The 144179-nt window shown below is 47.5% G+C and overlaps 2 protein-coding genes across 2 annotated transcripts; one reads left to right on the top strand and one right to left on the bottom strand.

The window, feature by feature from the left end:
- Positions 1–38302: 38302 nt before the first annotated feature.
- LOC119433586 (uncharacterized) lies at positions 38303–101021 on the top strand. The gene is made up of 4 exons (XM_037700842.2): positions 38303–38434; positions 62992–63065; positions 64357–64422; positions 100809–101021. The coding sequence occupies exons 1-4, from the start codon at positions 38349–38351 to the stop codon at positions 100931–100933; spliced, it is 351 nt and encodes a 116-aa protein (XP_037556770.2). The 5' UTR covers positions 38303–38348; the 3' UTR covers positions 100934–101021.
- On the bottom strand, positions 61085–99383 carry LOC119432387 (uncharacterized). The gene is made up of 5 exons (XM_037699554.2): positions 99302–99383; positions 93721–93850; positions 71162–71244; positions 69269–69386; positions 61085–61196 (listed from the first exon to the last, which is right to left on the bottom strand). Exons 1-4 carry the CDS (start codon positions 99368–99370, stop codon positions 69291–69293), a joined length of 378 nt encoding a protein of 125 aa, XP_037555482.1. The 5' UTR covers positions 99371–99383; the 3' UTR covers positions 61085–61196; positions 69269–69290.
- Positions 101022–144179: the final 43158 nt, after the last annotated feature.

Consider the following 144179-nt stretch of genomic DNA (forward strand, 5'->3'; position numbering starts at 1 on the left):
CAATGTTGAGAGAGATAGAGAGATAATTAATAGAAGAGAGGAAACGTAGGGAGGTTAACCAGACGCCCGTCTGGTTTGCTACCCTGCAGTGGATGAAGGGGGTACAGGTTAAGGGAAGTAAAGCCCATGATTATCCGTCCTTTGAACGCCACTGTAGCACTGTTCAGTAACTGTTGTCACTAAATGTGTCTGCAAGCGGACAAATACATACACGAAATGATGGTTCGGGTTATCGCTTAAAAGGTCAAAGCCTCAGATTTTTAAACTGTATCACATATATTCACGTCGAAATCTATCCGGATCATAGTGCCACGTGTAGTTTATCTTTCACCGGTGACCGCTTTTCACCGGCTAACAAATGTTAACCGTTATCGCTCGGCGCAGAACGCGCCTGTACGTATCGGAAGTTTCTCGAACGTTATCGATGCTTCTATCCGTTGTCTGTTGTCACCTACGCTCATGTAATCTGATTGTAGGAGCGACGTGAATTGTCTAGTACTTTCTGGAAGCCACGTGGGCACCAGGGATTACTCTGGAACCTTCGATGACTCATGTATAAAAGCCGATGCGCTTCGCCGCTTATCAGATTTAGACGATCGTCGACTGTGTTCGCCGCTATCGTTGTGCTTTGAGTGTAGCTTGCTTTTGTGGGCACAGGTTCGCCCAATAAAGAATCAGTTTCGTCATTTACAGTTTTACGACTGTTTTCTTCACTGTCACTACCACGTGACAACAGTATTCCGATACCTCTTTCATGTCGCTCAGGTTGATTTTTAAATTTGTTATGATAACCTTGACTGAATAATGAATAAGTTACATAATTAAATAAAATGGAAAACAAAATTTCGGCGTTTCCCATGTACATTCCTTGCCTAAAGTATAAGTGCTAAGTTACCTGTGATCGCCAGGCTACACCGAGCTAAAGCCTCATCTACTATTTTACTGACGTCACAAAGATGCCATCGACATGTGAGAGTATGCGTCGGTTTCACCGCAATATTTATAATAAAGGCTGCGAAAAAAAATTTCATGCTAATTCAGCGAATCGTACACTTCGGTACGTTGGCTGCGCCGCAATACAGCGCGGCAAGAGGCAGGTTTCACCACAGCACAGACCGTGGGAAAAATGTTTTACACCGTTTCGGGTGGTTTCGGGCACATCTGAAGCCTTTCAGAGTATACGCAGTTCCCTTCTTCGAAACTTGTCGACAATGCCCCCTCTATCCTTCTTTCTCCTGCTGCCGCCGCACGTGCTCCTATTTTGATTTCTTTTGATTGAACAACCATCACGTGACCTAGCACCCTTTTACGCAGGATTTCACGCCGTTCTGGCCGACAAAGCCCGAAGCACTGCGGTAGTGTGACGAGTCATGTCCACGCTGTAGTGAAGCTGCGCAGTGCCCGCGATCAGAGAGGTGATTAGAAAAAAAAAAAAAAACCGTAGGGCGTGGTGTTACGTGACGTGAAATATAGTCCAATTGGAAGGAGAAGAAAGGGAGAGGGAGGTGCAGGAACAGGAGAAAGACGAAGTTTGGTGGCCCGAAACTTTAAACGATGACGTTACTTATTCATTGCGAGGCTTAACTTTCGCAAAAATCAGCCTAAATTTTTTTCCCACGGTCTGTGCTGTAGTGAAGCCGACTACTTGGGGTTTCTTGTTTTGCAGTGAAGCCAATGCGTAGTATATATTGTAGGCACTAGTATTGTTTACGAAAATAAAAGAAAGGGAGTGCGGGAAATTACTGCAAACCGCGCTGTAAACATTTACCGTAGGCTGCGGCACCTGAACGACGGCCACTACAGTGAAAGGAACTGGGACATAGAGGTTAGCCGAGAGGATTTACCTGTACTTATTCATTGCAAAGCTTAGCTTCCGACCAAAGCGGTCAAAATTTTTCCCCGTGGTCGTTGCTGTAGTGAAGCCGACTACTTGTAGTGTCTTGTCTTGCAGTGAAGCCAATGTGTAGGCCCGGTATGCAGCACTACTCTGCGCATCGCGTTGGCGTTTTTCTTGCGTTCGCTTCCACTTATGCTGCGTGTTCGCTTCTTCCCGCCAGTTCTTGTTCCTCGGAATTGGCGGCACCAGAGACCAAAGCAGATAATCGAAGCGGGTAATATAGAAAATTTCACAGCAGTGTTTGAGCACTGCTTTCCAATCACTATCCGTAACGAACTGGCTTTCCTGACACGCACGCACACACACACACATACACACACACACGTACGCACGCACACACTTTATTCAACCTCCATTACATCATTGTATGCAGAAGACAAAGATAATGTTCAATTGCCTGGCAAAGGAAAAAAGAACTCAGGATCGCCAGTCAGCCTCTAGAGTCTGTAAAGGAGTACGTTTATCTAGGTTTATTTATCACAGGGGACCCTGATCACGAGAAAAAAATTTACAGAAGAATAAAATTGGGTTGGAGTGCATACGGCAGGCATTACCAAATCCTGACTGGGAGCTTACCACTGTCGTTAAAAAGGAAAGTGTACAATCATTGCATTCTACCGGTGCTAACATATGGGGCAGAAACTTGAAGGTTAACAAAGAAGCTCGAGAACAAGTTAAGGACGGCACAATAAGCGATGAAACCAAAAATGTTAGGCCTAACGTTAAGAGACAGGAAGAGAGTGGTGTGGATCAGAGAGCAAACAGGGAAAGCCGATATTCTAATTGACATTAAGAGAAAAAAATGGAGCTGGGCAGGCCATGTAATACGTAGGATGGATAACCGGTGGACCCTTAGAGTTACGGAATGGATACCAAGAGAAGAGAAGCACAGTCGCGGACGGCAGAAAACTAGGTGGGGTGACGAAGTTAGGAAATTTGCAGGTGCAAGTTGGAATCAGCTAGCGCAATACAGGGGTAATTGGAGATCGCAGGGTCGCCTTTGGTCCCGCAGTGGACATAAATAATAGGCTGATGACGATGATGACATCATTGTTCACATCATCTGTTAAGCCCAAGACAGCTATCACGGGACAGTGCGTCCTCAAGTATGATACGTGCAATTCCAAGACCCTTTTGTCAATTGACCACGCGTGGCGCCGACACGAAAATGTCTCTTGAACCTAGCCATTTCCGTGTTGATCCACGCTAACGTCTACTAATTGTCGTACGAGTAATGTGTCGGCTTCAACTTTACAACGAAATACTTTCCCGTGTGCGTGTTAGGTAAACCACTGCGCCAAGCCCAACAACGAGGATGCCGACGAGCTTGCGGTGAGCTCCCAACAGCTGCCACCCACCGGACGTTGCCCTGAAAAGCGAAGGCGTGCTGCCACGCACCATACGACGCCACCTCCAACAAATGAATCCCGACCGGCGTGTCGAGTGCGGATAGAAGCTGCCCGTGATCACCGTATGAAAAAAAAAAAAAGTTCAAGGCGCACTCAGTTATCCCTACGTGGATGAATGCGAAAGCATTGCGGCCACTTCCACAGAAGCGCCGCGACGTCACGTGACCGACGGTGGTGTTCGTCACACGCTGCGCACAGCGCAAGCTCCTGGGTTCGACTCCCACCAAAGGTCATGGGTTCGAGTGCCTTAATTAATCATATCTTAATTAACTGTGCCTTAATAACTTCTCGCTTTCCCTTTCCTGTAAAATGTATATATTGTTACGGAGCGATCCATAAATGGATCAACGCGATGCTTGGCAGAGCGACAAAGACGACGAGGAAGACGCTAGCTCTTGGGCCGGATCGGACATCTCTTGCCCTAGCCTCCTCTGTATATATTTTGTAAATATATCCTTCGCCTCTATTTCGCTTCCGTCACAATATGTTTTCAAATCAAATTTAACTCCAAAGGTTCGAGGGTTCGGCTCCTACCAAAGGTCGAAGGTTCGTAGCCTTTTTGGACCATCGTGTGGTCACGCCAAACGCCGGATTTCCCGCCTCATGAGTCATATAATGCTTTCGCATTAATAATTCGCGGAGACAACGGGCGGGGTTGCCTATAGTTGCGTGTAGGGTGCGTGTGGACCCACGTGCGTAGGCAACCCCTCGGTCTCGCCGCTACGGACAAGTGGCACAACTGTAGTGAAATGGCGACCATCCTCCTGTGGTGCAGTGCATTTTTTACAGCGAATCTGTCTATGGATAGGAGATTGGGTTTTGCGGCGTCCGCGCGGGAAAACTATCATCACCAGCAATGGCTCGAGCGCTGTCGTCTTCCACAGCTGGCTAGTTGCGCCCCTCGGCGCAACCGCGCGAACACATTCGTCGTCGTCTTCTTCCACAGCTGGCTCCGTTGCAGCTCATCATTCCAGCGTGGAAGTTCACTTGTGTCGTCGTAATGGGAAGGCCGTGTTTACAGGCGTATGAGCCATTGCTTAAGGGGGTATGAGCCATTCATTGTCTTACGTGACGGACAGATTTAATAACAGAGATGATACGCGAATAATGTGTGCGTACCTATCGTCACGATAACCACCGATCAGGACAATAAATATGTTCGTACCTTTGTTGCAAATTCTGTGTCACATCTGTGTGGTGCGCTAAACAGCTTCGTCATGCATTTTTTGTCATCGCGGGAGGAATTATGGTGCTGATATCGCACACAACGACTATACCGATGTGCTCACATGACCACGCAGTCACTCTCGCGCGCGGGAGGCAGCTGCCAAAACACTCCGACTTCCTCGAGCAGTCGGACCTCGACAGCGGCAGCTTTATGTGAACAGTGTGGACATGCGGGACCGGGTGACATATTCTCTTGGGGAATTCACTCCAGGAGCCAACTATGGATAAACTTGGTAATAGTAAAAGTACGGCAAAATATGCTTTTAATTTTGCTCTATCCTATGTACTATCCTCTCTCGTTCTGTCCTTTTGCTCCCCTACCCCAATCCCCCCCATTGCTAACCACCGTGCAGGTGTCGGCAGCCATAGCTAGAGGGTTACAGTACGGTCATCAGAAATTTCCATCCTTTCATTTTCCGTTCTATATTATATTTACTTGAATAAACGGCCAAGTATTTACCGATTTGCCAGAACGCTGTGTTGGCTGCCCCTCAATACAAAATGTTGCGAGAAGGTGGCTTCACCACTGCACAGAAATTTTTTTGTGTAATTTTCCCGCCATTACAGGCACTTCTGCAGACCATCAATGAATACGCAGTTTCCTTCTTAGAACAAAGACGCCATTACAAATGGTCCCTTTGTTGCGGCTATTTTGCTTCTTCCCAATGGACTGCAGCCATCACGTGACGTAGCAACATTTCGGGCGTGCTTTCACGCCGATTTGCAAGAGAGAAAAAGGGCGCAATGAATCATGTAACTCCAAGGCTCTACATCTACATCTACATGTTCACCCATTAGCGCAGCGCCCGCACATGATGTAGATGAGAGATGCAATATGAAAGAGGAGAGGCGTCACGTGACAGGTGTAGTCCAATAAGAAGGGAGCGCGAGGCGTCGGGACAGGGAGAAAGATGAGCAAGTGCGATGGCGACAATCTTGAAACGTTGGCGTTACTTATTCATTACGAGGCTTAACATTATGTCAGCATAGCCTTAATATATATTTTGCAATAGTCTGTGCTGGCGGTGAAGTCAACGCCTTGGAGCGTATTGTTTTGCAGTGAAGCCGATGACTGTTTTCGTTGAGCAGCACTGCTCTGTTCGTCGCGGTGGGTGTCCTCGCGCATGCGCTTTCGCGTACACAACCGTATTCGCCTTATCTTCACACCCGTATATGTTCTCACGCCAGCATCAAGAGCCTGCGAATGACTTCACTTTTGTGACGTCAGTGCTGCTGAGCGTGCATGCATGCAAGACATGATTTTCGTAACGTGAAGGTAAGTACTTATAGCAATTTATTGCAGCTTGTTGACAACCAGAAATGGGGGGGGGGGGGGGGGGGGGGGAGTGGCTGTAATGCGAATACGCTTATACTGCCAAAGGGAAGAGCCGTGGAAGGCTGCTCGCACATGTTTCAGCCGCAAGCTGACGCGAGCTCAAGCGCAAGCGATCGTCCGCGGCGGCACCACCGACACTGCGACACCAAGTGTGAACATCGTTCTCAGAGGTAACGTTAATTAAAACGCTAATTGGAATACGGGAGCTGTGGCCGCACTGCATTCCAATGCTCTTCGGGGAAGCAAGACATGTTAATACGTACGCGCGTACGACGGCGTTCATAGCAGTTCAATCACAATGCCCTTTCGCAACCTAGAGGCTGGTGGAGGGAATTGGGATGCAGTTCGGCTACAGCTCACATGTCCCAATTATATTTGTCAAAACCTGTACGCAACGCTGCGCTCCTAACATTTTAATCTGTTCCGATGAAGTTATTGTCCTGCAAGCCGTCGTATATTTCGTGCAATATGTGGTGATATATTCGCCCACGTATGGGTGCTTAAAACATTCAGATCGGTTTCATCTTTAAAACAATGTATTCGCCTGCGTGCATGTAAGCCCACGTACACGGGCAATACTTGCATATCCCTGTTGTCTTTATAATAAACCATCTGTCATTGCCCTAACTGTCATTGCTGTATTCAACAAAATGGACCCTATATAGAACGCAAGGTGGCAGATGTTGATTCGAGCGCAGCGAAAAGGTACAGGGTCGTCCACTCTTAGTACGAACACGGCGCAGCGTGGCCGCGCTTCGCGGAGCGCCAGCGCACACGGCGCGGCCGCGCATCGAAGCTAAGCGGCGCAGGCGCTTGCGATTTCGACCAAACCGGCCAAATTTTTTGCCCCGGTCTGTGTTGGGGTGAAGCTAACTACTTGCAGTGAAGCCAATACGTAGTATGTAAAGTACGTACTTGTGTAGTTTATTAAAATTGAAATAATAAAAGAAAAGAAAGGGGGGAAATTACTGATGACCGCGCTGCAGCTATCTACTGTAGGCTTGGTCACCAAAGTGGGCAATGGGGGAATGGGAGGAAAAGTATGAGTAGAGAGAGCATAGCCGAGGGTGTATGTAGTAAGAAGGCAATTATTTACATATATATACAACAGAGCTATAAGTAACAGTTTATCTGTAATTCGCATGTGGAGTGGCTTCCTCAAGAGAGTTCGTCACCGGCACTGTTAGTTCACGTAGAGCACTCCGGTGGCCCCGATGAGCAACAGTACTCAGCGCGTCGCCTTGGTGTTTATCAGGCATGCGCTGTCACGCAAAACGAATAATTGCCTTTCCTTTTTACAGCGAAGCTGTTAAGGGCTAGGTTCCCCGAAATCGTGTCCACGAGTAGAAAAAAACTATCATCATCTGCATTGGCTCGAGCGTCGTCATCTTCTTCCGCAGCTGGCTCGTGCCAACGTAACACAACAGAACGACGCGTAGAACAATAATTTCGGCTCTATGTGCGTGCTGGTTTGGCTACATGTGCGTGGCGGTTTCTCGGCAGCTGTGACTTAGCACAAGTGTCAAAACGGATAATGGATAGCCCCTCGCCACCACAGATACCTTTCTCGCAAGTGTCGCAAATACTCGGCCTTTGTCTCGTAACGTAGAGATTGCGTTAGCGCTGTTATCAAAAGTTGCCCTTTGGACTCGCTATGGGACGGCTGCTCGTTTAACCACATCTTCCAGGGTCCTGACGATGCCGTGCCGTGGCTATGAACGCGGTGGCTCATACTCTAGTCTATGACGATGAGGCAGACTTGGCGCAGCAAACGCAATACTTGGCCATCGCGCCGGGCGAAAACAAGACGCCGATGTCCTTGCTCTTTGACGAGCATGCCGAAGACGCTCAATATAATCAATAATGATTATATGTAAATTCACCATAGCAGTATTCCCTATAGCAGATCCACCATAGTCATAGCTTCGCTGGCTTCCATCTTCACAGTATGGAAGGGCTCTTAATTGTTTTTCTTTTCTTTTCTTTTTTTACGTTTATTGTGGTATAGAAATGACATCGACACTAGGCGAATGCCCTCCGTCGGCGGAAATTTTAGAGGCATTTCGGGAAAAGATTCTTGTGGGCAGTACTCAAAACATAAATGTTAAAAAATCCCACTTTCGAACGAACTATACTCTGCCGATAGGAATGTTATAAGCATTTTGCGAATTTCAGGTTATCCACGGATTTCTGAGTCATTCCGCAATTATTTTCTGAGCTCTTTATTGCCGATCATTTTATTTCAGAAGGTACGCACAGCCACGGCGGCTGCATTTCGATGGGGGCGAAATGCGAAAACACCCGTGTGCTTAGATTTAGGTGCACGTCAAAGAACCTCAGGTGGTCGAAATTTTCCGGAGTTCCCCACTACGAGGTGCCTCATAATCAGATCGTGGTTTTAGCACGTAAAACCCCATAATTTAATTTTTTTAGAAAGTGCGCACAATCTGTGTGGTCCCATAGCGAAAAAGTAGTACGGAGAACATTTACAAAAATAAATTTGTAGAGCTGTCAATACAATTATACAGCGAATACAGAAATAGGAGTTAATTGCGAAGAGATATGAAAACATGTCGCACAATAACAATTGCAGAGAAGAAAAAGAAAAAAAATAATAAAAAAAAACACATTACAGACGTCGAGGTGAGGCTCTTCAAACGATAAAAATAATACAATAGCAAGATACGACACGTGACAATAAAAAAAAATAAATTATGGGGTTTTAGGTGCCAAAACCACGATCTGATTATGAGCACACCGTAGTGGGGGACTCCGGAAATTTCGACCACCTGGGGTTCTTTAACGTGCACCTAAATCTAAGTACACGGGTGTTTTCGCATTTCGCCCCCATCGAAATGCGGCCGCCGTGGCCGGGATTCGATCCCGCGACCTCGTGCTCAGCAGCCCAACACACGTGACAATAAGCTTAAGTCTACAAGATAAAAAAGGACATGGTCACAGGACCAAGCGCATGGTGGCTGCTGGTGGGCCGAAGGAATTGTTCCGGCTGTAGCCGCGTGTTTTCGGCGAACGTTGATCAAACTAGCTGATAAAGTGAAGGCGCGTTCACTGGTTTGATTCCAGCGCGTCGCGTATTTCTCGCAGATATGGGTGCATATTTGATTTACCACGCGTACTTTTTTTTTTTCAGGTAATGGCCGTGCCGCGCTAGGCGCAAATCATGACTATAAGAAACAGGCAAACAAGACCGGCCCATTTTCGAGCACGTGACAGTCGTTCGCCCTAAGAACCTGAAAGTTTTACGGCGAGCAACAGTTTCGTGAGCTTTTGAATGCGCTGAATGTGTACGCCAGTTTGCAGATATTTTGAATGACTTTTTATTAAGTAACAAAATATCGAAGAATGCGCGCTGGCATGAGGAATCAAATCAGCGCTCACGGGACTCGAAGCCGAGCATTATAACCCCTACTACACGCACATCTAATCAGCCGTTGCAAGCCGCGAGATAAGCTCAACGTCATTCTCGGCTGGGCAGATTTACCGAGTTGCGTAGAAAGATGCGCAGAACGAACTGAAGGGCTTCGGCACGGTGACTATGAGACTAGAGATGAGCATAAAGAAAGAGAGCGAGAGAGAAGCTTAACGCCAGCTCGCGCTATCACTGCTGTATGCCACCATCGTAGCGTTTGCCTTCGCACAACTGCTGTACGCAGTAATTGAGTTGATAGAATCGAAGGGTCACTGACGTCTGCCGGCTTTTCTGTGAGGATTACTTTCAAACACACGCGCGCACAGCTGCGTGCGATAGGCTGTACCATAAGATCCATAGCACCCATTTACCATAGGACCATACCATAAGAAGACAACAAAAATACCAAGGAGAACATAGGAGGAGGAGGAAACAACTTTATTTCGTTAATTTGGCTTAGTGAGGGGTGGCTACCAGGTGATGCCTTACAGCCACCTCCTCGGCTCTTTTGATGGCCCGAAGTTGAACCTCCAGGTTCGGTTTCGTAAGTATCGCTTCCCACGCTTCAGGCGAGTGAGCAGCCAGGAGATCTGGTGGGCATCATCATCATCATCAACATAGGAGAAATCACTTGTACTTACTAATTTAATTCAAGAAATGATAAATTATTAGAAAATGAAAATATATGAAAAAACAAGGGGCCACCGGTGGGGGAACGGTCCCACGTCTTCGCATTACGCGTGCGATGCTCTTACCACTTGAGCTACCGCGGCGCCGTATTCCCATCCACTTTCTGGGGTATTTGTTGTACTACTAGAACTAATCCTGGGAATGTCAGCCAGCGCCACCACTCGCGAACCCTAGCGGCGGATGTGGAACATCCTTACCGCATCAGGCGTCAGGAGTACATTATCTTATTGCGTGAATGCAAGTGGTCAATAAACTCACACATGCTACCTGAATGCATCAATGTTTCGAGACTCTCGTTATGTAATGAACGAGAAGAAAGGGAACCGAGGGGTCCGATTTTTATCAATCATATCATTAGAAGTCAATTACCATAAACCAAGGATAACACAGCGAAAATTACCTGTGCTTATGAATTGAATTATTGAAACGATAAATTAATTTATCATGACTTATTTACTGTGATACAATGATGATTATATTATTATTTATCAATTTATCATTTATTATTTTATTTATTTATTTTATAGTGAATTTTCGCTAATTATTTGAGTTTATGTGTGTATTTCTCGCGCTAGTAATGCGCCTCTTCGAATAATCCAGCTCAAGGACAAAAATTATGCTATCTGGCACAGACAATTTTTAACATTAAATACAACGTAAAAGTGATCACCCTGTCTAGTGTACGGCTTCGATCTGTGTCCATTCTACCATTGTAAAAGTCGGTTAACAAGATCAGGAGGTATACTCATCCTTTTTGAAATTAGCAAAAACCACAACTAGATCATGGAATCTGTGTGAATTGCTTCACAAACACCTTGACGGCTGCCTTCGCAGTGCAAGGACCTGGGCAAACTGTCTACCAACCTGCGTCCGGAGACCGCGATACTCCTGCTGAATGTGCCCTTCATCGGTGACAACTCCAAGAACGTCTGTGTTGAAAGGGTGGTTATGGAGAGGTTGCATATCAAATGTCGTCTTATCAAGTCGTTTTTGGCTGCTCTGAGAAGTGGACGCATATGCAGCACGTGACAGTGGCGACAGTACGCTGATAGTGTTCGGGCTTCTTGTGTGTGTGTGTGTTTGTGCGATGCAGTTTTCACCACCTGCACTGACTGTATTCTATGCTTCGTTCTTGCATAACACCTTGCACAATAAAGTTTCATCCTGCCGGCTAACTTTGTTATAATATCGGCGCACTTCAGCGATCCTTCCCGTTCTGTACTTATTTACCACGACAACAGCAGGATGTCGCAACTGTTAACACCGTTTGCGGATGTAGATTATTTCAAACGTAACATACTCCGCCATGTGTTCAGGTTGCACTACTTTTGGATGCGCACATCTTTGTTTACGGCATTGCCTGCCATGCTTCACGAAATGCACGCAAAGATATCGCCACTCCGAGGCGATGCAACAAATAAATCCAAGAAAGATATGCAGAATACTAATGTTATACAATATATCTTGGTGTTTAATTAACTGGCCCGAAGCACCAACTGCATATTGCCGCAAAGGTTTACAATATGGTGGGTGAGCTTTGATTTACAATATGGTGGGCGAGCTTGTTTTTTGTTTTTGTTTCATCTCTACGTAGTCAGTGTGAAACCTAGCTATGATGAGCATCCTCGCGTGGATAACACACTTGGTTAATCCCTCCTAGTGGGTCATAAGCATTGTAGACAAAAACGTCAGCGATAACGACGCACTGACGTGAACAGGGGCACAGATTGGGCACAGATTACAGATTGGGCCGACAGATTTAGCCAGCTTGTCCAACCGCTGTAATATTACCTCACCACACGTTATGGGTTTATTGAACAAACGGCTGACATTAGACAGTTTTAGTTACACGTACGTGGAGACTTCACGTACGCAAACGTGAACAGTCTACGTACCTTACGTGCACGCCATCTGAAACGCTTTTAGCTACACGTACGCGACGCACCACGTAGCTACATCTATCGGGAAATATGAACAATTCAATTCAAGATGAGTATTTCAGCGAAGCCAGTGATGTGCATTGACGCGTGCCGGTCATCGTCTCCGCAATGCCCGGAAGTGTGTTGTGCAAGCGTTACTTCTGTCATCGTTGACATGGAATGAAATAGATGACCAGTCATCCTGTCGCCGTGTTTCCATGCAAGCCATCTGCGCGCGCTCAGCACGCTATCGCTTGTTCGTGATCTCGCGAAACCTCCGCGCGAAGCTGTCTACGTGCGCAAGAAACGCACGTAAAAAATCGAATCTCACGTACGTCCGTGAGACCAGCGCGCGGCCGCTACGTTCTGCGCATGCGCACTGCTTGCACGTAGAAGCTCTACGTACGCAAAGCCTCTACGTACGTGTAACTAAAACTGTCTATTATTCTCTATCTGCAGGCTTTCTCGCCGTAGCGTGAAGCTCTTGATTTCATCGCCACTTTGCCATCGTAGCGCTCGGTCTAGATTACCGCTGTGTGATTTATTTCCGTGGCTATAAAACCTGAGTCGAGTAGCTATTTCCGGGTGACAAAACACAAAGACATTATGCAATATTCACAGCGAACACTAAAGAGTGAATCATCTGTTTAAACTGTGTTATTTTGTCATGACTGTTTTCCTTCATTCGGCAGCTGGGTTAATTTTGTTGAATTCCGCGCGGAAACCGTAGAGCCACAATGACAGCATAACTGCATAGAATATAAAAGAATTTCTCGTATTTGGGCCGCTTGGTGCTGGAAAGCTTTCTTAATCCAAGAAGGCCCAGTCAGCATTCCACACCAAGGAAAATAATATCTTGATTCCCTTTAATTTTAGCAGTGGTGAGTGCATTCCTACCAAGAATAATTACATGCCATTTGAAGTAAAAAGAAAAGCAATGTAGAAGCTAATTATTTAGTAATTTTATTGCTGAGCTATCCAAGAACTTAGGCTTTACTCCCCAGCATGTAAAAAAAAAAAAAAAAAAAAAAAAACGCTACTTTAGTTTTGCGTTAGGCTTTCCGCGCTAAAATCGCCAACCCGAGGTGTGGAACTCTGCGCCAGCATTTGCAGTACTCAATTTCCGAGCGGAACAAACGACGGGTACCGTAATCTGCAACAACGTCCGCCTCCTCTCTGGTGATATCAGTACAATTATTCACCGCCTCGAGGGACTTTCATCGGATTTTACAGTCGCAGATGGCATCCTTTATCATCGACGTACAGGAAGTGAATCGTAACTACCTGTGGTGCCTGTGGCCATGCGACCATCCATACTTTTCATGTGTCCCGACGCGACCTCAGCTGGCCACCGGGGTCAGCAGTAGAATCTGGCTCGCGTTAAGAAAAGATTTTGGTGGTCTGGCATCTCAGGACCTTTTAATAAAGTTCTTTTCAACTGTCAACTGGTCTGCCATGCACGCCGATGTCTACCTGGAAGTGTCATCCTGCACCATTCGTCAAGCTCGTAAGCTTGTCACAAACCCACAACCGTCCAAACCCACAAACCCAAAGCCCTTACAACCAGTCGCCCCTCCTAACGAACTGTTCGATATCTCGGGCATAGATCGCATTGGCCCATTTCCTCGCAGTAAGCATGGAAACAAATTTCTCAATGTAGCCACGGGCTACCTAAGTGGGCAGAAGTTCGAGCCCTCCCTGATTCTGCAGCCGCTCCTGTCGGGACATTTATTAACGAGTGCCTCGTATTCCGGCATGGTAAGCCGAAAGTGCTGATTTCCGTCCATGTCACAACATTTATGTCGCGTTGCTTCAAAGGTTTCTTGTCTAAACATGGAATACGACAGGCCTCAGCGTCCACTCAACATTCACAAACAGCTGGACAGATCGAGCGCAACACTCGCACCATAAACGACACCATTTCTTCCTACGTTTGTCCCACACGCGACGACTGGGATGACTACGTCACTGCTGCAGTTTTCGCTCTAAAAACTTCACAACATGAAGTCACTCGCGACACGCCGCTTCAGCTGCTCTACGGGAGGTCGCCAAGGTTACCGCAACAACACCTTCTTGGCTTCGACACGTCTCTTCAAGAGCGCCCCGCAAGAGTGGACTCCAGGGAGACCCTGCGCCAGGTCGTCGACAGAATAGAGACGACGGGGGCCAGTCAGCCATGGCGTAGGCGTGTAATTGGAGAAAAAGCGGCACAAATATAAGAAAGGTCTGTACGACGACGCAAACTTATTGTACCAGCTTTTTATTTTCAAAAGTGGGTGAAAAGGACAAAATGCAGCAGTTAACTGAAGTTGCACTCGCTCCTGTGAAAGCAGAACGATGGGCGTCTTTCACCATTTGCGAGGCGGGCTATCGGCTTCGCTCTCACTTCGCAGCGTTGCTGGAGGAGGGACTCTTGGCTGTTGAGATCGAAAAATTCTGCTTACCAAATATCCTCGCGCTTTTTGAAGTAACCGCTGCAGGTGTAAACACTACCGAGGGTGAGGTTTTCATTGCGCCTTAAAAAGCTAGGTCCTTAAAGATCGGGTTCAGGTCCGTAAGCATCCTTCCCTTTTATACCAACTGCCGCCCGATTCATGGGCGATCCCCTGTAGCGGGTTGTGCCATACATACGAGTATGGGCACCAAGCCAAACCAAAGCTCGCTGGCTTTGAAAAAAGAGAATTATGCGAGCGATTGGGGCCTAATATATAAAAAAACGTGGTTCAATAGTTATAAAGAAGAAAAATTCTTGACCTAATGATGATAGCAGCGGGCTGCTGTGTTCGACGACAGAAGTTCGATTCTACCATCGGTCACACAATATTTTATTAAAGCGAGGCGAAACAGGAGCCTACCCACCTTGTTACCCACCTACCTGCTGCAAAGTGCCAATAATAAGGCAAAGATTGCTTCGCCCTAAAAATGAAACACATTCACATATCCAGCAGGACGATATTTTTGGTTTCCCTTTTGCTAGCATAATTACGGGCGCCATCTTTTTTTTTCAACGCAAACCTCTCATCACCTGTTATAGCGCCTTCTGGAAATATTCGAGTGTGCGGAAAAATATGACACTCGTTGCAAATCCTCGTGGACTGGCACAAGGTGCTACCGTTTGCGACGTTGTTTTTGGACTCCAGCCGTGTGTGGTAGATGAAGCATTGTCTTGCTACTTCGAATCATTCTTGAAAGTAAATGGTGCTGCCTTTAAATTCATTAGAACATTGTGAAGGAGGAAGATTTCGGGGTCTTCAGAAGCGTAGAATGTGTAGATACTAAAAGTCGGATATGCTTTCTCTGCCTCGATTACGAAGCAATCCTACACTTCTAAACGCTGAATCCAAATTCTTGACTGAACAAGACAGCGATTTGTTGAAAGTGATGAATTTGCAGTCACCAAGCCGTTTGAAGGCACAAGGGCGAAGTTTAGGCAAATCCATCTGCAAACCGCCATTCCCATGTTGAGTGAAGCACCATGCTTGCAGCTGCCACTCACTCTAGTAATTTCTTTTCTTTTGTACTTCGTCATTTGCTTCGAACGCCTACTTATTGCCGCTGTCGGCCTCTTTCCGTGACAGGCAGCGAAAAACAAAGATGGGGTACGAGGTCAACAGAAAATACTGATCCAGGCTTAAGCAATCGAGTTCTGCGAAGCTTCACAACTTGAAAGCAGTAAAATGATTTGATTTCATTTATTTGATGATATCCTAAATGTCGGCAACATTCGTGGCCACATTTTTAGCAACATTTGATTGTATAATGAGTACAAATAAATGACGGGAAGAGATGAGCAAATCAGAACACATGCACACAACGACGAGCGCTTTGCTTCAGCGCGCTTGCTCGATGCGCAATGTAGTGACGCGACATTTTGTACGACGTGAACATAAGTGTCCAGGAAACGAAATCAATCAATTGAAGAAAGCACTGAAATACCAAAAAAGAAAGAATCAATCTCAATTGTAGGGAGACTTGCACAACCACTACAGCCTTCGTGCTGGCTTCAAGCCACCTCGTTCCCTTGCTGGACCATGCGACACAGTGTTCCCGCTCCGCGGCCTTGAAATCCAGCCCGTTGAATTCGAGTTGAGTTTCAGCTTGAATTTAACCTTTCATCTGGCAACATCAGTCGATGACGCCATCATTCACGTGATCTGATAACTCAGTCTCTTTCATGGCCGCCGTGCAGCAGGTTCTCGGAGCGCGACGCCGCAGTCTTCGCGCAATGTTCATGACTTTCCCGACTATCCAGGTTAGTTACGTTGACTATTCTTGTGAATATAGTAACGGAAACTGCTTCTGTACTGCGGTATTATGTATTTAAGGCCCGAAATGGCGCGGCGCCGTCGGAATCAACAGAAACGTGGTAGATCTTGAAATGATCTATCGCATTTTACGAGTTACATATGCGTCAAAACCATCCGATGTTTCCGACGACGCCTCGTCAAGCTCGGACTAGGAACCGGTAGGAAACCCGTTTGGAGCTCGTTGGTAATTGGTTGAATACATGTTCGTAAGATTGTCGTACGATAGACTGGATTGTTTAGACGCACATATGTGCCACGCGTCCGAACCATCCGATCCACCGTAAATGATGACTGCTGTGATTGTTCAAACAGTCAAGATTGCAAATTAGTTCCAAACTGGTTATATGTGGTTGGTGGCGACTGTGGTATGGTGGGCAGGATGGTTTTTACGGTGACGTTAATCGGGGAACACTTTTCCGAACCTATCAACCTGCCTGTCGATGGGTGCAGAAAAGATGGATGCTTCACCTACTATGGAAAGCTGTTGTAAACTTACTAGCAACGCTTTCGGTGATTTAATGGCAATAGTAGATGCAAAAAGTCCGATTGCTCCTGCATACATTTGTTGCGTGCTTTGCTGTTGTTCTCGGTTAGTGTTGATCTCAACCCGGTCTTGCATATTCACGAGAAGTCACAACTGTCTAATGAATCTAAAAAAGACTAAAGGTAATGCCACGGGGCCACGTTCTGGTGATGTATTGTAGCTAAAGGCAGATTTAGCCCAGGGAACCATCCACTCAATAGAAGAATAATTAAAAACCACACATGACACTCTAGGGCGCGACTGTGTGCATTGATTAACCATCTAGTCATGCTCGACAATGCAAAGCCAGTGCGCATTACTGGTAATACCGGCCGTCAGTAATTGAGACGTCAGACTATAGACGCAGTGTTGCCTTACGACGATATTGGCAAATACAGCTGCTGCAGTTTATCTGGCGCCAGAAGTGTGCTTTGCAGCTTACGTTCGTAATCGGCTCTCTTTATCGCTCAAATATTTAGGAAGGACTGTTTCAAAGCGGCTGGAAACGAGACAAGAAACGCCGGATCGCCTTTGACCGCTAGTACCAGAAGCAAAAGATGACGCAGTGATCGATGCCCTCAGAAGGGCGTTTTCGTGCTCCCGCTTTATAAATTTATTTATCGGTGACAGCTGGTAATCTTATGTCTTGCGACCGTGCACAGCGGGAAAAGATAGCCTTGAGCAAAATGAACGGGCCGCTGCTTGTGAACTCGTCTTGAACTTTATCTTATAATTTGCTGAAGGCACTCCAACAAACACGTGTTGTCTTATTTGTCTTCTACACATTTTCTGCCGTCTAAAGTTACACTATCATTAATGTTTAACGGAGAGGTTATGCTAGATATGCAGATGTTGCTTGCACAGGTGGTTTATGCTCTCTGGTAGTCATAATTTGGGTGGTCAAGTAGACTCAGCAAGTCGATAATTAAAAAAAGAAAATTCAATACAGATGGTCAGCCAGCGAAGCTGAAACGTGCGGTCCCGGTGTTTATGACTGGGTTGATCCCAACGGTTCATTAAAGTATTTCATAATTATGAGGTTGCACACACGGTCGGCTGTGACGGAGAGAACGACGTCACTTGACGGTATGCCCGCAGTCGACCGTTATCGCTTGCGTTCGATGCCTCGAGTTTTCTCGGCATCGTGGTTAGCACCATTCGCCCACCATTGCCGCTTGCGATTCTTCGAAATTAAATTTGTCCGTCACGTAAGACAGCGAATGGCTCACACCCCCTTAAGGCTCATACCCTTAGGGCTCATACCCTAGGAAACGCGGCCTCTCCCTTACGACGACAGAAGTGAAATTCTACGCCAGAATGATGAGCGGCAACGCAGCCAGCTGTGGAAGACGACGACGCTCGAGCCAATGCTGATTATGATACTTATCTGTCGACAGGCGACGGACAGACGCTTTTTCGTTTCGGATATCCATATAAAGCTTCGCTTTAAACATTTCATTGCATTTTATTTATTTCGCTATTATAATATACGTGTATGCGCACACTGATATAACATGCAGGGCTGTGCATCAACGTTTTCGGCCATTGGTCTGAGCCTGTTTCAAAGAAGCTTCGCCACATGGCGTTTCTTTTAGGCACGTCGCTTCGCGGGTGCCACGTGATACTGATATGAAGGGACAGGCATGTTTAACGAACATCGGCAGCGCTGCCGCTATCCAGACGCCAGGTGCCCGATTTCACCAAACCACTTTCGCGTGCCCCAGAAAGAATTTTAAAGAGACACTAAAAATAAAATTAAGCTAAGCAGGTATGCACCTCAGAACCTCGGCTAGGCTGCGCTGCTGCGCCTCCTGAGAAGCGCTCCCAACCTTAAAGTATTTAGAGCCCTTCCACTACGGTGAAGATGGAAGCCAGAGAAGCTGTGACTATGGTGGGTCTGCTATAGTGAATGTATATTATTATTATTATTATTATTATTATTATTATTATTATTATTATTATTATTATTATTATTATTATTATTATTATTATTATTATTATTATTATATTATTATTATTATTATTGGGCGTGTTCGGCATGTTCGTCAAAGAGCAAGGACACAGACGTCTTGTTTTCGCCCAGCGCGATGTCCAAGTGGTGCGTTTGCTGCGCCAAGTCCGCCCCGTCGACAGACAGACTAGCGTATGAGCCACAGTGTTTATAGCCGCGGCACACTGCACGGTATCGTCAGGCTCCTGACGTCAGGATCCTGGAAGATTTGGTTAAATGAGCGTCCGTTCCATAGCGAGTCCAAAGGGCAACTGCTAATAACAGCGCTAGCACGATCTCTACGTCACGAGACAAAGGGGCACAACGATTGGTGGGATGTGCCACCGCCGAGTATCGCGACACTTTTGGAAGAGGCATCAGCGGTGGCGAGGGGTATACCAATGGACCATCCATGATCCGTTTTGACACCTGTGCTAAGGCACGGCTGGCGGGAAACCACCACGCATATGGAGCCGAGAATTGTTGATCTACTTCCGGTCTATCTACTTGCGTTGCCGGACACGATCTCCTGGAACCTAGCCTATAACAGCTTCTCCGTAAAAGTGTCTCTGCGGTCGCGTCAATGCGCCACTGTGTGTTGTTTGTGCGGCATGTTCTCTCGTTGTTCACGGCAGTCATGCTGCGCGTGCTGTCTCTATGGTAATTTAGTAGGTGAACGACAGAATTTAAAATATCGATAAATGATCTTCGTTCTGCCGAAGGATACGAGAAATGTTTAGTACAATGGATCGCAAAGTGTTCTAAGGATCAAAATAAGTGTTTTATGACAGTGCGCCGTTGCAAAGTGTGTAAACTACTACAATTGCCGTTTTGTCACGCGGTCGCCTCACAGGCTCATAGACCACTAATCGAAATCCCATGATATTTGCCCTTTAAACTGCCGCCAATACTTGCTATTCCATTTACTGCACTTTCTCAATGTACATTTAACCGCGACGATGTTTCTCATCAGCTGGTCCTGCAGCACGCTTCTTTGCGAAAGGGCAGAGAATTGAGTGAATGCGCCCGTATGTACGTAGCTTACTAAACTTTGTCGCTGTTTCTGTAAGGGCCACTCGGTTTATTACAAGACATGTATCACGTGAAGATACGCGTAGAGAAAAATGCGTTATTTGACTCTGTGTACAGCGCGGTGCTTGTTTAATTTGGGAACGTCTCTGAAATAAGCACTTTCACGGGATCGTGGTCTGAGTGTTCCGTGTTTGCGAAGCTGTTGGGGCATTTAACGACACAGAAATACAGTGTACCAAGCTTATGGGATGACGAGGCCGCGTTTGCCGAATTGTAAACACAAACACCGGTAGCACGCACTTCACCGTAAACGGGCGAGCGGTTGCTATAACGGCAGAGGAGGCGACCTGTGACGTTGGAATTTGTCCGCTAGGGGAACAATCAGCGCTGGTATAGCGGTCGGAATAGGGTGCCTCGATGCCAGCGCCGCCGTTCAGGGTGGAGACAACCCCGCTGGCGCCGCCATATTGAATCACACGAGCTCAGACTCAGCTACGCTTGCGTTCATAGTGTTACTCGCGGCGCACTTGCAAGTGCTTTGCCTTGATGAGGATTTTTTTATCGGTATCGCATCTGCACATCTTTATAACCAATAGCCGTTAACTCGTCGAAGGTCAAAGACGTAAATGTATGGCGCCGGGAAGATGCCCCAAGTTGCCTAATTGATGATGATATAAACTTTAATTTTCGAGACGGTGTTCCCGAGCGTTTGAGCTGTGGATCACTCTAGGTGGGAGGGTCCCTCATTCCAGGAATCCTCTGGCCGCGATAGCATCCCGGGCTCTGGCGACAAGACGTCGTTGTTCGTCCAGGGCCGGGGTGGAGATCTTGGTTTCTTGTGTTGCCACCACGCATCGTAGCAAGTTATGCTTCTATAATACCGATAGAGTCACTCTTACCGTGTGAGAAAACTTGCCATTCAACAGTTATTTGGACAGTCTGTAGACTGTCCATAGACATTATATTGACTGCTTTGTCTAATAATAATAATAATAATAATAATAATAATAATAATAATAATAATAATAATAATAATAATAATAATAATAATAATAATAATAATATAATAATAGTTGCCTAATTCAATCACATTTAATAGGCCGTGTGTATGTTTGAAATACGCACAATTTTTTTTTGCGCTTCGATACTTGGTATATAAGGTTTGCGACCCCCTGTGTGTGGAAGTTTTTCTTTTTCGCTGTTGTATTTTGGTTTACACGTCACGCCTCCTTTACCGTAGCCAGCCACTGGCGCACGGCGGTTAGTTTCCCTTGCGTTGCGCGTCCTCTTCGCGTTCGTTGCAATTATTTGACTATATCTACGCGCAATATTGTTTTTTTTTTGCCCACAAAACTGTGCGCTGACAGGATTAAGCTGGTGTAAAAATAACTGCGATGTGAAAATAAGGTTTAGTTAGTGCTGTAGAGAAAAATGTAACGTGACTTGTCTGTGTCAATCTTGCGTAGTACGCACAAGAAACCAAACAATGCACAAAATACATTCACTTAGTAATGTCTAGTACAGTCAATCATGAAAGAGATATGTACATGAAAAATTATATGTACTGTGGGGCGCCTGAAGGTTGTGTTGAAAGACGAGATAAAAAAAATTCGCAAGGTAGGCTCGACACACAGAATTCGGGATCGGGCGAATTTAAAAAAAAAAATTATTCATTACATGGTTCAAGTGAGTACATCAACCTTATTACACACAATATAAATCGAAAACAAGAATACAAACAAGAAAACACAACCGCGGGTAATATCAATCAAGATATCCAGCCAGAATACATCAGCTACCATCGAATACGTCGCATCAGCCAAACACATCCATGGCGATCGAGTACAGAACAGTTTATAAATAACCATTAGAACATTGATAACCACATTGAAAAAATAAACACCACTGCATACATATCGCGTACAAAAACCGTAAATGAAACTAAGACAGTCAAATACAGATTAGCAATGTTTTTCACTTCGAAAATATAGTCCATGATGACGTAGGGCTGTTGACTTTAACAGACGGCGCCCATCCTGTCGATTTCCCTCGTACTGGTCCTCTTCAAAGTGTTTCTAAGTACAAGTAAAACAACAAAAGTGATTATTGATATGCAAAGTTGCCTTGTAAATACAGAGAACCCATTACAGTGCTTAAAAATAAATTTTCGCAGAAGTAATGCTGTATTACCTCGCTTCACACGTTTCGAAGAAATGCACAGGCTACAACAGACACCATGCCAGAAAGCGCCGAAACATTTTGGTCCCATGATGCCCCTTAACTCTACTACACCTGGGCATACCGTGCACAGGCATTCAAAGACCGTCACAGTACCCACTACGATCGGGAATGAGCACGAATGACCATCGGCTTACGAGCACCACGGTACAAATATATTCGTCTAAAAAATCAGCTATATAACGTAACAACCTGAGACCCGCAAGATATCTGCTGAGAAATCAGAGAAAATCGCAATGCTTCGCTTGCCACGTACACAACGGCCGCTCTTCCCAGAAGAAGCACTGCGTTCTTTAGTCCCAAGTAACCAGTAGCGAAAAAAGAAACTGAGGAAAAAAAAAAAAAGAAAGAAACAAGAGACACACGATGTGTGCTTCCCGTGAAAAGGTAAAATAGGTGGTTTACATGACTATTTCGCGGCGAAGTATTTTCGTCAGTCCTTAAAATAAGGGTACTACTCGCATAGACTCACATAGACGCACATAAACGGCAAAACGCACATAAACGGCAAAAGCCTATGCGACGCGCGCTCGCAAACCATAGGCTACTCAGACAGCATCGGTGCAGTGCTTAGTTCGTGAGCGAACGTAGGTACGTGAGCGAGGATCAGAGAATACTTTCCTATTTAAATGAAAAACACGGTGCGATAGTCTAAACTTTCTTGACACTTACCTCGCAAATGTAGGAGCTATCCGTTGCCTTCCAGTGATACCGCTTTACTTGGGCTTCCCATCTCTTCTTTCGCTCTGGGTCCCGGGGGAAGCGTAAACAACGAAGCGCTTTACGCGTCGATCCGCTGCACTTAGGAACACAACAGCCCGTCATGTCTACTCGATTCACTTGACAAGCTTGTCATTCATGCGGCTGAACACTGTCCAGCAAGTAGAAGCGTCAGCGAAGCATCCGCGCGTACTGTGTCTCGAACTAAGCACCGGCACCAAGCAATCGCAACCGCTCGCTGTGATTCAAGATGGCGTCGCAGCGAGAAAGCGGCGGCGCGGGGGCGGTCAAAGGATGGCACCACCCTGAACAGCGGCGCTGGCATCGAGACACCCTAGGTCGGAAGCTTGAGGTTGCCTATTAGCAAGTTATGCTTCTATAATACCGATAGAGTCACTCTTACCGTGTGAGAAAACTTGCCATTCAACAGTTATTTGGACAGTCTGTAGACTGTCCATAGACATTATATTGACTGCTTTGTCTTGTTATAAATTTGTTCATTTTCGTGCTGACCCGCCGGGGTGGCTCAGTCAGCTAAGGCGTTGGGCTGCTGAGCACGAGGTCGCGGGATTGAATCCCGTCCATGGCGGCCGCATTTCGATGGAGGTGAAATGCAAAAACGTCCGTGTGCTTGCGTTGTAGTGCACGTTAAATAACCCCAGGTGGTCAAAGTTAATCCGGAGCCCTCTACTACGGCGTGCCTCATAATCAGAACTGGTTTTGGCACGTAAAACCCCAGAAAGAAGAAGTAGTAGTTATTTTCGTGCATACAAAATCGGACTATCTCCAGGGAAAAATGGTAGAATGCTTATGCTTGTTTAATCGCAATCTATAGACTATCTGTAAAGGAAATTCGATCAAAAGTATATCTTCTGTATTCCCACTCTGTAGTGTGTCTATAGCCATTTTCTGTGGCCATTTTATACGCTACAATTGATAAGAAGTGTAAAGTCATAAGTTCATAGACCGTTTGCTAGCTTACGATGATTAATCTGTCGAAAGTCTATAAACTTCATAAATAAATGTGTACAAAATTTATATGGGCGCAAGTCAGTTATCATTCTTGACGTAACAGTAATTAAGCTTTTGTTTTGAACGATAGGCGCAAGTCAATTATCATTCTTGACAAAACAGTAATTAAGCTGTTTTTGTTTTGAACGATGGACGCAAGTCAAATTGCTGACAGACTGCATGATGTTATTTTTAGCTAGACAGTAATGATTGGGTACAGCGTCATTCTGGTCACGTGATCACAAAGAGCATGTGCAGAACGCCGTGGAGAGGATCTTACATGGTTCTTCCTCTGTTCCGTCTTTGCAGGGACGAGAACCTTCCGGCGAGCAGCTGCCTGCTACACGACGTTCAAGCACCAAGCCAAGTTCCGGACCAGGTTCGGAACGGACATCAACAAGCAGGAGTGAACCTCCGAAAGCGACCTGGCTGCTAAGCAGGTAAGTCGACACTTGCTACACGCATTCATGTTCGAGAAAAGAAATGCTGCAGACTTGTGTGGCCTGGCGTAATCACAACTCAATTACCAGCCAAGCTGTTTCTTTCAAGCAGGTGCAATAAAAATTTCAGTTGCCTGTTATAAAATCACAGAATTTAAAACTTTGCCCCTTTATGACGTGTTCATTTCCAACCTTGCCAGCATAGAACGTTTTCGGGAACTTGCTAAAGAAAGGTTAGAAATGCAGTAACTCATCCAAACCCCTTTTACTTTGCGGGAACATAGGCCATAATGTTCCTCCATTATCACCATACATGATCTTGTTGGCATCTACACTTACTCCAGGGCAGCAGGATATAAATTCTGAGTTGTTCCTTAAACAAATTTACAAAGCTCCAGATTGCCTGTACGCGTAATTTTCTCCTAAGGCAGTTTTTTGTCCACAAACATTGAATTTAGTTTACACGCTACTTATTACAAGCCTCTAACTAGAAAATATAAGCAAGATGCCGTTTTTAGTTCATCAAGAAAACCGGGTAAATGTACTACCAACCTCGTATAACGCAATATTGGGAAAAAACATGGTTTATTATTTGCTTACAACGCTTCTAATCAGGCATTTGACGTTAACGTTTCGTCATATCATTGCACTGAACATGACCTCCTTTTCAAACACTCGTGAAGTTGGTGTCAAATAGAGTCATCTCGGAATATTGGGTAGCTTAGCTGCTAACGGCGTTATGGCACTTTCCAAAACTTGTTAAAATTTTTTGCAGGGGCAGTATTTACAATAAATGAGTTTACCTTCGCACACATATCTGCCATAGCCTTCCACCCATATTCGCTAAATGTTCTGGGTAACATTTTTTTTTGTTCTGCCTGAGAAACGGGCTCCATTCTGCGCGTTCGTGAAACCCTCTTACGATCCGGAGCTTATGCCTACGTAATTTATTACAAAATCGTCAATTAACCCGACCACTCTCAACTTTACCTGCACATTACCCATTACCTGGCCCTTAATTTCAGCGAAGCAAGGTGCCTCGTTGAGTACACCGAGGACACCAGAACGTCGTATAACACTTCACACTCAAGAGGAAGCTTGAGTTCGGGGGCTCCTATCTAAATGCATGGGAAAAGAGAAATCGCCTCCCTAGGCAACCAGTGCACCATTTGTCACGAAGTTAGCAATCAAGGCCTTGGCAAAACGGCATTCTTTTAATCAAGGCTGACACTCGGAGAGCGCGCGTTCCAATACGCACTTCGTCGTTCTTGAAACTTTGAAACTTTATTCATTCCAACATTCCATAATTTGGGATGCTGGGGGCCGGGGTCAAAAAGCCTCTTCACGGGCTTGACTAGGACCACGACCCCGTACAACATGACAGGGATAGGCACGCGTACAGGTCAATAAAGCAATGTACAGAGTGAAAACAACACACCTATCTAGTTCAAATTTCATCGAACGTAAACAGAAAGAGCTCAGTGAAATTCTTTTTAAGCGAAAATACACGAACAGCCACTGCATTTAGAATTTGCCAAAACCTGAGTGACATCGTTAGTACTCATATAACAGAAATCAGACAACAAAATGACGTTAATTTATGACTCTAACCAGACTGCATATATATATATATATACATGCACATGCATACACTTGCCAAAAGCAGTGCAAGTGAAACCGAGAGGTATAAAGCGGCAAGAAAATGTGTCAACTTTGTTTCGATAATCACATAAGAAAGCAAGGAAACCATGCAAACGAAAAACACAAATATTAAACGATATGTAAGCCAGAAAAGTATTTTTATCAAGATTTTCATATTGTTATTTGATTTAGGTAAAACGGCAAGAGAAAGCGCAGCATTTCTTTGCCATATTTAGTGCGCGTGCGTGGAAGAAACCACGTGTGAACATGACGAGTGTTGTAAAAAAGGGTCCGCTGGTTTATTCGAGCAAGTGTGCCCAAAAAGTTATCACTTTTTAGCCCTGTGTGGTAGCGTTTCATAAGACTTGTGTAGTAGTAATCTGGTAGGGTTCATTTCATCAAAGAGCGGAGAAGTGTGACTTCCATACGGAACATCTGCAATGGCGCGAACTGCCCTTTTCTGTATTACATGCAATTTATGAATGTTCGTTAAAGTTGTCGTACCCCAAACCAGATGGCAGTAGTTTATGTGCGATAAAAACAAGGATTTATAGATGAGAAGCTTAACTTTTTTAGGAAGCAGAAAACGCACCCTAGACAAAATTCCGGTTATCCTGGACACACTCGAAGACAGTTTTTCAACATGTGCATTCCATGACATATGCTCATCGAAAATTACACCCAGACATTTAATACGTGGTACTATCTGAAGTTCCGAGGTGCCCAGCATTAACGGGGCATGCAAGGGGGAAGGTTTATTTCTAGGCCTAAAGTAAACAGCTTTAGTTTTCGAAGTGTTTAATTTTAAAGAATTAATGCATGTCCAAGAAGCTAACTTTAATAATACCTGGTTCGCGTCATTGATCAGATCTTTATAGTGTTGCGCAGTGAGAAGTAAGGTTGTGTCGTCCGCATATATAACACATTTTACAGAGGCGTCAATGTTTACAATATCATTTATATATATGCAGAATAAAATGGGTCTCAGGATACTACCTCGGGGCACGCCTGCTGAAATTGCTTGTAAATTGGAGGTGTGATTGTTGATGACCACCACCTGCTGCCGATACTTTAAGTAAGATTCAATTAATTTTAGAAAGACACCTCGGTCGCGTTGACAACCGTTGACACCTTGGGTGTCAACGGTTGCCTCTCGTTCCAGCGGCGGGCGGCCGCAGGTGCCAGCCTATCTCGCGTCATTTCTCCCCTCTCAAAAGCGACCGTCCCGGTCGGCTGCTTAAAATCAAGTGCACAGGCGCGGATCCAGGGGGGATGTCCGGATGTCCTGACCCCCCCCCCCCCCCCCCCCCTCAGATTTCTGCATCGCCCCCTCGCTGACAGGGGGATGGCCCTGTCGCAAAAAAAAAAAAAAAAGCCCACCAGCATTCTTCAAAAGTATTTTTCGCGAGTACCAGTGGTATTAGCCATGCATAGAAGTAAAGATAGCTCGCTCACAAGCTTAGTTGTATTCCGTAGGAGTGTGGTGTCGCGAAGTTGCCGTAGTTAACTTTTCTCATGAACACCTTGGACCTCCTTACGCCTGCCGTGCCTTACTCTTCCCGTCGGTGGCGTCGAATGAACGAGGGGACGTCCCTTTTGCCAAACATGCCGAGGTCCGCTCGAGCGCCTTCGTGCCTGATTAACTTAGTTTCCCCTTGGGGTGTCAACGGTTGCCTCATTGGCTGTCATCGGTTCCGCGACCAACCTGCTTAATGAAAGAGGTCTCTTGCTGAAGTGTTCATATATAAATAATAACAACTAACAGCTAAACTAAGAACTACGCATAGGCAACTTTTTTTAACTGTAGCACTCATTGTGATCACAGTTACACGTTGACAATATCCAGTACTAGTACAGTACCGTTCGTACGCTACAAGTTTTTCATTGTAACTTCGCAGTTTTATTGTCGTACATTAAGCATAGGAGGCTCAAGCCCACCGGATCTGTTTATCTGAGTGGGCGTTCTCGCGGAGCCGGGCGAAGCCTCGAGCCGCGGCTGCGAAGTGGGGGAGCGTGACGTCAGCGGCCAACGCCAGCGCGCGGGCCTAGGATGGCGTCGCGTGGTTAGAGAAACGGGAGCAGATGCGCGCCTTGTGTAAAAGGATGGCGTCGCGTGGGAAACAAAACATGAAGACGCTGGCTCGCGCTCTCGCCTACTACGCCACATCGTTATTCTTGTAGGTGGCGTCGTGAGTCTTCATACGCGGTGATTCGCATATCGTAAACAGCCAGCGCAGTGGTTGCTGCGTTGGAGCGGACCGTTACGCCCGTATTCAAGAACACACCACCACGACTCAAGAGAGAAGATGGCACCACCATCCCTCCACAGAAGTGGTCACTGAGCTTCATGATCATTCACGGGAATTCATGAGAATTGTCGCGTCTTTATTCTCGATTATTCTGCGCAGTACAACATTTGAAATTTGGAGTCTGATATCTCGGAGCACGGACACGCTAGAATAATTCTTCCGACTGATACTGTGTAGAAACTCGACTGTCCCTAAGTTTTCAATACAAACATACCCACTTATACTGCAGTCAACAAAAAATAATTGTTCAATTTTAGTTAATTGGACTGCTCACACCGATAATTATCATCTCACTTTGTGCCCCCTTAGCCACATAACTTATTTGCACAGGTGGTCTTCGCATGCCTCCTAGTGCCTAATTTTAAGAAAACCATAAAGCTTAGTTTTGAACACCCTGTATTATCAGGCGCAGCCGCCAAGCACATGGCTGTATTGCGTAACGGCCTTTTCCTATAAGCTCGGAGAAACCGATACCTGGCTTCGCTACAGGTCTTTTTCCTCTTTCTGGGGTTTTACGTGCCAAAACCAGTTCTGATTATGAGGCACGCCGTAGTGGAAGGCTCCGGATTAATTTTGAGCACCTGGGGTTCTTTAACCTGCACTACAACGCAAGAACACGGGCGTTTTTGCATTTCGCCTCCATCGAAATGCGGCCGCCGCGGCCGGTATTTGATCGCGCTATCTCGTGCTCAACGCCTGAGCTGACCGAGCCACCACGGAGGGCTACAGGTGTTGCTTTAGCCGTATAAAACGCGGGTTTATCGTGAGGAAAAACGGTAAATTTCGGTAAATAAGAAAGACTACTATAATCATCATCACCATCATCATCATTGACAGAAGCTGACGCCCCCCCCCCCCCCTCAGAAAAAACCTGCATCCGCCCCGCCCCTGATCACTGGTACTCACTCGCACTCGCACTCACCTGCACTCACACTCACTCGCACTCACCTGCACTCACACTCATTGGTACTCGCTCGCACTCGCATTCACTTACACTCACATTCACTGCCACTCACTCGCACTCACCTGCACTCACACTCACTGGCACTCACTCGCACTCACCTGCACTCCCACTGTCTGGCACTCGCACTCACTCGCACTCACCTGCACTCACACTCATTGGTACTCACTCGCACTCGCATTCACTTACACTCACATTCACTGGCACTCACTCACACTCACCTGCACTCACACTCACTCGCACTCACCTGCACTCCCACTGTCTGGCACTCGCACTCACTCGCACTCACCTGCACTCACACTCATTGGTACTCACTCGCACTCACCTGCACTCCCACTGTCTGGCACTCGCACTCACTCGCACTCACCTGCACTCACACTCATTGGTACTCACTCGCACTCACCTGCACCCCACTGTCTGGCACTCGCACTCACTCGCACTCACCTGCACTCACACTCATTGGTACTCACTCGCACTCACCTGCACTCCCACTGTCTGGCACTCGCACTCACTCGCACTCACCTGCACTCACACTCATTGGTACTCGCTCGCACTCACCTGCACTCCCACTGTCTGGCACTCGCACTCACTCGCACTCACCTGCACTCACACTCATTGGTACTCGCTCGCACTCGCATTCACTTACACTCACTCGCACTCACCTGCACTCACACTCACTGGCACTCACTCGCACTCACCTGCACTCCCACTGTCTGGCACTCGCACTCACTCGCACTCACCTGCACTCACACTCACTGGCACTCACTCGCACTCACCTGCACTCCCACTGTCTGGCACTCGCACTCACTCGCACTCACCTGCACTCACACTCATTGGTACTCACTCGCACTCACCTGCACTCCCACTGTCTGGCACTCGCACTCACTCGCACTCACCTGCACTCACACTCATTGGTACTCGCTCGCACTCGCATTCACTTACACTCACATTCACTGGCACTCACTCGCACTCACCTGCACTCACACTCACTGGCACTCACTCGCACTCACCTGCACTCCCACTGTCTGGCACTCGCACTCACTCGCACTCACCTGCACTCACACTCATTGGTACTCACTCGCACTCACCTGCACTCCCACTGTCTGGCACTCGCACTCACTCGCACTCACCTGCACTCACACTCATTGGTACTCGCTCGCACTCGCATTCACTTACACTCACATTCACTGCCACTCACTCGCACTCACCTGCACTCACACTCACTGGCACTCACTCGCACTCACCTGCACTCCCACTGTCTGGCACTCGCACTCACTCGCACTCACCTGCACTCACACTCACTGGCACTCACTCGCACTCACCTGCACTCCCACTGTCTGGCACTCGCACTCACTCGCACTCACCTGCACTCACACTCATTGGTACTCACTCGCACTCACCTGCACTCCCACTGTCTGGCACTCGCACTCACTCGCACTCACCTGCACTCACACTCACTGGCACTCACTCGCACTCACCTGCACTCCCACTGTCTGGCACTCGCACTCACTCGCACTCACCTGCACTCACACTCATTGGTACTCACTCGCACTCACCTGCACTCCCACTGTCTGGCACTCGCACTCACTCGCACTCACCTGCACTCACACTCATTGGTACTCGCTCGCACTCGCATTCACTTACACTCACTGCCACTCACTCGCACTCACCTGCACTCACACTCACTGGCACTCACTCGCACTCACCTGCACTCCCACTGTCTGGCACTCGCACTCACTCGCACTCACCTGCACTCACACTCACTGGCACTCACTCGCACTCACCTGCACTCCCACTGTCTGGCACTCGCACTCACTCGCACTCACCTGCACTCACACTCATTGGTACTCACTCGCACTCACCTGCACTCCCACTGTCTGCCACTCGCACTCACTCGCACTCACCTGCACTCACACTCATTGGTACTCGCTCGCACTCGCATTCACTTACACTCACATTCACTGGCACTCACTCGCACTCACCTGCACTCACACTCACTGGCACTCACTCGCACTCACCTGCACTCCCACTGTCTGGCACTCGCACTCACTCGCACTCACCTGCACTCACACTCACTGGCACTCACTCGCACTCACCTGCACTCCCACTGTCTGGCACTCGCACTCACTCGCACTCACCTGCACTCACACTCATTGGTACTCGCTCGCACTCGCATTCACTTACACTCACATTCACTGCCACTCACTCGCACTCACCTGCACTCACACTCACTGGCACTCACTCGCACTCACCTGCACTCCCACTGTCTGGCACTCGCACTCACTCGCACTCACCTGCACTCACACTCACTGGCACTCACTAGCACTCACCTGCACTCCCACTGTCTGGCACTCGCACTCACTCGCACTCACCTGCACTCACACTCATTGGTACTCGCTCGCACTCGCATTCACTTACACTCACATTCACTGCCACTCACTCGCACTCACCTGCACTCACACTGTCTGGCACTCGCACTCACTCGCACTCACCTGCACTCACACTCATTGGTACTCACTCGCACTCGCATTCACTTACACTCACATTCACTGGCACTCACTCGCACTCACCTGCACTCACACTCACTGGCACTCACTCGCACTCACCTGCACTCCCACTGTCTGGCACTCGCTCGCACTCGCACTCACACTAACATTTACTGGCACTCACTCGCACTCACCTCCACTCACACTCACACTCACTGGCGCTCACTCGCACACACCCCTTTGAAATGAGTGCGAGTGTAAGTGAGTGCACTCATGAGTCACTGTACCGATCTATACCGCTCACAATTCGTGTATATTCATAACGAAGCTTCCAATTTAGCACCTGTTGCATCGGGAGTGTTTTGGACCCAGGTTTATTTTTAATATACATAAAAAATTTGCCTTCCCGATTACATGGTAACATCTGTCTATTCGCTGACTATTGTATTGCGTACCGCGAAATTAATCAGTGATAATCACCATATACAAAATTCTGCCTTTTCTTTGGTGTCAGGAGTGACAGATGACTCTGAATGCCGAAAAATCTGTAACACTAACAGTAAGAAAGAAACATATATCTGAGTTTACTTACATTATTAATGACACACCTCTCACTTGTGCATTTCAGCGTAAATATTTAGGTGTCACTTTAACATAGGCTCTCCGATGGGAAAGCCATGTTAACAAAATAACCTCAAGTGGAAATCAATGTACATGCTGAGCACTAAACCGACTCTTCTTTCTGAGAAGACACCTTCGTCTTTCGCCCCCAAGATAAAATTTGCTGGCCTACAAAATGCTTGTTCGAACAGTGCTGGAGCATGCCAATCTTGTTTGGTTTCCGTACACAAAATAACTCATAGCAAGAATGGAATGGGTGCAGAGGAAGGCAATAAGGTTATGTTTTAATAAATACAAATTAACGGATTCATTGACTAAATTATTAAAGAGAGCTGGTTTATTGCAAAGTAGAGCAAAACTAGCACGACTAAAGTTTTCGTTTCATTTTATTCATGGTGACATAAACATTGACGTCAGCCCCAAACTCTCTCTGTCCACCTCTCTGTTACTGAAATTAGACGTGTGCATGCTTGCCGCCCATGCTGGCTAAGCCCCCCTTCGGTCGGATTGAGCCAAGAGAGCGGGAAATAGAGGGAGAGATTAACTGTACGCATAGTCAACCACTTAACGCCAAAACAAACACAAAAGGGAGAACAAAGCGGTATCTATCATTGCATCTTCGCTTTTTCTCCATGTCTGTTACTCTGTGCTAACTTGGCTAGTCCCTCTTCCGCTCTGCCTGTTTATATAAGGAGCCTGTATATGTATGTTTAAGAGGGAAGCAGGAAGAAAATGAGGAGCCATTCCACCCTCTGAAGGAGGATGACCAGCGAAGCTGTAGCAAATCACACGGTAATTAACGTCTTTACTCAGTGGAAGTGATGGCAAAATTTGCCGGTCATGATTTGGATATGTCTGCCATCAGCGCTCCAGCCCATACATATTCCCTGGTGTATTAAAGAAAATGTTGCAGTTTTGCCTGAAAGGTGAAGCTTCGATTGCGATAGCAAATTAGTAGAGAGCTATACGAAGCAAGGATAGTATTTTGATGGGCGGTATAAACTTGTAAACATTCGCCTACTAACTAAATAGACAAGCACGGTGTCACGCGCGAACAGGTAAACATGAACGCATCTCGCTCGATGACCGCGGAAACTCGCTGTCAGAACGCTGGAGTAAGGAGGCGCAGCTATAGCCGCGAGCGAATTGACCTTCGTGCCGCCTCTCGCTTCAAAGCGAACTAAACGTCGAAAACACCGCGCATACGAAGTTACCGGCACTAGTTGAACATTGGGCCTCTTCGATTATGCAATCCCGGACTGTCCGGAAACCGTCCGCGGCTTCCGGTCTGACTAGCCCTGACAGAAGAACGCGTCACAGTCACGTGATCCAGCTGTCGGGGACTGTCCGAGATTTCGGTTGAAGAACCGCGACGGGAAGTCACTCTCCTGGCTGCCGTCATCTGCTCTTTGCTACTCGTAGATAGCCCCCTACCCAGCGTTTTTATTAGCGTGGCCTCCGAAATGGTGCAGTCTCAGAGGCGTACGTCGCCGACACAACCATGAATCTAGCACAGTGTAATCGTAGCCTGAGCGCGTAGAACGTTTTTGCAAAGCGCAGTCTATTACGTCGCGCTAGACAGCTCATTGCCTGAGAAATTTAAGTGGAATTCCCACACGGACGTAAGCAAAATCGTGGTGGTGGTGAAATATATTTATTGGCCCTAAAATTGCTGTGGCGAGACTCCGAAATCATGGTCGTGCCACGTCGCTGTTCATGCAGAAAGCACCCGCCTACATCCTCAAAGCTCGCGAGACCGTCCGCTAATTAAAGGCTCGACGCGTGAGAGAGCGCGTGTACGCCGTCTACTAATCCTGCACGCCAAAAATCAAATGCTCGCACTTGGTAGCAGAAGGGATCAACATATATGTCAACAGCAATCCGCGAAGCCTCCTACTGTATACCACTCCAGCTATCAGCGTGAAATAGCCGCATGCAATATATGATTCCTTGCACGTACGCTAGTTTTACTTACATGAAAAGCAAAATTCACCTGCTTACTGCGTACTTATATAGCAATGAGCATGACAGATTTCGTGAAACACATTAAGCAAGCTTGTGCGCCTGATCGCTGTGCTTATTTCTTTAAAGAAACACGAAGACTAAAGCTACAGCAATTCGACGGCTCGTAAAAAATTTGCATGATGGCACACAAAGCACCGATGTAACAGAAGCGATAACTCAATGAACAGTAGTTGCCGTCTGGAGTGCGCAAAGTACGCAGAAGCACACGGGATCTTTCACAACATGGCGTCAAACACAGCGCGCATCTTTTTAAGACAGCCGTCGTCTGCTAGCTATTTGCGCTTGTCCGAGCAAACTTCTGCTGACAGCTCCAACAGTCCGCGGGCAGTCCGGAACTTCCGGTCCGTGAAAAAACGAACGCGCTTCTGACAACACTCGGACTAGTGGGCGGAGCTTCGGAAGCTGTCCGAGCAAAATCGAATGCGGCACAGCAGTCCCAAGCAGTCCGGAACTGTCAGGGAGTGATAATCGAAGAGGCCCATTGTTCACGTCGCAAATCGCTTTGAAGAGGAGGCGCGCGCGCGCGCCCTTTTTCCACGTCGCAGATCGCTTTCGAGATACGACACCCACGCGGCCGCCGCCGGAGCAAGACGACATACCGCCGGCACGCTGCGACGATTTTACCGTGTTTGGAACCTCACAACGACGTCCACGACCACGGCAGAAGTTCGCTTGGAGTGTTCATATAATTGCTGTCGCAATATAATATATCCGCTCATTTCATTATACATTGTCTCACTCATGCCTAATCCTTGGACTATTACGACCTTAGTGAGTGGTTTCTATCTTGGCGTGCACAATCTGCTAGTGCGATAAGTCATCACCGCGAGTGAGCTTGTACAAACAACGTGCCTCCATTTTTCCGCAAGCAAGGTGAACCGATATCACCTCTGCTTATCGTTCAAGCACTCACCACGTGCACACTCACTTCCACTCACAACCACTCACTCATGTTCACACTCACCTGCACTCACACTCACAGCACTCAGTAACGTTCACACTCAGCTCCACTCACTCACCACGTTCACACTCCCACTCACACTCATTGGCTCTCACCTCCACTCACACTCACTGGCACTCACCTCCACTCACTCACACTCACTGGCACTCACTCAAACTCACCTCCACTCACACTCACCGGCACTCACTCGCACTCACACTCACTGGCACTCACTCTCACTCGCACTCATTTCCACTCACACTCACTGGCACTCGCTCTCACCGCACTCCCACTCACAGTCACTGGCACTCGCGCGCACTCGCACTCACTTCCACTCACAGTCACTGGCACTCACCCGCACTCGCACTCACTGGCACTCACTCGCACTCACCTCCACTCACACTCACTGACACTCACTCGCACTCGCACTCACACTCACTGGCACTCACTCCCACTCACCTGCACTCACACTCACTGGCACTCACTCGTACTCGCACTCACCTGCACTCACACTCACTGACACTCACTCGCACTCACCTGCACTCACACTCACTGGCACTCACTCGTACTCGCACTCACCTGCACTCACACTCCGTGGCACTCACTCGCACTCACTGGCACTCACTCGCACTCACCTCCACTCACACTCAGACACTCACTCGCACTCACACTCACTGGCACTCACCTGCACTCACATTCACTGGCACTCACTCGCACTCGCCTCCACTCACACTCACTCGCACTCACCTGCACTCACACTCACTGGCACTCACTCGCACTCGCACTCACCTGCACTCACACTCACTGACACTCACTCGTACTCGCACTCACCTGCACTCACACTCACTGACACTCACTCGCACTCGCACTCACCTGCACTCACACTCACTGGCACTCACTCGTACTCGCACTCACCTGCACTCACACTCAGTGGCACTCACTCGCACTCGCACTCACTGGCACTCACACTCACTGACACTCACTCGCACTCACTCGCACTCACCTGCACTCACACTCACTGACACTCACTCGCCTACACTCACTGGCACTCACTCGTACTCGCACTCACCTGCACTCACACTCAGTGGCACTCACTCGCACTCACACTCACTGGCACTCACTCGCACTCACCTCCACTCACACTCACTGACACTCACTCGCACTCACCTGCACTCACACTCAGTGGCACTCACTCGCACTCGCACTCACTGGCACTCACACTCACTGACACTCACTGGCACTCACCTGCACTCACTCGCACTCGCCTGCACTCACACTCACTGGCACTCACTTGTACTCGCACTCACCTGCACTCACACTCAGTGGCACTCACTCGCACTCACTGGCACTCACTCGCACTCGCACTCACCTCCACTCACACTCACTGGCACTCACTCGCACTCGCCTCCACTCACACTCACTGGCACTCACTCGCACTCGCACTCACCTGCACTCACACTCACTGGCACTCACCTGCACTCACACTCAGTGGCACTCACTGGCACTCACTCGCACTCGCACCCACACTCACTGGCACTCACTCGCACTCACCTCCACTCACGCTCACTGACACTCACTCGCACTCGCACTCACTGGTACTCGCTCGCACTCGCACTCACCTGCGCTCACATTCACTGGCACTCACTCGCACTCGCCTCCACTCACACTCACTGGCACTCACTCGCACTCGCACTCACCTGCACTCACACTCAGTGGCACTCACTCGCACTCGCACTCACCTGCACTCACACTCAGTAGCACTCACTCGCACTCACTGGCACTCACTCGCACTCACACTCACTGGCACTCACTCGCACTCGCGCTCACCTCCACTCACACTCATTGACACTCACTCGTACTCACTCGCACTCGCACTCACCTGCACTCACATTCACTGGCACTCACTCGCACTCGCCTCCACTCACACTCAGTGGCACTCACTCGCACTCACTCGCACTCACTGGCACTCACTCGCACTCACACTCACCTCCACTCACACTCACTGACACTCACTCGCACTCGCACTCACACTCACTGGCACTCGCACTCACCTGCACTCACATTCACTGGCACTCACTCGCACTCGCCTCCACTCACACTCAGTGGCACTCACTCGCACTCACTGGCACTCACTCGCACTCACACTCACCTCCACTCACACTCACTGACACTCACTCGCACTCGCACTCACACTCACTGGCACTCGCACTCACCTGCACTCACATTCACTGGCACTCACTCGCACTCGCCTCCACTCACACTCACTGGCACTCACTCGCACTCGCACTCACCTGCACTCACACTCACTGGCACTCACTCGCACTCACCTGCACTCACACTCACTGGCATTCACTTGTACTCGCACTCACCTGCACTCACACTCACTGGCATTCACTTGTACTCGCACTCACCTGCACTCACACTCACTGGCACTCGCACTCACGCCTTTGAAATGAGTGCGAGTGAGTGAGTGCACTCATGAGTGAGTGCGCCGACCTCTGGTAATCACCGTGTTCACAAATGTATCCTAAATTGAAGCAAATGCTTGACTTGATCTCGATGACCGCTTGCATGAACGTCTTGAAGTGAACGCATTGAGGCTCTTGGGCCCGTTGACGCTAGGCGTCGTCTAGATGAGCCAACTGTGGGCTTCAATTTGAAGCGAATTTCTCAATACGCCCTCACTTCCGGTGAGTAATTTCACTCACCCTGAACTTTCAGGAATGTGTCGTCCGCCATTAGGCTCAATTTTCTCCGTTTACATAATCGAGGGAAGTCTGACCATATTGATTACATTGCATTGAGTATACACCAACTAGCCTAGCAGCAAGTAGCGATATTGAAGCTCTTTAGGAGGACAACCAGAGGCGGCACATTTAAGAAGAATTCGATAACTGAGAAATACGAATTGCAACGTCACGCTCGCCACCTTGATTGCTCGCGTTAATGCCTCAGTTGCAGCTGGGCGCTTAAGTGATCATTCTGCATTCAGCAAATGATGATGATCCTAATCTGCTGCACCACGTATGAACTCAGGGGAGTCACTACTTCGTATTTCTGCTTTTTATACCATATGTCACATTCCGTACCTTTCTTTGGGATGCAGCGCACTACAGACAAGGACACCAGAGTGCGAAAACAAGAGCACATCGACACGGGTACGGCGAAGACACGCAGTTCATCACAGCCGTGACAGATGGCGCCACTATGCCATGGGAGTCGAATTCGCATGTTTCGAGTGACGTCACCGCAGAGGACACCTGCTTCAGATTTACGTAACCGGTAAGAAATGCCCGCCAACGTTGCATAAACTTGTATTGTAAATCCTACATCTAAAAAAATTTTTGCGCGGACTGTTTATTGGTAGGAGCGCTCCTATTTTACAACACCCAGTGTACGTTGAGCTGTGCAAGTCGCAAAAGAAAGTACTTTCACCGACAGTTTTGTCGTTGCAAGATTATAGATCTGCTATAAGCGGAGGCAGTATACAGGTCTTTTTTAAATCTGTATTGATAGCTGGCTAGAAGAGTGCACTAACACGACAGGTATAAATAAATGCTTGTGTTTACAATGCTAGATAGATTAAAAGCGTGTTTTTTTAAAGGGTGCTGTATAAGGACAAGTTTAAATCTGTAACGATAGCATGGTGAGTAGAAAGCGCATAGAAGAGGCAGTTAATAGACTGCTTTTGCGTATATAGTAGTAGCGATACAAGTGCGCATACATTAATGCCGCAAATCCTCAAATTGCGTTCCGAAAAAAAAAAAAAAGATCGGATAAAAAAAAAAGGCGTAATGGGTTTCGTGAACGAAATGAAACAGGCTCGGAATGCTCTGCGGACCGATGTGATCAGTGTAAATGAAATGAAATCAGACACAAGTACATATCGTAAGACTCGCTGCTGTTGAGCAAGGCCGTGTTATAGCGGTGGTGTACAACGAGAATTACAAGGTGTACGGAAGCTCGGCTGAAAGTCTAAGCAAGGAAAATGTTAGGCTGCTAGAAATGTAGGCACAGTTCAAGGACACAATGCAAAGTGAAAGGCGTTTGTTCTGTGGCGGTGCTGATTGCTCTTCAGAATCTTGGAATGATAAGCTTCTCTATACAGCCTCTGACGCTTCAGATTTTTCCATTTGCAAAGGAATGAATCGAAGAAGCGAAGATGAGGTGTGAAAATGCCAGACGTGCGTATGCAGGCCAGTTGTCGTAAAATGTGAAGGCCAGTGTTGCGCTGAAGAATCCTGAATATAGCCACACGGCTTACAGGGTTTTCGCCACTGCGCCTCGGGGAAAATGGCGGATGAGGGTCAGTGTTGCCAGATAACTACGCAGGCGGGGGTGATTTATGCGTGATGAAATCCATGTTGGAGGGATACTGAACATGTCTGTCACTACCAAGCTCTAGACGGGACACCTTTCTGGGTAAGGAAAGAGATGGGAGCAACAACTTGTTTTTCATAAATGTTACGCTGGATGAATGCTTTTAGCTCCCAGTCAGAATTTGTTAATACCTGCCTGCAACGCATTCTTATTCTGTAAATCTCGCTGTCAGGATCATGGTACTCCGTGAGTAATTGCCCTAGATAAACGTGCTCCTGCACAGACTCTAGACTGACTGGCGATCATGAATTCTTGTTCTTTTCCAGGCTATTTATTATTACCTTTGTCTTCTACATATTAATCTTCAATCGGACTCTTGCACTTCCTTGGTTAAGGTCCTCAATCACTTCTTGCAATTCATCCCCAGTGTTGCTGAACAGGACAATGTCATCCGGAAACCGAAGGTTGCGTATTACCCGCTGATCCTCGCTCATTAGCGTTGCCGGTCTAATAGCCTGAATACTTCTAAGCATACAGTGAATAGAATTGGGGAGATTGTGTCTCATTGCCTGACGCCTTTCTTGAAAATTAATCTTCTACTTTTCTTGTGGAGAAGCAAAGTAGCTGTGGAAATTTAGTAGATATTTCCCAAGATATTGACGTTCAAGGTATTCAAGACTACGCAATAACTCCGTTACTGTTGGTGCCTCTACTGAATCGAACGCCCTTTCATAACCAGTGAAAGCCATTACGAGAGGTTGATTGTACTCCGCCAATTTTTCAGTTAGCTGATTGATGACATGGAGGTGATTCACCGCAGAAAATCCTTTCCTGAAGCCGGCCTGTTCTCTTGGTTGATAGAAGTCAAGCGTGGTCCATTATCCTTTGGCAATTTTTGATGAATATTTTATAGCCTACTGAAACCAAGCAAAAGATTATAATTCTTCAATCCTTTAAAGCCTTCCTTCTTATGGATTAGTATATTTTTGCATTCTTCCAACTCTTTGGTACACTTGAAGTCGTGACACATTGCATATAAAGGGCCTCAAGTTATACAAGCATAATATCTCTTCCATCTTTGATGAAATCGACTGTTACTCCATCTTCTCCTGCCGCTTTCCCCCAGGACATGTCTTGCAGTGTCCTTATAGCTTTTCTCTACTTATGGAAGGACCTCTGTATCCTGTTCATCCCTTGTTCCAATGAAGCTTGCGTAGCTACTCTGGGTACTGTTCGTATAGAGTTCTTCTGGTGCTTTTACTACATCAACGAAATTGCTGATGGCATTACCCTGCTTATCTTTACGTTGAAGGACCTCTGTATCCTGTTCATCCCTACTTCCAATGAAGCTTGCGTGGCTACTCTGGGTACTGTCCGTATAGAGTTCTTCTGGTGCTTTTACTACATCAAAGAAATTGCTGATGGCATCACCTTGCTTATCTTTCACGGCATTTATCTTGTCCTGTCGTATCTCAAGTATTATTCTCAGATATTTTTGAATGTTGTTGGCTTTCTTCTTCTTTATCACATTTGACAGTTCAGCGAATTCAATGTGTTGTCATTTCTTTATTAGGTGCATCTTACATGGCAAATCTTACCTACTGGTTGCCTTAAATGATTGGATGAATGAATGAATGTTGTTTAGGCGGCGCAAGGGCCAGGTATGGCCAAAGAGCGCCATGGCATATGGTGATGGGCCCTCAATGTATTACGAAAGGAGTGGACAGTGAGTTACAAATGAATTCTGAGACGTAGATGAGACGTGCCTGGTTATCTTGGTGTATTACCTCCAACTTCAATAGCTGCTTCTGAAATCAGCCTATAGATGTTATCATCTGCATGTGCATTCATGGCTGTAGGGAAGCACGAAGAAAGCAAGATAAGGCTCGGCGCCACCTTCGTGACTCTCCTACCGCAGAAAATCTCACAAACTTTAAGAAAGCAAAGAGTGAGCATAGAATAACGCACAACAGTGCCAAAGGGTAAGCCGGCAAAAATACATATCAGGCATAAACTCCTACACAGACGAAAGCAAAGCCTGGAACCGAGTTAAGAAATTAAAGGACAGGCAAACCCATCCTCTACAATTAGTAAACGCCCAGGGAAACACTCTTGAAGACCAGGCTGATTCCTATAGGTGCCCACTTCGAGTACATTCCTAGTTCGGCTCATTACACAGATACTTTTCTACGGTACCAGCGGCAAGTAGAGCAATTGCCCCTGGATCGGAAAATAACAAAGAATGATGCTTACAAACGTCCATTTACCATGGCGGAGTTTCCGGCCTCACATGGTTGTAATAAGTCAGCGCCAGGAAGAGACAGAGTAGCTTACGACATGATCAGACACTTACACCCTGGAACTCACAAAACACTTCTGTCGCTTTTCAACTCCGTATTCTGTGAGGGGTACATTCCGGGTGGCGCTGCCTGGAAAGAGGCAATAATAATTCCTATTCTCAAAGAGGGCAAGGACCCAACTTCGGCCAGCAGTTATAGGCCTATAGCCCTAATAAGTTGCAAACTCTTTGAGAAAATGACTAACCGGCGCCTGATCCATTTTCTTGAAAATAGCAAAACACTAGATCCCTTACAGTGCGGTTTCAGGGAAGCTAGATCGTCAACAGATCACCTTGTCCGCAACAAGACAGATATTCGTGATGTATTTGTGCATAAACAATTTTTCTTGTCGGTGTTCTTAGACATGGAGAAAGCATATGACATCACTTGGCGTTTTGGAATCCTTGCTGATCTGGCTGGAATGGCCGTCCGAAGCAACTTGCTGAACGTGATTAAACTGATCTGTCGAACGGCACATTCCACGTTCGAGTTGGTAACGTCTTACCTTTTCCATTTACCCAAGAGACTGGTGTAATAACAATGTGCTGAATTGCCTTTTGTTATTGCGATAGTAATTTTATGGGCACTCCAAGCGCATTTATCACTCCAACCGTTTTCGCCGCCGCCGTAACCGTGAGGTGCCGTATGAAATCCAATGTCGATGAAATCGTCACCGCGTGCCGTACGCTGTGTGTGCAAGTGAAAGCAAAGTCTACGAGTGTGAGCTGGCAATCGCTGCTCAATGTAGCGAAAGCGAGGGAGGAAGACAGGCCGGAAGCGCGTGGTCTTGAGGTTGGCCGCAAGATTGATCTATCTTTTCGCAGATTGCGTGCTATAGCGTTTAATTACGAATCCCTCTGATGAAGCATGTTTGCAATCGGATTGGAACGTAATTTCTTTATGGTGCAGCGACTGGCACTTGACACTTAACACTAAGTGCAAACTTCTGCGTATTTCTAGCCGTCCTCTTGCTAACAACCCTCGCTATTCTTCTTAATAACACTCCGTTATCACTTCTCTCATCGTAAAAATATCTGGGTAGGTACTTAACACACAATCTGTACTGAAAAATACATGTGAACTACATACCTAACAAGCCTAATCGCACACTCTGATTCTTACGGCGCTATTTCATAGCTTCTAACAGCACCGCTAACTTCATCTGTATAGGACGTTAATAAGACCTAAACTAGAATATACATTCTCCATTTGGGATAACTTTAATTAACACTTTAGAGTCAGGCCTTGGTGTTCCCGTTCTTTCTCTGCGCCGTAAATATTCTCGCTTATGTCTTCTTCATAAAATTGATTATACCAACCCTATTCTCAAAGACAAGTTACTCCTTTCTCCATCTTATATATCTTCACGCACTGACCACAACTTCAAAGTTGGAATACCGCAATACCGAACTAGCTTTTGTATAAATTCATTTATTCGTCGAACTTGAAATGACTGGAACCATCTCCCTGCCTTCATCGCTGCCACCACCGAAGACCACAAATTTAAGGAAACTGCCGCCGATTTTGTATGCCCCTCCACTTTGTAATGCCTCTGGCCCGGAGACTACTGACATAATCAAAATAAATAAAAAAGTGGGTGGAATAGAATAGATTTCGACTAAACCCACAGAAAGTCAGAGCGCTTCCACCCTGTGAAGAGGGAAGCCCAGCGAAGCTGCAAGTCTGGGATATTCTACGTTGGGGTTTAGATATATTGGGGATTTGCTATGTTGAATTTGGCTACCAAATGGCAAACCGACCCCTTCGCTACGTAGTCAGGAAAGAGGCTTCGCTTCGGTGCTTCGGTGCCGCTTCGGCCGGCACGCTTCGGTGCCGGCTCCGAGTAGCACAATCCATGGCTATACAATGCCCGGCTCTGAAAGAACTGGCTCGGCTAGCGCGTTCCTCACCGTTCATTTCTACGACGTTCCCAGACAAGAGTCCTTGACCAAAGCTCGGTACAGACAACCGACGCTAACGCGAACTCCTCTCACACCCCGCTCCTCCAATGACCTACTTCTTGCGTACAGCGCCGATGGTTGGCGCGCCTCACGCACTCCCCCTCCATTGCGAGTATTGGACGGCGCGACTTACGTCAACGCCACCTCAAATTTCTCCTTTGATCTGCACCCTCTCACAACATAAGATGCTCGAGCCAATGAGAGTTTTTCTACACGCGGACACGACCATCGGAGACTGAGCCCTTCACAGCTTGGCTGTGAAACCCGTGGGCAGCTTGCACTACTGGTGCAAGCAAGGTTGGAGTGAACACCGGAGACCTGTGCTTCGACTCGAACCAGCAGGGCTTAACTCTCATCACCAATCCTAGTACACCCACACGCGCGGGCACTAGGTCCAGTAAAGACTCAACACCCGATCAAACGTTCACCAGAAACACATCCGCAGCCACCTGGCAGAACACAATAGAGGACCTAGGCAGCGACCACTACATCATCGCGATACACATTCACGTAAACCCACGTATGAAGTCACGGGAACATAGCTCAAGCTAGTGGATTGGACTGAGTTCCGCAAATCACGCGAGAACCGGGTCCAACCCATCGACGACATAGCACACTCGACTCACACCATTAAACAGGAGGTTAACAACGCCACACACATTGTACCTCCTGAGGCATACCTCGAAGAGATCGATAGCCGGCTCCTCCACATGTGGGAGGCGAAGCAATCGCTCAAAAACAGGTGGGAGACACAGAAACACAACAGAAACCTCAGGAAACGCATGGTGCTCCTCAATACAGGAGCGCCGGGCCCGTCGGAAGCCGCCGGGTACGTTGGTTGCGCCGGTGCGCTCGTCTATAGAGGGGTTCGTTTTCGCCAACGTGACGTCGCGCGCGCGCGCTCGCGTTACGTCGGACTATAAACGGCCCTTAAGGAGATAGAGACGTATGCGACACAGCTATGCCGACAACAGGCAATTAAGTTCAGGTAAAACGTGGCATTTTCTCAGATTCCTGCTCGATCCAGAAGACAACAAATCCGCCCACCAACACGCGTACAAGGGCACAGAGGAGGAATTCCTTAGGGAGGTAGAGCTCAAATGCATCTCTCAGGCTCCTCCTCAGCAGCCCCGACACTACGCAGGCCAGGCGAACACCACCCTAGACGAGGAATTCACCGAGGGGGATATCCGCACCGCCCTGCACAAACTTAACTCCAAGTCTGCCCCAGTTCCCGACACCATTACCTACAAGACACTACGTAATCTTGACGACGAGTCAACCACGCAGCTCACAGAATGCATTAACCAATGCTGGACCACCGGCAGCTTGCCCCCGCAGTGGAAAAAGGCCCAGGTGATCCTCATTGCTAAACCAGACAAACCACAAAATACTAACAATCTTACGCCCATCTCCTTAACGTCGTGCACTGGCAAATTGACGGAACACACGTTCCTGGATAGACTCACAAATTACCTAGAAGACAATGACCTTTTTCCACACACCATGATCGGCTTCCGCAGGCATCTCTCGACCCAAGAGCCATGCTGCAGCTGAAACACCACATCATAGACAGCACAGGCCGCTACATCAAGGCCATTCTCGGCACAGATCTTAAGAAGGCCTTTGATAACGTCACACACAGCACCATCCTAAATCAGATCAACAGCCTAAACTTGGGGCTTAGCACATACAATTATATCGGAGCCTTTCTCACTGACAGGACAGCCACCATCACCGTAGGAGCGCTCACATCGTCCGAGATAACCATGGGAAGCTCGGGTACCCCGCAGGGTTAAGTGATCTCTCCCATGCTGTTTAACCTCGCCTTGCGTCACAACTACTGACAATCCCCGGACTCCATCACACTGTTTATGCCGACGATATCACCCTCTGGGTATGCGACGGCAGTGATGGATCCATAGAACAAATACTACACGAGGCGATTGACACAGTATAATGGTATCTGCAAGGGACGGGACTATCCTGTTCGGCGGAGAAATCCAAGCTACTGCTATATCGCCCTACACTCAAGAGCCGACCACCCATACATCATCACCATGCAGACACATACGCCGATATAACACTCACGGCAAGCGACGGTCGCATCATACCAACCGTGGATAAAATTAAAGTGTTAGGACTGATCACCGAGAGTAAGGGCACGAATGGCGAGACAGTTCGCAACATTGACGCAAAAGTATCGAACGCGGTGCGCCTTATTAAACGCATCTACAATAAACACAAAGGCATGAAAGAGGCTAGCAGCCTCCGCCTCATCCAATCATTCGTACTCAGCCACATCATGTATGCGGCAGCCTATCACCGATGGTTCGTCGCAGAAAAGGCAAAACTGCACAGCCTCATTAGGCGAATACACAAACAAGCACTAGGATTGCCGTAACACGCCAGCACAGACCATCTTCTTAAACTGGGATTACACAATACCCTCGAAGAGCTTATCGAGGCGCAACAGATATCGACAATACGAGTGATTGGCCAAGACTAAGTCAGGCCGCCAGATACTCGATAATCTCGGCATCTCTTACCACACCCAATACGGCGACAAACATGACATACCACGCGATTTGCTAACTAAACTCACAGTTCCACCGATACTCAAGAACATGCACCCCGAACACAACGAGGGCATACGCGTCAGTAGAGCCAAAATCATGACTAAGATTTTTGGTCACAACGAGGAAGCGGGCTTTGTCGATGCAGCACGCTATCGGGACCATCACCGCTTCGTAGCTGTGGTCGTAGTCCACACACACCAATGCAAAACAAGTTCATCAATCGCCACAAGGCACGTAGAAACGGCGGAGGAAGTGGCCATCACCCACCGGGGTGGCTCAGTCAGCTAAGGCGTTGCGCTGCTGAACATGAGATCGCGGAATCGAATCCCGGCCGCTGCGGCGGCATTTCGATGGAGGCGAAATACAAAAACGCCCATGTGCTTGCGTTTTAGTGCACGTTAAAGAATCCCAGGTGATCAAAATTAATCCGGAGCCCTCCACTACGGCGTGCCACATAATCAGAACTGGTTCTGGCACGTAAAACCCCAGAAAGAAGATGAAGTGGCCATCGCGCTCGCCATAGCTCACACCAATGCCTCACATATCATCAGCGACTCGCAGTCGGCCGTGCGAAACTACGCCAATAGAGAGAGAGAAATAACATTTATTAGCCCCGAAGGAACTAAAGCCCAAGTCCGCGCCTCCTGGTAGGCTCATGCCTCCTGGCCCAGCACGTTCTTGACGTGCTGCACCAGAAGCGGCCACCAATACACAGAATCTCCCCTGAGGCATTGCGGATCCTTAATACAGGCAAAACTTATGAGGCAGACAAATGCGTACAAATCCTCTGGATCCCAGCCTACACACCTCTAGATCAACCGAAGTTCAGTCCAAACGAGGTGGCGCACAATGTGGCTCGAGGTCTCACGTTCCGAGCAGCGTTCGAAGCAGCAGCCACCCGATTCGGGACGATCAGCTCACTAAATCCTGTGACATTACTCAACATTATCGAATGCAAAGGCGGGAGTATTCACCGCCTCACCCCAAGCTCAATAGCTCCCTGTCCGTTCAATGGCGGCATCTACAAACACGAACATACACGAACCCCGTCATCATAAACCATATATACCTCGAATTATGTACAACCAATCTATGCCAGTATTGCAACACCGGAGCCACACTAGATCACATTCTATGGGTATGTCCAGCACTGCGCTGCTCAGTTCAGCCCTGGACGAGCAACTCTGGGCGATCCAGCAGGCCGAGGAAGCTGCCGGGAAACAGAGTCACAGAGTCTCTCCGCTAGCTCCTAGGTGGGAGCCCAGCCAAGCAATCTGCCGGAAATCAATAAAGTTCTTATCTCTCTCTCTCTTGTTTCTCCATTAGGGCTTTTCCAGGTCCTTTTCCCGTAGAAGATATTCATTATTCGGAGTGTTGCGACGCGGGTTACTCGAACCTCGACCGGCGTTACTACTGGGTAGCGTGGCGTTGTCGGCAGGCTGCAGACGTCCGGTAGACCATGGCGACTAGGCAGGGGCGAGACGATTTCTAGCATGAAACTTGCACTGTTTATTATATGGTTGGTGAAGGACAAAAAGAAGAGAATAATGATGAGAAATACATTGCGGAGCCGCCTAAATAGGCCCGCTAAAATCGTAGGCGGGATTTTGCTCACGTCAACGTCACGTGACATGTACTGAGTCCGGTCGGGGATTGGCGGCCTCTCCCGGCCTCTCTCCTGTAGGCGACGTGGCGGCAACACGTGGCTCCCGTTTGTTTCGGGGAAAGGAGTGTCCCCTTGAGTCGCACAGTTCGCCGAAGGCGGCCCTCCCTCCTGTCACGCACACACACAAAGGGGCCCGTAATCACTGCGGGGCGCCCGCCAGACCGGCAACCACTCGAGGCCCCCATAGCGAATTAGGGATCCATGCTCTGTTTTGATTAGGCATGGTCTTTCGATCATCCTTTTTGCACGGGGTGTTACATGCAAATCGTAACGGAGTCTATTCGTTTCCGCGAATTCTGCCAACAGCTCTCCTCTACTGCTACTCGGAACAATGCCGTAGTTGCCTATTGCTTGTTGCCCAGCCTGCTTTCCCCCAACTATTGATTTGATGTCGCCCATGACTACAGTATACTGTGTTTGTACCTTTTTCATTGCTAATTCAACCTATTCTTAAAAATTTTCCATTTGTTCGAGCGTAGGCATGTACTACTTCTAATCTATATATCCTATTTAGCTGTATTACGACGACTCCTACCTTTTCATTAATGTTGTAGGATTCATCTATGTTGACCGTCATGTCCTTATGAATTAGAAATCCTACCCCGCATTCTCTCTTATCTGGAAGGCCTGTGTAGCTGAGGGCGTGGCCGTTAGTCTGCACTGCATAATCCCAACCAGTTCTTCACTAAGGCCAACAATATCCCAGACAATGCCTGATAATTCTTTAAGAATTATCAGGCAGCAGGATTAGATGCTGTGCTAATCTAACCTAACTGGAGAGGGTTCGTCTGTTAAACGTTGCCGGGTTCAGTTTCCAGAGAATAACAGAACCTTCTGCCGCGTCGCAGGCCTGACCACCGCACTGGTCAGGTGCTCCGTAGCCGCTGGGGACTCAGGGCCACGGTTAATTGCAAAATGTAATTGCCAAATTCTGGGGTATTACGTGCCAAAACCACGATCTCATAATCAGGCAGGTCGCACTCCGGATTAAGTTGGACCGCCTGAGCTTATGTAGCGTACACCTAAATTTAAGTACAGGAGCGTGTTTGTATTTCGCCCCCATCAAAATACGGCTCCGCGTTACGGGTTGTAGGCTTCGGCTATGCGTGTGCTGGTTGTTGGAAACAACTTCCTTTGAGCATTTACCATATTGTTACGGGGAGAATATGTATAGAATGGATATATTTACAGGGTAAGGCGCACAACGCTGCAGCAATCGTTCAGGGGAGCGCGTGCACACCAGAAAAACCACCCGTCGTCGTCGTCATCGTCCAAGCACCGACCACAGGATCGCCGCTCGTGACATTACCCGCCGGCGGCAGAAGCACCGTCCCGGTGCAATTAGGGCCCGGGCTGAGAGTGGTACGGTTTTAGACGCGAGACATGGACTATGTCACTTGCGATTGTTGCAGAGGCCGACGTAGGATTTAGCGGAGCGATTTCATAGGTCACATTAGTGACTTTGCGTACGACGCGGTAAGGGCCAGCATAACGGGAGAGAAGTTTTTCGCATAGGCCAACGCGACGTGACGGGAACCACAGCAAGACGAGCGATCCTGGAGGGAAGTTCACCTCCCGGTGTCGGCGGTCATAGAGACATTTTTGTTTGACCTGTGAAGCCGACAAGCGATCGCGGGCAACCTGACGGGCGATGTCAGCACGGGCAAGAGCATCACGAGCATAGGCAGAGGATGTGTCTGCGTGAGCATGAAGTATGGTGTCCATAGGTAATGGTGGGTCGTAGCCAAACAGTAGATAAAAAGGTGAATAGCCAGCTGTGTCGTGACGAGAAGAGTTGTAGGCGAAGGTCACAAAAGGCAAGTTAATGTCCCAGTCTCGGTGGTCCTCAGACACGTACATAGCAAGCATATCTGTGAGAGTACGGTTGAGGCGTTCAGTAAGGCCGTTTGTCTGTGGATGGTACGCAGTGGTGAACTTGTGATTGGTCTTGCAAGAACGAAGAATGTCGTCGACCACTTTAGACAGGAAGCAGCGGCCGCGGTCCGTGATTAACTGACGAGGAGCACCGTGGCGCAGGATGACGTCGTGAAGAAGGAAATCGGCTACATCAGTAGCACAGCTGGTGGGAAGTGCTCGTGTAACAGCGTACCGCGTTGCGTAGTCAGTAGCGACTGCAACCCATCGATTGCCAGTGGTTGACATGGGAAAAGGCCCTAGAAGATCGAGTCCCACCCGGAAAAATGGTTCATCAGGGATGTCGAGGGGCTGAAGGCTGCCAGCAGGCAGTAGGGCAGGAGTCTTGCGTCGCTGGCAGTGGTCACAAGCCGCAACGTACTGTCGCACAGAACGGTAGAGACCAGGCCAAAAGAAGCGCCTACGGATGCGATCATACGTGCGTGACACGCCTAGGTGTCCGGCCGTCGGTGCATCGTGAAGCTGGCGCAAAACAGTAGAGCGAAGATGCGCGGGGACAACAAGCAAGAGCTCAGCGCCGTCAGGCCGGGCGTTGTAGCGGTGTAAGGTGTCATTGTGGAGCGCAAACATCCGTAGGGAAGGGTCAGGGTGTGGCGAGTTGAGACCGTCTATAATAGGCCGCAAAGATGAGTCGCGGCGCTGTTCGTCAGCTATGTGGGCGAAGTCTGTAATGGCCAGAACAAAGGTGTCAGATTCATCTTCCAGTGTATCAGGGGGATCGACCGGGTATCGTGACAAGCAGTCAGCGTCTTGGTGAAGCCGTCCAGATTTGTAGAAAACAGAAAATGAGTACTCTTGCAAGCGGAGTGCCCAACGGCCAAGGCGACCAGTGGGATCCTTGAGCGAGGAGAGCCAGCAAAGCGCATGGTGGTCTGTAATAACTGAAAAGTGCCTGCCATACAGGTACGGACGGAATTTTGCGATGGCCCAGACGAGTGCTAAGCACTCGCGTTCTGTGATAGAGTAATTTTGCTCCGATGGCGACAGAAGGCGGCTTGCATAGGCGACCACGCGGTGGAGGCCGTGCTGCTGTTGTGCAAGGACGGCGCCTATACCGTGGCCAGTGGCGTCGGTACGAACGTCCGTGCTGGCTGACGGGTCGAAATGTGCTAGAACAGGTGAGTTCGTTAGGATGGCAACGAGCGATGAAAAGGCGTCCGCTTGGTCACGACCCCAAGTGAAAACGACGTCCTTCTTGAGTAGGCCAGTTAGAGGGCGGGCCACTTCCGCGAAGTTCTGGACAAAACGACGGAAGTATGAACACAGGCCAAGAAACCTGCGGACATCCTTGGCCGACCGTGGAGTAGGGAACTGACTAACCGCGCGGACTTTGTCAGGGTCTGGCTGCACGCCTGCAGCGTCAACAAGGTGGCCGAGAACGCAGATTTGACGGTGCCCAAAGCGACATTTCGACGAGTTAAGCTGAAGACGAGCGCGGCGAAAAACATCAAGGACGGTGGACAGGCGAGTGAGATGGCTCTCAAACGTAGTCGAAAAAACGATAACATCGTCCAGGTAGCAAAGGCATATGGACCACTTGATGCCTCGAAGAAGAGAGTCCATCATGCGCTCGAAAGTAGCAGGGGCGTTACATAGGCCAAAAGGCATCACTTTAAATTGATAGAGGCCATCAGGAGTCACGAAGGCGGTCTTCTCGCGGTCTTGGTCGTCCACAGCGATTTGCCAGTATCCTGAGCGCAGGTCGATGGAAGAGAAATATCTGGCGCCGTGCAAGTAGTCCAGCGCGTCATCAATACGCGGGAGAGGATACACATCCTTCTTGGTAATCTGGTTAAGGTGGCGGTAGTCTACACAGAATCTCCAGCTATTGTCCTTCTTTTTCACGAGTACGACGGGAGAGGCCCAAGGACTGCATGAGGGTTCAATTATGCCTTTGCCCAGCATTTTCTCCACTTCCTGTTGGATGACAGCACGCTCCGGAGCTGACACACGGTAAGGCCGTCGGTGAATAGGACTCGCATCGCCGGTATGAATGCGGTGGGTGACGACGGAAGTCTGGCCCAAAGGACGGTCGCCAAAGTCAAAGATATCCTGGTAGGAAACCAGCACGCGGCGAAGGGCAGCGGACTGTGCCAGAGCGAGGTCTCCTGATATCATGCGGGCGAAGTGGTCGCAGGACGAACCTGACTGCGATGACGGCGGTGAAAAATCCGGTGGAGGTTCTGTGGTCAAGGCAGAAACCGTGTGGCCGGCCAATGGGGTCAGATGAGCGAGTGATATGCCGCGAGGAAGAACTTGCGTCGAGTAGCCAAAATTGAGGATGGGAAAGGCGGTGCCGTTGTTTCTAACTGTCACCACCGTATAGGGTAGCGCGACGTTGCGTGTCATGGCGACCTCAGGAATAGGGCAGGCAACGTAGTCGCCGTCGGGTAGGGGCGGAAAGGCTGACAGCTGGACGTATATTGCGGCTTGCGGAGGCAGTCGAAGAAACTCGACGGAGCGTAGCCGGGGTGGGCCGGCATCAACGTTGTCGGGGCACGAAGGAAGTTCTAGCCGGAGAAGGCCCGCGGAGCAGTCGATAAGGGCAGCGTGAGTGGACAGAAAGTCGATTCACAAGATGAGGTCATGGGGGCACTGTTCTAGAACAGCAAAAAGAACAGATGTGTGGCGACCAGAAATAGTGATGCGTGCAGTGCACATTCCAAGTACGGCAGGTGTACTCCCGTCGGCTACTCGGACGGTAGGTGAAGTCGCGGGCGTCAGGACTTTCTGGAGGCGGCGCCGGAGGCTCGAGCTCATTACAGAAATTTGTGCGCCGGTATCAACAAGAGCGGTAACTGCCACACCATCAACCAGAACTTCAAGAAGGTTGCATCGGGTATAAGGGACAATCAGAGGATTTTCAGGCCGGGTCGTAAATGCAGCGTCACCTCCGGGGGCTGCACTGGCTAGTTTTCCGAGAGGCGGCCAAAGGGAGACCGAGAGCGGCGAGGTTGGGGCGAGCGGGACTGACGGCGCTGGGGCGATGGTGAGCGGCTGATCCGGTTTTCCCTAGGAGGACGTTCAGCACTTGAGGCCTCAGGACGGAACGACGGGGCATATGGTGCATGGTCCGGGCGATTGTAAGTGTTTGGGCGATAGGACGTGGGCCAGCGGCTGCGGCAATGGCGGTCGATGTGTCCAATCCGAGAGCACGTGAAGCAGATGGGCCGGTCATCAGGTGTGCGCCAATCGGCTGGATTTCGATAACGTGGCCTGAAGGTCGTGTTCGGTCTTGCAGCAGCGATGACAGGGGCGACCGGGTTGGTAGCAGTATGACCGTTATCAAAGGTGGGTAAAATGCCCATATTCGCGACCTCTTGGCGAACCACGGCCTGAATTAGCGAAATCGGAGCCAGGTTGTTGCTTTGCATACCGTCATGAGGTGTAACGGGTGCCATGGCCTCGAGTTCTCGACGGACGATCCTGGTGACGTTTTCTGGAGCTTGCGCTTGCCGAAGCGTGGCTAAACCTTCGCAGGAGGACGTGGCAGCCGTATTAGGAAGTCGGTCGAAGCGGTGAGTGATACGTTGACTTTTGGCCAGCTCAAAACGACGACATTCAGCGATGACCGACTCCACCGTTGAGCAGTTCTTACACAGTAGCAGATTGAATGCGTCGTCGGCTATGCCTTTCAGTACGTGGCCCACTTTGTCCACTTCAGGCATGTCCTTGTCGACCTTGTTGCACAGAGACAACACGTCCTGAATATACGAGATGTACGGCTCCGTAGACGTCTGAGCACGAACTGCGAGCTCCTGCTTGGCCGCTAGTTGTCGTGCGATAGGTCTCCCAAATAGATCGCGTAATTTCTGCTTACAGACGTCCCAACTCGTCAGATCTGCCTCATGCGTCTCGAACCAGAGTAGCGCAGTGCCCCGCAAATAGAAGATGAGATTCGCCAGCATTATGGTCGGGTCCCACTTGTTAGTGCGGCTGACGCGCTCATACATTGCCAGCCATGCATCGACGTCCACGCCGCTGGTGCCGTTGAATGTCCCGGGATCACGAGGGTGCAAGAGAATGACCGGTGACGGGTCTTGGTCACACTGGGTCGCTTGGTCGGTCATTGTGGTGGCAGCAACGCGCCGTCCGCTGCGAAGATCCAGTTCCCGGTGTTGTAGCGAGCGTACCCCGCACCTCCACCAAAGATGTTACGGGGAGAATATATATAGAATGGATATATTTACAGGGTAAGGCGCACAACGCTGCAGCAATCGTTCAGGGGAGCGCGTGCACACCAGAAAAACCACCCGTCGTCGTCGTCATCGTCCAAGCACCGACCACAGGATCGCCGCTCGTGACAATATGTATTCGTGTAAGAGCCACACTATTTTTTTTCGCAATCTTAAAGAGGTGTGCTCAGTAAATGGGGGTAGGCCATTACGGTTTCATTTTTCTGGCGGTTTGTTGATGCACGATTTCTTTCTCCAAAAAGAGCTACCGCTGCTGGTGGCTGTTTATAGTCCTCAATACAGTTCCTGTCACCACTACTCAGATTCGGCTAAGTAGCACACTCATTGATAGTCGATATCGGGGCCCTACATGGTGTGAGATATGACTCTGACGTCAAATCTTTTCACAGCGATGCCCGAAATATGACACGTGCTCAGGGTCCGACATCATGCAAACAAGCTGCGACGCTCTCTTCAGCCTTCGAATTATTTATTTCAACATTGTTCTTCGAATACTGGACTGGCTAGTTTGCAATCCGGCCCTTAGTCGAGTATACACGGCATTACAAGTTCTGTAATCGAATGCACCGCTCCATGCCCGATAGGCCTGGACAGTCACGATGTTTCTTATCGCAAGATTGTACTATCGTCCACTGTTGGTTGTCCAACTTGCACCGCGGACAGACACACCATAGACGAAAATATGACAATCCGCAAGGTGGAGTGTAGCGTTCAAGACAGGGCAAAACGTCATCCGGCCGACTTGTATCAAGAAGCTAGAAAGGAAACACATACAGGTTTTTGACAAAGCTTAAAAACGCATTCTATAATTTGCGGTAGCAGTATTTGCAGGAAACGCGAAGTACAACAGTATTTGCAAGCCGCGAAGCCCAAGGCGCCGGTATGGGCACTGGCGGTACAAGTGGTCAGCTTCACTGCAGTGGAAGCACAGAGGCCGGTGATCGGGTCTGTGCCAAACGTCCGACTTCCGAGTGGGCGTGCGTCTGTCGTCGACGTAATGAACCGATTGCTCCGAGCGATGGGCAACTAGAGCGGCATGAGCAAAGGGCGGCGGCGTGCGATATCGGCTGCGCCAACTGAAGTGACACTGTATAAGAAGAACACGAACGAACAGCGGCGGAGTGGGAGCAGGACGCTTTAAGGTTTCCACGTAGATCGCACGATGGTATTCAGGAGGTACTGCCGCAGCGTTATCAGGAGGCAAGGTGTCACGGAGTGCCTGGTGCAGTTAGTCCTTGATAATACTTGCTATGGAGCTTACCGTAGGGTGCGGTATTACGGCGGCCTTTTGCAACTCTTCAAGCAGATATGCAGTCACTGTGCTTTCCTGTACCGGTTGGGGCGGTTTGAACGGAAGCGCTGATCATACCGGTTCATGTGTCGACGACTTCCGGGGACAGGAGGGGTCTGCAACATCCGTGAGGGCGCGTACCCAGCTCCTCCACCATTTTGTCACAAGCCTTCAGAAGTAGGCTTGTGGCTTTACTGAACCGTAGAACAGTTGGCTCCTGGAAAACGCGTCCGTCGGGGCTGGCTCTCGAGCAGGGAAGATGATGATGATGATATCCTCAACAGATGGCTCGTACCCACTCCGGGGGATTGGCCAAGAATTTGGCACCTGAACTTCTAGATATGGTTTCTGAAACTACAGTTACTGTGCAATTCAATAATCAGAACTGGCAGATTAATTTTCCTAAACTGCACAATTTATAATATTAATGCCATGCATTAAAAACTGAAATGTCTCTCAGAGAATTGTAAAAGTCGGGATTTAAAATTTTATTCGTTTTGTTGACTGAATGAAACCACAAACAGCATCAAATACGTCCCTGTGGCTAAAGCCAAATACCGAGGCACCGCAAGTGAGTACTGTTTTTGATGTTAAATGTACCCCTAATTTAGCAAGCGGAATTTCAAGAAGTCTTTTTCTTTGCATTTTATACCGACAAGCTATTAAAAAATCGCGTTCTACGTTTTCTATTTCTAGACAGAATGGCGATATCGCCAGACCAGCCCTGTGTAAATATAGGTGTAGCGGTCGGACGCGGCAGCGTAATTTTGCGATTATTACTTTCGATTGTCTTGATGGACACCAATGTATTTTCCACGAAAACTCTAGGTGCTGAAATTCAGCCCATGATGTTATTGTTTCAAGGATATCTCTACGAATTGAAAATTTCCGTTATCTGATCGCTGTTATTTGTGCCACCACTGGAAGGACCGATATTATCGGTCCAATGAATCGGCTATTTCATTGAAATGTAATCCGCAGTGTCCTGGTACCCATAATAATAACTAGTGATAGAAACATCTTTAGAGCTGGTGAATTGGTTGAAGCTGTAAGCGCAGTACAGACAGAAAGGGAATCCGTTATAATAACCGCACAGGGTTCATTTAAAGGGAGTTTTCGCATAGCTAGAATCATTGCTAAGAGCTCAGCTTCAAATACGGGAGTAAAATCTGGCATTCTCAAGGAGAATGACCAGCCAAGGGAGAAAATGCCTACGCCCGCCTTATCGTCGTTCACGGAAGCGTCAGTGGCTATTATGTTAATTGTGTGTACCGGTGCCCACAAAATAGCTCGGAACGCCAGACCGGTGGCCGCTCGTCGGCGGAGCACACCCGCGGAAACATTCAGCCTTGGTCTGCGCGTGCGCGGCATCCCTAGCAAGCAAGCCTCGGTCCCTAGTGCATCTAGATAGGCGTTGCCTTGCGCGCTTGTGCAATTATATTCCGAGCCGCATTTACTAGTTATGAATAAGAGCAGAAGTTTGACTGTAACACGACAGCTGCTTTAACAAGGATGACTGCATGCTGTAATAAAAGTTTTCAAAATGACATCAGACGGTGTATTCCAACACGCCAATTTCATGCAGAGGAATTAATTTTATGCCTACGGCACTATATTAAAGTTATCTTCAATGCTTCTCAGTCACAATGAACATCGCATAGTGTGCTATTCATTTACAAAATCTGGCCGCTTCGTTGCACTTTTAGTACGCAAACATTTGATCGCGTGTCTGCGTTGGTTGGCGCACACATCATTCAATTTCTTGTTCAGTGTGGTGACGCGCTGCTAATCAAGGGGGTATTCAGCTGTGTGAGTTAAGTGCGTATGAAAAAAAAAAAAAAAAAAAAAAAAACGTTGATTGGGGGTCGCATATCGATTGCTAAGACGACTTTGGCGGCGAAAGCTTTAATGCATTGACATCATTTCATTTGCAAATGTTTGTTTATGTTGGTTAATTAATAAAATAACTATTAATTTGTCGTATTTCGTTTTAATTGTTTTCTTACTTGCTGTTACAGAGTCTTTAATTGATACTTATTACTTTGTACTGCTCCTTGGGACTCTTAATTAGTGTTAATTTGGCGTGACCAGTCTTATCACGGAGTCTCGAATTGATGTTAAGTATATAGTCTCTATTACTGTTCGCAACCCTTAATTACAATAACCCGAATTATTCCTAGTTACTTAGTAATTCACTTTAGTATGCTTTAATAAAGGTGTCGTATGATGTCTGTGTATTCGCCTTGTTAATTACTCTAATTACATTTATTTAGTCTTTCGAACTCTTCAAGTACTCGTAATTATTTTTAGTTACTTGGTGCTAAATTCACTTTTACATGCTTTATTGAACGGTAGAGGTGTAGTATGCCGCTTTCTGATTTTTGCTACCGCAAGTGTTGTCGACGATGGTCACCATCCCGCGAATAATGAACCAGTTAAGCGTCTTGCTTTAAAAGGCGCCGATGCCCATTAACGCACGAGCGCTCATCGCGCGCACACAGTGTTTTAGAGACCGCATCCATACCTGTGACAGCGCTAAAAGGCACCCAACGCTATTCTCTTGGAGCAAGGCAACACCTATTTAGATGCACTGGGGAGCGAGGCGAGCTTGCTAGGGAGACCGCGCATGCGCATACCCTGGCACTACTTTATCGCCGCGCCGGTGAAAAAGTAATGCCAGGGTGTGCATCAGCATAAACGTGCACGTCGTGACTGGCTGGCATGGAGCTCATAATATGTTAAATAATATTGGAGATAGGACTGCTCCTTAGGGACACCGCGAGTCTGTTTGAATTTAGACGAAGAGCAGCCATCCCTAAAACAATAGAATTCTCTTGATCTCAAAAATTGTGCCAACCACGCAATAATATATTTTGGAGTCATATGCTTTAGCTATGTCTGATGTCACTAAAGCGGCATATTGTCTTCTTTTTTCTAGCAAGTTGTATGCGGCTCTCTAAATAAGCATGGGCACACCAAATAGAGCAGTCACCTCTGAAACCTACTTGATTTGTATTTAATAATAAATTATCTGACATCCAGACAGTAATTCTCTAATGTAGAACCCTCTCTATGAGTTTGACCATATTAGAAGTAAGAGAGATAGGTCTGATATTTTCTATAGTGTAACCTAAGCCTTGTTTTTTAGGCGTTGTTTAGAGAATAGTTTATAATGCTTAGCAGATCACAAGGCACAGTAACTACATTAAAGTCTGACGCTATGACTGGTTTTTGCAAGTTATATGACATAGGACGACATGAATCTACGCTCAAGGTCTTTAGCAATCTGTTCTAGTGAGGTTGCCATTTCATCAGACGATAGAGGTACATAGTCAATATTAATTGGTGATGGCAGAATTTTGCGATTTCGTATATATCTAAACAGCGCTTTTTGTTTTTAGGATTTGAAAGGAAATCATTGTGTTTCCTATCATAATATTCTTTAGATTGAGCGACTGAGCCTTTAAATACAGCGGCGTGAACAGCCCAATTTTGGGGGGACTCGTTATAAAGTAGTTGCTTCCAAGCTGCCTTTCTTCGTCTGTAGTCTCGTGTACAGTCCGGATTCCACCAAGGTCTATGAGAGGATCTCTTGGCAGACTCAACAATAAATTCAGCTTCTTTGTATGATCGTTTGATTACAGCACAAATTTTCATAGGTTTAGTTTCTTCGCGGTCTTCAGAATGGTGAGCCAAATGTGCTTTTGAATCATTTTTACGAATACTCGGATCTGAGAGCACTATGGTATTAACAGGCAAGCAATTTCAAATATTATTGGACAGTGTTGGTGACACAGTCCAAGGCTGCCCAGGATGAACAATTTTGCTTTCAGGAGACATATGTTTATATTAAATATTCACCTTGAGACTAACTCTATTACTAATGAAGAATGCTAAGCCTCCGCCTTTCGATGGACGGTCCAATCGGAAGTTATTTATATGAAAATATTGATGTGTTGAAAGCCATGTTTCTTGCAGTGCAATAATATCCGGGGAGGATTTCGATGCCAAATACAATAAATCTATTATGGAATTGATCGGCAATGAAGAATTTTGAGGAATCCTATGGTTGCGAAAGGATTGACTCAGTACCTGTCTCACTTAAAATGCTGTATTCTAAGAAATGGTTCTTTGTAAGGTTGTCTTTCAGGTATTTTTTTGGTCTTTGAGTGTATAAGTGTAGTGGCTGTTTTCGACAAAGGGGATCTATGTCCATTTCATGTGAGCTTTGTGCATCCTAATTGGTGCCTTCACTGTGATTCTTGTTTACATCAACAGATGGTTTTGATCATCTTCGGACGTGAGTTTAGAAGCTACATCTTCATTTGATGGTCGTGGACACTCAGTAGTTTGTGCCATCTGGTTAGCTAGGATTTGTGACAAGGACTCGCAAAGGTTTCCAGCTAGGCGCTTCATGGCCTTCTCCATTGCCCTTTCGACAGCATCAGCAATAGAAGTTGAGACGCATCCGTGGCCATTGTATGACGGGCTGTGACAGCTGCGTATCCCTGTGATCTAGCCTGCATTTCAGCTATGGCTTCTTGACGGGAACAACGTCTTCGTTCAACGATTTCTAGGATTTGTATTGCTCATGCCCTTGCCGAGCAATTCAAATAACCAGCAGAGTGGCCTTCATTGCAGAGGCTGCACTTTTCTTCCTTGCTGATGCAATCGCTTGAATTGTGTTCGTCACCACAAACTCGGCACCTGGGAGCAGACGTACATCCTTTCATAGTGTGTCCGTAACGCCAACACTTTACCCATTGGATAGGACGAGGCCCTAGGGGCTAATTTCTGTTGGTCTATCTGTCCCAGCAAATGTTAGAATGACCGATTCAGTAGTAATTTTGTTCTGGTCTACCACACGTCCACACCTGCTGGTGAAAACATCTCTAATATTTCTGTTGGTGTCATGTTCACATCAACGCCACGCACAAGCCCTTTCACACACGCGAAGTGAGGTGGAATGAATGGGCTTACCGGATTGGAAGCAAACATAGAATACCTCCTCTGCCGAACTAGCGAACCTCTGTGATATTCAGGAAATGGGCTGTCGCCGATCGCAGTTCCGCCTGAATTGCTTTCGGGTTCTTAATCCGTATGATGCCATCATTGGTTAGGATGATAGCCACGGGAACTGATGTGACGCCATTGTGCAGAAACAAATCCACAGGTAAATCCTGCCAGGGAATAGAGGCGGACCGGAGAAAAGCCCCTGGCGACGAAAATGGCATCTGTCTGGTCTTATTAGCAAAAATGCACTTATTATACAACAATACTCTACTAAAACGAACAAAAACGAGACAGCAACACCCAGAGCTATGAGAGCGCAGAACGAAACGCGGTCTTCTTTATTCTTTTTGGTTCGAGCCACTCTTGCCCTCTAAGCACTACCGACAGGTATGATGTGTGCCTAGATATAGAGGCATAAAATGCAATGTAGCTCCAGACGAATGTGCCACGTCAGCAATTTCCGAATATACCGACAAAAACATAGCCAGCCCTCCCAAAGACCTAAATCCTTTCTTGCGCCATGAGTTGCGGAAATATTGGCAAAGGCAGTAAGTGTCAAATAAGCTACATATGATCAAACCACGAATAGGGATGTGGATATCAGAGAAAAGACTCAAGAAAGTGCTTCTTTGCAGACTAAGGATAGGATGTACCTATGGAAGACTCTCCTTACTGGCAGTTATCCTCCGACGTGTGATAGGTGTGGCGACATTCTTACAGTCCTCCATGTTCTTGTCCAGTGTCCTGAAATAGAAGGCCAACGTTAAACGCACTTTTATCGCGCATGTCCCTCTTCACGAGCATTATTTCTGAACCATGAGTCGCTTTGATTTTAAAACAGTCTGAAAGTTTTTAGCTGATGTAAATCATCTGGCCAGGTTATATGCAGTGCGCTGTAGTGCAAGATGTTTTACAACACGTGCCTCTCAGCCCTTGAGGACCATCGCCTAACGAAATCTTTATGCTGTCCACTCCATTCATAATACGCCATGGGGCTCTTTGGCCATGGCATCTTAGGCCTCGCGCCAATAAAAAAAAAACGCATATTATTATTATTTCTGTTCTAAAGATCACGTTTGTTTGCAAGCACCAGCCTACATACGTCTGCTTTTACCCTTAGTGTGTCTAGATGGTCTGTTTATTCTAGAGTAATTTTACTCTCTCTCTTCAATTTGAGAGAAATCTGAGGCCTCATCAACCTATGGTCACTGCACTTTACCCTACCCAACACTTCTATATTCTGCATTATGCTGAGCTCGGCCCCAACCAGTTCTTCTAACCTTACAAAGGAGGCCAACCTAACTCTAGAAGGTTAGTCTGTTAAACGTTGTTCAGTTTCCAGAGATTATTTTTATTAGAACCTTCTGCCGCCTTGCAGGCCTGACCACCGCATTGATCAGGTGCTCCCCAAATTCTGGGGTATTCCGTGCCAAAACCACGATGTCATTATCAGGCCGGTCGCAGTAAGGTACTCCTCCGGAATAATTTGGGCCGCCTGAGCTTATTGAACGTGCCCCTAAATTTAGGTACACGAGCGTTTTTGCATTTCGCCCCCATCAAAGTACGGCCACCATGCACGCCCGGGATCGAACCCGCGACCTCGAGCATACTACCGCTATGGTAGTATGCTTTGAGCACTATTCTTTCGCAATCGTAAAGAGCTGCTGCTATGAAACGGGGGTGTGCCATTACGGTCTAAATTTTCTGGCGGTTTGTTGAATTCTTTGTCCAATATATGCTTTCATAATGCATGTATTTATTCACGCTAAGATGCTGGTGGCTGTCTATAGTCCTCAATGCAGTCCTTGTCACCGCTGCTCAGATACTATCCATCGGTGCCCTACATGAAATGTGACTGTGACGTCAAAGCTTTCCACAGCGATGTCCATTCCAAGAGTATGCAGACAAGCTGCGACGCTCTCAAAAACCCTCATTTTTTCATGTGTTTTAGTGCATCATACGAGATTCGTAGTTTGTTTCTCCGGCGTCCACTCTGAGCTAAACAAGGCATTTTGTTTATATCTGGGGATAATTAAGGGCATGATATGGGTAATCTGTAGGCAGTGTTCCAAATGGATGGTTTAAATGCGCGTTTTCTAGTAGAATACGTATGCAAGTGGTCCATTGCCCATACGGATTTTTGACCAAGCTCCGCAGTTGAAAAACGCATTCTATAAATCGCTGTAGCAGTATTTGCAGAAAACGGGCCAGGATGCCTATATTTAATAATTTAAGCATAATTTCTTACTGCAGTTATGCCGCGTGACAACCCAAACAAATGAAAAAAAAATGCAAAGCAGGCGACAAAGCTGTTTGGGAATGTCTTCATTTCGAACTGTTATAATTCCATGGAGATAAATGTGCACCCTTTGTATGCCACTCTCCTTTTTCTTTTAATATAAGCCAATATAAGTATGTTTGCTGTGTCGTAACATAACTTCATATAGTGTATGTGCCCATAAGCCTTCAATACTACAGAACTCTCATGAATTCTTGTGAACCCAACACCCGGAGTGACATTTAATTTCAATCCGTGCAGGAGTTCGGTTCTCGAGCCGTTTTCCATGCGAGTCCCGGAGCCACCAGACGTCCTCGTATTGCCAGCTGAAGCAGGTGAGTGCATCCATGTCTTGGCTGTCAGCAGTAGTCTTATTTGTTGTGATTCATAATGAATGAATACCTTTGCGCCGGCGACATACAACTCCTTCGGAGTGAAAGAATAACAGCGCGAAAAGACAAGGACGAGAACACACATGCGTGCTGTCGTCCTTGTCTTTTCGCGCTGTTATTCTTTCACTCCGAAGGAGTTGTATGTCGCCGGCGCAAAGGTATTCGTCCACTATGAATTCCAACGCGCTAGCGCAAATGCGCGGGCAGCCCCGATCGGCGTGAAAAAGAAAGGAAACAAAAGAAGTACGGGCACCTGCCCACGCAGGTACCCGTGGAGACGCGAGAAGAGACTTTGCGGAAAAAACCGCAAAGTCTCATCTTGTCCCCCACTACGCCCGAGTGGCGGCCCTCGTCTTTCGAACCCCATGGGCGCTGCGGCGTGCAAATCCTTGCCGGCTCCCAGGATTCGATCGTGGGCTTCGAACCCCATGGGCGCTGCGGCTCTTCGCGTTGCCGGCTCCCAGGATTCGAACGTGGGCCCTTTCGAGTGCGAGCTCGACACTCTACCCACTCGGCTAACGTAGCGGCACGGTTATCGCCTTACGAAAGGCCACCAGCAGCGTGAGCCTGCTTATCGCCCGGGTGAGGGGGACAAGTGCGTGCTACGTCAACGCTTACGTTCGCTTATCGTCGAAGGGAATACTGACGCGATATCTGCGTAGCAAGCTGTTCGCTGGTATTCCCAGGAAGAGAAGCGGCGATTTGCGCATGTGCGAGCCACCCACAATGATACGTTCCAATCAATGCACGGAGGCGGCGTTTTTATTGAAATTATGCGAATATTTACAAAAACAAACAACTTGCTTAGAGCATTGTTTCGCAACCTGTTCCGGCTGGCTGTTACCTTCGGCAATCAAGAAGGAGAACATTGCTGGAAACGTCACGAAGTTAGTAGGGGCTGTTGGTGTAGAAGCAGTGTCCTATTCCTACCTCAGGTAGGAATACGCAGTTCAGCGTTTCTAACTAGAACGACAGCCGCCTCACTGAGATCAAACCTCTTTCATGCAGCCAGCGCAGACCGCTTGAAGGAGTAGCATAACATTGTCGTTGAAACTGGGTGTTGCCGCTGCATGTATAACCTCCGGTAAGGGAACATGCGATACAGGGACAAATTTTCGACAAGACTGCTAAGGACTGTAACAGATTTCTGGGCCTGTCGTACGTTGAGATACGCATGCATCTTGGCAGTTTCATCGTCTGATGTAACAACGGTAAACTATCTGAATCTGTGCAGGTGTGCATGGAGTTGGATCCTCGAGCCAGTCTCCCGTGTTAGTCCCGGCGCCGCCAGATCATCGAGGTGCGTGTAATCTTTATCCATCACGGTTCGCGGGCGGCTTGCGCAATGCGTTTTCCCGCGGTAAAGAGCTCTAACAATAATGAACTGTCGCACACTGAGCAATGCACAGTAAAGTGCCACGAGACACATCGTGGAATCGCTGCCGCGATTCACAACATTTCTGCGAACATTAAGTGGTCGCGCGCGAAGGAAGTATTATGCAACGCTTTTAAACGATCATTGGTGTAGTAAAATATCTTCGGTATTTTTGCGGAGTGGCGCAGCCTTTCCGAACTATGACAGATACAATGTAGAAGCGCCCGCAGTAGCCTGCATTCTGGAAGGAACAGCGCGGTTATTCAGTAGGGTGTAGGTGAACGATTTTATGAAACTGGCAGCCCAATGAATTGCAATTATGTACATTACGACGGACAAATTTCCGTCCAAGCTTGCGGTGCGGTGACATGGCACGAAGTTGCAGCTCAGCTTCATAGCGAATTGCAGTGTAGTCTGGCCAGCGTTACTGGTTCATACAAGCTCAACCATATGTTATGGGTTCAATTAATGATTCCACATATATACCATAAGGAACTTCCCCTATGCTCCCCTCTACCGGTTTGCCAATTGACGTCTCCGCCATCGGTCATCATCTAGTGATCACCGTCTGGATGCGCCTTTCACTATGCACGAGCTCGACGCTGCGATATCTGCTTCCCGCCAGTCATCTTGTCCAGGACCAGATCGGATCGCATACGATTTGTCATCTTGGTGTGAAAGCTCGAGAAATTCTCATGTCGCTCTACAACTATACTTGGGAATCAGCGACTGTGCCTGAGAATTGGAAGTGCAGTCGTCTTGTGGCTCTGCTGAAACCCTGGAAATGCCCGCATTGGTAAAGTAATGGAGCAGATGGTACTGAACAGACTGGAATGACTACTCGAGAGAAGTGGTGGATTTCCTGATTTTATCCGAAGAGGCTAATCGTCCACTGACGGTGTGATTGACCTAGTATCTTCTGTGCAACAGGAGAAAAGACGCCGTCGTTTGGTATGTGCAATATTTCTGGATACTCAAGGATACAATGTGTATTCGATTCTTCAAGCGCTTGAATATATCGGAGTTAGTAGCCGGATGTATGCGTAGCCGCACCATTTTCATGTCCACTACGGAGGGCGAGACTGATAGACATGACGTTAGCAGGGTGGCGTACTTAGCTCCATATTTTATACTGGTGGGTCATGCAGACAAGCTACCTGACACAACGCATATCAGCACGTACGCGGATGACAATTGTATCGGAGGTCGCACGTCTACAAGTGCATGCAAGGCTTCAACGTGCGGCTACCGTCACGGCGAAGGACATGCGCCGTAGAGGCCTGCAACTCTCAGCTAGTGAGTGTGTAGTGCGGGAATTCACGCGTAAATCAATGTCGCAGTATCCCATCGTTGTCGACGAAACGGCACTTTAGTCACCGACGACAGATTTATTAATGTGATAATACACCGCAATCTTTCTTGGACAAAATATGTAACTGGGCTTAGGGCTACACTGACAAACTTCATACACGTTCATCGTGTTATATCTGGACTGAGATGGGGTTGCTCCAAGTTCAGGCATTTTTTGTGGGCTACAGCATGTAACATGGGGTCAGCTTGTATGCGCACGCTGGAGAGTCTTGAGGCACAAGCATTGCCTTGGCTACACGGGCTCGCCCATTCGGCCTGTACAGGTCTTCTGAACACGTGCGAATCTATCTTCGCCTGGTTGCCAGACACTCATACCAACCTTGACTGTGCTTTTTCTAAAGCAATTGCATGCCACCAACATCCTCAAGACCACTATTGAGGCTTCAAATACCGGGTGTTGGAGATTTATACGAAGAATGCTTATTAACGCTGCTGACGCATTCCAAAGAAACTGCGCTCACGAAGATTGACGCAGCTACGTCAACTAACGTTCAGACCCGACGTATTCTACCGAGAACCTATGCAAGACTGGATCGCCATAGGAAAACGAGGAGTGCACCAAGTCACGAAAGTCATCAACGACTGTTGGAGAGCTGCAAGGCAACTTAAATGTCCTAATAATGAAAGAGGCAGCTTTACGAGAATTATTGAACAATTGGTAGAGGACGAGCAACTTGAATCGGAACTCGAAAGCGTGTACAGGTCAATGGGCGATACTCAAGCGCTTGGGCCAAGCAGTGAACGCGAAACTCGTAACCAGAACAGTGACTTTAGAACTACTAGAAAGCTTCCGAAACTGGAGATCAACAAATTCGATGGAGGTGCTCTTTTTGGGATCTACCTAGAAGTTCCCAATATCTGTAACGGCACATCGTTCTACCTCCCTGACTCAACGCCTTCGTGAAAAAGACACCAGTCTTCAACTTGCACATGATGCCTGCATGAATGACAGTATAGATGTTCTGATTGTTCCAGTAGTAGTCAGATCCAATAAGAACACTAAATAACGGACTGACTGTCATAGCAACACTGTTTGGTTGGACTTTGCAAGCAGGGTCCTGTAGAAAGTTTCGAAAGTGTCACAGAAACTAACACCTCCAACGTGATAAACGTCGTTGTGCGAACCAGAAGCCTTCATGAAGACATTTAAAAACATCTCGAAGCGTTTTGGAATGTGGAACACATGGGAATACTGCCTGAAAAAGATACTACAACGTCAGACATACTTATTCCAGAATTTAAGCGAACTGTTAAGAAAATTGATGGGAGTTCGCTTCCCCTGGAAGGATGACGCTGTTGAACTAGACCTCATGAAGAAAATGGCTTTGCGGAACAAGTACCCAGTAACGAAGGTCTCGGACCTGTTTACCACACAGGGCAGTTATCAACAAAGACACGCATGTTTGACGCCTCTTGCAGCAGCCCTGGCAGACTGTCTTTAAACGATGTTTTGCGTGCAGGACCTGATTTGATTCCACCGGTCATCGAGCTTCTTTTAAAGTTCCGAACCTACAACATTGCAGTTACAGCTGACATTGGGAAGGCCTTTTTGCAAATTCATGTTGCTGAAGTAGACCGCAATTCATTTCGGTAATTTTGGTACGAAAGTCCTCTGACACTAGGAAAAGAATTGCCAAGATAAGTAATATGGAGGATGAATCGTGTACCATTCGTAGCTGCATCAAGCCCGTTCCTTCATTTTGAGAATACAAAAGGGGAAGATCAATGTATGACCAGCCGACGACTTTCTTGGTCTGCAATAATGCAGCTAAAGTCATAATGCACAACGATTTCTACAAGCATGCAGCATCTCAGTGAAGCAGACTAACGACGATATTTGGTTAACGGTTCTTAAAATCAAGATACTTGGAGTTCTGACATGTACGGGTTTGATACTTCCGAATTTATGCAACTCGTGGCATACCCTGGCAACGATAAAAAGGAATGTATTAAAGACAGCAGCTCAGATTTATGACCAATGTGGCTTTCTTTCTCCGTTCATAGTGAAAGCCAAATTAATCTTCCAAAAGTTGTAGAAGATAAAGCTGCATAGGGATGACCATCTTCCAATTGGAATATGTGACTCTTCGGAAAGATGGTGAAACGATCTTCGTCTTCCACGTAGAATCGCTACTGCATAAGCTTCGTGCAAACCATGCTTTTTCAGATGCACGAACAGAGATAAAGAATTCAATAGTTACGACAATAGTGGCAACACTGAAAATGTTAATGCTTCCGCAATTAGAACTGTTAGCAGCTCTGACGGCAGCAGGGCTGTGCAGAGAGACAAATCGGCAGACTGCGAAACGCACTTCTGGTCTGACTCAGACATTGATAAATGGAAGCCTTTCGTATCGAACAGAGTAAAAGAAATACAAGCCCTGAGTGGCTGCCTAGGCAACACTTGTTTTGGCCAATTGAGAAGAAACAAGGACATTGCAAGTGACAACCGAAACAACCTCTCCTGTATTAACAATCTTACCAAGAGCTTGGATATTCCGCTTCGTTCAAAACGCAAGGATAACAGGACCAGTGTTAACTATTGAAACAGAAAGAGCAGAGAAATCTTGGATCTCTAAGATACAAGAAATTGCGTTTGGCGAAGGATACGCGTCTAATACTACCTTAATGAAATTTGCTCCTTACAAAGATGAAGGCAACTTGATCAGAGTGGGCGGAACACTTCAGAATTCACGAACAACGAGAAGCATCTTATTCTTCTTCCGGCAGAGCGAGAATTCACCCGACAACGGTCTCACGTACAAAAGAGCATCAAAAGACTCTGGCAGTCAGTTCGACACGAACGTGGGCTGCAGTACTTCAGAAAGCATAGAATATAAATGGAAGTTTACAGCGAAACGTTCGCCATGGTGGGGTGGTTTCTGGGAAAGACTCATACGCACAGTCAAGACAGCCCTACGAAAAGCTTTGCAAAGCACGCTTCTGAACTTCGTCGAATTACAGACGAATCACTGGTGAACTCACGTACATTGACAACAATATCGACTCAACTTCAAATACCTGGAATTACGAAGAAATCCCACGTTTCTACCATTGGCTTGACGCCACCACGGCTACATTTCATAGGCGGCGATTTCAATTGGACCTCAAATCAACATCTACGGTTGCGAACGTTCAAAGGTTCCCTAGCCAGCATTGGCAGGCAACCACTGTCGGAGGACGCTATCGTCGGCCCACATGGCCCGAACAATGCGTGCAACTAAAGGGCTCTTTACGTTTCTGCAAGACACGAAGTTAGACGAGCGGCTATAATAGGGCTACCGTCTAATGTACATAAGCACTCAACACACTTGGCATCATCGTCCTCCTCCTTCCGTAGCACACTAGCTATAGTCGACCTCTCCGTATTAACCCGTCTTCTTCTCATTCATGTACTCACATTCTGACGAGAAACCCCATGCCTAGGTATAGCATGATGTCGATGAGCCGACGCTGGCCAATGGAGTACTGCGCTGCCTGTGTCCTAGTCTGCTCTTTGGTCCGTGTGAAGCTTTGCCCTGCAAGCGTAGTTGAAAGGTCGGTCTATAGTGGCAGTTATACAACGATGCCTCACAATTACACATTGCACACATCGCTCCCTTCACCGTCTGTTTCCACCGCGTTATCTCCATCCCTGTTTGCCCCATAATGCCCTTTTGTACAGCAACTTTTCTGTCACACTGCATATCTCTCCTGGAACTGTAAGTGATGTTCCATGAAACTCAAAATTTCATGCGCGGTGCAGTTCAGATGTAATGCCCGGGAAACTTGTACCGCCTCAGTCACATGTGGGTGTGCACCTGACGTCCATTGCCGGAATCTGCAGCCTTACTCAAAGAGTGGAGCTAATCAATTCACGGACCAAGATGCTCCGGCAATTGAACACCATTGTGAACGCAATGCCATCAATTCTAGCAAGCAGAACGACACGACACCAACGCTACCATTGGCATCCCATTCGACCTACAGGTCCTTGCGTCGAAGAGGCCGCAGCTAGAACACAGACAAGCAGTCCTGCAAGCATGCGAGTGCAACGAACCTCTTACAACGTAATTCCCTTGTTCAGCCTAACACGCTATTGTAGTCGATGAAATGGGGGTAGGCGAGGTTTGTACGGACAAACCAAAACTAGTCAAACGCGCATCCATGTTGTGCACTACGGAGCCAGGTTACCTCAGTCGTCTAGCGGTGCCTTCACGTCCCTTCCTTACTGTGTCGCTTATGTGCCGCCGATTCCAGCACCGTGAAGTCTAGCTAGTGACATAATGCGAGGACGCTGGTTCTTTCACCAGGCACCAGTGTCCACGGCATCCTCGTAAGCAGGCTTTGGAGCCAAGCTAGGGAACAAGTGATCGCACTACTCGGACGCATTTTCACTTTTTGCGTTCGATCATGGATGCCATGCGAAATTTCTTTCCGTGGGATATTTATCGTGCTTAGATTTATGTTTGCGCAAACCGCCGCTTCTCTGCCTGCGAGCGTCGGCGAACAGCCATCTACGATAAACGAACACCGGTCGTGCGCATGCGTCGACGTAGCACGCACTTTTCCCCCTCACCCGGGCGATAAGGACGCTCACGCTGCTGGTCGCCTTTCGTAAGGCGATAACCGTGCCGCTACGTTAGCCGAGTGGGTAGAGTGTCGAGCTCGCACTCGAAAGGGCCCACGTTCGAATCCTGGGAGCCGGCAACGCGAAGAGCCGCAGCGCCCATGGGGTTCGAAGCCCACGATCGAATCCTGGGAGCCGGCAAGGATTTGCACGCCGCAGCGCCCATGGGGTTCGAAAGACGAGGGCCGCCACTCGGGCGTAGTGGGGGACAAGACGAGACTTTGCGGTTTTTTCCGCAAAGTCTCTTCTCGCGTCTCCACGGGTACCTGCGTGGGCAGGTGCCCGTACTTCTTTTGTTTCCTTTCTTTTTTCACGCCTATCGGGGCTGCCCGCGACTTTGCGCATGCTTGTCGCGCTAGTTAAAATTCGTAGTGCACGAATACCTTTGCGCCAGCGACATACAACTCCTTCGAAGTGTAAGAATAACAGCACGAAAAGGGCACACACACATGCGTGCTGTCGTCCTTGTCTTTCGCGCGCTGTTATTCTTTCACTCCGAAGGAGTTGTATGTCGCTGGCGCAAAGGTATTCGTGCACTATGAATGGCAACAAATAAGCCTTCACATCAACTACTGGCCATGTTCATGATTCACTGTGTGGTAATTCAAACTAGCGTGACGCTCTTTGACAGTACACGCACCGCCCAAGACGCCCGTGAAACGTGTAGAACACGGCTGCACTCACCTGCTTCAGCTGGCGATACGAGGACGTCTGGGGGCGCCGGGACTCACACGGAAAACGGCTCGGGAACCCAACTCCACACACTCCTGCACAGGTTGAAATTGCATGTTTTGTACAGCTCCGTGGGTCCCTCCGGGTGTTGGGTTCATATTCATATCAGTTCAGTGTCATGGAAAGTTTGTGGACACACAGAGTATGAAGTGCCTTGGCAATATGTTTCGACACAGCAAACCTATTAATATTGGCTTTATTAAAAGACAAAAGAGAGTGGCATACAAAGGGTGCGTACTTATCCCCATGAAATTATCGAGAAACAGACATTCCCAAATCGCTCGCCCTTCGGAGCCACCAAACAGTTTTGTCTCCCTGCCTTGCATATTTTTTTTTCATTCGCTTGGGTTGTCATGCAGCGTAACCTAAGTATGAAATTATGCTTAAATATAATCATCCTGACCCGTTTGCTATATACTGTGAAAAATCTGTACGGACAATGGACCAGTTGCATACGTATTCTACTATAAAATGCGCATTTAAACCAGGTAATTGGTACATTGCCTACAGATTACCCATTTCATGCCCCTAATTATTCACAAATATAAACAAAATACGAAACGAGGGTTTAGTAGTTGTCTGAAACACTTGCATTAAAGGCAGGAAAGTGAATGTACCGCAACGCATTGCGCTTAAAATTATCTCGTGCTATTGCTTTAGGAGTCAGGGAAAGATTTCGATTGGCGGCAGTATGACTCCCTGGAATGCTCCAATGAATACCTTTCTACAACGACTGTAATGAACCTACACAGAATATTTACATAGTTCACCGAGGATACCGGGGGGGGGGGGGGGGGAAGAACTAAATGCCGTATATAACGCATAATAATTGGGAGAAAGAGACTAATCAGCAACCTAAAAAGTTCAAATTTTCGATACATGCCACCAAAGAGTGCCCCTCATTTTTTTGAAATATGAACATCTGCTGTTCTTTCTCCTGCTGGGATACAATTAATAGTGTAGCTCTTATTTAGAAACAGCCTGAAAATGAAATCGACAAGGTAAAAAGTGACACAGGCTTTGAGAAAAAAGTTCAAGTCAGTGTTCTATTGGTAATTAAAGGGGCCGTGAACCACTTTTATCGAAGTGGAGAAGGACATTTGGAGTGAAAATAGGCCATTTCAGAAATACTTTGCCGCAAAAAGTACTTCAATGCGTTCAGCAGAAGCGGAGCTATTGGCAATCAGACACAGCCTCCGCTGTGATCCCCCTCCTCCTTCAATGCCTTGTACTGCGAAGGCCTCAACGCTCCGCCTTGGCAATGTCACCGTGCCGCGCATTTTAAATTTCATTCTGGATGTTAACACAGACGCCAGTACTTCCGATATTTGTGCCTACGACGCACTACCGCGTCAGCGAAACGCGGTCGTCCGGCCAGGCTTGTGTCTCCTCCATGGCGTTTGTGCCGTCCTGAAGTCCAACTTAGAATTCCAGGACTTCAGAATAAGTCAGATTTATCACCGTCTGCACTGAAACAATTGAGCTTACTCCGGTTGTACGACAGATACAGCAATCACGTGCACGACTATACGGACGGATCGACTACATCGACCAGTTCTGGCGGTGCTGTGTTTATACCGACGAGAGGAGTAACAATGCGATTCAAGAGCTCACAGCTCTGCGCATTGCCCTTGAATTTATAGACATGGGCCGGGCTTTCAGACTCGAGACCGGCTTTACAAAGTGTGTAGGCAGTTCTCCAACGTGGAGCTCACGAACAACTAACATACGAAATTGTCAAACTTCACAACGACGTCAAGCAGAAACGCCACGGAATTATTTTCCAGTGGCTACCTGGCCATGGCGGGATCAGTGGAAACGATCTCGCAGACAAAGCTGCCCGAGAGTCACATCAAGAACAACACAGCGTTCCCATTCCTCTTTCCAGGACAGACGCTGGAAGGCATCTTCGTCACCTGGCACGCAAGCTCTCTTTAACAGAGTGGAACACCCAAAATATAAGGCGCACTAGGCTATACGAACTGAACCCTTCGCTCCAACTTCGGGATTCACCGACGTGAGGCGACGTGGCTTTGATGGGAATGACCAAAAGTGCGACGTCTGCGGCAGCGAAGAGAACATAGATTTGACACAATAAATGCTCTAACTGCGATCGATTTTTTTCTGACCACTTGTACCGCCAGTGCCCATACCGGCGTCGCAGCTTGCTTGCATGATCTTAGACTGAGCACGTGTCATTTTCGGACATCGCTGGGAAAAGCTGACGTCACAGTCATATCTCACTCCATGAGTGTGCTACCGAGTCGAATGTGAGCAGCTGTGACAGGGACTGTATTGAGGACTATAGACAGCCACCAGCAGCTTGGCGTGCTTGCGTGAACAAATATATGCATTATGAAAGCAACAGCGATCGCTCTTTTTGGACAAAAAAAAAATAACGAATCAAGAAATCAACAAACCAGCCCCGTTTAGTGACAACACCTATTTACGATTACGAAAAGTTAGTGCGGCTCTTACACGCATATATAAGGTTGTTTCCAACTACCAGCATACATATGGCCGAAGCCTACAACCCGTAACGCGCGGCCGTATTTTGATGAAGCCGAAATGCAAACACGCTCCTGTACGTAAATTTAGGTGCACGCTAAATAAGCTCAGGCGGTCCAACTTAATCCGGAGTGCGACCTGCCTGATAATCAGATCGTGGTTCTGGCACGTAATACCCCAGAATTGGGCAATTACCTCTTGCAATTAACCTGGAGTACCCAGTGGCTACGGAGCACCTGACCAATGTGGTGGTCAGGCGTGCGACGCGGCAGAAGGTTCTAATAACCTCTGGAAACTGAACGCGACAACGTTTAACAGACGAACCCTGTCGAGTTAGGTTAGCACAGCAGCTAATCCTGCTGCCTGATAATTCTTGAAGAATTATCAGATCCATTGTCTGGGGATATTATTGACCTTAGTGAGGTTAGATACACAATACGCGGTAGGACTTCTAATTCATAAGGAGATGACGGGCAGCATAGATGAATTCTACATCATTAATGAAAAGGTAGGAGTTGTCGTAATAAAGCTAAATAGGCCATATAGATTAGATGTAGTACATGCCTATGCTCCAATGAATGGAACAGTTTTATGAATATGTTGAATTAGCAATGAGAAAGTTATAAACACAGTATACTGTATTCATGGGCGGCATCAATGCAATAGTGGGGGGAAATCAGGCTGGGCAACAGGCATTCAATTACGGCATTCTTCCGAGGAGCAGTAGATGAGAGATGTTGGTAGAATTCGAGGAAACGAATAGACTCTGAATAATAAATACCTTCTACCGGAAAAGAACCTGCAAAAGAGCTAATGAAGAAACAAGAAATGAAATACATTCTGCCGAAATCAGCACAATGCAGGATATAGAAGTGTTGGGTAGGGTAGGGTAAAAACAGACGAATGCAGGCTGGTGCTCGAAAACAAATATGAAGCTTTAGAAACCGAATAATAATATGTGGTTCTTTATTGGCGCAAGGGCGAGATGTGGCATTTGGTGATGGGCCCTCAATGTATTACGAGAGGAGTGAACAGTTAGTTCCTAATGGTAAATGCAACGGGGCTCTAAAAACGCCTAAAATAATTTGCTATCACTTGCGTAAATAAAGTGCGGCGGCAAACATCTCGTTGATTCTGTGGCAAGTACATGTAGCCTTGACATGGGACGACCGAAGAAGAATTCGGAATACCGTGTATAGCAGCACTTAGCATTTCCTGGCAAAACTGGAAGAAAAGCTAGGTCGATCACCAACTCCACTGTTTGCTGCAAGCTGTCCACGGTCTTTTTTTTAACGCGACAGCGTTAAGGGCCCGGCGTCGGCAAGCGGCGCGCGATGCGGGTGGCGGATGATGTTGATGATGTATGGAGTTTTTTGGCGCAAGTGCCAGGGATGGCGAAAGAGCGCCAAGAAAATCTTAACAATGAACAGCGTGCAACTGAGCATGTCGTATCGTACGCCTTTGTCATATCAAAAATATAGACAAGAAATATTGCTTGTGTACAAATGCATCACGGATGTTTGCTTCGATGTGCACGAGGTGGTCAGTTGTAGATCGGTCTTCTCTAAAGCCGCATTGAAATGGGTCAATGGGTTCGACTCTAGGAAATGTACAAGACGGCGATTGATCGATTGATCATTTTTTCAAAAAGCTTACAAAGGCAGCTTGTAAGCGCTATAGGGCGGTAACTGGTCAGCAATGAAGTATCATTACCGTGCTTCAAAACTGGGATGACAATAGCTTCTTTCCATTTAGATGGAAGATACCCAGCCGCCCAGATGGTATTATAGTTTTATAGTTTTATATTTTAGGAAGCTCTCCGAATAGTGGGTGGAGCTAGACACGCGCTCGAAGTGTTCACCAAGAGCGTCGGCCTGGTGTTCCAACTTGTTCCTTCTTTATCCACCAGGGGCAAGGAATGAATTTGTTGTCCCTTAAGCCTCCTCAGCCCATTCCATACTTTTGCCTCCTGTGTGAATGAATTAATACCGGATAGGAAACCTCTCCCAGCTTGCCCTCTTAGCTTGTAGTCGCATTCGCTTTCCTTGTGATTTAGTTTGCTTAAATTTGATCAAATTTTCCGCGGTTGGGGATCGACGGAGTATGCCGCACGCTTTAATTTGTTTTTTTCCGCGCCTCCTTGCACTCGTCTTTTGGATGAGCTACCGCTTGATTGTGGAATGAACTTGTATGCTGCGTCGATGATAAAATGTTGTGACAAGTAAGTCGATTCCTTAAAATGATTCCATTGGGCGGAGGCTAGTTTCCACCTAGGAGCATGTGGTGGGCAATAAGGAGTGTTCATGAGCACAGCATTTCGCACAAGTTTGGCGGTCTCTGCAGTGGCGGTCTCCAAATGACACTAGATTAGGCAGTTTCTCGTGCTGTTTCACATCACGGAGTTCCAAGAGGAGATCCCCGCTTGCCATCCTGGATGCTTTATAGTCTGGTCCAAAAATATCAGTCAAAGTCTTTGACACAAGGAAAGGTGACATTGTTCGTACTGATTCTCTTTGGTGACCTTTGGGAGGGGAGGGAATAAGCTATATGTGAATTTTTCGGCAGCAACGCCAGCCACCTACCATGGAGCCCAACAAGAGGACACTGCAGACGCCATATGAAATGTCCAAGGTTGGCTACCCACACAAGGTTAACCCTAGGTGCCTGGGAAATTGGAAGTAAAGGAAGTGAACAGAAGACAGGATAGATTGAAAGTGAGAGAGAAAGACGAAGATTTAAGAGGAGGACAGGAAGAGGCAACTGCCGATTTCACCTGGGTGGGTCAGCCCAGGGGTGCCGTCTATGGGAAGCAGAGGCCGAAGAGGTGTGTCGGGTCCGCCGGGGGGCCTCAAAGGTCCGAACACCCGGCGTCGGCTCAACCTCTAGGATCCCCCTTTCCCCAGACACAGCTAAGCCGCGCACGGCTACACGCGGGATGGTCCATGTGCTCGGGTAGGTGGTGTCGCAACTCACCAAACGCCTGCTGACGCAGACGCCCCTGCGGGGTGCGGGTGGCGGAGAAAAAATCATCCCCAACCCCTACCGCGCAGGCCCTCCACGTGCTGCAAGGTTTTGGTGAACAAAAAGTACGACGTACTTTACCATTCGGCGTCGGATTGAAATTTGAATGTACGAGGAAATTTACTCAAACACAAAATACCTTTTCCAGCATTTCTACCAGACCTGCGCGCGTCGGGGCAACAATTCGTAATAATAGCAAACAATTCACAAAATAATAAAAAAAGGTGCTAGGGACTTGGCTAGGGCCTTCACCTTTTAATATAAGACCACGTATATATTGCTCCTTGAAAAACGTCTTTCCAGCAATACATTTCAGTTTAAAAGTGAAGCGGACTTTAAGGGGATCGGTGTACACTTGTTATTATACGCTGGCTTTCCCACGTTCACGGCTGCAGTGAATGAAGCCTACTTGCCGTATGGGAACGATGCGATGCGAACGGGTCCCGATAATGCTATCGCGTTCAACTCTTAAAGGCGAAGCTTTAGCGTCCTCAAATTTTTGATGATGATGTGTGGTGTTTTATGGCGCAAGAGCCAGTTATGGCCAAAGAGCGCCATGCCAGTGTTTGTGGGTCTGCAGTGGAGTGATGAATTCTGAGAAGTAGATGAAGCGTGGCTGTAAAAGGGCCTAAAAATAATCGCTGTAAAGTGCGTAAAATATACATGTACTAAAATCATGGCAATGGCATGAGGTGTACTATGAAATTGAGAGGGAATGACACGATATTTAAAATATTTAAGATGCAGTAATTGGCAAGAAGCACTACTGCCTAAACAGAGGCATGTGCTATAAAAAACTACTATCACAGCGGCATCCTCTGGAGAAAGGATGCGCTACGACCTTAATGGGCTAATAACATGCAGGACGACATCGTTCAAGAAATCGACGACTGCTTTGGCGTTAAAAAGTGGTTCTTCACCAAGAAACATGATGGGATGAAGAGGCACATGATACCGGTACGCTTGAGGAAAATATTTCTTTCTCTCTCTTTCAGCTTCCCGACACTCCACGAGGACACGGAGGGCGGTCAGCCTCTCGCCACATCTACCACAGGTTGGTGTTTCATCACCAGTAAGCAAAAAATTGTGGGTACCATATGCATGTCCTGCTCTTTGACGACAGAACAGGACATCAGTTCGTCGTGTTTTTGTTACGGGGGGCCAGAAACCTAACTGCGGTTTTACCAAGTGGAGCTTATTATTTCTTTCCGCATCCCACAAGCGTTGCCAGTGGCTTCGCAGTTTCTTTCGCAGGGAAGGCTTCAAATCCGTTGCAGGAACAACAGCTGTAGGGGGATGTAATGCCTGATATGTAACTGATGTGGCCATTTGGTCTACTCGAACATTACCCTCGATGCCTCTATGGCCCGGCACCCAGCATATAATCACATGCTGGTTAGATATATATGCTTTAAACAGAATAGAATAGAGCTCATTAAGTACAGGATTTTTGTGTTTACAGAGTGATTGCAATGCTTTCACAACACTTTGCGAGTCTGTAAATATGATAGTCTCTTTAAGTTTTGATTTCATTATATACTTTACAGCCGATAATATTGCATAGGCCTCAGCCGTAAACATACTTGTCTCCGGGTGCAGTACACCGGATTCCGAAAACGATGGTCCGATGGCTGCATAAGATACCCCGTCATGTGACTTGGAAGCGTCTGTGTAAAACTCCGTACACGAGTATTTAGATTGGAGTTCTAAGAAATTCATTCTAATGTGTGCCTCTGGCGCGTGTTTAGTGACCTCTACGAACGATGTGTCACACTCTATGGGCTGCCACTGCCACGGCGGCAACAGTTTCGCTGGAGCCATAGGACATTGTTCAAGCAACGGAACACCCATTTCCTCACTGAGGTTCCTCACACGCAAAGAGAACGGCTTTCTCGCTGCAGGTCGATTATGGAAGAGTGTGGCAGCGGTCACGTCATTTATGGTTGAATAAGAGGGATGTTCAATGTTTGCTTGTACTTTCAGAAAATATGTAAAACTGCTGTATGACCGCTGCAGATGAAGTGACCACTGATTCGACTCTACGTAGAGGCTCTGGATTGGACTTGTCCTGAAAGCACCAGTAGCGAGACGGATACCCAAGTGGTGAACGGGGTCTAGAATTTTTAATGCACTTGGCGTTGCAGAATTAAAAATTATAGACCCGTAATCAAGGCGTGAGAGGACAAGGACTCTTATACAAGTTAAGCAAACACTTTCGATCACTACCCCAAGTCGTACGCGACAGAATCTTTAAAAGGTTCATTGTCTTCAGGCATTTTGCCCTCAGATACTTAATATGAGGAATAAATGTAAGCTTCGAATCTAAAATAATGCCTAGAAACTTATGCTCGCTGCTCACAGAAAGCGCATCTCCTTTGATTTCTATACTGGGGACAGGCGTTATGCCTCTCTTGTTTGTAAAGAGTACGCAAGTGCTCTTCTGGGCGTTTACTTTAAAACCGTTCTCATCTGCTCATTTGGACAATCTGTTTATTTCCAGCTGCACTTGTTCGCAGATGGCAATATTATAAGACTCAATGCGAACAAGGTGGTCTGTTGTGGACATACCTTCCCTGAAACCACGTTGGAAGGGGTCTAGTAATTTATTTTCAAGGAAACAGATTAAGCGCCTGTTGATCATTTTTTCAAATAGTTTGCACAGACAGCTTGTTAGCGCTATTGGCCTGTAGCTGCTGGCTAGGGACGGGTCTTTGCCTTGTTTAAGCATGGGAATGACTATAGCTTCCTTCCACGAGGACGGGGATATATCCATGCGCCCACATGACATTGAAAAGATACAGGAGTGTTTTCAGCGCTGCAGGATTCAGGTGCTTAATCATTTCATATATGACACGATCACCGCCTGGCGCCGAGTTATTGCAGCAAGCGAGGGATGCTTTCAGTTCAGCTAAAGTAAATGGATAGTTGTAGGCCTCACTCGATGAACCTTTACGTTTTAGGGGCTGTCGCTCTTCGCGTTCTTTGACTCTCAGAAATGCTTGTGTGTAGTGGGACGCACTGGAGATATATTCAAAGAGTTCGCCCAGACAACCAGCCTGATCTTCCAGGCTCTCTCCTTGAGTACTTACTAAGGAGAGTGGGTGTACCTCCCGGCCTTTTAATTTATTTACTCGATTCCACACTTTCGTCTCATCCGTGTAAGAATTTATACTGGAGATGTACTTCTCCCAACTCTCCCTTTTAGCACGACGACGTGTTCTTCTACCCTGGGACTTGATTAGTTTCAAACAAATAAAGTTTTCGGCGGTTGGAGAGTCGCGAAGTCGTCCCCAAGCTTTGTTTTGATTTTTCCGTGCTTCCTTGCATTCTTCGTTCCACCACGGGATACGACGTTTATTAGCCAGTCTGTTAGTTTGACGGATGCATGTTGTGGCAGTCGCAATTATAAAGCCCGTTATATATGCTACAGCATCGTCTATATTTAAAGAGGCAATATCATCCCTGCTTAAATACGTTTGTTCTTGGAAACGTTCCCACTTAGCCGAGTCAACCTTCCATCGGGGAATGTGTGGGGAACATAGATCTTGTTTTGTCAGTTTTAACATGATTGGGAAGTGGTCGCTCCCAAAAAGGTTCTTCAGAACGGACCACTCCAGGTACGGAATCAGTGTACTCGACACGATACTTAAATCTATAGAGGAGTATGTGTTGTGAGCCATGCTGTAGTAAGTTGGCTCTTTCTTATTAAGTAAACATGCTCCTGAAGAAAAGAGAAAGTTTTCAATTAGGCGTCCTCTCGCATCGCAACGAGAGTCTCCCCACAATGTGTTATGTGCGTTTAAATCTCCGACAACTATGTATGGTGCCGGAAGTTCATCTATGTAGTTCTGAAATTCAGTTTTATTAAGTTGACAATTAGGAGGGATGTATATAGAGCTAACAGTGACTAGCCTGTCAAACAATACCCCTCGGACAGCAACTGCCTCTAGGGGCGTACGAAGTTTCAGTTCTCGACAGGCAACACCTCTGTCAACTACTATAGCAACACCGCCGGATGACACGGAGGTGTCATCGCGGTCTTTGCGAAAGATTGCGTATTGCCGGAGAAAGTTGCATTGTGTAGATTTAAGGTGTGTCTCCTGAACACACAGCACCTTCGGATTAAACTTGTGTAGGATTTCTTTGACGTCATCGAGGTTTTGTAGGAGTCCTCTGACGTTCCACTGTATTATTTGTGTATTCATGTTGAAAGTGTTTTTTGTGCTGTGTGTAAAGGAGACTAACTTAAGCTACAGAGCCCTTGTCGGGCCCTGTGATGCGGGATTTTTCTTTTTTGGAGCGATCGCGAGATTATCGCCGCTCCTGAGGCGCTGGTGGCGCCGTCTGGCCGGTTGTTGTGTCCATCGCCTCTTGTGAGGCGCTGGACACGCGGTCTTGCGAGCGGTTGGTTTGACGAGAATGCCTCGCCTCGAGGGACGAGGCCCTGGAGGCCACCAGCCCGGAGGTCGATGGCCCCTTCTTGTAAATTGGCGGAGCAGCGCTAGCTGCAGCCGCCGAGGGGGCGGATGGCGTCACTGCCGGCTCACTGTGTGTGGGCCGGACAGCCGCCGGAAGCCGTTGCGACGCGCCACTTCGGCAAAGGTGTTCTTTGGCAGGTATCACACTCGCCTACGTGCCTCTTTGAACGAAATATTTTCTTTGACTTTGATTGTGACAATTTCTTTTTCCTTCTTCCAGGATGGGCAGGACCGTGAATATGCGGCGTGCTCCCCATCACAGTTCACGCAGTGGAAAGTTTTTTTTTCATGTTTCAGAAAGGTGTTCATTGGCACTGCATTTTGCACAAGTCTGACGGCCTCGGCAGTTCTGTGAACTGTGCCCGAATCGCTGGCACTTAAAACATCGGAGCGGGTTAGGCACGTATGGCCTGACACGGATCTTGACATACCCGGCCTCAATGGTCTCGGGTAGCACACTAGAACCAAAGGTAAGAATAACATGTTTCGTTTGGATTTCCTTTCCATCGCGCCTCATCTTAATTCGCTTTACGTTAACCACGTTCTGTTCTTTGAGTCCTTCCAAAAAGTTCTTCCTCAGTGAGCTCCATCATGTCATCGTCTGAGATTACACCACGAATGGTGTTCATGGTACGGTGAGGGGTGACCGTAACTGGGATTTGCCCGAAAGAGACTAGTTTAGGCAGCTTTTCATACTGTTTTTTGTCGCGGAGCTCCAAGAGGAGGTCACCGCTGGCCAACTTAGTTGCTTTGTAGCCTGGGCCTATAGCTTCTGTCATACATTTGGAAACGAGGAACGGTGAGATAATCCTCACAGTCTTCTCTGGTCTTTCACTGTGTACTACATGGTAGCGCGGGAAATTCTCTATTTGGTGGCCAAAAAACTTGAAAACATCTTCGGTGCGCCCCTGTTTCTGGGGGCGATCAGGGAGTTTGGAGAAAGCACGATCCATAGGTATATCTAAATTTCGGCACAAACGCCAGCCGTCCACCATGGAGCCCAACAAGGGGACGCCGCAGGACATATAGGAAGCAAGTCATGCAGACGCCAACTGTACGTTGCCGCTATAACCAAATATGTACAGCCAAGGTTGGTTGCACAACACAAGGTTAACCCTCGCTGCCTGGAAAGTCGGAAGTAAATAGAAGAGAGGAGAATACAGGAAAGATTGAAAGAAAGATGGAAAGACGCAGATTGGAGAGGGGGACAGGAAGAGGCAACTACCGATTTCCCTCGGGTGGGTCAGTACGGGGGTGCCGTCTACGTGAAGCCGAGGCCAAAGGGGTGTGTTCCCTCCGCCGAGGGGCCATAAAGGTCCAAGCACTCAGCATTGGCTCAACCCCCAGGATTCTGTTTTCCCCGGACACGGCTAAGCCGCGCACGGTTAGACGCGGGAGGGTCCAGCACTCGTGTGCTCGGGTGCGTGGTGTCGCAACACACCAAACGCCTGCTTGCGCAGACGGCCCTGCGGGGCTCCAATTTTTTATGTATGTACTTTGCGGCATGCTTGCATCACGCGTACACAGCAACCGCCGAATATTCAAGCGAACTATGACGAGTACCCTTGAACCGCTTCTGCGTACACGGCTACGCTGCCTCGAAACAAGTCTAGCTCCATGCCACAGCCACGGAGCGGGTGACGATCACCCCCTCCGTGGTTTCCAATGTTGTTTCGAATGTCTTGCATTATTTTTTGAACGAAGTTGTGTGCAGAAGTTGTGTACCGCAGAAGAGTGTGAATAAGTTCTTGGAGACATTAAGCAACCAGACCGCCCAGTCAAGCCGGTCAGGTGCAGCGAACGATCGCATGCCTGCTGTACAGGTAGCATCAGGCGCGGATCCAGGGGGGATGTCCGGATGTCCTGACCCCCCCCCCCCCCCCCCCTCAGATTTTTGCATCGCCCCCTCGCTGACAGGGGGATGGCCCTGTCGCAAAAAAATATGGCCACCAGCATTCTAAGCACCAGCAAAAATATGGCACCAGCACTAGCAGGGGGAGCTTTACCGTGTGGCAATGGAATTGCCGAGGATTTCATCACAAAAAAGCACCTCTCATGCAGTTGATAAAAACATCTCCAGAGAAACCAAAAATAATTATGCTGCAGGAAACCTTGGCGGATGAGATCAGCCTATCCGGATACAAAGTGACATGCAGGGGCAAAGAGCCGGGTAGGGGGCTAGCCACGCTCGTAGATAAGCAAATACCATTCATAGAACATGATTTGCGCCTTGGACTAAACAAATTAGAATACTTACTTGTGGAAATAATTTTGAAAAGGAATAGAGGCAAACCGCAAAGCCTCTTTTGTATCAATGTTTACAGCAGCCCTAGCGACACGAAACAAAGTTTCAGGGCACTTCTTAATAAGACTATGGCTGTTACTAAGCACGCTCCACTCATTTTTGGAGGAGATTTCAACGCCCCACATCAAACCTGGGGATATCGCTGGAATACTAAGAAAGGGGATGGACTCTGGCATCTAGCTGCAGATCTTAATCTCTCCCTCATCACTGACCCAGCTTATCCCACTAGGTGTGGTACGTCTGCGTGCAGGGACTCCACCCCAGACCTTACTTTTGTATCAAATTTAGCGAACGCTGGCTGGAATAATTCCAATATTGATCTGGGTAGTGATCATTACATATTACAAATAGTATTGGAAGCACCCTCCAATGAGATAAAGCACTTTAACTACATTGACTGGGATCTTTTTCGGAAAGCAAGGAAAAGCAGAGCTGAGACAGAGACAGGACAAAAGAAAACACTCCAAACTTGGACCACTCAGCTCAGGGAAGATGTAAAGGCGGCAACGAAGGCTATTACTACTGAGGAGGATATCGAAATCATGGACAGTAGGCTGGCGCACTTGATTGAAGCCAAACAATCTATGTTAAAAAGATGGAAAACGCAACGGCTGAACAGGAGACTCAGGAAGCGTATAGCATTGTTGAATAGGGAGATTGAGGAACACTCCAGATATTTACAGCAACAACAATGGGATGAGCTTTGTAATACCATAGATGGTCGAATTAAACGAGGTGGAAATTGGAACTTACTTAGACATTTGCTTCATGAGAACGACACGAAATCTAATAGGAGAACAGCAGTAGCACGACTCGTCCATCGTGAGAATCAGGACACAACGGACGAGGCCATTCTTGATCGGCTCGCAGCTAAGTATTTACCACTTAAGGATAGCAATGAGAGTACAGACCAGCCTGAATATACAGGGGAAGACTGTGAGCTTATGAATCAAGAGTTCACAGAAAGCGAAGTTCGCGCAGCCCTGTACGACCTCAACAGTAGATCCGCTGCCGGTCCAGATGGCATTTCCAATAGGCTTTTGAAAAATCTGGACGATGACTCTATAACGTATTTAACTGAGTATTTCAATGAACTCTGGAAAAACGGTGATTATCCGAAGGAATGGCGAATTGCTAACACAATTCTTATTCCCAAACCAGGCAAGCAACTCAATCTAGATAACCTAAGACCCATATCGTTAACATCATGTCTGGGCAAAACCATGGAGCATGTCATACTTAATAGACTGACTAAGTATGTAGAGAACAGAAATGTTCTTCCGCATAACCTGATCGGTTTCCGTCCTGGACTTTCGACTCAAGATGCAATGCTTTTAATCAAACATCACCTTATTCTTGCTAGCCCGCTACATACGAGAGCTCTCCTAGGCCTAGATGTAGAAAAAGCCTTTGATCGCATCAAACACAAGGTCATATTGAATATCCTCTCGGAGATGGGATTGGGTAAGCGATTGCACAATATAGTCAAAGCCTTTCTCGGTTGCCGTTCTGCTTGTCTCAGGTTAGGCGAACTCCAATCGACAACCCTGGAACTTGGGAATCGTGGGACACCACAAGGGTCTGTCCTATCTCCCATGTTATTTCATTTGGCAATGTCAAAAGTGGCTCGAGTTCTCGCGCAGATTGAAGGTATCCACTTTGCAATATATGCAGATGATGTAACAATCTGGAGTGCTGAAGGTAATATGGGACAAACAGAGACCAAACTACCGGAAAGCATTTATGTGGTGGAAACCATACTTGAGGGTATGGGACTGAACTGCTCTGCTAAAAAATCAGAACTATTGGTACTACGGAGCAGTAAGCGTGGGCGCAAGCCGAACGGATATATCCCAGAGGAAGAACCCCGCATTGACATATACACCAAGAATGGAGAGCCAATCAGGCAGGTGGAGACTATTAGGGTGCTAGGCCTCCTCCTGGAAGCGAATGGATCTAATCGCAGGATGATACAACATATCTCTAAGAAGTCTGAAGAAGTCATTAGACTTCTGCATAGAATTACAAATAAGTATAAGGGGCTAGGAGAAGACAGTGCCATAAGATTGGTACATGCATTCGCATTTTGCCACTTCTGGTACGTGGCAGGCATGCTACAATGGACACAGGCTGATAAGAACAAGCTAAACGCTTTAATCAGACGACTTATAAAGGTTACACTAGGACTTCCCATCAGCACTGCCAATGATAGATTATTGCGCCTAGGGCTGCATAACACACTAGAAGAGATAGCTGAGGCTCAACAGGTGGCCCACCAAGAGAGACTAATGAGGACACGACCTGGAAGGGCGCTACTTGAAGAAATAGGCGTAGAAAGCAACAACCAAACCAACAAAGGAGAATTATTAACAGAATTGCAAGCGGGACTACGAGAAAAAATTAAGACGACCCCGTTCCCTAGGAACATGCACCCGACACATAACCTCGAGAGACGGAAGGCAAGAGCCAAGGCACTCCTTCAAGACATAGATCAACATAAGCAGCAGGCGGTGTTCGTTGACGCTGCCTGGGTTAAAAATAAGGATGCGTATACCTCCGTTGTTGTAGACACTCAAGGTAACATACGGGATGCCATCACCGTCTATACAAACCAAACCAACAAAGGAGAATTATTAACAGAATTGCAAGCGGGACTACGAGAAAAAATTAAGACGACCCCGTTCCCTAGGAACATGCACCCGACACATAACCTCGAGAGACGGAAGGCAAGAGCCAAGGCACTCCTTCAAGACATAGATCAACATAAGCAGCAGGCGGTGTTCGTTGACGCTGCCTGGGTTAAAAATAAGGATGCGTATACCTCCGTTGTTGTAGACACTCAAGGTAACATACGGGATGCCATCACCGTCTATACAAAAGACCCAACAGTAGCAGAACAAGTAGCCATCGCCTTAGCCATCCGGGCAAATCGGTGGACACATATTTACAGTGACTCTAGAACAGCCATACGCAACTTTACTAACGGATATGTGACACGGATAGCAACCAAGTTACTAGACAAGGTCAACAGTGAGAGGATCGAAATTCGCTGGTTTCCTGCACATCTGGGGGGTGGTGGACGGAACTCGGAGAAACCTCAATGAGGTGGCAAATGAAGCAGCACGAGGACTTTCTAGCCGTGCTCTTCAAGACTGAGCAGCTTACACTTCACATGGGGAACACAGGGATCGATTATTAACATATAACGAAATCACGAAACATTATTATTTAAGCAGACGGGAATACCCATTGCCACACGGTAAGCTTTGCAGAGCCCAAGCGGTCACATTACGTTTGCTACAGACAAGGACATACCCAAGTCCGTATTATTGCGATAGCAATTATATGGACACTCAAAAGCAGATTTCTGCCGTCGGCGTCGCCGTCGCCGTCGCCGTGAGGTTCCGTATGACGTCATTTGGAGATGAAATCGTCGCCGCGCGCCGAACGCTGTGAAAGGACGCGAGGGGCGCGTCTTTCACGGGGAGTGAACGCACGGCGGAGAACAAACGCGCGTTCTGCGCCGTGCTCGCTTAAGGGCTGCAGAAGTAGGCGTCTCTTTTCTCCTTTACAATCACCATATATGTAGAGCAAACGCGCCTTCTTCAGACGCGCGAGAGGCCGTGGGGAAGGGGGAGGGATGGGAGGCGACGTTTAGCTGCGGCACCAAGTGCCTATTTATGTTGGCGCTGAGCCGTGCTCCCTCAAGGGCTGCAGAAGATAGCGCCAACCTTTCCCTTTCCCTCAAGAACCACTTATCATCATCATCAGAGGCTCCAGCAACATTGCACGCATTTTGAGCTAACGCGCGCAAAACGCCGATGGCATCGACAACAGTTCTGCGTGTTGTTGCTACCAAAGCCGCTCACCTTACTTCGTATGACATTGCTGTGTTGCTATCGCATTCATTGCTTCGCCCTTAGGGCGAAACTGTGACATTTTTTTATTAACAGGACCTATCCGGAGAGGGAAATTCAAACCAATTGTAATAAGTGCAATGGCATCATTACTCTTGACCATATGCTTTGGCAGTGCCCCGCGGTCTTCGCAGACTGTGACAAGGAACAAGAATGGTGGCGGCAAATGCTACGAAGTGAATCACTCTCTGACCAATTACGGGCAGTCCAGAAGGCCCGCGATGTGTGGCTGAAGGGCTCGGCCTGACAGTCTCAACGTGGGAGCGGCCCGCGTCAACCCAGGGATGACCTTCAGGACTCAATAAAGTTCTCCATACCATACCATACCAGCATTATTCAAAAGTATTTTTCGCCAGTACCCGTGGTATCAGCCATGTAGAAGTAAAGCTAGCTCGCTCACAAGCTTAGTTGTGTTCTGTAGGAGTGTGGTGTCGCGAAGTTGCCGTAGTTATTTTTTCTCATGAACACCTTGGACCTCCTGGCGCCTGCCGTGCCTTACTCGTCCCGTCGGTGGGGATCGAATGAATGAGGGGACGTCCCTTTTGCCAAACACGCCGAGGTCCGCTCGAGCGCCTTCGTGCCTGATTAACTTAGTTTCCCCTTGGGGTGTCAACGGTTGTCTCATTGGCTGTCATCGGTTCCGCGACCAACCTGCTTAGTGAAAGAGATCTCTTGCTGAAGTGTTCATATATAAAAAATACAACTAACAGCTAAACTAAGAACTACGCATAGGCAACTTTTTTTAACTGTAGCACTCATTGTGATCACAGTTACACGTTGACAATATCCAGTACGAGCACAGTACCGTTCGTACGCTACAAGTTTTTCATTGTAACTTCGCAGTTTTATTGTCGTACATTAAGCATAGGAGGCTCAAGCCCGCCGGATCTGTTTATCTGAGTGGGCGTTCTCGCGGAGCGGGGCGAAGCCTCGAGCCGCGGCTGCGAAGTGGGGGAGCATGACGTCAGCGGCCAACGCCAGCGCGCGGGCCTAGGATGGCGTCGCGTGGTTAGAGAAACGGGAGCAGATGCGCGCCTTGTGTAAAAGGATGACGTCGCGTGGGAAACCAAACATGAAGACGCTGGCTCGCGCTGTCGCCTACTACGCCACATCGTTATTCTTGTAGGTGGCGTCGTGAGTCTTCATACGCGGTGATTCGCATACCGTAAACAACCAGCGTAGTGGTTGCTGCGTTGGAGCGGAGCGTTACGCCGGTATTCAAGAACGTTCCTCTAGTCAACACACCACCACGACTCAAGAGAGAAGATGGCACCGCCATCCCTCCACAGAAGTGGTCACTGAGCTTCATAATCATTCACTGGAATTCATGACAATTGTCGCGTCTTAATTCTCGATTATTCTGCGCAGTACGACAATTGAAATTTGGAGTCTGATATCTCGGAGCACGGACACGCTAGAATAACTCTTCCGACTGATACTGTGATACTCGACTGTCTCTAAGTTTTCAATACAAACATACCAACTTACAGCAGTCAACAAAATATAATTGTTCAATTTTAGTTAATTGGGTTGCTCACAGCGATAATTATCATCTCACTTTGTGCCCCCTTAGCCACATAACTTATTTGCACAGGTGGTCTTCGCGTGCCTCCCAGTGCCTAACTTTAAGAAAACCATAAAGCTTAGTTTTGAGCACCCTGTATTATCAGGCGCTGCCGCCAAGCACATGGCTGTATTGGGTAACGACCTTTTCCTATAAGCTCGGAGAAACCGATACCTGGCTTCGCTGCAGGTCTTCTTCCTCTTTCTGGGGTTTTACGTGCCAAAACCAGTTCTGATTATGAGGCACGCCGTAGTGGAAGGCTCCGGATTAATTTTGACCACCTGGGGTTCTTTAACCTGCACTACAACGCAAGAACACGGGCGTTTTTGCATTTCGCCTCCATCGAAATGTGGCCGCCGCGGCCGGGATTTGATCCCGCGATCTCGTGCTCAACGCCTGAGCTGACTGAGCCCCCACAGAGTGCTACAGGTATTGCTTTAGCCGGATAAAACGCGGGTTTATCGACAGGAAAAACGGCAAATTTCGGTAAATAAGAAAGGCTACTATCATCATCATCATTGACAAAAGCTGAGCCCCCCCCCCTCCCCCCCCCTCCCCTTAGAAAAAACCTGGATCCGCCCCTGGGTAGCATCACGTCATGATCGGAGTGCGTAGGCGTTGTGCTTTCTAGGTGGTGTTGCCTTCACACCCTCGACACGTTCACCGTCAGCCTTGTGGTGTTTACATGAACCAGATGTGCGTATTTCCGTTCCAGGAATAAGAAATAAGTTTGACTTGTCTACCTTGACTTTGAAGCAAGCAACTCTGGATTGTTTGCATACTTTCTACTTTGACTGAGTCGACATGTATATGGATGGCTCTTCCACTCAGACCAGCTCCACCGGCGCAGTGGTTATCCCGTCACGATCAATAGGTACCAGATACAAGATTTCTCACGTCACAACATCGACCGGTTCGAAGCCTATTGCCCTCCGAGGCGCCATTTATTATAATGTAACAACCAAGCGGCTAATCAGTGAGTAATATTCTGCGGCTGAAAAACGGCCCTACAATTCCTTTTGTCAGATATTCGTTGCGGGTCCGGTGAACAACTCGTGTCGCAGATAAGCGAAACGCATTTGATCGCGAAAGTACACGACGTCGTGTTTCAGTGGCTTCCGGGTCATTGCGGTATGTCTGGTAACGACCTCGCCGACGAAGCTGCCAGGAAAGCACACGAAGGAAGAAATCTTGTTTCTATACCGATATCGAAGACTCACGCAGCCTCTAACTTAAGCAAGCTGTCACACCGTATGGCATTGGAAAAGTGGCACACACCTGAATGTACCCAGCATCCATTGCATTCTATCGGCATTACGCTGGGCCATTGCATTCACCAATGCATATGCATGTTTGAATGCAATGACTGATAGCAACGAATGGAATGTCTGCGGTGTCGAGGGGAATCTAGAACGCCTCCTATGCTACTGCCCATCTCTAGAAAAGGAAAGACATGACCTGTACACAGCACTAAATCAGTTCGGCAGAAAGCCATTCCCCTTCAACGAGATCTTGGGACCATGAGCTCGCATATCGCAGCTACAAAAAGCCATAAGAGTGCTGCTGCGATTTTCGAAATTACTGGATTGAATGACCGTCTGTGATGTGCACTGTGTGACCATCTGTGATAAAGAGCAGAAAACGTATCATGCTGGCCATATCCACATCGTATTTTCTTCTCTTAATCTTTCCCTCCCCTTTTTCCTTCCCCCACTGCAAGGTAGCCAACCGGGCTAAGTCCTGGTCAACCTCCCTGCCTTGTATTTATAATTTTCTCTCTCTCTTATCTGCTGGCTGATCGGAGTGATGATAACGGTGTAAAACACTATTACAGCAAAGTTGATAATGCGACTGGTAGCGCTCTAAAACGCTATATATCTGTGTTATTTAGGAGTAAAACTAAAATTGTCTAGCACTCGTTTTGGGTTATTTATAACTAACGCTTAAAACGTGTTCTTCTTCAGTTGGAGATCCATAAAAGATAGAAATTTCATATTTAAATGAAATGGTGGTCACTCTATGGGTGGCGTGTACCGACAGCTTGAAGTGCTTAGGCTAATTGTGGGCTTTCAGAATAATCACTGAATAATCATTTTCTCCCGAACTTTACACTTTATCCACGGCAGTTGTCGTTCTTTAGTCTCCTTGATTAACTACACCAGACGCGATGTTCTTGTTTCGTTGGAGTTGGAAGCATGCCGCGTGTGACGAACGATAACTGTTTCATCTCTGTATACTAAAACAGCCTTTGTAGAAAGGTACTTATTCGAGCATTGACGAATGTCACACAGCCTTCATTCGCTGTATTTGCCAAAGTCCTAAACAGCGGCGCAATACGCCACCTTTAAAAATGGTGAAAATAATTGTAATGTTGAGAGTAAGTGGTGGTGAACCATGTTTAAATAGAATCTTTGCACATAATTACTGAAGACTGGTTTCCCTCCGTACGTTCATGCCTCAAGCCAGGTTTGTAGTTGGTTTCACCGGTGAATTAGGCAAGGTACCTTGTTAATATTTCGTGAAAATATGGCGCAAGTTATGGCTAATGCGTACGCAATGTTCGAAATATGTTGGTTAATGTCGGCATTTCTAAGAAATTTCGCTTTCAAATGGAGCATTGAAAGAGTGCTTTGCGTGCGGCGTAAAATTTAGCCCTCTGCAATGTCTGAAATACATGTGCGATCAAGAGCACAGTTAACACAAATGGGGATACCGCTTTGAAATATTTGTGCGCTACGTTAAATGCGTGTGGATGGAATACAGATTTTGCAAAAAAAAAAAAAAACAATTTTACGCAAGCGTTCACAAGTGTTAGGCTGCCGTAATCCGCAACGTTTCCCAACGTCACGATCAAACTTTACGTTTCATAAACTTTATGTTGAGTAGAAATGCCACCTTAGAGGAAGCTTTAGCTCGCCATCAACTCCGATTCTACTTATTCAAATGCATGTAAAATGCGGAAATGCTTTTCTGAGATAACCTCTAGGCCGATTTTAGACTCTAAATAGCCTTTGGGCTTATGGGCCTAACTTGTTTTACGGATATGTGCCAGATATTGGTAAGTCTCAAAGCAATAAAAGCACCCAGTTTACATATCCTGAACTCTGCACCAAGAATAGATATCGCAGTTCCGTAAACTGCGTCCGTTAGAATATCCAAGCGAATAAATTTCACGTATTCATTTATATTTTACGTGAATTTGATCTAATGTTTTACACGGGTTTTGCAAAATTCTTTTTCACATTTACGTTATCTATTCAACAGCCATGTACAATACATCAATTTGTTTGCGTAGATGTTCTATTAGATGCAGTTTACAAATTTGTGATACTGGCTTTCATTGCTGGGTTACAGACTTCTTAGCTTATCAGTTTCGTTTCCTGAAAATTTGCAATTATTAAATAAAATTCATGTCCTGAATAAGAATCACGATTTCTCCTTTCCCGTGTATTTAGACAGGAGCCCCCGAATTCAAGCTACTTCTTAAGTGTGAAGTGTTATACGACGTTCCGGTGCCCTCGGTGTACTCAACCAGGCATCTTGCTTCGGTGAAACTAAGGGCCAGGTAATGGGTGATGTGCACGTAAAGTTGAGGGTGGTTGGGTTGATTGAGGATTTTGTAATAAATTACATAGGCAAAAACTCCGGAACGTTAGGAGTGTTTCACGAACGCGCAGCTTGGAGCCCGTTTTTCTGGCAGAAAAAAAAAATGTTACCCAGAACATTTGGCGAAAATGGGTGGAATGCTATGAGAGATATGTTCCTGAAGGCCTTTGGAATAAATACTGCCCCTGTTTTCGAAAGTGCCATACTAAGCGTTAGCAGCTAATTTACTCAATGATCCGAGATAGCTCTATTTGACACCAACTTTATGTTTGTTTGAAAAGGGGGTCATGTTCAGTGCAATGTATATCGAAACTTTAACGTCAAATGCTTGATTAGAAGCGTTGTAAGCAAATATTAAACCATGTTTTTTTTTCTCAATATTGCGTTATACAAGGTTCGTAGTTCATTTACCCGGTGTTCTTGATCAACTAAAAACGGAATCTTGCTTATATTTTCTATACTTAGAGGATTGTTTTAAATAGCGTGTAAACGAAATTCAAAGTGTGTGGACAAAAAATCGGCTTAGGAGAAAATTACGTGTACAGGCAATCCGGATATTTGTAACTGCGTTTAAGGAACAGCGCAAAATTTATATCCTGCTGCCCCGGGTGAAATGTGAACGCCAAGGAGACCCCATATGGATAAATGGAGGAACATTATGGCCTATGTTACCGCGAAGTAAGACGGGTTTGGATGAATTACTGCATTTGTAACATCAGAGGTGGTCTTGGCGCTGGAATACACGGACAAGAACGAGAGAACAGGACTAGCGCTCGTCCTGTTCTCTCGTTCTTGTCCGTGTCTTCTAGCGCTATGACCACCTCTGATGTATCTAACCAACTAGCCCAAAAAGCCATACTTGTAGACTGCATTTGTAAGCTTTCTCTACCAAGTTCCCGAAAACGTTATATGCTGTCAAGATTAGAAATGATCTGTCATATAGGGGCAACGTTTTAAATTCTGTGATTTTATAACAGGCAACTGAATTTTTTATAGCAACTGCTTGAAAGAAACAGCTTGGCTGGTAAATGGGTTGTGGTTCTACAAGGCCACCCAAGTCTGCAGCATTTTTTTTTTTCAAAGGCGAATGCGTGTAGCAAGTGCCGACTTACCTGCTTCGCAGCCAGGTCGCTTTCGGAGGTTCACACCCGCTTTCTGATGTCCGTTCCGAACCTGGTCCGGAACTTGGCTTTGTGCTTGGACGTCGTGTAGCAGGCGCGGCTCGCCGGAAGGTTCTCGTCTCTGCAAAGACCGGACAGATGTTGAACCATGGAAGATCGTCTACACAGCGTTCAGGAAATGCTCTTTCATTCTGATCACGTGCCCCGAATGACGCTGTACCCAAGAATTATTGTCTAGCTAAAAAGCCACATCATACGCGCAGATCTGCTGCCTGCGGTAAGGAGTTTGACGACAATGCTGATTGACTTGTGTCCATCCTTCAAAACAAAAGCCGCTTAGTTACTGTTACGTCGAGAATGATAATTGACTTGCGTCGTTATAAAATTTGTACACATTTGTTTATAAAGTCTAGAGACTTTCTACAGACTAATCATCGTAGGCTAGCAGACGTCTATGAATTTATGACGTTACACTTCTTATCAATTCTATATACTATATACTATCCATTAGTATATGAAATGTTCACAGAAAATAGACACACCATAGAGTGGGAATACACATGAAAATATACCTTGTATCGACCTTTCTTAGATAATCTATGCACTGCGATTAAACAAAAATAGACACTACCAATTTTCCCTATAGATAGTCTACTGATTTTGTATCAAAGCCAATAAATTTATAAAGAGACAAAGCAATCTATATAAATTCTATAGACTGTCAAAATCATATTGAGTTGGAAGCTTCCCGACTTGGTTACAGTGGCTCTACAGAAGCGCATTTTTCCAATAGCCAACCGCAAGTTCCCGCACGTGACATCAGCGGCAATTGCTCCCCTAGTGGAAAAATTTCAAAGTCAATTGGCAATATCGCACTGTTTGTCATAAAGCACTTAGTTTAACCCTTATAAGCCTTTGCGCTTATAATTGCACTAATAATTTCTCGTATCCATCGCCAAAACGAAGAGTGGAGCGCGATAGCATTCAAAGATACGTGACTGATTTTCACTTTTCCGGGACATGCACTTTATGTAACCGTAACGTTTACCGGGAAATGCTGGATGTGAACGCTACGCACGAATGCGACTCTCTGGTAGAAACGCGGCCTCTTGCGTGGGCCCATCTCGGAGGTACCCCCAGCCACAACAACGAAATTACATAATTTTCACGTTTCTGTCAATGTTTCGCACTTTGAATATTTCAGTCTGAGAAGATTTAACATGTAAAAGGCATGTGCTGTCGGCGTTTTGTTTCATGACATTTGTTTGTGGTCTGTCATTCTCAAAATTCCGAGGAATAGCGTTGTCAAGAATGTAAGACAAGGTATGAGCAACTTTAGTGATATAATGGCATGGCAGTATGACCCACATATATCGCCTGTCATACAGCAAGGTTTGGTATATACATATGCCTATACTCAATCTCACAAGCTGTTGTCAGCACTGTGGCAGCTACACGTATTCTTAGTCAAAAGGAAGGTCGTATGCGCCTCGAGATGTGCTCATCCGCGCCGCGTCTGCTTGCCCTCCTGTTACATGCTTCATGGTTGGTGGATTGCCGCAAAAATTGATTTGACACCGTAACCATAATCTGCGTTTATATGCATACGACAGCAGGGCTTCGCTTTACGTGTATGCTTTCCATGCAGTTATCTTGCAGCCTTTTTAGCTAGTAGTACGGGCGAATGTCCTTACAAACGTTCACTTGTGCCACAGCGTCTGCTCGGCGTCTGCTTGGCGTTTGCTCGCTACCGTCATCCCGTGCCATGCTAGAGCGGGGTAGTAAATTAATGATGCAGTAGGCCTTTATAGCGTTCCGCATCGTCAACGCATTACCATGCAGTGCTAATGGTGTGGCGCCATCTGCTATCTAGAAATAAAACCAGTTTTACGACTTGGTGCCGTGTCTGTAGTCCGAACAGGGTGAAAACAAACAGCCGATCTCAATAATTACGACAAAACATACTTAATGATTTGACCTCAGCTTGAGATGAAACTTAGCGATGATTGATTTTGACGCTTGCTTCTTGCGCACAGGTAAGGAGAGCCAGTAAAAAGCGCGAGTTCGGATCGAAGCAGGTGGTCGGCGCTGTATGGTTACTGCAATTAGAGAGCCTAAATGCAAGCGCTCTCATGTAGGCTCCCTAACTGCAATGTTTCTATTATAGTTACCGGCGGTCATTGCTACAGTCATAGCCTCCTATATAGAAAGTATATAGGCGGCTATGCTACAGTAATTCTCGGTATACGACGTGCATGCGCAAAGGTCCTAACGTGTCACATATCGCTGTACCCTATCATGTAGCGAGCAAAAATAAAACTCTAGTGTCGCCAATAATCATCCAGTTACTGCGCAAGGATATTGCCTGTGCACGCCTCGTCCGTTCGGCAGTGCTGACAATAGCTTGTGAGATGGAGTATAGATATAGACCATGATTTACTATGACGGGACGCGGCGCCGGGACGCCGACACCGAATTCGCGCCGACACCGACGTCGCGTTAAAATGTGCCGTTCACCTACCAAGTTACGAGAGAGAGCGTGCAGAGTGTCGCGAACGGGAGAACATGCCGCACAGACAACAAACAGTGGCGCGGTGACGCGACCGCAGACACTTTTAAATGCGAAGCATTTCTTGGCGAACATTTTGCCACTATCTATCTATCTATCTATCTATCTATCTATCTATCTATCTATCTATCTATCTATCTATCTATCTATCTATCTATCTATCTATCTATCTATCTATCTATCTATCTATCTATCTATCTATCTATCTATCTATCTATCTATCTATCTATCTATCTATCTATCTATCTATCTATCTATCTATCTATCTATCTATCTATCTATCTATCTATCTATCTATCTATCTATCTATCTATCTATCTATCTATCTATCTATCTATCTATCTATCTATCTATCTATCTATCTATCTATCTATCTATCTAGCCGCCTACATCTTGGTGCTCTCATGGTCGTTTCGTTAACTTGGTAGGTACCAAAATTGGTGTAGTATGACATGCGTGTCATTTATGTCATGATGCAGTCGCCTAAAATGAGAATGACTCAGCAAAATAGGATTAAAACTCAAAAACCACTCAAATGGGTTCGGACGTGGGTAGTATAAGTGAAGGAAACACTGAAGAATGGTGGTAGAAGCCATAATCACGATCATGACTCAGCAAAATTGGTAATGACTCATCGAGAAAACATTAACGCTCAGAACCCACTGAAATGGGTTCTGATGTGGGCACTAAGAGAAGGAAAAGGCTAAACGTTGATGGCACAAGTCATAGTCATGAGTACGACTAAGGCTTTCGCCTGAAGGTCTCTTAGGTCTAGCTAAAGGGACTCCTAAGGAACTCGTGATATGAATGTCATGGCATGCGGGTCATGTAGGTCATGAAACAGCTGCCTAGGTCTTGGTGCTCTCATGGTCGTTTCGTTAACTTATCTCATTGTCGTTTGGGTAGGCTCTTGGCACACTGCTTCGCACAACATCGATTCCCACAGGGCGTGGGATCTGCCGCCTTTTTTTTAACATTGGGGTAGCGCTCGCGGTCTTCTTTCCATGCTTGTCCCTTCATACTAGTGTCACGTGGCACTCGTGTAGCGACGTGCCTAAAAGAAACGCCCAATGGTGAAACTGCTTCAAACAGGCTCAGACGAATAACCGAGCACATCGATGCACAGCCCTACGTGTTATACCACTGTGCGCATAAACGTATATTATCGCAAAATAATGAAAACGCAATTATTTGTTTCTTATTTGTCGACTTGCTTACTCTACTTGACCGCGCAAATTATGACCACCAGAAGGCATAAACAGCCAGTGCAAGCAACATTTGCATACTAGCACATCCTCTCCATAAAACATTACTGATAGTTTAACTTTAGGAGGCAGAAAATTTGTAGAAGACAAGTAAGACAACACGTGTCCGTTCGAGTGCCTTCAGCAAATTGTGATAAACAGTTCCAGACAAGTTCACAAGGCAGCGGCCCGTTCATTTTGCTCACGGCTACCTTTTCCCGCGTTGCGCGGTTGCAAGACCTAAGATTAGCAGCTGTCACCGACAAAAAAAGTTTATCAAGCGGGAGCACGAATACACCCTTCTGCGGCATCTATCACTGCTTCATTCTGTGCTTCTGGTACTAGCGGTCAAAGGCGATCCGGCGTTTCTGATCTCGTTTCCAGCCGCTTTGAAACGGTCCTGCCTAAATATTTGCGCGATAAAAGACGGTTTTAGCAGAGCACCGCTTACGCTCCGCTCCGCTCATATTTCATGCTCTGAGATACTGCAGGGAACTGCGTAGATTTCGCATTTGACAAGCGCGTCTTGCCGAGACGCGAGCGACGCGCTATCAACTCGGGTGCAAAACGACGAAGAGACACACGCTCCGCTCAGCCCGCTTTGTAGCGGAGCGAGGGATGGGGCCTTCGTTCCGCTGCCGTTATGAGCGTTATGCGCAAGTGCAATAGCGTTCCCTCTATGCGGTTGTGTGGCATTTGCTAGCATATGCCGGTCTGAGCGGAGCGGACAGCAAGCGCTCAGCTAAAACCCTCTAATAATAGGCCATTACGAGCGTAAGCTACAAAGCACACTTCTGATGCCAGATAAACTGCAGAAGCTTTATCGGCCAATATCATCGTGAAGCAACACCGCGTCTATAATCTGACGTCTCCGTTAACGACGGACGGTATTACCAGTATTACGCACTGGCTTTGCATTGTGGAGCATGACAATGTTTAATCAATGCACACAATCGCGTCCCGAAGTGTCATGTGCGGTTTTTAATTATTCTTGTCCTGAGCGGATGGTTCCGTAGGCTAAACATGCCTTTGGCTACAACACCAGAACATTGCCCCGTGCCATAACTTTTAGTCGTTTTAGATTTAGTGGACAGTTGTGACTTCTGGTGAATCTAAGGCAGGGTTGAGATCAACGCTACCCGAGAACAACAACAAAGCACGTTACAGATGTATGCAGAAGGTTTTCTCGTCTACTATTGCCATTACCACACCGAAAGCGTTGCTGATACGTTTACGAAAGTGTTTTATAGTAGGTGAAGCATTCATCTTTTCTGCACGCACCGACAGGCAGGTTGATAGGTTCTGAAAAGGCTTCCCTAATTAACGTCACTGTAAAAACCATCCTGCCCACCATACCACAGTCGCCACCAACCACATATAACCAGTTTTGAACTAATTTGCAATCTTGACTGTTTGAACAATCACAGCAGTCATCATTTACGGTGGATCGGATGGTTCGGACGCGTGGCACATATGTGCGTGTAAACAATCCAGTCTATCGTACGACAATCTTACTAACATGGCAATCAGCCAATTACCAATGTACAGGTTCCTAGTCCGAGCTTGACGAGGTGTCGTCGGAAATATCGGATGGTTTTGACGCACATGTAACTCGTAAAATGCGATAGATCATTTCAAGATCTACCGCATTCCTGTTGATTCCAACGGCACCGCGCCATCTCGGGCCGTAAGTACATAATTTCGCGGTACAAAAGTACTTTCCGTTGCTATATTTACAAGAATAGTCAACGTAACTAACCTGGATAGTCGGGAAAGTCATGAACATTGCGCGAAGACTGCGGCGAAGCGCTCCGAGAACCAGCTGCATGGCGGCGAGGGAAGAGACTGAGTTATCAGATCACGTGAAGGATGGCGTCATGGACTGACGTTGCCAGACGAAAAGTTAAATTCAAGCTGAAACTCAACTCGAATTCAACGGGCTGGATTTTTAAGGCCACGGAGCGGGAACACTTTGTCGCATGGTCCAGCAAGGGAACGAGGTGGCTTGAAGCCATCACGAAGGCTGTAGTGGTTGTGCAAGTCTCCCTACAATTGAGATTGATTCTTTCTTTTTGTATTCTATTGTTTTCTTCAATTGATTGCTTTCGTTTCCTGAACACTTATGTTCACATCGTACAAAACGTCGTGTCACTACATTGCTCATCGAGCAAGCGCGCTGAAGCAAAGTGCGCGTCGTTGTGTGCGTGTGTTGTTATTTGCTCATCTCTTCCCGTCATTTATTTATACTCAATATACAATCAAATGTTGCTAAAAGGGTGGTCACGAATGTTGCCGTTATATCATCAAATAAATGAAATCAAATCATTTTACTGCTTTCAAGTTGTGAAGCTTCGCAGAACTCGATTGCTTAAGCCTGGGTCAGTATTTTCTGTTGACCTCGTACCCCATCTTTGTTTTTCGCTGCCTGTCACGGAAAGAGGCCGACAGCGGCAATAAGTAGGCGTTCGAAGCAAATGACGAAGTACGCAAGAAATGAAATTACTAGAGTCAATGGCAGCTGCAAGCATGGTGCTTCACTCAACATGGGAATGGTGGTTTGCAGATGGATTTGCCTAAACTTCGCCCTTGTGCCTTGAAACGGCTTGGTGACTTTGCAAATTCATCACTTTCAACAATTATTTGGGGAATGAAGCGCAAGCAAGACAGGTACAAAGAAAACGACGAACCCTGTACGAGCGCTGGCTTAACCTTTTACAACTTAGAACAGTTGTTAGTATGTGCTCGTCCACTGTATTCGCCTTTTCTTTGTCCCTGTCTTGTTTGTGCTGCATTCCCCAGTCAACTATGAACCAACTTGGCCAAATGAAAAACCTGCTTGACTTTCAACAAATTATTCAACAACAAAAATTTGCATTCTGCGTTTAGAATTTAGGCAGATAAAGCATATGTGACTTTTAGTACCTGATTATAGCTGTCTCTGTCATGTTAACTATAAACAACATGTGCACCACACATTCTACACTTCTGAAAACCCCGAAATCTTTCTGCTTCTTTCTGCTCACTTGAATAAAATAACGTGTGAGCGATGGTATAATCGAACCTCTGCCGTCGAACATGGCAGTCCGGTGCTCTAACCATTAGACCAGGATCTTTTTTTGTTGTGTATAATCATAAGGCCACGCTGTTTTTAAACGAATTAAGCCACAATAGCACGCACAATTCTCTCGTTTCAAAGCCAGCGAGCTGATTAAAACACTCGGCGCGTGCGTGCCGTGCCACATTCTTGTCTTCTTTCGTTGTGACAGCTCTCCAACCCCAACCCAACCCGAGAGGACTGAGAGGCGGCCCTGCTCGGCAGTCTGAACCTTCCTGCCCAACAGGCCATGGTCCGGCGTGTCAGGACAGCGGCCACGGCCAGTGCGGTCCCTGAACAGGGACTCCACCTAGTATTGTAGGGAGCTGGCCCACTAAGGGCTGGTTTTCCGAACAACCTCTCTGTAAATAATATTTTAATAAATGTTTACCACCACCACCTCGCTTTGAGGCAGCGTGTTAGACTACACTTATTAAGGGCGAAAGCCTTATATGTGTGAAAACACGTCCAAGACGCGAAAGGTACAAAAACTATCCTCATGAATGGCTCATACCCCCCTAAGCATTCATATCCCCCAAAGTATGCAACCCGAGATGTATGATGTATGATAAAAATGTATGATGTATGATAAAAATAGATGATAAAGCGAATTAAGTGGATGACTAAGCGAATTAACATGGACGCCTAAGCGAATTGACTGGATGACTTAACCGAGTTAAAGGCAATAAAATTAAGATTTATGACTAAGCAGTTTAAGAGGATGACTAAGCGATTTAAGAGGTCGACTCAGCGAATTAAGCGGGATGCATACGCGAAGAAGCGAATTAAGGTGGATGACTAAGCCAATTAAGCGGTTGATAAGTGAATTCAGACGGATGGCTAAGCGCAGTACACTTCGCATCGGCACTTGAGCTTTTGCCTTCAAGTCGTCTTAGGGATAACATAAGAGACCCTGTGAAAGCGTTAAGGGCCCCATGTCGCCGAAAATCCGGTGTCGACGTCGTTGTCCGTTAGAGGAAAATCATTCTGAACTATGCAGGTCCTCCGCGTGGCGCATTCTTAAAGTAAAAGCCGTAAGAAAATTCGTAAAGTACGATTTACACACAACCCACAGACATGATAGCATCGGATTGTAATTTGAATATGCGAGAAAACACAATTTTGTTACGCGGAAACTCAGACAAACCCCTTTTATAGCTGTCGTTGCAGGTTTGTCTTAGTGGCAGCGGCGCGACCCTCTCGCTTCCTTGCAACACCGTCCAGATGGCGGCCGCCTCCTCACATGCGCGGCAGCAGCGGCGCCCGCCGTGCGGCGAAAAAAAAAGTCGCAGTTTAGCCCGAAAGGCGAAGCATCGATTGTGATAGTAAATTATTAGAGACCTCTACGAAGCAAGGATAGTAGTTTAATGGGCCTTATGAAGTTGTAAACATTCGATAACTAAATAGACAAGCTCACGTGTGCTCAGGTAAACATGAACACGCCTCGCTCGATGACCGCGGATACTCGCCGTGAAAATGCCAGAGTGAGAAAGCGAGCCAGCAGCAGCGGGCAAATTGACCTTCGCGCTGTTTCTCGTCTCGCTTCAAGGCAAACTAAACGTCGAGAGCACAGCGCATACGAAGTGGCCGGTCCTCGGCGCATGCACTTTGTCGCCATCGCAGATCGCTTTGAAGATGAGGCACGCGCGGGCACGCACTTCGCCCACATCGCAGATCGCTTTCAAGATACGCGCGGCCGCGCTGTGAGCACGGCACGCACCCACCCACAATGAGGGATTCACTGAACTCGCCCACCATATCGTAAATCAGATTCTTACCTTTTACGCTTGAAATAGTCTACGTCCGCAAAAGAACAGAACGAGGAGGATCGCTGAAATGCGCCGATTTTTGTGTACTATCACCAGGATCGGCCCACATTTTTGCACACTCACACACGAAAAATGCACGGAAGCCAAGCCATAAACAGCTTCACTGTAACATTTCGGAGCCTTATACAAAGCAGATCAACGCTCATCAAAAATATTCGTATTCATTGTTCCAAACACCGCAGGCGTAGCTTCGAATACTAAAGATCTACCGTGCTCTTGATTAGCGTCGCTTACACTCGTGGTATCATGCACATCTCCTGAGCTCTCCTTGCCTCGGATGCTTGATGCTGGCGGCTATGCTTTCTTTAACTCCAGCACTTGCATTTTTCTCCAAATATTTTCCGACTTCTCTAATAATTTCTGCAAGTTTCCGTAGTCCTTACGTCGCAGTTTACTGCAGGCAAAACTCGCTGTCGGTGCCGCAATCTTAAACACTGCGCATTCTTAAAAGGCAACAAAGGCTACAAAACAACACTAATTCAATTTACACTGGTAAGGTATCCAGACAATCTAGTTTCACTCATTCGGTGATGAAGGGCTTAGTGCTGGTAGAAACACTGAAGCGCCAAACTTCGTTTCCTCAAATTTCGAGATGACTAGAGCGCTGGTACGTCAATGTGACGCTGGTGCGGAATCTTCAAGGCGGCGGCGCCGCGACTCATTTCTTTTATTCGCTTGTCTTTTATGGTTTATGAAGCCTCCGATAACTTCGTCTTGACAGTTGCAGGAGTGTTAACTTACTAAAGCAGGTCAACGTATTCCTCTTCTATAGTGTTCTTTCAATATGTTACAAGGAACATGTCTGATAATCTTTCTTTTCAGAGTCGATACGCCCATGAAGAACTTGGACGAATAATCCACCGTATTTAACATCATCAGCCCATATTTTTATGCTCTTTATTGTGTGCCGCCATGCTCATTTATAGACGCCATGCAATTTACAAGTGACTTCTCGCGCCATCTGCATATCTGATTTGGTGACAACGTGGTGCGTTAGCACTTGATAGATCCAGACTTCCCGCAGTCGTGCCCCAAATGCGGAGCCGATTCATGCTTTTTCGACCACATGCTCTCGCTGTGCCCAGCCCTAGAAGGCACTACACTTGTCACCAAGGAACGGTGGGAGGAATTCCTCAGAAGTGACAACACCACCACAGCTCCAGGCAGTCAAGAGGACCCACGACATCGCAACGGGACTTCGCCTCCCGGTGCCATCGTGGGCGGAGCCATCGTCTTGACCTGAGTGAGCCTCGGTTCCCCGGGCCACAATTTCTCAGGACCAAATAAAGTTCTTGTCACCATCATGTAACTTTATTACCTGCTCTGCAGATTACTTTCGATACAGAAAAGCAAGAAACGCAGGTAAGTCATTTGGACTTAGTCTCGTTTGTTACTCTATTCCTGGGGAGCGGGATGAGGAAGGGAAAGAGAGGACAGGAGTTATTTACGCACACTTGAAAAGAGCCCTGTGGCTACAGTCGGACACCCCCATCTCCGCTGCCTTTGGGTGCCACAGAAACTTTCGCGAGGCTTTTCCGACTAATGAGGGTTAAGACCAAGCATAAGTATACTTACCACGTGTTCTAGAACGTTCCTCCCCTAAGTCCTCCACCTCAAATAGATCATGATTTATTGGCATCTCTTTGAAACGGTGCGGTAACAAAGGATATGGAAGACCAGAGTGTCCAGATAAAAATTAACTTAAAGTTCTAATAAGCTCCTTTGTTTAACACGAGTGGCGTGTCGTAGTGGTCCAGAGCACGAAACCAGCAGAGTCGTCTTCACGAAGAAGACGAGTCGTCTCCGGACTGCTGGCCAGGATCGCTAAATACGACGCAGGTCGATGCTATCGTCTGTACCGATGCCGAAGCTGACTTCACCATCTCATCGAACGCACTTGATAATAACTGCACACGGTCAACCTCCATCACAGTGACACTCCGTCCTCAGGCGTCGTTGGCCGGCACACCCTCGTCGTCCTCGCTTTCTACACCACTGAGGCAGTCATGTTCGCCAGTGTTCTACTCTGCAGGTACACGTCCTCCTGCGAGCAGCGGCGGCGGCGGGGAATCCCCGAAACAGTCGCCGTCTAAGCTGCCGTCTTTCGCTGCATTCGCGCCGCCTTGCCGGGTCTTTAGCCGGGACCCAACCTTTTCACGGGACTCGGCCTGGTGCCCGGGGAAGAACCAGACTCCCGCCAATCGCGTTATTTTGGCCCCGATATCGAACCGGCACCCCTAGATGACAGCGGCGTCCCCTGCTTCTCACCATCGCCTTGTTGCTTGAGGGACGGCCTGCACCGAAAAAAAAATGGCAGCCATTCTTTTTACACGACGAAGTGAAGACCGCTGCTCGATACAGGCACAACATTCTATTGAACTATTGTAGCCTACGCGGACGCATTTGGTCATCGTGATTTATCAAGCAAGAAAAACTGACAAAGACATCGAAAATGATTATTCGAAATATTGCCGAGTAAAGCAAGAATTCCCTTGCATGTAATTTATCCTACTGAATAGTGCAATGTGCGCTGTTTTTATTTTCTCTTCTACACTGTATTGGTGTTTCGCGAATTTACAGGTAAGTGCTTGTGCCGAAAGATTTAGAGGACCCGTATGGACCTGTATGCGCCCATGCACAGCTTTTATGTCTTCAGATTGGCGCTGGTCACACATGCGCGGTGGTTTCGTCTGTAGTCGTTATTTCTTGGCGTGCTCATTCGAGCTGTGCCATGCGCTTCACTTGAAATATCGCCGAAGGACCCAGCAGGTGCTACAGCTGACTGTTGGGAACCATGTCCCTGGAGGCTGCTGCATTATGCGGGCTGCCTCTCGTCGCGACGAAGGTGCGGAACGCCACTCATAGAAATGCGACGAAGTGTTAATCTCCCTATAATATGTGAACACAATGCGTGCAATAAAACAGGTAGGTTCGAATGCTTTTCAAACAATATATCGCAGCGCTGCCTAGTCTGATAACTGTTGATTGGAATATATGGGTTCGAAGAGAATTGCATTTAAAAAGTATTCTGAATAGAATTCGGATAGATGATTATCTGACTGTGCGGGTCACACTACTTTTCTTCCATTGAAACCATTGTTTGGGTCTGTCATCTATACTGAGTGTAAATTGTAGGCAAATATATATGAATTCGTTTTATAATCTTTTCTGGCACTGTGATTTTTTACTATTCCTTCCCTTACATTCTTAAGTACACAGCATGGTTTACGACACGTTAGCGAGCAATCTGGATAATGAGAGAAGTCTGTAGCGGTTTGAATGGCGAACAATAAAGTAAATTGCCACTCGTGACGTCATGCCTTTTTATATTTTGTTTGATAGAATTTATCTCCACGACACACCGATGACGACGGCTGCTACGCACCGCCATCTTCTACACATCTGGGTTTCTATGGAATACTATGACATGCATAATAGCACTACAAGGAAATAAATACTTACGAAGAAGAGCATAGGGCGAAACAGGAAAGGTGTTAAACTTTAACTATGTGTTCAGAGTGTTGTCAAAACACAAACGTGCATACGTGCCGTGGTCGCTGTAAAAAGCCGTACAACGTGTAAAACAGTTATATATAATTCCTGAAAAGATGAACAGAAGTGTGGTCGAGCCAGTTCGTGATATGAAAGGCCTCCTACAACTATCGTGCCAACGTGCCACTACTCCTGCCAATTATCGTGATCACACGAAGCAGTGGATCACATTAGCAGGAAATACGGAGCAGCAGGCAAGTGTGCATTACTTTTGTTCTTCAATGATAGTTCATGCTCCTGTTTTCGGTCATTGACACAGCGCTCAGGTTGAGCTACATAACCCTTCCCACACGATAGCGGTATTTCATATGCAATGCCAGTCGCGCGTTTCACGAAAAATCAAGCATGCTTCTTCTGGCATCACCTGCTTCCCCTTGGCGCCAGGTAAGTAGGCTGAACTGAGAATACCGTTTCAATCTCTGAGAAAGCTTATGGACGTAAGGAACTACAGCAGGCTTGCATCATGCTTAAACAGAGCTGGTAATATTTTCCTTAATGCCCTTCATCTGTCGGAGGAGGGTTTCCGAGACCGCTCCTATGAGCGTGCCTGACCAATTCGCTATCGAAACCAGGAAGCATGGCGTGAGTACACAACTCCATAAGAATACGCTGCAGCAGCCTCGACCCCTGGCCGCGAAGATGCACATAATGTGAAGCTTGCACGTACGAGCAGCATAGAAACAGAAACCTCCTCATTGTGGAGTAGAAGGCCAGAGGCACTTCATTCAAGGCGATCTCTTCACTTCTCTGCCAATGCTCCTTTCTTTTGGCAGTGCTATGGCGACGAGCATAAACAAGGCATTTTTTGCATAACCGGAACCTTTTGACGGGGCTCTACTTGGGCCTGGTGCCTGAGGAAGTGCAGGCCTCACGAAGGTCTCACTTTGTGATCCAACCGGGCAGACGGGATTCGGTCACACTTGTTGACAGTCTCGACCACGGGGCCGTGCTTTCTTACCATCGCCGCCTTGCGACAACGTGGGTCAATGAACGGCGGCTATATCTTTACACGGCACATGCAACGTGGCCCGCCATTGCATTGGAATAAACCTCTTTAAAATATTAGCGCAAAATGGAAGTACAAGCAGTAATGCACAAAAGCGGCGTTTATGGAACTGTGACCCTTGGCTTGCTTGCTTGCTTATGCCCGCTGAAGCGCCGTACAGGCGAAATAATACGCGATATGAGGACAGCACTTCGATATACGTTGCACCCGCCTAACAAGTTAACGCTGAAAACTCGACAACCCTCGGCATATATTACTGCAAATCACTTACTTGGTCACAGGGAGGCAGTAACATGATACTTTGCATGAGATATTGTGCTTGAAATGAGGCTGAAAAGCCGGCTTTGCAATGACTACATGATGGTCCAAAAAGGCTCCAAACCCTCGACCTTTGGTGGGAGTCGAACCCACGACCGTTGGTGTTAATTAAGGTACTTAGGGAAAAGTTCGTGGCCCTTTATACGCCATACGGGAAGACGGAGACGAAGTACCCGCACGTCACACGATGTTCTATGTCTTTCATTATTTTCATTATGTGTATTCTTAGAGTCAACATTTGCTTCCTGGAACGAGCGATATTACATTCAGAAAGTTGATGTATGAATTAGTTCATGCTTGGCACCGGTACTAAGTGACATTCATCTCGCGCATGAAGACCGTAACACTTCAGTTCCCCTCGACGAGCCTCTTGTTGTTGAGGTGTACAGGGTCGCTGATGATGTTGACGTGACGCTTACTTGATTTCGCTCAGTAATTGGAGTTCACTTGCTAAAAGAGCATGTAATAGAAACATGCACGCCAAAATCTGTTATATATATTCAACCGCACCCACTAGCGCCTTATAGCTGTGCAGAGAAAAGACGCTATTACTCACTCACGCATTTGTCGCGCGCGCAGATGGTACCGCTGTCGTGCCGAGCAGGACACAATCGAAGCAAAATTTATCCTCGGTGTTCACAGAGGTGTATACATCGACCGCACAGTACATTTCAAGATCCCAGCGGGATCTACCGTAGTAAGTATAACCCGTCGAACTCAAACTGGTGCTCATTAGGAGTTGTAAAACTCACAACTGTGTAACTTGTTGAAGAAATTTAATGGTCGACTCCTCGTTCAACACCTCAGGCTCAGAAGTGGCGCGAAGAGGCTCAGGCAGCAAGACCGAGGGACATTTTTCACCACGGTGCCTGTCTACATAGGAAGCGAAAGGGCAAGCGCCCTAAGGCGCCACCAGTATAGGGGATCTGCGACTGCAATGGAGGTAGACGACAAGTTCAGCCCGTCAGAATTCAGGACACACCCGACAGCCGGAGTGTTGGACCGCAGCCAGATCAGACTAAGCGCATGCGCCGGAGTGCCACAGGCACTGGCTGTTGGCTACAGCGCGGTTCAAATCCGTCTTCATCGACGAGTTCGGTCACAAGTGAGATGTGTGCAGGGAGCGAGCACGATTGCAAGATTAAACCGCTGGACTTCCACTATAGCTGTATTGTGGAATAGGCGCGCAAGCTTTTCAATGCATGAGCAAATGTCACTCGTGTATTCAGTTACGTTGCCTCCCCCCCTTATTTCATTACGCTATTCCCCATACACCCTCACAAGCGCACACAAGGCGTTTTACGAAAACCACTGCGGCTGCGTCTACCTGACAACCTACCCCATTTCATTTGGTGCTGGTTTATTGTTGCGATGACATTTTCGGGACTGGGGGGCAGGGGGGGCTGAACACAGCGGCTTTTATGTATTTGCTTCTGTGTCCCCGTCATCCATGTTTGGCATGAATTTACACGATAAGTCGTCTGCTATCGGGAGTGCGTAGGCCAGAAGGCGCTCAATGTGGCGGCGCGGTCACGTGCTCAGCGATGGCAGCGCTGTGAAGCATGTTTAGAATCACGTTGCACCCTCGAGTAACGCCTATATTTACTCCGCCAAAGAAACAAACAATCTTGTACATACATCATTCGACAGTAGCGGCACAGGAATATTCATTGACTGTTCTTCGGATTCGAAATATTATAATGATGTTTGTTAAGTTCTAATAACACGAGATAAGTATATTTAAGGTGGCTTTGAGAAGAAAAGCGTATGCGTGAGTAGGATGCATAATGGTCTTTTGTCAAATAATTTGGCTTCTGAAGACGTTGTGTCACTGAGGCACCAGTTAACGAGCAAGCATGCGGATCAACAAGTTTTTAAGCGAAGCTTTCTTTCACTACTTCATTGAATTTGGCGTGGCATCTGAGTACTTCTGGGTCGGTAGGCATCTCGGCAGACATATTTGTGGATATGTAGAAGAAGGCGCCGTCTTCCACGATTGTCCGATACTGAGCACAGTGAAAACCGGCCCCAGATCTAGGGCGAACCGAGGCGTTAGAGGTCGCAGGTGATGCACGACGGATTTAACTCTCTCACTGATAAAAAAAAAAGAAAGAAATTGCGCTGCGCAGTCGATTCTTGCGTAACACATGGACTATGCGGAAGGCGTTTGCCGTGGAATAATTGGCGCCCGGTTGAACGGCATCGTACCCCATGAGTGCGTTAATGGGAGTCGTGTAAGAGTAACGCGTCGGCAGATATCTGCAACCCAGATGCCAGTGGGAAAGCGAGAGGAGACCGTGTGTCCAAAAGACGGAAAGCTTCGCCTTGTCCTCCATACTCGAGCGTCCTAGTGTGCCGCCGGGTATTTTACTTATACCTGGCGGGGAACCACGCCGGATATTGGTGGCCACGCGCGTGGAAAAACGGAGCTCCATGCTGTGCACTGCTTCCGGCATCGCGAAAACTCCACTTTAATATCACGAACATTTACAGGTGCGCGTTGAGTAAGCACCCGGAGCCGTCTTTCGTGTCAGTCTCCGACGCCACCGTACGTAACTCCTAGGCCGGCAATCCGGGTGTCTGCAGCCTCATTCTTCACCTTTCACGGGCGGTTTGCACGATGCATTTACCTTCGGATAAAGAGTTTCACGCCAGTGACATTGCAATGATTGTACGGTAAGCCATGAAGGCACGAACATTGTTTACAGTGTGCTGAGTATCCGCCAAACGCTCGAGACAGCACGCTTTAATGCGGGGAAGATGCAAATGAAACTTAGCTTGAAAGAACTATTCTTACGCCATGACTTACAGAACGCGGCACGTCCAACATCCAGTAAAACATGGTATATAAGTGCATTCACCAACGTGGTCGTGTGTAGCAATAATCTATAGTGCCTGTAACAATAGTAAGCACTCTGAAATGAAATTGTGTCATATTGAGAACGCTGAGGGTTCAATTTACCCGAAGCTGAATGTTGGTGTTTTATCTTCTCCCTCGCTAGCGCAACAGAGAAAAGTACAAGTGGCCGACACAGAAGCGTGCAGTGCACCTTGACTGAACCAGAGCGCGGAAAATGAAGCCAGCAGACATTCAATGTATGTTTGAAGAACGCCTTCATGCGAACCACGAATATAGCTGATAGCGTGAAAGTGTCGATGAAGTGTGTACAGTGCGGCATATATGATAGACGATAACGATAGCAGAAACGAAGAGCGCACAGCAACGAAAACAAAAGGTGATGAGACGTATATGCTACGCAGGTTAACTCTGCTCGGTCGCCTAGGAAACGGCTGCGCATGCGCAATGCCGGGTGAGCATGGCAGAACGCTGTCGGGAACTGGCTGCGGAAGACGTGACTGCAAGTGCGGTAAGTGGCACCGATTTTATTTTTTTTTACTAATAAGCTAAAAATTATGATCGCGAGCTTGGTCAGTGTACTTAGGCTATCACAAGGGTAAGTAGACGCTGGTGAAGCGAAAGAAGGCAATTTAATTGCGCTTAGAAATGCCGAAACACACTTTAGCTGTTGATCTTGGTAAAGCTGATGATTTCCTTACCGTCAAGCACATGCAGACACTTTTCCATAGCCGACGGCGTTGCCTCGTTAGCGTGCAATAACAGCGTACATGTATTCTTCCAAAGTCGAAGGATTTTAATGCGACACTTGGCTTCCTGCTACAGCGAGGTCGACGGAACGATCGGAACCGCGGCGGCCGGGTTCCGATGTAGGCGAAATGAAAGAAAAAAAAAGTCAGCCAATAATTTAATTAGCGGTAAATGCGAGAGAGATGCGTGTGAATTACGTCTCACCTCTTAGCACGCTCTGGATACATGATTTATACGTATACCTCTACCACGTTTTCGCACTTCACACACAATTTTTTTCACTTTGACACTCCTAATGCTAATGGCGACGAAAACAATTTTCTTACGAAGCGGTACGCCAAAATTAAGGACGTCATGCTGAGCTGCTCGGCGGGCCAGTGTATTATCGCTCCGCGACGAAAGTAGACGAGGCCTAGCAGATATGCAAATCGCTGGAATTGCGCAACCCTCGACAGTGCTTTAGCGATTGTGTCGCATTTTAGCGCCACCAGCGCGCCCCGGAGAGCCCAATACTCGCCCGTTGCAGCTCGTACTTCTGCAGTACAGTCTAGAAACTGCGTGGGGGTGACTGATCGATACGGTAGTGCATAAATGAATCGCGAACCGACTTGCAGCGAGTAAATGTGTTTGACAATTGCCGATGCAAGGTCGCCATCATTGTTGTCAGTAGCGTGTTGCTTTAATTCCTTCCTGCACAATAAAAAGCTTGATTTCTTCTTCATTCTTATAGAGGGGATGCAAGTTGAGTAGGGAATTTATTCATTCTTTCTATCAGTGTTATTGTTTCTTCACCGCCACAACAGTGTGACAATTTGTATCTACTGAAGTCGCCAGAGCAGGCAGATCTTTATCCCCGGCAAGTATTTGGTTCCTGTTAGGGAAAGTGTATGCCAGCTTTCATCACCGTCGATATATGTGGCCCAGTATCGCTGCTTTCAGTAGCATTTAACACTTCCGCTTGTGCAGCTTTCTACAGTTTCCTCCCGCGTAGAGTGGTCTTGCTTAGGTGCAATCAATTAAGGCACTGCGTTGGTAATCTAATGGTGCCCTCTCTGTTTAATGGTCTTGACAGACCACCAAAAGCATTTATTTTGAGGCTTTTCTCTCAACCGACGCAAATAAGAAGAAAAGAAACAATACGCAATTGCCTGAAACCTGGTATGATGCTGCTACTGCAAAAGTTGTCTTACTGGCGAAGTCCACTAAGACAACAAACTAGTCCAGCAACAAGTATCGATACTATATGCGGCATATGTGATGTACATTCTTTAGCGTATTGACGCTCTTTACGAGGGTACCCTGATGGACAACCTGAGACGGCAAGTTCCAGAAGAATTCAGTAAAGTAAAAGTACAATCTTCCATGTCATGCTCGCGTTAACGCCTTAACCACCGCAGCGCGCTTGGGTGATCATTCTATAATCAGAAAATGATGATGATGCGTCTTTGTTATTGCATGTGTAACCTTAGGAGAATCAATACTTTGTCTTCCTGATTAGTATAGGATATATCTCATTCCGCACCTTTCTTTGTCATGCAGCACCCTACAGACGAGGACAAGACCACTTACGCTGGTCGACAGAGATACGGCGGAAGCATGGAGTTCAACGTAGTCGTGACAGATGGCGCCACCATTCCGTGGGAGTCCGAATCCACGTTTCGAGTGACGTCACCACAGAGGACACCCGCTTCAAATTTAATCTGGCAACGGGTAAGAAATACCCGCAAACGTTGCATTAAACCTATATCATTGCAAATCCTACCTCTAAGCAAAATTTTAGCTCGAACAGTTTGTTAGGATGAGTGCTCCTATTTTGCAACGACCAGAATACGTTGGGCAGTTCCAGCAGCAAGGAGTACTTTCATTGATAGTTTGTCGTTGCAATGATAGCGAGATTATAACTGTGCTATAACCGGAGGAAATGCAGAGGCATTTTTGCGACTATATTGACAGCTGGCTAAAAGAGTGCACTGACACAACCGGTATAAGAAAATGTTTGTGTTAAAATAATGCAAGATAGACTGAAAGTGTGTGATAAAAAGGCGGCTGTACAAGAAGTCTAAATCTATAGCGATAGCATGACGTATTTAGAAGGGGCAGTCAATATAATGTTTTTTACCGTATACAGTAATAGCGATACAAGTGCGGATACAATAATGCTACAAAGCCATTAAAAAGTAAAACATAAAACGGCCTCGTAATGTTCTGCAGACCGATGTGAAATAAATGGTAATGAATGACTTGGCATTGTAGACCAGTCTTAAATGAATGAATTACATATCGCTAGACTAGCTGCTATTGAAGCAAGGCCACGTGATAGCGCTGGTCTACAACGAGAGTGACAAGATATACGAAGCTGTGCTGAAACTCTAAGCAAGGAAAATGTCGGGCTGCTAGAAATGCAGACACAGTTTGAGGACAGAATGTGACGTGAAAGGCGTTTGTTCTGTGGTGTTGCTGATTCCCATACAAAATCTTGGAATGATTAGCTTCTCCATGACGCTCTAGAGTTTTCTATTTGAAAAAGAATGAATCGAAAAAGAGCAGATCAGGCGTCAGGAAAAATAAACCGTGCTGCGCGATTTTGAACAGCTCTAATATCAATTTTAGTTTGGTACGAGGATCCCACATCGATGGCACGTTTTCAAGTTTCCTTTAATGTATTCCAGCATTCGATTCGTGTTAGCTTGAGCGCATTGTTTTTCATTTTTGAAACATTAAAAGCCTTTTTGTGTTGCAAGCACCAGTGAGATATAACGTTAAGGTCTCCTCCTGAAATTATTATGCCGATAGCGTTATTTAGTGTCGATACAGGACGCTTGATAGATGGCGTTTTGTTTTTTAGGCAGGTCATTGATAAATATGAGAAAAAGCCACAGGCCTAGCACCGATCCTCTTGGTACTCTTATTTTTTACTGTAATTAGAAGTAGAACGCAATGATTGCACACTCTTCTTTTCAACGACAGTGGTAAGCTCCCAGTCAGGATTTGGTCATTCCTGCCATGCGCAATTGAACCCATTTTTGTTCTGTAAATTTTGTTGTGATGATCACGGTACTCCGTGAGTAATTGCCTTAGATAAACGTACACCTGCAGAGACACTTGACTCTAACTGGCGGTCGTAAATTTTTGTTCCCTTGCCAAGCTATTAATATTCAATCCTACATTCTCGGTTAAGGTCCTGAATCACAATTCATCTCCAGTGTTGCTGAAGAGGACAACGTCATCTTCAAACCGAAGGTTCATTCAGATATTAGGCGTTGATCCTCATTCCTTAGCCTTGCCCGAGTACTTTTTAAGCAAGCAGTGCATGGGGCAGATGGTGTATTATTGCCTGTCGCCTTTCTGGATAAGTAATTTTCTACTTTTCTTCTGGAGAAGCAAGGTAGCTGTGGAATTTTTGTTGATATTTCCCAAGATATTGTCGTATGCCTCTTGTACTCCTTTATTACGTAATGACGCTGGTGGTATTCTTACTGGATCAAATGCCTTTTCGTAATGAATGAAAGTCATGCAGAGAGGTTGATTAAAACTCCGCAGGTTTCTCAGTTACCTGATTGATGACGTGGACATGATCCATCGAAGAATATCCCTTGCTGAAGCCAGCCTGTTCCCTTGGTTGATTGAAGTCAAGCGCTTACCTGATTCCGTTGGAAATTATCTTGAACATTTTATAGAATACTGAAAGCAAGCTAATGGGCCTATATTTCTTCGATCCTTTAACGTCTTCCTTCTTATGAATCCATATAATGTTGGCATTGTTCCATCTCTCTGGTAAGCTTCAAGACGTGATACATTACATATGAAGGGCGGCAAGTTATACAAACATAACATCCCTTCCATATTTGATTAAATCGATTGTTATTCCATCTTCTCCTGCTGTTGTAGCTTTTTCTCTGGTTATAGAAGGCGCCTCGTTATCCTGTTCATCAGTATTTCCTATAAAGTTTGCGTGGCTACTCTGGGTACTGTACATGTCCGTATAGAGTTCTTATGGGGCTTTTACTACATCAACGAAATTGCTGATGGCGATCTTTCACAGCATGCATCTTGTCCAGTACTATGCCAAGTATTCTTCTCACATATTTCATGCTGCAGCAATTTTTTTTACTGCTTTCTCAATATTTCGGACTTATCATTTTGAATATCGCTTACCTTCTTCTTGTTCTTACCTCCTGAGAATTTCATGTTTTGTCATTTCTTTATTAGATGTTTTCTTACTTGGCAGTGCTTACCTACTGGTTGCCTTGGTACCTTACCTCCAACATCAATTGAGCTTCTGAAATCAATCTACTTGATCTTATCATCTTCCTTTTCCTTCGTGACTGTAGAGAAGCACAAAGAAAGCAAGATAAGGTTTGGGGCCACCTTCGTGACTCTCCTACCGCAGAAAATCTCATAAACTTTAGGAAAGCATAGAGTGAGGATAGAAGAAAGCGCAACCTTGCCAAAATGGAGAGCCGGCAAAAATACATATCACGCATAAACTCTTACACAGACGAAAGGAAAGCCTGGAACCGAGTTAACAAATTAAACGCAAACCATTACACTCTTGAGGACCAGGCTGATTCTATAGGTGCCAACTTCGAGTACATTTCTAGTTCGGCCCATTATACGGATACATTTCCGTATAATGTATCCGTATCCGTATACGGATACGGATACATTTCTATGGTACCAGCGGCAAGTAGAGCGATTGTCCCTGGATCAGAAAATAATAGAGTGAAGCTTACAAACGTCCATTTGCCATGGCGGAGTTGTAATGAGTCAGCGCCAGGAAGAGACACAATAGCTTACGACATGATCAAACTTACAACCTGAAACCCACAAAACACTTCTTTCGCTTCTTAACACCATATTCTGTGGTGGGCACATCCGGCTGCCTGGAAAGAGGCAATAATAATTCCTTCGACCAGCAGTTATAGGCCTATAGCCCTAATAAGTTGCTTTTGCAAACTCTTTCGGAGAATGACTAGCCGACGTCTGATCCATTTTCTTGAAAATAACAACACTAGATCCCTTGCACTGCGGTTTCAGGAAAACTACATCCACAACAGATCACCTTGTCCGCATCGAGACAAATATTCCTGATGCCTTTGTGCATAAACAGTTTTTCTTGTCGGTGTTCTTAGACATGGCGAAAGCATATGACACCACTTGGTGTTTTGGAATCTTTGGTGATCAGGCTTGAGTGGGCGTCCGAGGCAACTTGCTGAACGTGATTCAAACTGATCTGTCGAACGGCACATTCCGTGCTCGAGTTGGTAGCGTCTGACTTCTTCCATTTACCCAAGAGACTACCACGAGGAGGTGTGCGGAGTTGCCCTCTATTTGTTGTAAAAATGAGCTCTCGCCATAATCCATGGAAAACACGGGGAATGCGGGAGATGGAATTTCAAGACGATGAGCAACACGAGAACAAGGCGAGAGCAGGAGTTTCGACAAGTGTCTTCTTCAAGGCGACATGTGCTCTCCTCCTCGGCACAGTATATATAGGTAGGGTTCTTCTAAAGGGGAGAGAAGGTATCGAGGGAGAGTGCGTTAGCGGCGAGGGCGTAGAAATGAAAAGAAAGATAATGCGTTACTGATAGTCGGTGAAAGAATTTGAGGCAGCGCCGAGTGTTAGCCGGTTGAGGCGTCATTGTAGGTTCCGCTTTTCGTGGAATGGGCCTGGCGGTAACTGGTCCGCTGCAGGTCAGTGAACTATCGTTTCTGAAAGAGAGAATAAAAGCAGCGGCAGAAAAATGGTGCTCGTGGAAAATAAATGTAAAATGTAAAAAACGGGGGGGGGGGGGGGGGGGTGAATAAATAAAAGAGCAACAGCAATGAGTGAAAGCAATAGAAGGTTGGAAAATCATTGACAATCGAATAACGGAAAAAAAGAGAAAGAAACTAAACAACTCAATGAAAAATAACTAAGTGCTGTTCCCTATGCTTTGAAGTTTAGCATAGCGAATAGATTCTAAAACTGTCTTTGAAATGTTCATGCCTGTTGGTTGCAATATCTTGAACTTGTGGATTGTGGATTGTGTGAATGAGGTTTACCTAAAGTATTTTACGCGAAAAAACAAAAGCGTTTTTCGTGACGTAAGCTTTCCTACAAGTTAAAGAAAGCAAATGTTGGTTGGTGGTAAATGTTTTTGAATCGGGTGTAAAACTAGGTACCGCGACAAATCCTATTTTAGAATATTCTATCGCGTGGTTCATCTATGTGGCGTCATAGGTTAACCAATTTATTAATTTTCCACATGTATTTGGCTTAGTAAAAATGCAAGAAATGATGCGTTTTCAGCCCCATAGAGGTGTCTGAGCGTTGGACCCTGCCGCCTGTAGCCATGCGCGGCTTGGCCGTGTCTGGGGAAAAGGGAATTTTGGGGGTTGAGCCGACGCCGGGTGTTTGTATCTTTAAAGGGGCCCTAAACCACTTTTTATCGAAGTGGAGAAAGGCATTTAAAATGAAAATATGTCATTTCGGAAATATTGTGCCGCAAAAAGTACTTCAACGCAATGAGCAGCACTGGAGTTATTGGCAAACAGTGGCGCGCAGTTCAACTTTCATTTTGGAGGTTAGCGTAAACGCCGCGAGCTCAGATTTTTGTCCTCGTGGTTTCTCTCAGTGATCTGCAATGTGCTTAGCCAGTGGACTCGCGGCGGCCGCGGTATCTACGCTACGTAGCCGACGACAGCTACCATTAGCACCCTCGTATGGGAATCCAATGTATTACGAAATAAGGCGTCCAGAAAAAAAGTGATGGATTTTGATGAAAAGAGAACGTTTGCGAGCTCCACGAACCGCGTACGACAGCAAAACTTGGCGGAGATGCTGAGTTATTTCACCAAACCCGAGGGGATGGTTCAGGTCCCCATTAAGGCCCCTTGGTAATCTTCGCGCCTCCGTGGTGGGCGGCTACCATTACAGCTGAACAAAGCTAGGCTGGTGTGTTTTCCACCCCTTCCTGATCGCCGTCAGAAAAGAGTGCGCGCCGATGCAACGTCCGATTTCCTAAGTTTCAGCGAGCACCGTGAACAACCAGGCAGACTAATCTCACCTGTGCTTGTGGCAAAGCCTCTAACGGAAAAGGTTGGACCTGGCTACGCAGACGACGGCTTCATCAACCTTAGTGAAACAGAACTGCTGGAGGCGTGGAAAGAGCTCAATATTATTGATGTCCAGATAATTAAGATACGCCGTGACGACAAATAAGCGCCGACTAAAGCACCTCATCCTTACTTTCGGAACTAGCAGACTACCAGAGTACGTAGAAACCACTGCAAAACCTAATACGAGGCTTCAATAACCATTTTGTCCCACTTTCGATAATGTGCGATACGTTAACAGTACGTTGTTAGCGAACATATAGTGCGAAATATTCACCCACTCCTAATCAAATTGTTCCCTTATTTAAAGCAAAGTGTGCAGGCAGGTGTGCTGCTTCTCGCATCGCAGGAACTCCAGCCGTATTCCGTGTCAGCGCCACCAGGTGTGTGCAGCCTTATGCGTCACGTTCTGCGTGAAAGCGTGGGGCGCATCCTGCATGCTGTCCCGATCTAGAAAAAACGCATTCTATAAATCGCTGTAGCAGTGTTTGCAGGAAACGAGCCAGCATGCTCATATTTATTAACTGAAGCATGATTTCACATTGAAGTTATATCGCGTTGTATGTAACTCTCCTGTTCTTTAATATAATATATATTTATATAAGCCAAGATAAATATGTTTGCTGCGTCATAACATATTGCCAAGGCTTCATATTGCTACGGCATGAGCCGGGCAAGGAGAAGAGGAGGAAGACGTTAGCTGGCGCAGCCTCAGAACGCCATCTTTACTTCAGCATCAACCTCGTCCTTTAAATAAAGCCGGTTCAACATTAACCGTAACAGTTTTGTGGTGGAGGTGCTGGGTATTTCGACCAAGACGACGGAGCTGCTGCAGCAAGTGCCACGCCGAAGCCGACGCCTCGCTCGACTGCCTCCGACACCGCTTGAGATCCCGATGTCCCACAGCGGCGACCAACAGCCTTCTCTGGCGGCTCCAGTGCGAACAACCGGCACCTGGATGCATCAGATGGAACCCCGCCCTTTCTCAGGAAAACTCGGAGAGGACGTGGAGGAATGGCTCACCCACTACAAGCGTGTGAGCAAGTACAACGGCTGGAACTCCACGGCTCAGCTCGACAATGTCGGTCTGTTCCTCACAGACACAGCGCTAGTGTGGTTCGAGAACCATGAAGATTCCTTCACAACGTGGGACAGCTTCGTGATTGACCTCACAGAATGCTTCGGAGATTCCACGACGAAAAGGAAGCGGGCGGAGCAGACATTGCTTCAGCGCGCTCAAGTCCCAGGTGAGACCTGTACGACGTACATAGAGGCGATCCTGAAGCTTTGCAAAACGGTCAATCCTCGAATGTCCGAAGAGGACAAAGTTGGACATCTTCTCAAAGGCATAGCCGAGGACGTTTATAATTATTTAATCGGAAAGGAGAGTCTCGCCTCGGTCGCCGACCTCATCAAGCATTGCCGCACATTTGAGGCCTTGAAGCTGCGCCGTATCACGCCAAAGTTCGGCAGGTTAGCGAATGTCACAACGGTGGCAAGCGTTGACGATAACGACAAGTGCAATTTTCAATTTGACCTTGTGGCAACTATAAGGCAAATTGTCCGCGAAGAACTTGAACGACACCCCACAGGGGCGAATGTCGAACAGCTTCGTTGCGCTTGCAACCAACCTCAAGAGCATGCATCTGCTGTGTCGGCATTGTCTGCCATGCCAGGCGTTGCAGACTGTCGAGTCGATCAGCTGCGACAGCGTCGACGTTCCTCTCCCGACGACATGACGCACGATCAGCGCACTCGTCGAGCTACCACCACGAATCGGCATTCGGCAGATCGCGTTTATTATTCGCAACGTCCCAGGGTTGACCCCGAGGCTTACAACGTCGGTCGAGCATCGCCTGTGTGTTACAGCTGTGGCGCCTCAGGACACATTGCTCGTTTTTGTCGCCGGCGCCGACAGACCACAACATATGGCCCACCACCAGCTTGGCCTAATTTTGAACAAGTCAGTTATGACGACCGCTGGCCGACAGACCCTGATACTGCAAACACCACAGGCGCGCCACCCCGGAATACCTTCCGTCAATATAATAGACGTAGTGGCTCGCCAGCTTCAGACCGCAGCCTGACGCCCCCAACCAGTCGCCAACGCCGTTCACCGTCACCACGTCGACGTGCTACGTCACCACCGCCGTCGGGAAACTAGCCGGCGCGGCCGATGGAGGTAAGGTCGCCGGACAGTCTGCGTCTCTGCGAAATTCTCCTCTGCCTATTATGATGGTGAAGAACAAAGTGCGTGTGTTAATTGATAGTATACCTGCAACAGCATTAGTGGATACTGGTGCTACCGTTTCCGTCATGAGTGTGACTTTCAAAGAGAGGCTGGGTCGGAAAGTTATGTTCCCGTGGAGTGATGGTGTGACGTTTCGTGGTGTCAGTGGAGAGTGCCTTATTCCCCTTGGTATTTGTGTTGCAAGTGTTTTATTCGGAGGAGAAGATCTTAAAACCGAATTTCTCGTGCTACCGCGGTGCACTCATGATGTTATTCTCGGGATTGACTTTCTTCAGGATTGTGGTGCTTCCGTTAACTGTGGCACAGGCGAAATTACCTTGAATAGCGCGCTTCTCGCCACCCTTGCCGACACATCTTTACCCGAGAAAAACTATTGTGTTGTTTCGAACGATTTGCTGCTACCCCCTTGGTCGCTGTCGCGTGTCCCTGTCAATGTCGCTGCTGCCGACCTTTCATCGTTTGACGCGCAAGTCCAGCCACTTACGTCGAGCTGCGTAAAGAAAGATGTACTTGTGCCACGCTCTGTCGTGAGAGTAGTGAATGGCGCCTCAAATTTGTGGGCTTTCAATTGTTCTTGCGTCCCTGCTGTTCTCCCGCGTGATATGAAGCTCGCTGAATTTGACGAGATTACGTACAGCTCCATTACAGTTCTAAGCGAGGAGGAGCAGCCTCATACTAGCGATCTCCGAAGCACTTCTGAAGAACAGATCCTACGGATGATCAACAAGGCGCTTCCCTCACATGAGCGCCACGCTCTCGCACAAGTTTTGTGGGCACATCTTTCTGTGTTCGATTTCACACAAGGCGACAAGCAGTCTTCACTCCCGCGTTCTCGTGCCCGCCACAGAATTGACACCGGATCTGCGCACCCCATTCGGCAAAAGCCTTACCGCGTTTCTTCCGCAGAGAGGACAGTTATCGCTGAACAGGTGAAAGACATGCTACAGAAAAGTGTTGTTCAAGAGTCCTCTAGTCCGTGGGCAGCACCAGTAATCTTAGTAAAGAAGAAGGATGGATCGTGGCGGTTCTGCGTTGATTACAGGAAACTGAACGCGGTCACCAAAAAGGACGTGTATCCGCTTCCTAGAATTGATGATGTCATTGATTGTTTACATTCCGCTGCCTACTTTTCATCACTGGATTTACGATCAGGGTATTGGCAGATACCCATGCACCCAGACGATAAGGAGAAAACGGCCTTCGTGACACCAGACGGTCTCTATGAATTTAACGTTATGCCGTTCGGCCTTTGCAACGCGCCAGCAACATTCGAACGATTTATGGACACTATCCTCCGAGGACTTAAATGGGAAATTTGTTTGTGCTACCTCGATGATGTGGTGATTTTTGGCAGCACTTTGAGTGAGCATAACAGCCGTCTCAGACTTGTTCTGGATTGTGTCGAAAAAGCTGGCTTGATCCTGAATTCCAAGAAATGTCGTTTCGGGGAAACTGAGACGTTAGTACTTGGGCATCTGGTCGACAAGAACGGCGTGAGGCCAGATCCACGGAAAATTGAGGCTGTCAGCTCCTTCGAAGCACCGAAGTCAGTGCGGGAGTTGAGGAGTTTCTTGGGCCTGTGTTCATATTTTCGTCGCTTCGTCCCAAGATTCGCCGACGTGGTGTACCCCCTAACATGTCTTCTCCAAAAAGCCGTCCCTTTCAACTGGACATCGGCTTGCGACGACGCATTCCGCCAGCTAAAATTTCTACTAACGTCAGGGCCCATATTGCGTCACTTCGATGCGTCCGCACCTACGGAAGTGCACGCTGATGCCAGTGGCATCGGCATCGGTGCCGTACTCGTGCAACGTCATCAAGAAGCTGAACACGTTGTGGCTTATGCTAGTCGCTCTTTGAATAAGGCGGAACGCAATTACACTGTCACCGAGCAAGAATGCTTGGCAGCTGTTTTCGCTGTCCACAAATTTCGGCCCTATATCTACGGACGCCCGTTCACTATCGTTACCGACCACCACGCATTATGCTGGTTGGTGAATCTCCGTGACCCGAGTGGACGACTGGCACGTTGGGCTCTTCGAATGCAGGAGTACGACTTCGTTATTTCCTACAAGTCTGGGCGTCGCCACACAGATGCGGACTGTCTCTCCCGTCTTCCTCTGACGACGACGACCGAGTGTGACGAAGACAATGTTGATGACTGTTTTGCTCTCATTTCTTGTACATTCCCGGACTCGATGACTTTCACAGCAGAGCAGGAAAATGATATTAGTTTGGAACCTCTATTTGTAGCCGCATCGCGTCCTGGAGCCACCGGTCGATTTTGTGTCCGTGACGGCCTGCTTTACAAGACCAATTATTCGGCTAAAGGCGCACGCTTCCTTCTGGTGGTGCCGCAGAGTCTGCGAGCGGACATACTGAGAGCCATGCACGACGATGCGACTTCTGGCCATCTAGGATTCATCAGAACTTTGAACCGGACACAGGAACGTTTTTACTGGCCCAGAATGCGGGACACAGTCAAACACTATGTCGCCAGTTGCGAACAATGTCAACGCTACAAGCGCCCTACGACCGCTCCGCCAGGTCTTCTCCAACCTCTGCCGCCGCCTCGCCTGCCATTTGAACAAGTGGGTATTGATCTTCTGGGCCCATTTCCCCGATCATCTAACGACAACCGATGGGTGATCGTATGTGTCGACCATCTGACCCGTTACGCGGAAACGGCGGCCGTACCATCTTCAACAGCTGCGTCCGTTGCAACCTTTTTGCTTCGCTTCGTTATTCTTCGGCATGGTGCCCCCCGTGTAATCATTAGCGATCGCGGTCGTCAATTCGTTGCGGACGCCGTAGAAGAACTGCTTCGTCTCTGCAATTCGCAGTTCCGCCATTCAACGCCTTATCACCCTCAGACAAATGGGCTTGTAGAACGTACGAACAGAACTCTAACTAACATGCTGGCCATGTACGTATCTTCCGATCACAGAGACTGGGATGACGTACTCCCCTTCATCACCTATGCTTATAATACTGCAAAGCACGAGACGACCGATTACAGTCCTTTTTATCTCCTTTACGCACGTCCACCGCTAAGCTGCATTGACACTATACTACCGTTTGACTTTCACAGCGAGTACTCTGTTGCCAAGACGCTTTGTCTTGCCGAAGAAGCCCGGCGTATTGCTCGTCTTCGTACTGTGGCATCGCAACACCGATCGAAGGAGCGCTATGACAGCCGACACCAGTCTGTCTCGTACGCTAAAGGAGACTTTGTGTGGTTGTGGACCCCGCTACGTAAGCGTGGCTTATGCGAAAAGTTTTTACCCCAGTACACGGGCCCATTCGTCGTTGTAGATCGCTTGAGTGACTTGACGTACGTGGTGGCACGCTTGACGTCAGCTGGTCGTCGGTCTAGCCGGACCCAGTTAGTACATGTTGCTCGTCTTAAGCGGTTTCACCCCACGCTTTCCGAGTGATTTGGACTTGCCCAGCGGGCTTCGTCTGGCAACCGGGGATTGCTACGGCATGAGCCGGGCAAGGAGAAGAGGAGGAAGACGTTAGCTGGCGCAGCCTCAGAACGCCATCTTTACTTCAGCATCAACCTCGTCCTTTAAATAAAGCCGGTTCAACATTAACCGTAACAATATATATATATATATATAGAGAGAGAGAGAGAGATAATTTCTTTTAAGTAATACCGTCGGAGTAAAGTGATCGCATTGGCACCTGTGTAATACGAAAAGAAAGGCGAACGCCAATGTAGCTCCGATACGGAAGCGACCAACGTTTTAACGTCAACACGATAATTTGTTGTTGACAAAACATGCGACAGCGTTGTAGACCGAATGTGCCAAACTCGATCTGAGTACTGTCAAAAATTCATTAGCGACAGCCGGGAAGTCGGCGAGTCGTTGAAAGTTTGCCGCTCGAGCTAACATTGCAGCATCACTATTGCTCGAGCGAAACGCAAGCGAAATTCAAATATGTTTGTTTCGACGATAAATTTGCAATATTCACCGTCTACAATCAGGCAGCGAGACGCATTGGGCCGCGCTACTTACTATGCAGTATTATCGAAGAATGCCGGGGCACTAATCGCATGTCGCATAACGAACGCCGCGTCGTAAGAAGGGGATATTTTGCGATGCCCTTCACCAGCTCGGCTCACTCACGCAGTGAGCACACCATCCGAGAATCCAACTATTATTGCGCGGCCGGCATAGCGTACGGCGGACGTGAGGCGGCACACAACGAAAGGAGCGTTGCCCAAGCCGGATTAGAAAACTACAAGAAACTGCCATATTGTAATAAGATGTGGTTATCAGTGCGTGAAAAGGCAAGAAAGAGCTCGATCATCGCCTGCGCTCATCCATGCCGGCCTGACCGCAGTTGTCGGCGACACGACGTATAGCAATTATAGAAAAGTATTCACAAACCATCAACAGCCCTGCTCGTGTATTTAATAACATTATCTACAGTATAATGATTCATTGGCGCTAGTGCATTATATGACCGATGAAAGTTTTTTTCTAATATATGCCCGTATCGCATTCACATGCGCATCTACTGTTTACTACAGCATTCAAATAATTAAAGGATGTGAAACTGCACCTGTATAATTTCATAGTATTGCGTTTTTCTTTTACTGTCTTGAGGCTCCTATTCAATCCAGGTGGATTGGGCCCACGGATATGTCCACTAATAATAATGTAAATACACAATACAATATATACAAATAATTTATGCCATTTTTCCACTACTCGATCACTTAAAAATAAATCAGGTAGTTATCTTCTCATTATTGTTTTAGAGCTTGTATTTAGTATGAGACAGCTCACACTTAATTCGCTGAGTGTTTAACAAGCTCTTGGTAACGGCGACACATATCTTTGAGACACGGAAGCAAACTTTGTAGTGCGTGTGTCGCAGCATGTTTCGGAATGACAAGCCAAACCTTCGTCCTCTGCGTGTGTGGAAACTAGACAGCGCTTGCAACCACACACACATAACACATCTACAAACCTTTCATTCTCATACGCAAATATTCTTAGTGTGATGTCAAAAACATGTCACTTTCATCGCTCCTTGATTCATGCTCGGCATCGCTTGTACTAACCAAGATGTAACTAAACGCTACCACCTCCAATAAGAAAATGTTTTCTTTCCACATCTGCATACGACACTTTTCATTGTCATGGACGCAAGAGCAGAGGACTCATACTCAGAGGTGCTCATATAGCTTTAAAAAAAGAATTTCTTGCCGTTCCAACTGCCATTCATTCATTCCTAGAGCACATTTTCATTTCATTTCAATGCTCAAGCAGAAATGTTGTTATAGGTGTGTTCTGCCGCCCTCCAGATATAAATTATGCATTTTCAAGCCAATTGTGAAGCGTTCTAAATGAAGTGTGCATGCTATTTCAGGATTCTACTCTTATCGTTTACGGTGATCTTAATTTTCCCGTTATTAACTGGACAACGGAATCTGTCACAGCTGCTCACGCCGAAGCGTGTCCAGACTTGCCCTTCACGCCAGTCCAGACTTCACGTTATCTCAACTTGGTACTCTCACAACTCTTTCATCATGGACATCGGCCAATATTCTATATCTCATCTTGACGGACAATCATCTAATCTGTTCTAACATCAGTCACCTTGACGGGCTATTCACAGTTATAGCAGGTCTGCTTAACGTCACATTAACAAAGAAAAACAACATAACTAAACACGTTATACGCTACCATAGGGCCAACTTTTCTCGGATTAATTTTGAATTAGTTACCTTTGCTGACACCCTCATAGATAAATATTCCAATCGAGCTATTAAGAGAACCGGGCACCTTTGCAAATCTTATCAAAAACGTTTGGCCCTGTTCTCAGCATTAGATGCAACAATACTACTCCTTGGTTCAATAAACGCCTGCAGCGCCTCCATAATAAAGGAAAAGTCTTTATAGAACGGCAAATAAAACAAGCAAAAATTCCGAGACATGGCAAAGATATAAAATATGTGACAAAGAATACCAGTCGCTACTGAAACGACATGTCGGCACTTTGAGAGCTATCATTTATGACAAATAACCCTCGGCGATTCTGGCGAATAATAAACCCCTGCTCTCATCCTGACATAATCTTAACTAATTCTGGTGGCGACGTAGTTCCCAAGTTACGGTGTGCACAGTTACTGTATGACGTGTCTTGCTCAGTGTTCACTTGTGAAGACGTCACTACATGCCCTCACTTGGCCGCGCGCCCCGACATGTCTTAAATTGCTATCAATGAGTCGGGCATCCTTCCTGTTGTGTTGGCAACCCTGTGTGCTCGAGTGCAGACTGCGGGCAACTGGCGACCAGAACCTGTGTGGCCGGTGTGGTGGACAGAGCTTCGCCTAAACCTCCGGGGAAGTTGTAACGCATAACTATGTAACCCGTAGTGTGCCGCAAGCTAGCGGCTTCCTTAATAAAGATAGAACAATTGGTGACGAGGCGAAACCACCGATATGATAGCAACGACGACGCCAACGTTGGGCTCTGTGGGAGAATTTACACCAAGCTCCGGTGAGGCGGCATGGTCTTCATACGTCGAAAGGCTCGAATTTTACTTCGAAGCGAATGACATAACCACGGAAGACAGGAAGCGCGCCGTGTTGCGCACAGAATACTGTGCACAACAGTTTTCATATTGACCGATATATGTGATCGTGACAGGCGCGGCGTGGCCGCAAATTCCTTTCCTTTGCACGCGTCGCTTCAACTATAGTTCTATGCGTTCTTTTATCCTCTTTTCCCCTTTTTTTACTGCTGAAGATGGGGCACAACATCGACCAAAGGAAACGTTTTACTACGCGTTTAAAACAAGCACAAAGACGAAGAAAGACGGGGAGTCTTATTAACACGGCTAAATGGGCAGCCATTTGGCGGCTGTCCACTGTATTTGTCTGCTTGTTAAGTACTCACTAGTTGACTTGCTCGTCAGGCTTCTTCTGCCGAAGACAAGCAGCCTCGATCCCCAGCAAAAACACTCTACGAAGTGATATACTGTCTCTTCATTCAAATTGCGTTCAACCAGGTTCGATGTCCTCAATATTAAGCCACAATCTGAAAATAAGGATTTTTGTTTAAGAGGAAGCTTAAGCTCAGGCTCAACTCCGATGAATGTCGCCTTTCGAATACATGTAAAACGCAGAAACGTTCTTTTTTTAGATAACCACTGAACAAATTTGAGTGAAATGTATGGCACTCGAGAGAGAAAGCTAAATTCTAGTGACTGTTCGAAGTAGAATGTTTATTTAGGTCCCGAATATTTTAAAATAAACTTTCAAAAATTGGCAGGTTTAAAAAAATGTCGCAGTTTCACCCGAAAGGCGAAACATCAATTGCGACAGCAAATTAGTAGAGAGCTATACGGAGTAAAGATAGCAGTTTTATCAGCTGTATAAACTTGGACATGCAGCAGCACCAGCAACGCGCAGAACTGTTGTCGACGCCGTCCGCGTTTTGCCCGCGTTCGCACCGAACGCGCGCGGCGTTTTATATAAATACGCATTTGGTGCCGCAGCTAAACGTCGCCTCCCCTCCCTCCTTCCCGTCCCCCCACTACAGCGTACTAGAATAATTCTATACTCGCGGACAACTTTTTGTGGCAATGAAGGGAAAGCTACGGACGCAAAGCGCGCACAAGTCAGAGCGCTTCTGAAAAGCTTCTGAAAAGAAACAAGCCTGAAATACAGGCTTGTTTAGGCTAGGGAAGAGAAAACAGAAACACCGTATTAGCAACAGGTAAATAAAACACAACACACAACTGAGTGTAAAAGTTTGCTTATTTTGCGGCTTTTCCCTTCCGCGTCCGAGCAAACGCGAAACCGTCGCACGTGGAAGCTGCGTCGATTCAGCGTCTGTTCCGAGCAACCAAAAGCACTGTCAAACGCTGCCGGACTACTTGGCGCGGTAACACATGTGCAGCAGCCACGCGCCCGTAGCTTTCCTTTCATTGCCACAGAAAGTTGTCGGCGAGTATAGTACACTGTACCCCCATAGCCTTTCGCCCAACGGATGATGATGATGATAAGTGGTTCTTGAGGGAAAGGGAAAGGTTGGCGCTATCTTCTGCAGCCCTTGAGGGAGCACGGCTCAGCGCCAAATTTCGCCCAACGGAAGAAGTCGCGTTTGCTCTCTATATACGGAAAGGAGGAAAGAGACGCTTAATTCTGCAGCCCTTCAGGGAGCACGGCGCAGAACGCGCGTTTGCTCTCTGACGTGCGTTCGCTCCCCGTGAAAGTGCGCGCCCCTCGCGCCCTTTCGCTCGCACATACAGCGTCCGGAGCGCGGCGACGATTTCATCGCCGTTGACGTCATACGGAACCTCACGGCGACGACGACGCCGACGGCAGAAATCCGCTTTGGAGTGTACATATAATTGCTATCGCAATAAAGAAAATGCAAGCACGCAGTTTACAAATTCGTAGCTCTGCAATAAGAATAGATATCGCAATTCTGTGCACAGAATCCGTTAGAGCATCCCAAGCGGACAAATTTTATATATCAATTTACATCTTCCGTGAATTTGTTACATGGTTTACAAAGGTTTTGCAAAAACCCAATTCACATATTAGTGGTCTATATGAGAGCCATGTATGAGACGTCAATTTTGTCGGCATTAGATTTTCTAGTACGTGCAATTTACAGAATTGATATCATTTTCATTGTTGAGTTACACAGTTATAAACTTCATAGTGTCGTCTTCTGAAAATTACAGATTTTCAACAATCTTTATAAAAAAACTTGACCGCCTAAATAAACTATTCGCTACCAGCAGTCACTAGATTTCAACTTTTTTTTAATGCAACAAACCTAATCAAATTTGGTGCAGTGGCTGCCGAGAAAAATTATTTCTCCTTTCCCTTGTATTTAGATAGGAGCATTCGAGCTAAAGCTTCTAAAAGACCGCTGCCCAGCTGCCAATGTAAGTAAATCGAAGGGGCCAATAAACTGAACCCAAACATTGTTTGTCGTGACTACTTTCTAAATATCACGTGCTTTTAATTGTTATATACGAAAAACTAAACCCAGATATGTTCGAACTTTGTTGCGTTTTGTAAAATCCACATTGAAACTCTTGGAGATGGCGCCACAACAGCTCGCCAAACGTGCGCGGCGCGAATTCGAAAGTTAGTCAACGGCAAAGTCAACAGTGAGATTCTAGCGCGGGAAACTGCTATGTGCGGGTACGCTGGGGCACGCTTGACAGCTCAACATTTTCTGTTTGTGCTTACGAGGCGGCGTTATTTGACCGAAAAGAATAATACTTTGAGGCCCTTCTCACACCTAAAAATAGGGGCGACGTCATAAAGAGCACAGCATAATGCGCGAGAATGAACGCCAACGAACTGCGTGCCGCCACCAACTGGGATGCCACTATTCCCGCCTTTGGAAGAAGCATTTTGGTAATCTTCTAATTTTTTTCTTGTTTGCAAATTTCGTCGCAGGCAAACATTTTTTTTTTTTTTTTTGCTGCGATTGAGTTCGCTATCATGAGTCTCGTGCCGTGAGCAACGGCTGCTACGACATCTAGAACTTATTGATGTGCTCTGTGCGCATGCATGACCTAAGACTTGATAATACTAATATGGAATAAGCAGAACTGTAACCTTTATATCGTAAAAGAGGAAAACGACGCGAAGATAATACGTCAGGTTAACATAAAAGGACAAGTCTCGTTTGTGCTCGTGCTTTTGTTTTAATTACTGGTTCACCAGCCATGGGCGTGCTTCATGCTCTCTTTCTCGATTGCAACTGTCCCGGTTTGCTAAGAGACAGCACGGCGAACAGCGCCAACGAGAAAGCAAGACCCCCCCCCCCCCCCCCCCCCGTTTCTATAATACATGCCAAAGAACATATTTCTGGCGGAGGAAAATTTTTTCCCACGCCGCAGTGTGCTTCTTGAAATGTTTTGTCTTTTTTGAGCGTGTCGGCATCAGCCTTTACTCTAGTTGTAGTTTTGAGATTTGATCATATTCTCTCGATGTGTAATGTATTTGCATCCATCCGCCGTGGATACAATCTGAGGCTTTCTATTTCAGATCGTCTCACCTTTCTCATAAGTGGTAGCGATTTAATGTAATTGGAAATCCATCAAGCTTGAAATGCTTGTATTCATCCTTCGTATTTTAGAAACCCGAATTTATATCAGTGTAAAACTTCCAAAGTGCAGTGTCAGACTTCCTACTAAACTTTTTTTAAGGGAACTGCAAAAATATTTTCAATCTCCCTCTATAAACAGCATCATTGTGCATTGTGCAAACTGAAGTCCTGACGAATCTATGTGCAGCCAATCTGAAAGAAACCTTAGGCAGAAGAAAAAATTGCGATGGGTGATATTCACTGAACGTGATTCTGGCACAATAGAGGTGACACAAGACGAAGGTAATCTTTGTCTGTGTCAGTGTGTTACCTTCGTCTTGTGTCACGTGTCACGGCTATTGTGCTACACTACATCATGTTCTACAATAAATCTGTTGCAACTGGAACAGCTAAACTAACACTCAATGGTGATGTTTAGAGTATGTAACCAAATTATGACTGGCCTCACAGAAACTTGAACATGTCAACATCCATCCGCCAAAGAGGCTGAATTTTTAACATAATCATTAGAACTCATCATCTTATTTATTGCAGGACTGAAACTACCTTCATATGTAAAATACATTGGAGACTACGTGCAGGATTATGAATGGCTACCTGAAAGCTGCTTGAATCAGCGAGCTCTACAGCACCACTCATGCCCCTTTCCATGGGTTGGCAACAGGAGCAGTGACACACATCTCTACAGCTTTGGAGGAGATGCATTGATATGCTCTACACATTTTTGACTGCGGTTTCCAGCTGGATCTGTACCATTGGCATCTGATATGCCGGCAGAGCAGTTACCTCCTAAGTGCACATGTTGCTAAAAGATACTAAAAGGAAGGGGATTCCTCGAACACGCATGGCACGCAATTTTGGCACGCAATTTTGGCACGCAATTTCACGGGATCAGGTTGTACGCCGTGCTTAGACACGACGTGGCCAAGAATGGTTTACTTTCGAGCGGCGAAGTGGCATTTCTTGAGATTCAGTAGGAGCCCAGCGTTGGCAAGGCACGTCAGAACGCACCTGAGGCGGTGAAGATGCGTCGCAAAATCCGGAGCAAAGACAACAATACCGTTGATGTAACGCAGACACGTTTGCCATTTCAAGCAACGCGAAACAGTGTCTACATTCGCTCGAGCGTTGCGGGGGCATTACAGAGGCCGAAAGGCACCATGTTGAACTCATACAGTCCATCAGGTGTAACATCATAGCATCAGGCGCTCCGTAGGAGACACGGTATGGTCGTTGCCGCAGTGGGGAATGGGAGCCCGTGTCGATGTGCTGCGTGACAGTTGACGTGCGTCCAAGAGAAGGCTGAATAGCGTCGAAAGAAAACCGAAAATGGTACAGGACGGCGATAAGCTCCCAACGCTGCTCTGGTGTAAGGCCGTCAGCGGTGGATGGGTTAAATATGTCGCTGCAAAACTTCTCGGAAGCAGAAAGAGCGCGATGTCAGTAAGGGCGTCGCGAGAACTAGCATCTGGCACGTCGACGATGGGAAGGGATTGAATGGCTTGGACATGGCCGAGACATTGGCCACGAAGCAATGTGAGCGGAGCGGACAAAAGGTTGCAGACAAAAATATGGCTGAAACCAGCCGAGAAATCGAGGGCCGCGAAGGGAAGCAGTACAGTATTTTTGCGAGGAATGTCTCAAAAGGGGCGAACAAAGCAGTGGTGCCAGAAATGCTTCTACAGAACACAGAATGTCGGTCTCCTCAGCGACTACTAATTTAGGGTGATGTTCGGCAGAATCGTCTGAATGGAGATCGCATGCAGGATGGTAGCACAATGAACTCGATAATGTACAGCATGTCCTCAATTACAACTCGGGCTGTACAAGCTGCTAACCGCTGAACTTGCTGCGCTGCTGCAGTACGGGGAGCTACGCCTGCAACTGGCGTCATCACTTTCCGGATGGAACGACAGAGTCTTTCATTTATAACACAAACGGCGGCACCAGTGTCCACAAGGGCAACAGTGGAGACTCCCTCGACAGAAACAGCAATTACGTTCGACGGAGAAATGTGAGGACTTCGACGCTGTGACGGCGACGCAGTTCTTGGCTCATGAACTGCGGCGTTTAGCTTTACGCTTCTGAAGGCATGCGACGACGACGCATTGGGGAGAGAGAGCGCCGACGTGGTGACGTAGAGCGTCGGTCGAAGGAGGCATGACGATCAGGAGCGCTTGGAGGTGATCCTGGAGTGTAGCGGAGCGGTGGCTGGTCGGCATAGCGAGTGATTGCTTCATAGTGATATGAGCCGGCCAACGGGATGTGGCGGCGACAGTAGTTAGCGATGTGTCCGGGGCGGCCACAGGCAAAGCAAATTAGTTTGCCGTCAGGAGTACGCCAAGGGTTTGCGGCCACGGGGCCAGCGCAAGGAGCGCGTACGGAGTGTGCGCGTGCAGTAGCTGGCGTGGTGGGAAAGCAGGGTGCGTTCGAGGCCAAGCTACGACGTTGGCGTACGTGAGAGGAGCAGCTACCGGATGCGGCTGATTGGGCACTGGCACAGCGTCGGCAATTTCTGCTTCGACATCCTGCCGAATAGCGGAGGATAGGTAAGGAGCAGGTCGCGGCTGGCGCTGTTGCTGAGCAAACTACTAGTGAGAGAACTTTATTAAAGGTCCTGAAGGGAGCCTGGGAACCCCTTACGGAGGCCGGCCCGGTGGCTCCGACCATGGGGGGACTGGGAGTCGGAGCTCGCCAGCCACCTCTTGGGCCTTCTGGATGGCCTGGTGTTGAAGGGCCCTGTCGGGGCTCCTGAGGTGGTTGATCCAGTCGTCCTCGGTGGCAGGTGACCCGAAGCTAACATTTAGCGCGGGACACTGCCACAGCATGTGATTTAAATCGCACTTTGGATTTTTGCGTTTATGCCATTCTGGCCTTATATTTGGGGGAGAGAGAGAGAAACGAGAAAGGACAGGTAGGGAGGTTAACCTAATATCTGGGAGGTATTTGCTGCATATATAGGGGTTGGGGTAACTGTGCGTTTGCAGCAGTCTAAGCGTCAATTGTTATGCTTTATTTAGTGTTGGGCGAGGTGAGGGCAATTCCTTTCTAGATAACCTATAGTGCGAGCAAATCTCGTGATGGGAGAGGAGTGGCTCCCGGTGCGTGTTGGTGCTCCCGGAGGCCGGTGAGCCGACCCGCATCCCCGCGCGGCGCAGAAGATCTCACGCGAGGTTATGGGCCAGCTCATTACCATTGGGGACCCCTGGTTGAATGTTGAGGCTTTCATGCCCCGGGAACCAGTGTATATGCTTGTCTACGTTTATTTGAGCGGGTGCTTAAGGCCGCCTGGCATAGTGTACCGCGGCTGTATGCCAGTGCAGCGGGTTTGGAGTCGGTAAATATTGTGTCGCGCTGAGGGAGGGCTAGAGCAAGGGCAATGGTCACTTGTTCGGCCTCCCAGGCTTTCTTTGTTTGTATGGTAAGAGCATTGAGGGCTGTCCCGTTAGGGGCGACCACCGCAGCCGCAAAGTAGGCTTTGTCTACGTATTTAGCGGCATCTCGAAAGCCCCGTCTGTCGCGTGTAGGGTGGCCGCTTTTAGTAAGACTTGAGCGCGTGCCGTTCTTCGAGTCTGATTATGCACTGGGTGCATATTCCTGGGGAAGGGTAGTACTGTGATTTTAGTGCGAAGGTGTTGCGATAATGGTGTTGGATCGTTGACTTGAGTTGGGATAGGAAAACTTATGTGTGAGAGTTCCCGGTCCGCAGCTGTCGAGGACAGGCGTATGAGCTGGAACATTCTTTGTGCTTCTGTGATTCCTTTCAACATATTGTTACGGGCAGAGTTGGGCAGAAATGACTTTATTTACAGGAGATGGATGATGGTGAGCGCGCAACCAGGCCTAGAAGCACTTCGTCCTCCTCTTCTTTTCAACTGCTTCTTGTATGCTCGTTACATTCCCCCACAAGCAGACGAAGCCCGTAGGGCGAGTTAGGAGGCATCAGTAGGGTAAAAACGTTTCAGGCGAGCAACATGAGTCACTTGCGTTCTACTTGATCGCCGGCCATTGCCCAGGAGGCGAGCTACCACATAACAAAGTTCACTCAAACGTTCCAGGACAACGTATGGGCCGGAATAGTGGGACAGGAACTTTTGACACAAGGCCCGCTTGCGTTGTGGTGTCCAAAGAAGCACCAAGTCGCCTTTGGCGAACGAAACAGGCCCGTGACGCTCGTCGTAACGGTCCTTTGAACGGTGTTGCGAGGCCAAAGTACGAAGGCGGGCTATTCGGCGGGCTTCTTCAGCGAGGCACACAGTCTTTGACACAGAATCGTCGTCGTGCAGAATAAAGTTTAAGAAAGTATCGAGAGGGCTGCGCGGTAGCCTTGCATAGAGGAGATAAAATGGGCTGTAGTTCGTGGTTTCATGTTTCGCCGTGTTGTATGCGTAGGTTATAAAGGGCAGCACTTCGTCCCAGTTCTTATGGTTGGAGGAAACATACATGGCAAGCATGTTGGTCAGTGTTCGGTTCGTCCTTTCAACGAGGCCATTGGTCTGTGGATGATACGGTGTGGAGTGACGGAACTCAGAAGTGCACAGACGAAGTAGCTCCTCAACGGCGTCCGCAGTGAACTGGCGACCACGGTCACTGATGATAACACGCGGCGGACCATGACGAAGAACTACGGAACGCAGCAGGAAAAGCGCCACACATGCAGCGGTGGAAGAGGGTATGGCTGCAGTTTCTGCGTACCGTGTGAGATGGTCCACGCAAACGATTATCCAACGGTTCTTATTGTTAGATAACGGGAATGGACCCATAAGGTCAATGCCTACTTGCTCGAAAGGTGTACTGGGCGGTGTCAATGGCTGCAGGGGACCTGGTACAGCGGTGGTTGGTCGCTTGTGACGTTGACACGTTTCGCAACTAGCGACATAGTGTTTGGTTGTCTGGTACATGTTGGGCCAGTAAAATCGCTCTTGCGTGCGGTGTAGCGTTCGCACGAAACCAAAATGACCAGATATCGCATCGTCATGCATGGCGCGTAAGACGTCGGCGCGGAGACTCTCGGGAACAACTAGAAGAAAACGTGCTCCATTCCCGGAGTAATTGTTCTTATACAGCAACTCATCACGAATGGTGAAGCGACCGCTGCCTTGAGCAGTACGAGCGGCGGCAAACAGCGGATCCAGGTTGAGATCATTGCGTTGCTCTCTCTGAAAGTCTGCCGCCTCGGGGAACGTACGAGTAATGGCAGCGAGATAGTCATCAAAATTCTCAGCTTCGCAGTCGGAAGTCGCAAGAGGAATGCGAGAAAGGCAGTCTGCGTCGGCATGACGACGTCCGCTCTTGTATGACACCACGAAGTCATATTCCTGTAGGCGCAGCGCCCAGCGCGCGAGTCGACCTGATGGATCACGCAAGCCAACCAGCCAGCATAAAGAGTGATGATCGGTGACTATCTTAAATGGTCTTCCGTAAAGATAACATCGAAATTTCTGCACGGCGAAAACAGCTGCCAGGCATTCCTGCTCCGTAACCGTATAATTGCGCTCGGACTTGCTCAGACAACGGCTGGCATATGCAACGACATGTTCGGCGTTGTTGTGACGTTGTACAAGTACCGCTCCTATTCCGATTCCACTAGCATCGGTGTGCACTTCAGTCGGGCAAGATGGGTCGAAGTGACGCAAGAGGGGTGCTGACGTTAGTATAAATTTCAGTTGCGAGAATGATGCGTCACACTCCGGTGTCCATGTGAAGGATACATCCTGTCGCAGAATAGATGTCAACGGGTGAACAATATCGGCAAATCGGGGTACAAAACGACGAAAATAGGAACATAGACCAATGAAGGAGCGAAGTTCTCGTGCTGTCTGTGTGGTTTGAAAGAGCTGACTGCTTCAATCTTACGGGGATCGGGTCTGACGCCATCCTTGTCGACTAGATGTCCCAGAACCAATGTTTGACGCTCGCCAAACCGACACTTTTTTGAGTTTAAAACTAGTCCAGCTTTCTCGATGCAACTCAGAACAAGACTCAGGCGGGCGTTATGTTCTTCCAACGTGCGGCCGAAGATTACAACATCATCCAAGTAACACATGCATATCTCCCACTTTAGGCCACGTAATATTGTATCCATGAATCTTTCAAAGGTGGCGGGAGCATTACAGAGGCCAAAAGGCATAACATTAAATTCGATAAGCCATCTGGGGTCACGAATGCGGTCTTTTCCTTGTCTTTAGATTCCATAGGTATTTGCCAATACCCCGATCGTAGATCAAGCGTCGAAAAATAAGAAGCAGCGTGTAAGCAATCGATGACGTCGTCGATTCGCGGTAGTGGGTAGACATCCTTCTTCGTCACAGCGTTTAGACGTCTGTAATCTACGCAGAATCTCCAGGAACCATCTTTCTTCCGGACGAGGATTACTGGAGCTGCCCATGGGCTGGACGACTCTTGAACAACACCTTTTTAACACGAAAGTGTTTTATGCCGGGGTCCACCAAGACTTCACTGACGTATTTCCGTCACGGAAATACGTCACACGAACATACACGAACATAATACAAAGAAAGAAACCAGAAGAAAAAGTTCCACAAACATGCAAAATTTGGAAATCGAACCCACGACCTCTCGGTCCGCGACGATAGATGCCCGAGCGTTTAACCCATTGCGCCACAAACGCATTTGCAGAGAGCTACACAGACGCGCCTTATATATCTAACACTCCTCCGTGTACCCGCGCTCTTGCTCGGGGCGGTGCCGCCGCCTACGAGCAGAAAAGAGAAGTACTGCATTATGACACTAACGCGCACCGACAGTGAACGCTTCGGTGGTCTCAGCACTACGACGCCTCGATGCCAGCATTCGAAGGGACGCTGGCATCAAGAAGCACTACCAACGCGTTCTCGCAGAAGCACTACTAGGTGGCGTTCACCGTACTCAGCACAGCGGAGCGTGGCCTCCGCAATTAGCTCTGAAAATGTTTCTGAAGTTGATCGCGGAGGCTGCAATTACGACGCGCTGTACGCGCTGATTTGACTTGGTGACGATTTGCCTTGACTTTGTCTTGCGCGTTGTATTAGTGTGTCAGTTACGTGCTTCGTCTTTCGCGTTGTGCTAGCGTGTGCAGCGTAGTGCAGCTTCCATATGCACGACGGTTGCTCATGGTCATCGACGTTGGTAGTCGTGATGGAGGAGACGTGCCACCAGCGTCAGCGTGGGTGCATCAACGCCTAAGGGCGCTTTAGCCACAAAACACCAATAGACATTATATATCAATGTGCAATAAACATTACACTACTTCTGTGAAGACACGTTTCACTTTCGTGTTCTATACCGATTCCTATATAAGAGGGATCAACCACATTTTTTTCATCATTTCCTTAACTTGTTCTGCGATAACCTTGCGCTCTGAGGATGACACGCGGTAGGGCTTCTGGCGAATGGGGTGTGCTGAGGCCGGTATCTATTCTGTGGCGAGCTCGTGATGATGGTAGATCAAGTGGCTTATCTCCGTGGTAAAATCAAATGCAGCAACATGTCGAGATAGGACTTGTACCAGTGCTTGACGCTCAGGTGTGCAGAGAGCCTTGCTGATCATACCGAGAATCAGCTCTTCAGAAGGGCGATAATCGCATGGAGAGTAAGCAGGAGCGGGCTCTGCTGTGAGTACTGCTACTGAGCTGCATGAGGCTTCATCGAAAAGGGCAATTTTCATGCCTCGAGGCAGAACTACTGGCGTGGCGGAACAATTCAGCGCCCACAACGTTGCGACTCCTCTCGTCAAGCACACGACAGAGCAAGGCACGAGTATACATTTTTTAGCACAGTTAATGCTGATGGGCCTAATCACGAGGTCAACGCAAGGAGCGTCAACAGTAGTTGCACAACACGAACGGGCGTTAGGCACCATGAGGGGGCAAGCACTGCATCAAGCACACTGAGTGTATTCCTTTCTTCGCCACACGAGCTTTGTTCAGAAAGCGCGGGTAAAAGCACCTGGTTCACATGGATTTCACCATTTCCACAGTCCACAGAAGCGCCGCAGTGTTGAAGGAAATCTATGCCGAGAATTACATCGTGCGAACAGCGGCCAAGGACTAAAAACTCCGACACAAACACTTTCCCAGCCAACGTAACACTTACAGCGCAAACACCGAGGGGGTGGAGCCACTCTCCGCCCACTCCACGAAAGGTAACGGCATCGTCCCATGAAAACATAACTTTGTGGCCTAGGCGGTTCTTGAAAGCGAGGCTCATGACAGACACATTCGCACCAGTATCAACTAAAGCAGTGGTCGGCAATCCGTTAACTAGCACATTCACTTTGTTTTTGATCATCACAGCAGGCAGAGGTATTTCATCCAAAGACCGTCCGGCGACCTCACCTCCATCGGCCGCGGATGCTAGTTTCCCGGCGGGGGCGAAGATGCACGGCGCCGAGGGGACGGAGAACGACGAGGACGGTTAATTGGTGGTGTCAGGCTGCGGTCAGACGCTGGCGAATCGCTGCGTCTGATCTCGCGCGAGAAACGGTCCGTGGAAGTGAACTGGTCCATGGGTCGTGCGAAGTACGGGTTCCAGGTGGCGAAAACATCGGCGGTGTCCTTCGTGGCTGACGGTGTTGGCGACAGTAACGAGCTATGTGTCCCGTGGAACCGCAGCTGTAGCACACGGGAGGGTCACGGTTCACTGTATACTCTTCAAAACCAATACTTGCTCTCTGTGGCGGTAAGCGAGTTCGTTCTCTCTTGGGTAACTCGCCTCCGGTGTTCGCTGGGATCGGTTGTATCGGTCGTAATTGGGGTCCTGGTAGTAGGGTCGACGTTGCTCTGGTCGCGTCCCGGCATCATAAGTCACGTGGCCTTGGCGATAATACCGTGGCTCTGCCCATCGTGATCGAGCGTCAGAGGGAGCGCCGCTTTCGTAAACAAGTGGTGGCTGCCGAGGCGGGAGTCTATATTCCGCTGGATACTCGGAGAAGGATGAAACGGTTGTCTCAACAGCTGGGGACGAGCATTGGTGATAAGTATCGCGGTGAGTCACTTGTGAGTGCAGGCTGAGCTCTTCTCGAACTATTTGACGGATCGTTGAAGCAAGATCGAGCGACTGGTCGTTATCTATGCTTGCAACGGTCGTAACGTTGGCTAATCTGCCAAACTTCGGCGTAACGCGCCTCGTCTTAAGCTGCTCGAACGTGCGGCAGTGCCGGATGACGTCGGCGACAGAGGCCAGGTTGTCTTTAGCAATCAGAAAGCTATAAACGTCCTCGGCGATTCCTTTTAGGATGTGCCCGACTTTGTCTTCCTCGGACATGCCAGAGTCCACCATCCTGCAGAGTTTTAGCACTTCCTCAATGTAGGTCATGCATGTTTCGCCCGGTACTTGCGCGCGTTGTGAAAGCGTCTGCTCTGCCCTTTTCTTTTTCGTCACGGAGTCACCGAAGCGCTCTTGATTTGCGAAACAAATCTTTCCCATGTTGTGAATGTCTCCTCGTTGTTGTCAAACCACACCAACGCGGTATCCGTAAGAAAGAACACAACGTTGGAAAGCTGGGAAGTGCTATTCCACTTGTTGTAGGCGCTCACCCGTTTGTAATGGATGAGCCATTCATCGACGTCTTCGCCCGGTTTTCCAGCGAAGGGACGTGCATCTCGTAGTTGCTGGGCAGAACTGGCAGAGGCTGGGACAGGCCGTTGCTCTTCCGCGTCGCGGGACATCTCCAACTCCGCTGGGTTCGGTGGAAGTCCAGCAAGGCGGCGGCCTTCGACGAAGAACTTGCGGTATAACCTCCGTCTTCGGGTGTCGATTACCCAGCACCTTCCACCACAACTGTTACGGAGAGTTGGGCAGAAATGACTTTATTTACAGGAGATGGATGATGGTGAGCGCGCAACCAGGCTAGAAGCACTTCGTCCTCCTCTTCTTTTCAACTGCTTCTTGTATGCTCGTTACATATTATGTACCCGAAGGCCTAGCAGGCGCTGCATGCTTACGTCATGGGTAGAACGAAGTATTCGTTTCGTGCATCTTCGGATGAGGTTGTCCACTTTAGTTTCATTGCCCTTGCTCCACGGGTGAGCGCAGGCAACGTAGTGAACATGGCACATTAAGAACGCGTGAAAGATAGTAAGCTCTCTTCTGTGACTCCTACGTGCCTGTTAGGCGACGCGTCGAGCAAGGTGAATGACTGCCCTCCACATTTTTGGTGAGATGTGTGATTGTTAAGCTGTTTTGCCATTCTCCTGCAGAGTAACACCCAGAATTTCGAACCGTCGACACTATAGGGATAATCCGAGCCGTCCGTTGTGGACAGGAGTATAGTTGGTTCGCCGTTGTTGGGGCCGTGTTGTGGTGGCAGAAGCAGCAACATCGGATCTAGCTTCCGAGAGTCTGAGACCCGTGGGCTTTAAAAAGTTTGTACTGCATTGATTGCCTTCTGAAGGCTTGCTTCGATTTGTCCGTCGCTGCCTCCATTGCGCCAAATAGTAATATCGACGGCGTAGAACGCGTGCTCTACGCCTTCGATGTGTTTCAGCTTCTGCAAAACTTGCCTGAGGGCAAATTGGAAAGAAACGGTGAGAGCATCGACCCTTGCGGGGTGTCGCGCGGGCCTAGGTTGTAGGTGTGTGAGTTAGGATGTCCAACTTTAAGTGTAGCCGTTCTGGCTCTTAGGAAAGAGCAGACGTATTCGTAGAAGCGGCCGCGTAGGCCTGCCACCTGAATCTCGTGTAGTATATGAGCGTGGCTTAATATGGCATTGAAAGATTTCTCTAATTAGTCGAGAGCTAGAATTGCTTTGAGGTCTTTGCTGCGAACTCTAAGTAACGTCTCCTGTAGCATGAGGAGTACGTTCTGCGTGGCCATAGCCGGCCTGAACCCGACTTGATTGAATGGGAAGAGGTGCTTTTGCTCTGCATGTTTTGTGACTCGGCGAAAATGACGTGCTCCATCACCTTGCCAACACAGGATCTGAGGAAAATGGGTCGTAGAGAGTCAAGCTCCAGGGGTTTGTTCGGTTTGGGAATGAGAATGACGGTCGCGGCCCTCCATTCTGGCGGCATGCTCCCTTGCTCCCAAAGCTCATTCATGTGGGTGGCTAGTGATTCAATGTCATTGTCAGCCAGGTTGCGGAGTAGCTTGTTGGTGACTCCGTCAGGACCCGGGGTTGACTTAATGTTGAGCTCTGCAATTAACGCGCGTATTTCAGCGCTGGATCGTGAGTGGGTCGTGAGTGGCCCCCGCGTAAGGTGGGTAGTCTTCATCCGAGCTAGGTTCTGAGCATAGATACCGGGCTGCTGTAGCTTCTAAAACCTGGGCATCTTTAAGATGATGCCCTCGCACTTTGTGTAACAGTCTATCTAGGGTTAGTCGTTGCTCTGACTTGGTGCGCTTGTCGCCGAGCAGGTGCTTGAGAAGGTCCCATTTTAGACCTTTTCTCATGCGTGCGTCGAGCGAATTGCACACCTCATTCCACTGTTCGCGTGCTAGTGTCTGGCTGTACTCTTCAAATTGTCGGTTGAGCAATTCAATTCCTTTTCATAGCCTACGATGTGGCTTTTTGCGTTCTCCATCTTTCTTGAAGACTTTGTGAGCCTCCAGGAGATGTGGGAGGTGGCTGTCCAGGTGTTCGATGTTGCGTGTTGTAGAGATATTTTGGTAGCTTGTTTTACGTCCCACTGTAGTCTCGTAAAGTGTTCAGCGAGGGAAGAGTAATGGTTGGTGTCTTGTTTGCGAATTTGCATAAAGAAGTCCCAGTCTACTATTTAAAGTGCCTGGGGTCGGTGCTGCTTATATTGATGTAGTGCTACAGATAAAGTGATCGCTACCTAGGTTAGCTTGCAGGCTACCCATGTGGGATTCGATACGTTGCGTACTAGGGTCAGGTCAGGGGATGAGTCCCTGTGATGCAGGTTCTTTTGTTTAAGACAATTCCGAGAACCCATAAAGGACCAATCCGTTGTTGGATAACACACACAAACTTTTAATAAAATTAAAATGAAAAGTAAGACCATAAAATAAACACTCAAAAGACATTACGGCAAGAAACACACTTAGGGCTAGGATGGCGTTAATAACAGGCAGTTTGTGCAGGCAGCGGATGTGAGTGCGCTCTATAGTCTCGACGCGGCGAAACGGAGACGAGACGACGAGAGAAGCAGCGTCGATCTCACCAATGGTCGGGTGTCGGATCGTTGACCGGGCGACCAGAGCGTGGCACCTCTGGCTTGGAGGGAGAAGGCAGGCGGCTTGGTGGCACGAGCATACGGCGGCGGTGTTCTGGCCGGGCAGCTGTCGTGGAACTCGGCCCGTAGCCCGACAGCTCACTTCTGCCCACGGGCACAGAAGCTCGCCGGCCTCGGGCAGCAGTTGACGATCGGACAGAGTGGCGATGCCCTGGAAGTCAGGCGGCTTAGCGGGACGGGCAGACGGCGGCGGCGTTCTGGCCAGGCAGCTGGTCGTGGAACTCGGGCCCGTAGCCCGACTGCTCAGGTTCTGCCCACGGGCACAGACGCTTGCCGGCCTCGTGCAGCAGTTCGCGAATGGATTGAGTGGCGACGCCCAGGAATAGGTTAACAGAAAGCCCCGGTCGGGTGAAGTTCTGGTGGCTCGGGTGTGAAACCCGACGGCCGGTCTTCAACCCCCGGTCCGGTGGCCGACCTTCTCCTGGTGCCGCTTCTGGAACACACCCCCTCTTCTGCCAGCGCGGCTCGTTCTTCTACCGGTCTGGCCGATTTGTCGTTTGGGTCATTGGCTGCTTGAGGCTCCGTGTTGTCTTGCGATTGGATGCTTTTCCTTTTATTTCTTCTCTTGCGCCGCGGGTTCACGTGCTGGCCGCTCTTCGACGTTCTCGTCTTTCAGCCAGCACGGAATTCGCCTCGGCACGCGCACTCCTTGTCGTCTGCTTCTTGTTGTCTCAATCCACCACACCGTGTCGCGCACTTCACACACCACAGTCCTGTGACCCTGAGTTACCTATGTGCGTAGGGGTAGAGAGGTCATTAAGTAACACTAGATTGTGTTGAGTGATGTGTGTTTGTAAGTGGCGTTCCTTTTTGTGTTGTGCGATTGTATCCCCCGTCTACGTGGGGGAAGTTGACGTCCCCCGCTATATGCGTCGCTTTAGTTACAAGTGTGGTGAATTTCTGTACTGTGTGAAGGTAAACCGTACACGTTCAGGATAAATATAGATTGCTTAATGTGAGCGTTGGGGATGATTTCTATCATCTGATGCTCTATATTGAGGTGTGGGCGCGTTGCATGTGTCGTGTAAGCGTAAGGCTTAGCCACACAGGTGGCTATGCCTCGAGCTTTTTTCCCACAGACGGCCTCGACTCTGTATCCACGAAGAGCGAATCGGTCGATACGCGTTTCCTGCAGGAGAATGACGGCCCGTGGTTGGTTATAGAGCCAATGAATTGTTGTAATGTTCTCTCCGCGTACGGAGAGAAACTTTTCTAGTATCGCGTATATGTTAGCTGTAACCGTTCAAACTCGGATTGCTCTTCGGCCTGAGGCATCAGGCCTGCTCATTACTTCATCATCATCATCATCATCATCATCAAGCCTATATTTTATGTCCACTGCCAGACGAAGGCCTCTCCCTGCGATCTCCAATTACCCTGTCTTGCGCTAGCGTATTCCAACTTGCGCCTGCAAATTTCCTAACTTCATCATCCCATCTGGTTTTCTGCGACCTCGTCTGCGCTTCCCTTCTCTTGGTATCCATTCTGTAACCCTAATGGTCCACCGGTTATCCATCCTACGCATTACATGGCCTGCCCAGCTCCATTTCTTCCGCTTAATGTCAACTAGAATATCGGCTATCCCCGT

This window comes from Dermacentor silvarum, chromosome 11 (genome assembly GCF_013339745.2).
Source record: "Dermacentor silvarum isolate Dsil-2018 chromosome 11, BIME_Dsil_1.4, whole genome shotgun sequence".
NCBI lineage: Eukaryota > Metazoa > Arthropoda > Arachnida > Ixodida > Ixodidae > Dermacentor > Dermacentor silvarum.

Coding starts and splice junctions, on each gene's coding strand:
- LOC119433586 (XM_037700842.2), top strand. CDS start 38,349: ATGGCGCCACTATGCCATGGGAGTCGAATTCGCATGTTTCGAGTGACG. Junction 63,066..64,356: donor CGTATTGCCAGCTGAAGCAG/GTGAGTGCATCC, acceptor GAATCTGTGCAG/GTGTGCATGGAGTTGGATCC. Junction 64,423..100,808: donor GGCGCCGCCAGATCATCGAG/GTGCGTGTAATC, acceptor TCGTTGTGACAG/CTCTCCAACCCCAACCCAAC.
- LOC119432387 (XM_037699554.2), bottom strand. CDS start 99,370: ATGCAGCTGGTTCTCGGAGCGCTTCGCCGCAGTCTTCGCGCAATGTTC. Junction 93,851..99,301: donor TGACTTTCCCGACTATCCAG/GTTAGTTACGTT, acceptor CGGTCTTTGCAG/AGACGAGAACCTTCCGGCGA. Junction 69,387..71,161: donor CGTATCGCCAGCTGAAGCAG/GTGAGTGCAGCC, acceptor CTACGCTTGCAG/GGCAAAGCTTCACACGGACC.